This window comes from Stegostoma tigrinum, chromosome 24 (genome assembly GCF_030684315.1).
Source record: "Stegostoma tigrinum isolate sSteTig4 chromosome 24, sSteTig4.hap1, whole genome shotgun sequence".
Classification (NCBI taxonomy): Eukaryota; Metazoa; Chordata; class Chondrichthyes; order Orectolobiformes; family Stegostomatidae; genus Stegostoma; species Stegostoma tigrinum.
This window is the reverse complement of record NC_081377.1, coordinates 23,221,005-23,365,183: the sequence shown is the minus strand read 5'-3', so window position 1 is coordinate 23,365,183 and position 144,179 is coordinate 23,221,005. Positions and strand designations below refer to the sequence as shown.

General features: G+C 40.8%; 2 protein-coding genes across 7 annotated transcripts; one reads left to right on the top strand and one right to left on the bottom strand.

Moving 5' to 3' along the window:
* Positions 1–51,293: 51,293 nt before the first annotated feature.
* rrm2 (ribonucleotide reductase M2 polypeptide) lies at positions 51,294–66,956 on the bottom strand. Of its 5 annotated transcripts, none has more exons than XM_048558225.2 (9): positions 66,706–66,956; positions 60,864–61,013; positions 60,016–60,132; positions 59,510–59,643; positions 57,737–57,831; positions 56,250–56,383; positions 53,890–53,994; positions 53,350–53,463; positions 51,294–52,681 (listed from the first exon to the last, which is right to left on the bottom strand). In XM_048558225.2, the coding sequence occupies exons 1-9, from the start codon at positions 66,784–66,786 to the stop codon at positions 52,529–52,531; spliced, it is 1,083 nt and encodes a 360-aa protein (XP_048414182.1). In that variant the 5' UTR covers positions 66,787–66,956; the 3' UTR covers positions 51,294–52,528. The 5 variants fall into 5 exon arrangements, with proteins under 5 accessions (XP_048414182.1, XP_048414184.1, XP_048414181.1 ...); XM_048558227.1 differs by having other exon boundaries at positions 66,887–66,905; XM_048558224.1 differs by lacking the exon at positions 66,706–66,956 and adding an exon at positions 66,435–66,534.
* Positions 66,957–75,416: 8,460 nt separating this feature from the next.
* On the top strand, positions 75,417–136,546 carry stpg1 (sperm-tail PG-rich repeat containing 1). 2 transcript variants are annotated; one of them, XM_048558228.2, is made up of 10 exons: positions 75,421–75,462; positions 82,059–82,208; positions 87,420–87,561; positions 91,905–92,023; positions 108,196–108,297; positions 108,608–108,787; positions 114,206–114,317; positions 115,903–116,080; positions 121,414–121,604; positions 134,191–136,546. In XM_048558228.2, exons 3-10 carry the CDS (start codon positions 87,468–87,470, stop codon positions 134,262–134,264), a joined length of 1,050 nt encoding a protein of 349 aa, XP_048414185.1. In that variant the 5' UTR covers positions 75,421–75,462; positions 82,059–82,208; positions 87,420–87,467; the 3' UTR covers positions 134,265–136,546. The 2 variants fall into 2 exon arrangements, with proteins under 2 accessions (XP_048414186.1, XP_048414185.1); XM_048558229.2 differs by lacking the exon at positions 82,059–82,208 and having other exon boundaries at positions 75,417–75,462.
* Positions 136,547–144,179: the final 7,633 nt, after the last annotated feature.

Sequence of the window (144,179 nt, the reverse complement as noted above, 5' to 3'; positions counted from 1 at the left end):
TGGCCTGCTGTGTTCATCCAGCCTCACATTTTATTATCTTGGATTCTCCAGCATCTGCAGTTCCCATTATCTCATCAAGCTGATGCTGGCAGCTAGTATGCTACAGGCAGTTAAACAGGAGGCTGCAAGATCACAATAGGTGTGTTCAAAGTGACTATACTTCCTTTCTCCTGCACTGCTGGACATTGGAATGGACAGAAATTAGCACAAAAAGGCTACTTTGTCTATTAAGCCCACTCCATCCAGCCTCAATGCAGAGGCAGCCAGGGGAGTGTGTGTGTGTGTGTGTGTGTGTGTGTGTGTGTGTGTGTGTGTGTGTGTGTGTGTGTGTGGCAAATGGATTGAGACAATCAGAGGACTGTACATAAAATCTGTTCAAGCACCCAATAAATTCAGACTTCAGAAGGGTTCTGAGGAAGACTCATTCAATTTGAAATGTCAGCTCTGATTTTCCTCCACAGACGCTGCCAGACCAGCTGAGCTTTTCCAGCAATTCCTGTTTTCATTTCTGCATCTGCAATTCCTTTGGCTTTTAAATGCATACAAGTTGGTAAGAATCATGAACAAAGTTGTTGGAAAAGCTCAACAGGTCTGGCAGCATCTGTGGAGAGGAAAATACAGTTAACTTTTCAGGTCCGGATTCCCTTCCTCAGAACTGTTAAGTATAGTAAGAAAGGATCATAGTTTTTTACAGCACTCAAGGAAAACAGTTGATCTATTGTGGTGAATTTTATCATATCTCATAAATCAAGAAGCTGACAGGCTTGGGTACAATGTTTGTTTTAGCCCATCAAATCTTCTGTCTTGAAAACCAACAAATAATATTGTGCCCATGCCAAACCAGAATCACACCTTATTTTGTCGGTTCGCCATTCAGCAATTTTGATTAAAATTACCCCACTGTGCTAGAGATGGTTTTTTTACTGAAACAGGCCAAAACTAATCTCACAGTTCTGATCTCTTCTCAAAAATTTGTATCCTCCCCAATTCAAATCAAAAAACATACCTACATTTCCATTCAAATATTCAGTCTCATCTATTTCAACTCGCCCATTTGCAAAGCAATACAAGAGTTAACAACTGTTTGGCAGAGGTCATTTCTTCAGAGCTTTCTCCTTATTTGGATTGACAATTTTTATTTTTCCTTACTCACCCTATCAAAATCCTTTCTAATTTAGAAAAAAAATCTATTAAATCTCCCCAGTTTTCACTGCCCCTGTGGAAATATAAGGTGAAAAAAAAAGCAGTATCAAGTTCTTATCATCTCAGGTATAACTGGGTCGAAGGCAAGGACAATCTAATTTATTACTTTATACCATATTCTCAGCAGACTTAAAATTGGAAGGATTTTAATGTCCAGATGGAATAATGGCTTGCTTTTGTCGACAGCCATTTAAAATTGGGCTCTACCTCATTTAATATTTTACTGTATCCTTCAATTCAGACTTACCTGGAGTTGCATAAATGTTCGGTTAGGCATGCTGATATGAATGGGAAGAACTTAGTGACTAAAATGCCACAAGGTATAATTTGGATGTCTGCCCACTCCTAAGAAGGCAAATCTTTGTACTAAATCACATCCTGAACTGACAATATGTGGTAATTATAGGTTTGTTTACCACCCCCTCTCTATCAGCCTCTCAACTGTTTCTAAATTGTTAGCCTGGTTGTTTCACCTCCAGTATTGGCTGTGCAGAAATTTTCCCAAATATTGGGCAAACAAAAGCCATTGTGTGTAATCTCATAGGAGTCTGAGTGACAATGTACTATTACGAGATTGTGGCAGAGTCAGATGAGACATTTAACAAAGCTGGTCTCAACATCAGGAGCATGCTGCTCCATCTTTTTATGCTTTTGACAAACAGCACAGTGAGTTTCTCATTAAGCAGCAATGGTTGCTAATTAAAGGGGACACTATTGCCAGCTAAGCACCTTGTAAGTGGCCCAACTCCCCTCATTAATGTTCAGCTTTTAACCTTTCCAAACACACCAAATATCGAGAGAACTAGACATGAAATCAGAGCAAATACTCTGTGAATTCAGACTGCTGCTTCTATTGGACCAAAAAGGGTCACTGAGCACAATCCACAGGCACCAGCAGATACATCTGTTGTCCATGAACGTTGGAATCTGGCATTTGTTAACCCCTCATGAACATTGTGGCATCTCTCCGAGATACTGTCAGGTCACTTTGGAACCACAGACAGTGCACACCAGCAATTAGTATTGACACTGAAAGACTGCAGCAGGGACACATTGCACTCCTGAGTGGGCACTTAGCTCACAGACTGAATCAGACTGCATCTCAAGGCTGCTCATTTGCTCTGTTCTCACTCGCTAAGTTAGCACCTGCCTGCATGCTTGAAGCATCCATGTGTTGCATTGTCTTTTCTACTATGCAATGCCTCAAAGTGCTTTGGCGCTTCAGCTTTTGTCATTTTTGTCAGTTTTTATTTTATTGAAGTGATCTTTTGCACAGACACACAAACAGATCGCTTGTCAGCATAAATGTGTCCTGGGAAGGGGTAGGATATCCTGCTGTGAGACACATTGAAACAGCAATTTTAAACTTACAGCATGAACTGAGGAAGGGTCACCGGACCCAAAACGTTAACTCTATTTTCTCCTTCACTGATGCTGCGAGACCTGCTGAGCTTTTCCACCAACTTTGTTTTTGTTTTTAAAATGATGGGTCTCCAGATGAATATGGGGTGGGGCTTTGGGTGGAAATGGGCTAACTGGGTAATGGAAGTTCAAGTGGAGGGGTATCTGCAATGAGGCAGGGCCCTGCATAGGCAGTGCAACTGGAAAATGCCTGCGAAAATGCTCAGGGTGGGCAAAGTCAGTACCAGTTATTGGACAAAAGTGTAGGATCCATGTTTCCTGGATGACAGAGCATTGTAGCAATAAATACATGAATAGTTGTTTGCAAAGCCCAGCTACATTATACTAGCATTTATCTCATAGCCCATTTGCTATGTATGTAGAGTGGAGTTGCTTAGGGTTAGAGAGTGGTTAAAGACAATTTTCACCATGGCATTGATGTTTGCAAAACCTACCCATTATTCTTGCAACTCCCAAAAGTGCTATGAAGATGCAAAACATCACCTTATCACCAGTCATGTAAGCAGAGTGATGGTCTGTACCGAATGCAAGGAGAAATTGAATGAATGATGTGGGTCTGGGATGGGAAGTTTGTGCACACATGGAGGCAGAAGCTGAATGAATAACTGAGACACAGCCCTCATTATTGGGGCATGAAACTGTCTTGCTGTAAGAAGGAGCATGAGCAGCTCTCATCTGCACAGAATGCCAACGCCGACTCTTTGGAGACATCAGGTCATTTTCACCATGAGTCCTGAGCCTTACTGCTGGTGGGATGTTGCTTGCTGTGGCTGCCTTCCTTAGAAGGTGAAAGTGGATGCAGTTAGACCAGGGCCAGCACCTAGCCCAGGGGCAGCAGCAAGAGTACCCAACTCAGGGAGAGGTCATAGCCACAGGGGCCTTCAGGATGTGTGGTGTACACAGGAGGGCCAGAGTGTTCCAGCATTGGAAAGGTGGCATCAATATTTAAAGACCATGTTGAGGGCTTATAGTCAAGATCATCCAGAGGATTGGAATAAAGGAATTCAATTTGTGTGTGTGTTCATCTGTGTGTGTGCGTGTGTGTGTGTGTGTGTGTGTGTGTGTGTGTGTGTGTGTGTGTGTGTGTGTGTGTGTTTTTCTATGTGTGTGTGTGTGTGTGTGTGTGTTTTTCTCTGTGTGAGTGTGTGTTTTTCTGTGTGTGTGTGTGTGTGTGTGTGTTTTTCTATGTGTGTGTGTGTGTGTGTGTGTGTGTGTTTTTCTCTGTGTGAGTGTGTGTTTTTCTGTGTGTGTGTGTGTGTGTGTGTGTGTGTGTTTTTCTCTGTGTGTGTGTGTGTGTGTGTGTGTTTTTGTGTGTGTGTGTGTGTGTGTGTGTTTTTCTGTGTGTGTGTGTGTGTGTGTGTGTGTGTGTGTGTGTGTGTGTGTGTGTGTGTGTTTAGCTTTGGATTTGATTCACCCTGCAGCAGGTGTTTCCATTCAGACCCAAAGGGATGTTTGACAGATGCCATGAAAGGATATAAAGATGGATTGAGCTTTTTTCAGAAGTGAAGATAGTTCTAGTCTTTTTAGGAAGAATTATGGATCATTATTATGGTGCGACATTTTGTAAAGACTATCTGCAAACACTTTAAAACTTTGGTCTGGAAAAGGAATGGCATACTAATGTTACACATTATTATAAATGTGCAAGAAGACCACAAAATTCAAGGGATTGTTGTTATAAAATGAAATTTCACCACACACATCAGAGTGTAGGACCTATCTGCTTGATTTGATGGCATCGGATGCAATTAGGTGCAAATTACTTTACAATAGACATTGTCATGGACCCAATGGAGAGAGTCCAGTCTTCGTTTTGGGGATACTCGTCATTATCCCACTCGTTGTATGGGATAGGATAGATTTCTCAGAGAGTAGTAAGGGAATGGAATGCTTTGCCTGTAATGGTTGTAGATTCGCCAACTTTAGGTACATTTAAGTCGTCATTGGATGACCATATGGACGTACATGGAATAGTGTAGCTTCAGATAGGTATGACAGGTCAGCACAACATCAAGGGCCGAAGGGCCTGTACTGTGCTGTAATGTTCTATGTTCTATTTCAAACTGATTTAGTAACTCAAAACTGGGTATCCGTGAAGTACTGCAAGTTATCAGTAACACAGTATTATACTCAAATTGAATTTGCAAACTCATGGCCCAGCATATCTACTATCTTACCATTACAATCAAGCGAGTGCATCGACACTTGTCAATGAAGAGTATTCAATGGAAAGTATACTAGAAGCAGCACCTAAAAATGATATGCCAACCTGGTGATGTGATAAAATTAGATTACTTAAGTGCCAAACAGCATACGCAGCAAGTGATAGACAGAGCCAAACAATTTCACAGCCAATGGATCAGATTTAAGCTCTGTGATCCTGATGCATCCAATTTTGAATGACAGTGGGCAGTTAAAGATTTCACTACAAGAATCTCCACCAATATCCACGTCCTCAATGATGGGGGTGTGGGCAGCACATCAGTGCGAAACATAAACCTGAAGCATTTGGAGTAATCTTCAGACAGAAGTGCCGAGTGAATAATCTATTTCAGCCCCCTCTAGTAGTCCCCAGCATTACAGGCGCCAGTCTTTAGCTAACTCCAATTCACTACATGTGATATCAACAAATAGTTGGAGGCTTTGGATATTGCAAAGGCCATGGGCCTAACAACATTTTGGCAATAGGACTGAAGACTTCTGCTCTAGAATTTGTCAGACTATAGCCAAGCTGTTCCAGTGCCCTTACTACTTTGGCATCTACCAGCAATGTGGAAAATTGCCCCTCCAACCCAGCCAATTACCACCGCGTCAGTATACTTCAGGCTACTCTTGATCATCAGTAAAATGATGAAAGGGATCATCAACAATGCGACTGAATAGCGGCTGCTCGGCAATAATTTGCTTGAGAATACACTCTTTGGATTCTGTCAGGACCATTCAGTTTCTGAACCCATTCCAGCTTTGACTGTCTGACTGTAAGGACAAAAAAGCTGAGCTCCTCAGGTGAAATGACACATCAAGGCTGTACTTAGCCAAGTGACCACCAAGGAGCTCTAGTGCAACAGGAGTCAATGGGAATGGGGGGAAGGGAGATGACTCTTTGCTGGTTAGAGTTGCACCAGCAGAAGGAAAAATGGTTATGGTTATTGGAGGTAAAGTCATCTCACCTTATCACTGCAGGACTTCATCAGGGATGAATTTTAGGGCCATCCATTATCAGATACCTCATCAACAACCTTTCCTCTTTTATAAGGTCAGACGTGAGGACATTCGCTAATGATTGAACATATTCAGCACCATATGAAACTTCTCAAGTACTAGAGCAATCCATCCCTAAATGCACTCATATCTGGACAGTATTCAAGTTTGGGTTGACAAGTAACAAGAATATTTGTGCTACACAAATGCCAGGCATACTCATCGTTATCAGGAGAGACTAAACTATCATTCCTTGACAATTAATGGCATTTCATTGCTGAATCCTTAATTTGCAGCATTCTGGAATTTACCAGAAACGGAACTGAAATAAACATGTAAATACTGCAGCTACAAAAAGCCATCAGAGGCTGGGAATCCCATAATTCACCTCCTAACTCCCCAAATCTTGTCCATCATCAACAAAGCTCAAGTCAAGAGTGTGATGGAATGCTCCCCAGTTGCCTGGATGAAAGCAGCTCCACAGCACTCAAGAAACCTGACATTACCCAGGACAAAAGCAGTCCACTTTATTGGCACCACGCTCATGAGCATTCACTCGCCATAACTATTGCCGCTCAGCAGCAGCAATGTGCTATCTATAAAATGCACTGCAGAAATTCACCAATGTTCCTCAGACTACCACTATATAGAGGACAAGGGGAGGGAATACATGATTACACTGCCACCCACTGGTTACTCTACAAGGTACTCATTATTCTGACTTAGTATATCACAGTCCCCTCAATGTTGCTGGCTCCCTGCAACTCCCTCCTTATATGCATTGCGACGTGCCTACACCAAATGGACTGCGCAGGTTAAAGAAGGCAAATTACCATCAACTCCTGCCAGGCAATTACAGATGGACAGTAAATGCTGTCCCAACCGGTGAAGCCCAAATGCCATAAATGAATGAAAGGGACTGCTGCAGCCTTTGTAATACAGATGTTGATCTCCACATTAAGTGACAGATTGTTGTTGATGGTGGAGCTGAGAAGCCATGACCAACTTCCATTTCTTCTTGCCAATGCTAATGCATCATAACGTCCTCATCCATGACATTTTTCTTATTGATGCTGATGACCAATCAAACTTGTTTCCTGGCATGAGTGAGTCAGTTAATTGTTGTTTCTCAGTACAGAATATTAGTGCAGCACCATCAATGTACAGCAAATCTCTGGTGAAGGCTTGGTGCACCTTTGTAAAGATTTTAAACAAGCAAGGCCGAATAGCGTTCCATCAGTTCTGGCTGCAAATAGACACAGTCTGCAGATGAGCTGAAGACAAATGACAGTAAAAAAGAGAAGGATATGCCAAAGTGTCAGTGACAGAATATAGCCCTGTTTGACCTTACTACAGAATATAAAGGAGTCTGGTGTTGCCCCTTATTGTTAATCTTACCCATCATTTTGTCATGGAAAGAGGAAATCACATTGACAGCTTCAATACATGACAAATTTTCTCCAGCTGCTCACATACACTGCCTTTACTCACGTGGTCAAATATCTTGGTAAGATTGATGAAGACAATATATAATGGGATCCTTTGAGAAACACTTGCTATTGCAATTGTTTGACTGAACATCATGTCAGTTGTTGATTTTTCAGATTAGGTACCACACTGGGTTTCAGGAGAAGTAAGTTGAGACACAAGTTTCAGTCAGATAGGGCAACAGGGGAAAATCATTTCCCACAACGCTCAGTAGGAAGAAGCCTTGATAACAGTTTCACTGTCTGTATTGTACAGGTTCACTACCTTTGCACCTTGAGCATCCTGGATGCCTGCTCCTTTCCTCCAGCAGACAATAGGAAGATCATGTAGCTGCTGCAGAAATGCCAGTTTCTTGCGCTGAAGGTTAAAGCACCAGACCTGGCGCTTTCCCCATAAGGTTACGATTCCAGGTGATGGAGTAACAGGAGAAATTAGACTCCGAAGTGAAATCTAGCTTGATAGTCAACAAGTTTTATTTTTGGTATTTGTTTACCAAGGTAGTCAATCAACTAGCATATCACGAGAGTCTGCCAAAGTTTTGTTAATGAAAGAACACAAATATTTCTGACACAAAAGAGAAAACATTGTGTCATGCAACACAAGTACTATTATGAGAGATAATGGGAACTGCAGATGCTGGAGAATTCCAAGATAACAAAATGTGAGGCTGGATGAACACAGCAGGCCAAGCAGCATCTCAGGAGCACAAAAGCTGACGTTTCGGGCCTAGACCCTTCATCAGAGAGATGAAGGGTCTAGGCCCGAAACGTCAGCTTTTGTGCTCCTGAGATGCTGCTTGGCCTGCTGTGTTCATCCAGCCTCACAAGTACTATTATGTCAGGTATAAATATGCAAAACTTTTACCCTTAACAACAACTTTATACATGCTCAAACTTCAGTGAAAGATCATCCCACCTCCATTTTTAAGCTCTTTGTTCAGTTGCCATGGCTGTAATTGGTTTCTTTTGAACAAATGTCAGCATTCACCCAATTCCATTTACTTTCATAATGTCTCTTTCCAAGGCTCCAGAACAAATAGAGCTTGTTTAATATTGAACCTGGGTTCCTTAAACTCATGTCTTCCACAGATCTTTGCTTCTGATATTTTCTTCTGAAAAGCTCAGAATATTTCCTCCATCTCTGATGGTTTTGGATACAGTTATGAACAGTAGTGTGTCTGCTGCCACGGACCAGTTGTCCCTCCAACTGAACTAGCACTCTTTGTTGGTATGATAACAAAGTGTAGAGCTGGGTTTTCTGGATCCACTGATTTTCTGAAGAAGTGTCTAGGCCCGAAATGTCAACTTTCCTGCTCCTCTGATGCTGCTTGGCCTGCTGTGTTCATCCAGCTCTACACCTTGTTATCTCAGGTTCTCCAGCATCGGCAGTTCCTACTAACTCTTTGTTGGTTTATCTGTTCATAATAGTGCCTTCATACATCTCTTTGACATTCTCTATCTTGAAGGACATGGGGATATTCTGCTGGAGTTGCATCCAATTGTCTTTGTCACACCACCTAGCAATCTGTTGGATTTTGTACTGAACAGCTCATAGTACATTCAGGATATTTTTGCACAGATCTCTCTTGTAATTAATGAGAGTTGACTGCTTGCCATCAGCGACAAGTTCCAGCACAGTGGTGACAGCCCAAGACCAATCAGCTGTGCTTTGTTTTTTCCATTCTTACTTCTCTTGTGTTCAAATTCTGATATTTTGGACATTGTCACAAAGTATGTTTCATTTCGTTTCTTTGTTTCATGTGGAAATGTTCCTGTCCAACTGAGTTGTGAAACTGAGATAACACGGTGTCGACCCAAAACGTCAAGCTTTCCTGCTCCTCTGATGCTGCTTGGCCTGCTGTGTTCATCCAGCCTCACACCGTGTTATCTCAGATTCTCCAGCGTCAGCAGTTCTTACTATCTCTGAGTTGTGAAACTGTTGTTTTTTACCTGGATAGGCAGATAAACTGATATAGATAGTAAGGTAGCATTCCTGTTTTAAATAAAAACATGTCAAGTGTTGCATCCCAACCCTAGAGCAGACCGGAGAGTGATCTTTATCACAGTCAGTGCTCTGGTAGCTGTGTACATTGAGAATGCTGTTCAGAAATCTTGTAATGATCAGATCCAGCTGGGTCCAAATCCTGGATTGCCCAGACAGTATCATTTATTCTGAAGGACGATGTTAGTAATACAAAGCTCATGCAGGCAGCATATCTTAAGTCATGTATCTTTCTTATTTATCTAGACCATGAATTCAGAGGCAGGAGGGCCATATCTCATGCTCACCCCCATTTTACAATGAGATTTGCTGGTGGATAAATATGTTCTGACATAGGGACTTTGCTGATAGCAACGTTAATTTGCTCAGAGAGCTCATCGATTACCTCTATAATAAAGTAGAGCGCTGGAATATAGATATCATGAGATAGCAAGGGTGGCAGATGAACATAGAACATAGAACAGTACAGCACACAATGTTGTGCAGATCTATTATCGTATTAAGATCAAACTACCCTGCATACCCTACATTTTACTAACCTCCTTGTGCCTATCCAAGAGTCATTTAAGGATCTCTAAAGCATGTGGCTCCACTACCACCTCTGGCAGCACATTGCACATGCCCACCACTCTCTGTGTAAAGAATGCTGGAGTCAGAGTCAATACAGTGTGGAGCTGGAGGAACACAACAGGTCAGGCAACATCAGAGAAGCAGGCAGGTTGACGTTTCAGGTTTACACCTATTATTGATTATCATGAGGCTAACTGGCCTTGTCTGAGCTGAGAAGCAGATGGGCTGAACAAGTCCTGAATTATTTGTTGGGATTTCTGTCATCAAGAATAAAAAGTTCCTTAATGCAAAGCTCATAACCTGCACACTTAGTTTCTCTGAAGGCTTCCCTTGCCAGATGAATGTCTTTTATTTCAGTGATTGGCTTATGGTAAGTTTGGTTTCTGCAGGCAAGCCACATCAAAATGCAGTCCATCAAGAAATACGCCAATCATTGCTATTATGTAACATGTTATCCAGCAACTACAAGTCAGCTCCATGCAATTTCCTTGATGGTCCAGTTTATTAATTCAAGAACCAAAACCTTTTATCTCTTTCTTTGTATTGTTTGTCAGCATGGTAAAATGGATTCTATCAATCTGTTGATCAAAAACTTTGAGTTCCAAGTACCCACTGAGGCAGATGGAGTACTGTGGTTCAATACCTTAGTAGTCAGGGACTGCCCAAGAGGTGAATGGTGGCTGACAAGACAGATAGGATAATCCCTTCTATTGCTGGAGACAATCCTTTGCACCAACTATCTACCTCAATTGAATTGGGCTTATCACTTTTAACTGATTTCTCAAATGTCATTTAAGTACTTTGAAGGGAAAGTGAAGTGTCATTAAGCCTGATCAAATTTTGTGACCCACTTAGAAAAGGTCAACCCAATATCACTGGCCTAGAATCAGAATAATTTAAAGGTTTAAGTTGGGTTTCTTCTTTTCCAACTTTGATTTATTTTCCTATCTCCTAAACAATTATTATATCCCTACTTTCATTTTTCTTTCTGGGCCTGACTTGACTCTTACTCCTCTGTTTGTTTCTCAATATTAAATATCATTGATAATGCAGAAATAATCTTGCTCTTGCAATTCACTAAGATCTTAGCTGTCTCATTACCCTTGCCACATTGTCATCAGCTCGCACTTCCAGCAAGTTAAAGCGTAAAGTAAATTTGAGCAGAAGACTGGCTGCAAGAGAAAGGCTAAAATATCAGTGCACATCATAAGATGCCATCACCCAGTAATATCTGACTTATTGTTTGTGTGTTTCAGGGTGTGAGGGGAGCAATGCCTGGCTGAGATACTGTCTAATCTATACCGAGCTAACTCATCTGCAATGAGTTGCTCATCCCAACACAAGCCCTTCGCTATAACATTGCAAAGAGTTCACAATACTCCTGGGAACACGAAAAATGCTATTTTGCTGAATGCATTAGAAGTGACATTTTGATGCATAGAGAATGTGGTTTGTGACTGAACATCTCAATAGAACATGAAGGTCAAGATCCTTCCTGTCTGCTAATGTTGCTACTAAGTGTACGGAATGACTGTATCCCAGGCAACGTCAAACTTATCAGACAGTGTGACATACAGCTAATCAATCTGTAATAAATCCTGCTGGTCTATTGACTTTTCTAATTAAATGTTACTCAAAGAACATTATTTTTCTTTCAGTTTAATTACATGACTATGCTTCTGTTTGCATTAGGACTCACGCTATTTTTGCAAGTTTCCTCTACAATAAATCTGACTTTTAAGAAGTGTTTTAGCTCCATAAACTACCCTTCACATTAGTGCCTACATTAACAATTTAAAATCTAATCAGACTATCAAGCTCATCATACAAAAAAAATGAAAATGCTATGAATATGCAACAATTCAGTTAGGGAAAGTTTTTGCATCGGAACTGCTTTCTCTAGAAATTATGTTTCAACCATTTTCTGAGTCCCCTTCAGTTTTATTTAGTTTTTCATTTGTATTTGTTATGATTAGCTGTCTCTACCTCATCTTAATCTAGCTTGAATTGAATTAGCTTTATCGTCACACTTACTCAAATGAGTGCAGTGAAAAGTTTATAAGTCTCCACTTACGGTGCCATCTTATGTGCAAAGGTACCTGGGTACAAGCCTTAGTTACAGAATAGAAAAATGAAGAAAAAAAGTTACATTACAACTATCGACAGTATGACCATAGGCTTACTGTACAGTTTTCTGGTGGACCCAACTAAACTGTCATTATCTTCACAAACATTCTCATCTGCTCTTGTCAGTCAAGTCAAAGTTCAAAGCTGGATTGAGCGATGTATCTGAGGATAGTGGGAAATCGGAGATCTGGATTATCTCAAACAAATGGGGTTCAATGTCACGACTTTCACAGCTCTGTACAAATTACTTTCTGGACAGCTGGCTGAAGTGCAGGGTCATTGGTAGAGAGTTGTATCCCATGACCTGTTCTTTTGTGCCCAGTGATCAGCTAATGTTATCTCATGACATTAATGGCATGGAGTGAGGAATAAGGAATGCAGTATCATGATTTGCAGAAACCATCTAACAGTTAATGCTCGTGCTCAATCCAAATTGTGTGGGGTGTGACTGGGCAGCTAACAGGAAAAGTATAAGAAACAAATGGACCAGGAACGAGCAATATTCATTTTAATGTGGACACATGGATATGTGCAGTCCATCAAACAGATCATACAGAACAGACAGGGAGGAATATTAATTAATATAGTGAGGAAATCTGCAACAAGTACAGGAAAAGCAATTAATGTTTTGATAAATAGGCATGTAAATAGCAAATGAATGCAGGATGATGCACTTAAGAACGTGGATTAAGGATTCCATCAATTCTTTGGAAACTAAGAATCTGATTGGGGCAGAGAAGCAAAGGAATTTATTGCAACACCTTCACAAATCACTAAAAGTAACAAAACACAAAATACTATAGGTGCTGGAATTTTGAAATAAAAGCAAACAAAAATTCTTGAAATAAAATGCTTTGCAGGTCAAGCAGCAAATGTGGACGGAAGAGCAGCGTTCTAAAGTAACGTCACAGACCCGAACCATTAACTCTGTCTTTTACCTTGCAAATAATATCTATCTATGTATATACAATATCTTCCATTTTTGTTAAAAGTAGCAGTTCTGGTTACTGAAGCCATAAAAATTGCAAACAAAAGAATGGGATTAATTAATTTTTAATTAAAGAAATTTAATCCTGAAGGAATATGGCTATGTTAAGCTTAAACAGAACTTGGGTTTGTCTGCACTTAAAATATTCTAATTGGTCCTTTGGTCCATTGGACCAAAGTTGCCTCTCAAAAACAATACAAAGTACTCACACTTAAAGTTTGCAACTTTAAGAACTTCATGGGTTGAAAGAATCAGCAATAATTCATTTTTGAATAATTTTTTCTCGAGACGAAAGGGACAGAGAGAAGCTGTTATAAAGGAATTAAAAGAAAGTGCCCATTTCACATCCCTGGGAAGGAGTCAAAGGAATATAAACAAGTTGTTCAGAGATAGTAAGAACTGCAGATGCTGGAGTCAGAGATGACACAGTGTGGAGTCGGAGAAACACATCAGGCCAGGCAGCATAAGAGGAGCAGGAAAGTGAACATTTCAGGTCAGGAAGCTTCTTCGGAAATGGATTTATTTCTTCAGAAATAAACAATTTGTTTCCTGGGAGTAAGGAGCTAACACTGTTCGATAACCTGTTGCCTCATGAAAGTTAAGCAATTAAAACAGCCTGCAGAAGGTATGTCCTCAAGTAGAGAGGTTAATTGGAGGGAAAGCTGTGTTTTAAGCAGATAGCTAACCCTGAATGTAACAGGGAACAGGGGAGCTACTTCTGATAAGAAAGCAAGCTACAGACTGGAGGTCTCCAAAAGAGTAATCAGTGCTGGAGATGAAAGAATCTAAATGATATTAATAATGTCACACTCCAAATTTGAAATAGAGAAAATTGTAAAAGAATCCAACACCGGAGCAATTCAGTAGCAGAACATCAAAGGACAACACTGCATGAGGATAAAACGCTGGACAGTTGCAGATATAGTGGAATCATTGCTAAATTCCACCATTAATTGAGTGATAGCCAAGTTGAGTTGTGAGGCTTAACTTGGTTATTTGAGGCATCTTACTTTGGTTGCTTCATACAATAAAATTTAACTCATTGTTTCAGTACTTGATATAACAAGGTGTAAAGCTGGATAAACACAGCAGGCCAAGCAGCGTCAAAGGAGCAGGAAGGCTGATGCTTCAGGCCTAGACCTTTCTGAAGAAGGGTCTAGGCCCAAAACATCAGCCTTCCTTCTCCTCTGATGCTGTTTGGCCTGCTGTGTTTATCCAGCTTTACACCTTGTTATCTCAGATTCTCCAGCATCTTCAGTTCCTACTGTCGCTGTTTCAGTACCTGGTTATCTGAGAGATTTCTTGATAAGTAGCTGAAGTAAGGGAAATTTATGGTGATTTACCCACAACACTATACTGATTATTGTACGTTTGGCCAAATTGTAGATCTCTATGTTTTGCTTCTAAATCAGCTGTCAAAGGTAACTCAAAATTTGCTTAACTAGGCCATAGTGAAGTTCAGAGCAGTTAAAAAGTGTGAAACAATCCACAAGTATAACAAAATGATTAGGTTATTGCAGCAGAAACTGTAGCAGTGCTGTACTGCTGCAGTAAGTTGTCACAGATAATTCTCGACTTCTTTAATCTTTCTCCATGGCTGTCTGGAAGAAGACTTCAAGTATGCACCACTTTCTTCAAGCGTTGATTAAAAAGGGCCCTCAGTTGGAAGAAACTAATGATGCACTCCTTGTCTAGCTTTCTGCGATGCTGTAATTTCAAAATTGGTTGATCTTTGCTCCTCTGAACCATTCCTTTTCTAAGTGCAGTACAGAAATAGTGAAATGCAATGTTAAGAAATCGATAAAAAGAAAATTCTTTTTAATCAGAGGAATGTGGTAGTGAAATTTGCACTGGTCTCAATAATGTAGGAACTCGTGACGATCTGTGTTGTATCACACTCCCCTTGGATCACTCCAATAAAGCCTTGTACAGCTGGATCAAAAAAGGATTGCATTATCCTTTTATTCAGAGGAATGTAGTAGAGTGTTAATTATGCTAATCCCATCAGGATGTGGTGATGTTCCTTTTGGTGTGTCACACTCCACGTCAAAAAGCTCCAGTAGGGCTCCACACAAAAGACAACAGCAGAAACAGCCCTGTCAGTCTAGAAAGTCCTTCTCACTAATATCTGGGTGCTAGTGCAAAAATTGGGAGAGCTATCTCAAAGATGTGTCAAACAACAGCCTGACACAGGCATACTCACAGAATTGTAACTTACAGACAAGAATCAAACCCTAGACACTTCCAGATGTGGACACTGTTGGTGGAAGCATAGCTAGGTTCCACCATTAATCAGGTAATACCCAAGTTGAGATGTGAGGTTTAACTTGCTAACTCCCTTTATTCATTCATGGGATAAGGGCATCACTGACCTGGCAGCATTTATTGCCCATCCCTAATAACCCAGAGGGCAGTTAAGAGTCAACCACATTGCTATGGATCTGGAGTCACATGTAGGCCAGACCAGGTAAGGATGGCAGTTTCCTTCTCTAAATGGCATTAGTGAACCAGATTGGTTTTTCCAACAATTGACCATGGATTCGTTGTCATCATTAGACTCTTAATTTCAAATATTTATTGAATTCAAATTCCGCCATCTACCATGGCGGAATTCGAACCTGGGTCCCCAGAACCTTATCTGGATCTCTGGATTAACAGTCCTGTGATAATATCACTAGGCCATTGTCTCACCTGTTCCTTCACTGTTGCTGGATCAAAATCCTGGAATTCCCTCCCTAACACCACTGTGGGCCAAACTACAGAATGTGGACTGCAGCAGTTCAAGAAGATGGCTTACTATCATCTTCTCAAGGGCGACGAGGGATGGGCAATAAAAGCTGGCCAGTGAGGCCTGCAACCCATGAGTGAATAAAAAAGTAGATTGGTAGCTTTAGGTTTTCATTTGATTGAAAAGATATTAAGTCTCTTTGTTGCTGTACAAAAAAGTTTTACAAGAGTGATACCATAACTGAGACATGACAATGATTCTAAAAAAGAAAAGGCAGAGAGATATATTTAGAGTTATGAAGGGAATCAATAAGTTAGTCACAAGAAGCTAGCTCTACTTTGGGGAATCCAACATTAAGGGCTGTAAACAATAAAATGCCATGTTTGGCCACGCAAGTATCTGAAAGGAGGAAGACAAGGTGAAGTAGTTTCTCTATTCATAAACAGGACGTGGTTGTCCCTGGCAAGGTCAGCAATTGCTGCTCTTCCACAATTACTCTCAAACTGTGTGACTTGCAAAGGCATTTCATAAGCCATTGAAGTGAAGCCATATGTAGGCCAGCCTGGGTGAGGAGAGCAGATTTCCTTCCCTGAAGAATATTTGTGAACCAGATTTTTTTTTAAATTTATTGATCAGTGGTCAGCATTACTGAAACTAGCTTTTAATTCTAGATTTATTAACCACATGAAATTCCACCAGCTTCAGAAGCAGGGATGTAGAGTCAGTTGAAGCACCAGATTTTCACTGCACTATAGGCTGAGGAACTGAGATATAAAAGTTAAGGTTACAGAGACACCACTGGCACAATGATGGAAGTGCAGTTTACAGAGATAGTTTCCATTACAAATATACACAGGGATTTACAATGGGAAAAGGTAATGTAAACGTGTGGCAAAAATCTCAAACTAGAAAATAAAATATATTTTCAGGAAGAACATGGAATTGCAATATTCTAGATTACAATCACACAACACATTTGCCAAATAGAGTTTGGGTTACAAAAAATGTAGAATTATTTTTACTTTAGCAGAGTAGAACAGTCTTGTTCATCCATGACATTTCTTGCATGTTTACTCTGGGTGAGATATTATATCAGAATTACCTCATTCTGTTACATAGAGTCCATCTTCATGATATATCTTATTGATTTGATCATCATTAAATGTCCATCTCTAATTTTCCTTGAGAAGGGTCAATACAATGTGGAATTGGAGCAACACAGCATGTCAGTTCTTGCTATTTCCTTGAGATGGAATCGAATCCCTGCAGCCCTGGGATCAAAGTATTGCCAGTGCATTGTTAATGAGTTCCATGACCACAATGAACTAATGGCAATATATTTCCAAGTTCAAATGGTTTGTCCCATTATCACTTGTACCTTGATGGTGTTGATTTTCCCATCAATGTTCTGCCCTGGTTCTCTGCTTGGTAGAACCTGAGTGCTTAAGAGGTGCTCTAAAAGACTTGTAATTTATAGAATAGATATACACATACCTGTATAAGCTAATGATTATGAAAGGGTTAATGCTACAGAACACGTAGAGCCCACCCAATCAGAAGAAGTCAAACTGGCTTGACTTCACAACCGTGAGATTTCCAGTATACTGAACAATAGAGAATTCTGTAGACCAAGGAGCAGTATGAGACATTTACAGCTTTAACGACTTTACGACTTTAAAAGCTATTCGTACAGTCAATTGATATGTATAGCAGCTGAAAAGTGAAACAGCCTGTGCAGAAACTCAGGTGAAGATTAACAAGAATGAGACAGCACTTTATGTTACCTCAGACCTGGTTATAAGCACAGAAGCAAGTGTGAGCAGGAAGCTAGTCACACCCGACAGTTACAGATTCAGGAGGAAGTGAATAGCAGAAGGAGCAGTCCCAATATGAGGTTCAGCTTGAAAGTGATCATGCATTAGAGATCTGTAAGTAAAGTTAAAATCACCGTTGGGCAAGTAGAAAACTTCAAATTAACAATGTAGAATGCGCTGACACATCTGGAAGTCATAAAGGTATACTTACAGCTCATAATGAATATTGTCGCTGTATTGAGTGGTGACCATGAGACATAGTTACATTAGGGAAATCCCAGGCTATAAAGTAATCTAAACAATTTTGCAGCAGTAGTAACATTGTCATGCAAGCATTAAGGTGGAAAGTGGACAATTTAGAAGCCTAACATAGACTAACAGAAAAAGAAAATAAGAGGACTATTGAGGCTGTGATAAGAATGAGAAATCTATCGTTTAAAGTGCATTCAAGCGGGACGAATTTATTGAGCCCAGAGGCACAAGGTTTTATTTCGCAAAGCCATGGAGAAAACCAGCCATTACTTTATCAGTCATGAAAGATGAGAAATCATTTCTTTGGCCTGCAAGGAAACAGGCAACCTCCATTTTGACTGGGCAAACACAAGGAAAACCCAAGTAAGCAGAAGTGAAATATAACATCACTACCTTACAGAATTGAAAGTTTAAAATAAGGAATTTAAAACAGCATTGCAAAACAGCAGATTTAAACACCTTTAAGGCATAGAGAAAGAATCAGAATGGATATAATATAGGATTAAAAGCCTTTCAATCAAGGAGAATAGAGCAGCATTGAGATTTTGCAACGTTGAAGATAGAAAATAAATAATCATGTCTGGAAGGAATGGCATAAATAATATTATTGCCTGGCAGATTTAATTTCAACATGGGCTTGATAGAGCACAGGATTGGACATCTTGGAGAAAACAGTTATTAAGATCCAGATTTGCTTCCAAACTAGTCACTATATCACATAAAAAGTAAGTACACTATTTTGTTTAATAGGACCTACAGTTGATATTATGGTTTACAACACAGAAAAGAATAACTAGAAGAGCTAAGAGGTTCCAGAAATTCTAAGGGAATATTTCAATTCTTTGGGTTCGAAGGAAGAATTACTGGTATCGATGATGGAGCAGTCCTCCAATGTCAGCAGCAATCCTCAAGTAGCATGGCTGAGAATATGTACATGTTGAATTTGACAATGGGACAATAACAGAAGCTATATCTACAATTTGAATTAATGAAGTTACATGCTTCAACATAGAAAAATGAGCAGATTGCAAATGAAACGTTCCAATTACAGATTGAAGTTGGGAGTTGACACTAAGGTTGGGCAATTGCTTTCAAAGACTCAGGGCACAGTTCAAAAAAAAAGTTGCCTGGCACAGAGCTCCAAAATACTGTCTAGAAAAAATCTCTTTCAAATATTGAGTATTTTGGACACAAAGTAAATACTTGATTCAACAGAGTAACGATTTTTATGAAAGAAATTCATGCAAAGAAAGCTTCCCCCAGGTGACATTGTGGGGAAAACAGGTGATTCACCTGGGATGAGTTCCACTATGAAAGACATTCAGATGATGATGGGTCTTCCAGACAAATCAATGCACCAATTATCTGGTTTAGAAGGAATGGTGTCTCCAGTTAATAACATCCAAGAGATTAAAATTACCTCAGTGCACAAACTTTAGAGACCATGCAGAGTCAAGGACAAAATCAAAGTCAATATTTCTCATGCCAAAGTCCAATCAATCATTGAGATCTAATGTGGCAACATTCTTAAAGAATCATGAAACCTCCAGACAATCAGAAATTGAGAAGTCTGAAACCTGGGGGAGATAGGGTCTTTAGTAAGTGTAACTATATACATGAGTTTATCCATGTTAGCCATGGATAAAAAAGCGTGGGGGAGAGGACCTGTTGTATAAGTCAATAGTCTAGAAAGCTTTACATTTCCAAATGCTTAAATTCCATCAATCTGATGATGTCATACTGGCTTGGGTGGATAAAAGCAGAAGAGCTTTGGATCCCGCAGAGTGAAGAAGTATATCGTGCATAGTCTTAATAGCAGTGTTTATCTTACTAACATAATGTTTGTTGATATCCAAGAGCTACATTGTGTTTAAGAAACAATCATCTTCTTATTAGGGCTCACTTAGTAGCAACAAATTAGACCAGACTTATGCTGCCAGTAGTTGATATTACAAAACAGACGGTCAACCAGATTGGGTATGCCAATGCTATATCATTATCCAAAGCATGGATTGACACTGAGTTGGGTAACTGACATAATTTCACTTCAATGGGTTAACGTTTCTTTATTATTAAGTAAGACAAAAGCAAATCTTAAACATCTCACCAAGATTTACCATGCTATTCCAATTGTTTTGCAAACAAAACTAAAATATTTGGCTATGCCTAGTGTAAAGACTGTATGTTGCTACTTTTCTGCAGTTCTGATTATAGATTGAAATACTCAGTAGATATTCTTAGGGTAATGATTTACATAACCCTTTACTATGCAATCGGTTTCCCAAAAAATAACAATTCCAGTATTGATAGCATCCATCTGTGGTACTAACATGTTATTCCAAATTTGTTTAACTAACTGAATACAAATTCACAAATTGCAATAATTAGATTGAACTCTCCTCCCCTGATTATTAGTCTAGCAGGCCAGTAATATCACCATAATGCTACCATATGCTTGAATTGCCAGAGATAATTTGAAATAAACTCACTTTCAAACAGACATGACAAAATCATCTAACCTAAAATAAATAAAGCAAACAATTTTGTTTAAACGACATGATGACTAGACTTATCTCTAACAGTGGAGCTTCAGACTGATAGTGAGTTTTGAGAAGATTTGTAGCTCAGGTTGAGGTTCTGGATGTGAGTTTGCTCGCTGAGCTGGAAGGTTAGTTTTCAGACGTTTTGTCACCATTCTAGGTAACATCATCAGTGAGCCTCCGACGAGGTGCTGGTGTTATATCCCACTTTCTATTTATCTGGTTAGGTTTCCTTGGGTTGGTGATGTCATTTCCTGTTCTTTTTCTCAGGGAATGGTAGATTGGCTCCAAGTCAATGTGTTTGTTGATGGAGTTCCGGTTGGAATGCCATGCTTCTAGGAATTCTCGTGCATGTCTCTGCTTGGCTTGTCCTAGGGTGGATGTGTTGTCCCAATCAAAGTAGTGTCCTTCCTTATCTGTATGTAAGGATACGAGTGATAGTGGGTCATGATGACAGGTCAGACTGATGACAGGAGGATTGTATGCAATGTTGAAATTGATAAACTGTTGTGTCAATCATTCCCTGCAGCATTATTACTCTTTTGTTGTTTGCTCATATTGTTTAAAAAAAGGATGGCTTAGATCAGCTCCTACAACCTGGGAGCAATATATTATCAAGGGATTCCAAAACCAGGTTGCTCGATGCATCTGGGAAGCAGGAGACGATATTTTCGCAAGTGAACTTAATGGAGACAGGTGAACAAATACCCTGCGGCGTCCTTATCCTTGAATAATCACTTAGCAACTCAACACTGTAACTTAATTTAATGATTTTAGAATTACTACACAATGGTTGGCCTGTTAGTAAAAGTCACCTTGATGTTCTGGGGGATGTAATGTGGAAACAGAACCTATCATAATCTAATTTTGTCCCCTATTACTCTGCTCTTCCTTGAAAACAACCAGGGGGTTGCAGAGGTGGAGGTAAGTGTGAAGAAAATAGAGGATATCAAAGTCAAGTGATAAAACCATTTAGGTATGAATAAAATTGTGGCCTTGAATTTGAGTCTGTCACTTTATTTCAACTGTATTATTGAGCATTAGCCCGAAGGTAAGACATTTAAAAGTTAAAGAGTTTTCAAGTCTGCTGAGCAGGCTTATTTGTTGCAGATCACTGAAGACATTCTAGGTGGAATGTATTCACGACAGCAGATGAGTTGATACAGTGCCCTTAATGATGAAAAATGTGTCATAGCGTTCCACAGATATATTATCGAATAAAATTTGTAACTGTTGTTTGTTCATTGCTCAGAGCAAAGAGAAATGCCTTCTTAGCATTGCCAGTGCATTCACAATGATGTTCCAAAAAAATCAACTATCGAAATCCCACAAACGTAAGCTACTTAATCAAGAACAGTGAAGTAACTCAAATCTATAACTGAAACCATATGTTACACATGTAAGAACCAAAAGGGCACTGTAAATCAGAAACAGGAACACAAATTGCTGGAAGAGCTCAGCTGGCCTGGCAGCATCTGTGGAGAGAAATCAGAGTTAAGGCTTCGGGTCAAGTGACCCTTCCTCACTTCTGAAACCTCAGAATCAAAATGCTAACTCTGACTTCTTTCCAGGGATGCTGCCAGACCTGCTTAGCTTTCCCAGCAATTTCTGTTTTTGTTAAACTTGTAAATTTGGCTTTCAAAAATGAACAGTACCTCTTTCAGGAATATGGAACTACATTTGCAAAAATTAAATTAATTAACAATTTATGTCTGGAGCAGTGAATGAATTGGGCAATACATTGAGGTCGGACTGTTAGCACTTAAAGAAAAATAAATAAAACAAATTCAATGAATTGTGCTTTCTCAGGATCAGTCTGTTAAACTGTGTTCACGCTGTGGGCTTCTTGAGAGATATTCTTTGTAAAGGTGAGCTCATTTCTGCCTGGGATATGGAGTGGGACGGTTGGGGAAAGTACCAACCATGGCTAACTGGAACTGCTGTAAAGGAGCCTGTTTTCACAATATTTATTTAGTAGATGTTGGAGTACAATCAATTATCCCACAAAGTGTAATATTCTTTTAGTGGGACTGATTCCATCTTAATTATCCTCCCACCTGCTACAACATCACATGGAAGGAATATCTGTGGAATATAATCCTTTAAAGAGACTGATTCATTAACAATGACATTGTAATCCAGAGGCAAACACTAATGCTCTGGACTCAGGTGTTCACACTATACTAAGCAGCTGGTGAAATTTAAATGAATAGATCTATAATAAAAAGCTAATCTCAGTAATGTTGCCCATGTCAATAATTATCATTGTTGTAAAGACTGACCTAGTTCACCAGTTGAAGGAAGGAAATCTGCCATCTTTACATTTTTTTTTCTTTGACTTGACATTCTAATGCTTGGTGCCTGAAGAGATGTAATTCTGACATTTGTGAATCCAGCTGGTGATGGTGAGGCTTTTGTGGAGGAAACATCAATATTGATGGTGCCACCGGTGAGGTTGCCCAGCAGTGCGAGATGATGCCTGAAGATTGGTGACTCCAACATTGGTGGGTCCAGAAAAACATTTGGGCTGCAACGGTGTGAATCCTTGAACTGAAGCAAAGGATAAAAAGCAAAGCTGGACTCTCTTTCCATTTTGTCTTCTTTTTTATTTTTAAGTTATTTTAAGTTATTCAAAATGGCGCCAGAGCATGGTGACTATTGAAGCTTTTCACCGTATTTTCCCTTAAATACAAGTGATAATAAATAATTTGATTCAATTTAATGTTCTACTGTGAGAATTGTAGATCATGTGAAAATCTTTTGTCCATGTTACATATGCTCAGCATTGGCTGACCAATAATGGCTTCTATTTAAACAATCCCTCAATTTTAAAATTGTCAACCTTATTTTCAGATCTTTCTATGTTCTTACACTTCCCTATCTTTATATTGGCCTTCAGTCATACAACATGTGAGAGCTCAGTCCTGCTTAAATTTTGGCCTTTGGAACTTCCCTGATTTTACTTGCTATACACTTTCAAGAGGCCACTTTCAGTTGGCTAAATTCTAAGCAATTCTATTTAAGATGGCCTTTATATCCAACCTCTTAGACCAACCCTTTGGTTATCTGCCATAATATCCCATTAGTGACTTGCTGCCAAATTTTGATTAATGACACTCTTGTATATTGCCTCTGGTTGTTTTACTGCGTTAAAAGTGCTAGATAATTAAATGTTTTTGTTGCGGCATCTGCTCATGGATCAGTAAACACAAGTCACAATGCTACCTCTGCAATTCACAAATCAATTCACAATTAAATCTTCACAGAATTGTAATAGCTTTCTCAACTTCTACGACCAGACCTTAGCACTGATCACCATGGAAACTGTTATGCAGCAACATCCAGGAGTTCTCCAACAACAAGGATTTGTGTTGTAAACTGTTCATTTCTTTTTATTTATTACATTTATTTTGGGCTTGAAATTTTAAGTGACATTTGAGTTTTGGTCTGTGTGTATGCAGGAGTTTAATGATAAAATTATCAGTCACTTCTGTAACTATTTTCTATAAAAATGCAGTATGAGATTGGGCGTCCGTGGGGTGATAAAGGAAATTTGTTTGCATTGGGAGATTTTTTATCACCAGGGAAAGTAAATATTGAGGAGCATTAGGTGACTTTCAATTTAGAATGGTCAGAATGTTTTTCACTTAGAGAGTTGCACAGTGGCTCAGTGGTTAGCACTGCTGTCTCACAGAGCCAGGGACTGGGTTTGATCCCAGCCTCAGGTGACTGTCAGTGTGGAGTTTGCACATCATCTGTGTGGGTTTCCTCCAGGTCCTCTGGTTCCCTCCCACAGTCCAAAGATGTGCGGGTAGGTAGATTGACCATGCGAAATTGCCCATATTGTTCAGGGATGTGTGGGCTAGAGAGAGAAAATTCAGGGAATGGGTCTGGGTGGGATGCTTTTCAGAGAGGCAATGTGGACATGTTGGGCCAAATGGCCTGTTTCCACACCATCGGGATTCTATGAAAGAAAAAAACACCCATTGCTTGAAAAGCTTTTCGATTCAGGTCACAGAGGTTGTGAAGTAAATTGGTTGCATGAAAACAGTTTCTCTAAAGAAGGAGATAGTTTAGAACAGTTCAAAAACATATTATTTCAGTGTAAGGATTTTAGTTTGGAAATTCCAGTGTAGATGTGTTTGGTTAGAACATTTAATGGGGTCACTTGACGCTGAGAAAGTCAAAGATCCATTATGAATAATCAAAGACGAGGCTACTAAACTCTTTAGATTGGGAATTGAAATAAACATTTAAGTTAAGCCCTTAGGGTGTGACAGAAAGGGGAATTGATTCATTCTGCTCTTTGCATGCTGTATAATGATAGGGCCACTATTGATGGGCATATATTTTTATTGTGTATTTCAAAATCTTTTAAATTGTTTTATATACAAATAGCTCAATTTATTCTATTCATCATCTTTTCATTTGAATAAGAAGCTTCTACTATACTGTTAAAGGCAGACCTACGATATTGCATTCTGCTTTGTTAAAAGACCTCTGTTTAAAAATGAAAAAACATGATGGGATCCATCAAGCCAGATTTCAATCTACATTGTGACTTGTCGAGTAATAACATCAGCTGGGATAATAACCAATCACAGAGATAATTGTTATTTTCCCCAGAATTCTCTGTTAAATCAGGTTAGGGAGAACACTATATTCCAAGAAAGATTTTGAAAAAATAAATTTGTTCCCTTGATCTGCTAAAAATATTACAGCCTTTTGACACTGAATATTCAGAACATTGTTGCCATCAGTATACTGCTAAAGTTTGCTTTTAGTTCATGATTTCATATTTATTTAAGGTAGGGTTAGAGGTTAGATAGACCTTAGGCTTAGGGTAAAAGTTCAGCACAACATTGTGGGCTGAAGGGCCGTACTGCGCTGTACTGTTCAATATTCTTTGTTCTATTTGATTTATGGTGAATGTACATAGAGAAGAATTCCAGCTTATCAAGAGTTTTTAAACCTTTCAATCTGGCTGCAAATATATCCCATGATTTAGCCACTTTTCCCAAAACTTATTCAGTTTCTTCACCTTTTTCAGTGAGATGTTGGCTTATACCAGTGTGGACGTATGAAGATAGAATGCCAAGTGCAATATCAGGTTTAAATTGGGCAGACCTTAGAACTAAACGTGAGGATCAAGATGACCCTCTGTCCTTTGATTGCAACACAGGAAACATGACAGCTTAGTGCTGTCAGCTTACTTCAATGATTAGTGTACAGCCAGTGGCACCCACAGCGTTAATTGGCTGGCCTTGTCAGCAGAAGACAAATATTATGAGTGTATGGCATCGATTATATGTGGGTTGTGCCTCTGAAAGCCAGGGTGTCGAGAAGGATCAGGGTGTGGGATATGAAAATTTGATGGAGCAGAAGGGCATCATATTCCTCCCTGTTTCTATCCCTTATGATCAACCTTCAACACATCGCATGTTGATCCCTACTGTGGGGCTGGGTTTCACTGTCAGCGTAGAGATCTGCAGAATGGGGAACAGGTTCTCAGATTTACTTCAATTGAACTACAGATTGACAAACATTTGCATGGATTCAGCATGCCTTTGGTTTATTAGGGGTCAGGAGGTTTATATTATACGAAACAGACGATGAATCAGGCGCCTTATGTCAAATACAGAACTGTGATATAAAAGAATCTTTTGAAAGAAAGCAGTTTAAACTCAAGGCTCATTTACTTTAATTTCTGCCTTTATTTTCTAGGTTGACTACATTTAAGGTAACTCACAAGCTTGCAGTTATTTAATTTCTCAATATTACAAAGACCTAGATAAAATTCCCTCTTAATCTTTCTTTCTCCAAAGAAAATGAAACTGGAGAAGGTCCTTGAGTCTGTTCCACCATTAAATTAGATCGCGGCTTATCCATATTTCAACACCATTTACCCACCTTTGATTTATATTCCTTGATGGTCATGTCTAATAAAAATCTTTCAGCCTCGGTCTTCATATTTTCAATGATACCCAATATCCTCGGGCCTTTTGGGGGATATGATGCAGAAACTCTATTATTCTTTCTCTGAAAAATCTACTTTTTTGTTTCATTCCCGAAAGGCCTAACTTTAATTTGAAAACATACATCCCTATGCTCTGGATTTTCTCATCAGGGCAAATTGCTTACTCTGAATCTGACCCTACTGAGACCTTTCATGAATTAAAAAAAGCCTTGGTTTTATCATATTTTAACCTTCTAAACTCCAGGGGATGCGAACCAGCCTGTCTTTAAAATGTAACTCTTTAAACCCAGGCATACTTCACTTGAATCTATAATGCATCATGTCAGATGCCACCTGGCACCAGGTTATAGTGCAACAGCTTTACTTCAAATCATAAGATTTTGTAGCACTGCTCCTTCAACACTTGATAAAGGAACAGTGCTTTGAAACCTTGCGATTTCAAATAAACTTGTTGATGTCAGGTGACTTCTGACTTTGCCCACCCCGCATGTCTGCATTGTAGTGTATCATGTCCAAGATATCCACAGCTCAATTGACTGGGTAGCTGTTTTGCAGTGCAGAGTGGCAGAAATCATGTTAAATGCCTTAACTTCTGAACCTTGCCGCTTTCATGAGGTCTGATGGCCATCATATTAAACCACCACCACTTGTCTCTTAGTAGTGAGAGTATGGAACTATGGGGACTTGTCCCTTTTATATCCTTACTCTTGAGTGGCACTCATGGTAATTTCTTAGTGTGGCAGAAAATAGTTTAGAGTTACATGTAAAATACTAACCAACCATTTTCTTTTGAAGTTTAATATCTGCTGTTTGCTCCAAAATTACTTATTTTTTCTCTCAATAACTTGAAAAATATTTTTTTCCAATCTGGCAAGGTATATTTTCTCAAGCCGTGAAAAAGGTGCAATATAATAGATGTTAGTTTTATACATGTCATGCCAACATATCATAGTTTCAAAATACTTTCAGACACATTGAACTTTAAGCAGGGGAAGTTATTTTGTTTCTCTTCCTGTAAAATGAACATATATGCCATAGGAGGTTGAGAATACAATTCAGCGACTGTCTGGCAAATTTTTGTGTGGAATCCTGCATTACCCAGCTTTGAGAGAGACCCTAGAATATTGTACCTTGAAGAGTATCAAGATATTTCAGAATGACACTTCAAACAAAGAGAAAAAATGCAAAAATAAACTCCTGTGAGTTAAATCTTCTGACTGTGAACATAATGAAACAAAAATCAGTCTGCGTAAAAGACATGTCTGAGTCCCACTTTCCCCCAACTGCCACAAATACAAAAGAGAAGGGTTTAACAATTAGCTGCACCTGCAATCCCTGGGGCATATGTGCTCGACTGGTATTTAATGCTGCTGAGGTTAAGTGTGATGTGAGAATTACAGCTTAGAACATCTGCTAAACTCTCTTGTGCTTGCAAGTAAAAAGGAAAAGTATGAAACATCTCATTACTGGAAGGCTTCTGACAGCTCAAGATGTTTCATTGAAAACAGAAAAGCAAACAAAAAATGTGCATTTGCTCCTGGGAATAAACAGCAGCTATTGGCTTTTCAAGCAACGACAAAAGTACAGTCAATGAAGGATGACTTCACACAACCCACATCTATTGGAAACTTGTATCAAGTAGATGCCCACTGGCTTATAGTACTCAATGCTGCAGCATTCTATCACGTGTGGTGTCCCTCCTGTTCAACCTCCTCATCTTCCATCTCAGAAGACTGCTATTCTCCCATACCTTCTGAATTACCACATCCCCTCTTTGCCCACATTGTGCAGCGCATCATGTACACACTCTATCTGAAGTCTGCTCTAAGCACCGCTGACTGATCTAAGCATCACGTCCTTCTCATGAGGTCGCTCATCCGTGCTGCAACAGCTCTAACTGAAGATAGCTGGATTGTATCTATGCTTGGCCTCAGTCAAGGTGTCATCAGCCACGGTCAAACCTTTGTTTTCCATGAGCCATACTTGTAAGGTGTCCTGCTTTTTGTAATAAAGCAGGAATCAGACAGTTATCAAAGATATAAGTGTCTTGGAAATTTCCAGCGTAATTGACATTAACCCCTAAGCTGTGGTCCTGAACTTTGATGATGACTTTTACATTGACCAAATGCAAGTCTTTCCTATTGATGCAATCTGCTGCATTAAGGTATGTTGTGTATGATGAAAGTGCACCTCAGAGCACAATCCACAGTCTCTGACCATATGCTTTCCTCGTACATGGACATTGGCATCCAGCATTTGCCAAAACAGCACAACCATCATGGCGCCTCTAATCGAACAGCTACTGGCAAGTGCTCTGGAAGCACAGACTTGCTTTGTAGGACACACCAGCAATTAGCTTTGACATGCTGCAGTAGGGACGATTTGCAAGGATGGATGGGCATACAGCTCCCGGATTGGGCCAAGGTGTAGCTCAGGGCTGCTCACTTGCTCTGTTAGCACTCAGTGACTTAACGTTGACCTTAGCACCTTCACATTATCCATTGCTTGTCTTGCCCTGTTGAAAAATCGATGGTTCAGTCAGAGATAAAAGCTATCAGTTCTGCCATATGAAGTCACAGTTCAGTGCAGGGCCACAGACAGGCTGCTGGTCAATAGGGATCGGTCAGCGTGGGGTGCTGGAACATTTTGACACAAGGCACACCAAAACAGCAATTTAACACCTCCAGCATGTGCCAGCTTTTGAACGGCAACCATATTTATTTATCCAGATAGTCATGTTGGGAAGTGGTAATGGATAGTCCTCTAGGGTTCTGTCTCTAAAGAGGTCCTAGTATCATCAGACATAGGCACAGTCCACATGCTCATGGTCAAAGGGATTTGCCTGAGTACAGTCCGGGGATGGGTGTGCAGGGGTGAGAAGCGGGTGTGTGGTGTGGGGAGCCAGTACTGTAGAGCCAGATTAGCAATCAAGGAATTCGCTTACCATCAGTCAGGGAGCTACCAGCACAGAAGTCAGGGATCTGGAATACAGTCCTGGGATGTGTCTATAAATTGTTCAGCAAACAGTACTTGTGTGACAACGGAAGGTTTGTTGTGGGGGAGTCAAGACAGAGAAGTTGAATAAATGGCATGGATCTGGGATGGGAAGTGGCTGGAAGTGTAGCTCTTCTGTTTTAATGTAATATGCTGGTCACTCAACTGATGCAGTGCCTTCACCAAGTTTGTGCACACACTGAGGCAGAAGCTGAATGAATGCTGGAGGGATGACCCTCATTTTTGGAGCGCAGCACTGTCTCACTGTGAGGAGGAGTATGAGCAGCCCTCATCTGCACAGTGAGCCCATATTGATTCTTTAAAGAACTCACAACCACTTTCACTCCTTATGTTCCCAACATGGGTAATTTCCACCAAGTGTTCTGGACAATCCTGCTGGTGGGATGTTGCTCGCTGTGACTGCCTTCCTAAGACGGTGAAGGTGGAATCAGGTGGATCAACAGCCAACAGTAAGGCTGGGGCAGCAGCGGGAGACCCTGACACAGGGAGAGGTCACAGCCACAGGGGCCTTCAGGATGTGTGGTGTGCAGGGGAGGGCCAGAGTGTCCCAGCACCAACTTCATTCCATGCAGTGTCAATGCAGGCTCCATACGTCCCAAGACTCTGTAACAAAGCTGTACCCAATGTTGGAGTAGGACCTGAGGCTACGGAAATGGGAGACCATCCTTTACCAGTGCTGGTGAAAGTGACAGTTGGTTTCAACTTCTATGTAACTGGCTACTTCCAGGGAGTGATGGGTGACTTGCGTGGGATCTCTCAGTCATGCTCCCACAAATACATCGAGACAGTGACCATAATATTTGTGCAAGATCACACCATTTTGTTTTGCTCCCCCGTGACAGTAGCTCATGCAGCAGGATTCAAGAACATAGCTGGCTTTCCTGTGGAGCAGGGTGCCATCAACCACACACGTGGCACTGAGAGGGCTGTATCACAACACTGTGGACTTCACCAACAGAAAGGTTTCCACATCCTGGAGGTGTGTGTCCATTAGCCCAGGAGAAGCCATTATTCATAGATTTGGAAGCATAGTCATCTATCCAGTGCATTTGATGGTCCAGGTTCTTACAGGCTGGTTACTGGGGCACCAGGGTTACCTACTTCAACTATGGCTCATCACAGCCGCTGACTGATGTGGAGCATGGACATAATGCCACTTATACCTTGACCAGGGCCAGGGTGGAGCAGACAATGGAGTTGTGAAAAAGTAGTCCTTCTGCTTGGACTAATCTGGAGGTTGGTCTTCCAGCAGATTGCTAGTAATTGGTGAGTTGCTCTGGTAATGATGCATGGCAAGGAACGGTTGGACCTAGTTGTGAACGATGCCATAGAAGTGAGGTAAGTAGTTAATGAGGTGAGTTTGTTATGATATTGTGAGAAAACCTGCTACTCTTCATGACAAAGGTTCTTCTGCAAGTTTGACATAACTTTGACTTCGCCACAGAAAAACTATGGTACAGCCTCTCTGTTTACTTCTGGCACTTGGAATTCAAACCAGAAATCAGATGTACTCTGTAGGATAATGGGAATAGATATGATAATATATGTGTGTGGCTGTGCCATTGGCAATCAAATGTCAAAGACAGGACGAAATAACATGTACTGGAGAGATCTGTATTGTGTATAGTAGTGTAAATAAAAGAGATTGTGGAAATCTATCACAGTCACTCATAGGTAATGAAGAAAGCATTAATGTCACATACGACCAGAAGAGGTAGTAAACAAGCAATTTCTTCCAAGTGCAGGACAGAACTCAAATGTTCAAACCTCATAGCAGCTCAAACTACAGGGACTTACTGAGCCACACACTTCCTTTCCTTGAGGGGAAAGTGGACAATGCAAAGTGTTTCAACACAGCCTGTAGATGATACTTGCAATGCAGGATGAAATACACATTAGTATAATCAGAAGTGTAAAACACACAGAATGAAGTAAAAAAAAAGTTTCAAACAAATAAATGAAATACTGTTCACTTTTCCCTGAATAAATTTCTTGATATTTCTGGTACCAAAAGGAATAGTTTTAATGAATGGGAGTTCTTTTTTGATTAGATCAGTATTTATTTTCATTGCTAATCAACTAAATAAAAATGCAGCAGGACTTTCCTTGGTATTCTCCCTCTACTCTGGGGGTAAAGCCATCTGCCTGACTTGGGGAGGAAGAAGGGACCCAAGGGTTTGGATATTGCTCAGGTGGTCTCCAACGTCTGTGTATTCATTCACAAGCACAGTTGCAATGAATCAGGCTGTGAAATAAGGATCATGGCATGAAAAATGAGATGGATTAGTTGTCTACTCATGTGGGAACTTCCTCTGGCAGGCGGCACCTTCCACCCTGCAACCCTCCAAGAAACTATTTCTGTGAACATGTCCTTTCTTGAGAAGGTCATTCCAAGCTACTGGCACATTGGAACAGACGTGCAAAACCTGTGTTAACTTTCCTATAGTATAGCATGAAGCAGTAGTCTGAATCCTAGCAAACTCTGTACAAACTATTTGATACACAGCAGTTTCTAAAAGAAGATATTCAGTTGAGGAACTGGAAAAAGCACTCAGAGCCAGCAGAATAATGAAATAATAACAACAATGGTTTTTTTTTCTGACAACGAGGATTAAGGGGAAATTCTGCTCTTACCTTGATTTACTTTGGAACTCATCATGCTATCTTTGGAACAGTACAACCCAAGATTCCACACATACTTACAGGGCTAGCTGTATTTCTACAATCACCATTGAATAGTTTTACTAAATTAGCTAACACTAGCAAAGCACTTTGATTTCCCCATGATATTTGCACAGTTTACAGATCCAGCACATGATAAATGCTGTGAATAATGGGTGCTGACCTTTCAGCTGCCAAACAGTTAAAATCTGATTTTTGTTTTCAGTGCATTTATTGTCGTAGTCCCTGAGGAATGCACAAAAGACACCACAAATCTCCCTCTGAGGAAACTGGAATGAATGGCTTACTTATTTTTTAGATATGTCAGGAAGATGTTTTGTTCACATTTTATCACCCACTCTTATTAATGCTATCAAGGCCACAACACAGTATATCTAACAATTTATTCTATGCACCCGTATTGAAATAGATTGATTAAGGTCATTGAATAAACCGATTTTTTTTAAAAATCAGTTGTTTTGACGAAGATCAGAACTTTTTTTGAATTTGAGTTGAATTAAATTAATCGTTCAAACCATGCAGATTTGGAATTGTGAGAATAAAAAAGGAAAAAGCTGTTACAATGTGCATAGGAGAGAAAAATGAACACAAGGAAATGCAAGAGATATTGGGAACTGAAATCATAAATGGGGCTATTGAACATTTGGTTAAATATTGCCCCTTAACCAAGATATTTGGCACAGGCTATTCATCCATAGTCATGTCAAAAGGCAGAAAGCATCTAAACAGTTAATAAAGGCTAAAAGATGACATTTTTGAAGCAAGGTAGCTGTGAGATTAACAATACACCCTTAGCAAAGATTTGCGTCGCCTATTCAGAAAGACATTCACTAATGTTCTTCATATTAACCCTCACTGGTAGATAGAGACATTGCTCCTGTCAACGCACAAAAAGACATTAATTAATCTTTTTTGTCCACAATATTCACTAAGACATCAATCACAAATCTAGAATGAATGTGAGAATCCTTTTGAAACAAACATATCAGAAAAATCAATGGAACGCACTGCAAATTACTCATACATCAACAAAAAAGGATTAAGCTTGCATGTAGCTCCAGATTGCAATATATATGGAAATTGCAGTACATCTATATTAATGAATTATTATCAGCATTTTTAGTCTCGATCTCAATAGGAATTTAATTAGGTATTCTGCTTAAAGGATTCAGATTTATTGTTGAAGAAAAATTAACTCTGACATTAGAAGACTGGTTAAATCTATCATCCCAGTCAATTAAGCTGGTGACTGCAGTTGTGGACATGTTGCAACTTAATTACCTTTATATTTTGCTCAATTTCAGTTCCATTTTACTTTAAAAGACATCAATCAATTCAATGCAGAATTATACATTGGCAGTCATCCCAGAAACTGACACCAGGACATCAAGTCTTATTGCATTGGAACAAAAACAAAGTTGCTGGAAAAGCTCAGCAGGTCTGGCAGCATCTCTGAAGGAGAAAACAGAGTTAACATTTCTGGTCCAGTGACCCTTCCTCAGAACTGATGGTGGCTGGGAAAACGTCAGTGTATATGCAGAAAATAGGGAGGTGGGTGGGGTAGGGAGTAAACGATAGGATAGACCCCAAAGAGAGAGAAAGACAGTTGGACATGCAAAGCAGTTGCTAACGATCAGGCTGGGAGGGTGGATAGTTGTTAATGGGGACTGTTAGTGACTAACAACAGGGGGTGTGTAATGGCAGGCTATGTGGTAACAAGTCCTGGTGTGTGGGCTGGGGCACTGGGACATGGGAGAGTTTAGAACCTGAAATTATTGAACTCAATATTGATTCTGAAGGGCTGAGCAGGTCCCTAAGCGGAAAATGAGATGTTGTTCCACCAGCTTGCATTGGGCTTCACTGGAACACTGCAGCAAGCCAGAGACAGGGATGTTGGCCAGGGAGCAGGATGGTGCATTGAAGTGGCAGGCAACACGTCGTTCAGAGTCCTTATTGCGAGCAGAATGTAGATGTTCTGCAAAGCAGTGGCCAAGTCTTCATTTTGTTTCCCCAATGTAGAGGAAACCACATTGTGAGCAGTGAATGCAGTGGACTAGATTCTGGGAAGTGCAGGTGAAGTGTTGCTTCACCTGGAAGGTAAGTTTGGGCCAATGGACACTGGGGAGGCATGAGTTAAATATGCAGGTGTTGGACCTTCACCTGTTGCAGGGAAAGGTGCCATAGGGCTGTGGGGAGATGTTGGGGGTGAAGGAAGTATGGACCAGCGTGTCCTGGGGGAATGGTCCCTGCGGAAGGCGGACAAAGGAGGGGAGAGGAATATGTGTCTGGTGGTGGCATCCTGCTGGAGGTGGCGGAAATGGCGCCTGATGATCTTCTGGACGTGGATGCTGGTGGGATGGTAGGTGAGGATAAGGGGAACTCTATTGCTGTTGCGGGAGGGAAGAGAAGGGGTGAGAGCAGAAGTGCGGGAGATGGGTTGGACCTGACTGAGGGTCCTGTTGACAACAAAGCTGCAGAATCCTCGGTTGAGAAAGAAGGTGGACACTTTGGAGGTTCCCTTGTCGAAGTTGGCCTCATCTGAACATATGCGATGGAGACGGAGGAACTGAGAGAATGGGAAGTGGGGTGTGAGGATGTACAGCCCTGGTAGCTGTGGAAGTCAGTGGGTTTGTAATGGATATTAGTGGCCAGTCTTACCCTAGAAATGGAAACAGAAATGTCGAGGAAGGGAAGGGCGGAGTTAGAGATAGATGAGGGGAAAGTGAGGGAAGGGGTGGAAATTGGAGGCGAAATTGATGAAGTTTTCCAATTCCAGGCAAGAGAGGGAAGCAGCACCAATGATATTGTCGATGTATCGGAGAAAGAATTGTGGATGGGGGCCGGAATAGGACTGGAACAAGGAATGTCCCACGTACCCACAAAAAGATAGGCATAACTAGGGCCCACATAGGTACCCATTGCAAGCCTTCTTACCTGAATAAAATGAAAGGAGTTGAAAAAGAAGTTGTTGAGGGTGAGGACAAGCTCGGCCAAGCGGAGGAGGGTGGTGATGGGTGGAGGTGGTTCAGGTCTTTGCTCCAGGAAGAAGCAGAGAGCCCTAAGACCCTCCTGGTGGCGAATGGATGTGTTAAGGGATTGCACACCCTGGTAAAGAGGAGGTGGCTGGAGCTGGTAAACTGGAAGCTTTGAAACCGGCGTAAGGCGTCAGATGAATCATGGATGTATGTGGGTAGGGATTGGACTGGGGGAGGAGAAGACTGAGTCAAGGTAGGAAGAGATGAGTTCTGTGGGGCATGAGCAGACTGAAACAATGGGTCTGCCTGGGCAATCCTATTTGTGGATTTCTGGCAGGAGGTAGAAATGAGATGTGCAGGGTTGGGAGACTATTAGCTTGGAAGCGGATGGGAGGTGATTACCAGCTGAAATGAGATCCGTAACCCTAGTGGATACAATGGCCTGATGTGCCATAGTGGGATCATGGTCCAGGGGAAGGTAGGACGAGATATCCAAGAGCTCACATTCAGACTCTGCAAGGTAGAGGTTAGTAAGCTTGACTACAACAGAGCCATGCTTATTGGCAGGCTTGATGACAAAGTCAGGGTTAGATCTGAGTGCACGGAGTGCTGTCAATTCGGAGGGAGATAGGTTGGATTTGTTGAGAGGGGCAATGAAATTGAGGCGACTGATGTCACGGCGACAGTTCTCAATGATAATATAGAGTGCAGGTAAAAGGTCGGGAGGGGGGGTGCCCAGGTGGAGGGAGAGTGTTGGAGATGAGCAAAGGAGTTTGTGGGATGGGGAGGGGACTCTTGTCCAACAAAATGAGCATGGAGGCAAAGACGGCAGAAGAAGAGTTCGGCCTGAAATTCATAAAGATGGGGACGCAGAGGAATAAAACTAAAAGCTTTGCAGAGTACAAGGCATTCAACATCAGAGAGCGGAAGGTTAGGAGGAATGGTGAATACCCGACAGGACGTGGGCCGTTTGGGGGAGGGGATGGAATCAGAGGGAAGGGGAGGACAGGAAGCTTCCAGAGGTCCATGGGTATTTTTGGGTTGTTGCATCCTGTGGGCCTTGATGCCTGAAAGGAAAAGGAAAAGTTTCTCATTAGCACAGCAAATGAGCCGGAGGATGAAGTGGAACTGCGGAGTGGTGCAGCCCTGAGCCAGTGTGTTGCAATGCTGTTGGAGTGGAATGTTGGGAATACGCATGTGACGCTGCATGGCACTGAGTGTGGATCTCAGAATGCGGCATTGCATTGGAAAATAGTTTTGAAACTGCCTAACCACAGGAATTGCCTTGGACTCTACAGAATTTGGTTAAGTTCCATGATTCTCCCACCGGCGACTCCAATAAAAAATTATGGGACATTAAACAAATTTTGTTTTGCATTTTGTTTATGGACTTCCATTAATTAGTTTGAGAAAATTTTTGAAATTATTGAAGTTTGTTAGACTGCTTTGAAGAGTTGTTATCTAAAATACTAATCATAATGTCATGGCTGGAGATAACATTTTCAAAGCAAATGCTGTTGAAACAGCTAAAATGTGGCATGTGAAGGACAGAAGCTGTGTTTTTTTTGAGATATAGATTCCATGAAGGACTCAGGGAGAGATCACATGTCCTAGTGCTTAGTTAGAAAAGTTATGCTGGAATGGAACTAACAATTCAGGCAGACTGTCACAGTGGGGACGGGCAACATCATTACCTTGTCTCACTTTTGTTGAAACCTCTTGCCAAATCTGTGCCATTTATGGTTTGAAGGCACAATAGAAGACTTCATCATTGCAAACAAAGAGTTCTTGAGGGAGAATTCTGAATAAATGTCTCTGGTTCTAGGAGTGCAAGTGAGTTAGCCTGGCTGTAGCTGCAGAGTGACTGGTGAAGCGAGAAACCCCAGTCCCAGCTGTTACTGTAGGAGGTGTCCCTTCGGCTGTGGACAATCCATATATAATTTTATTCTCTTACTTTATTTTTTACTTGGACGGCTTTAAATTGGATACTCTGTTGAGTTCTATTTTCTTTCTTGCATTCTTAGGGAGATTGTGTAAATGTTTTTGCATTAGTGGGTAATTGAGCATATATGGACGTTTTTAAGTTTTTTGGTAATTGTTTCTTCATTTTGCATAAGTGAGTTTTACCAATAAAACTAACTCCTGACACTTTAATGGATGGACCCTGTCTGGGTTGTTGCTTACAACAAACTATTCAGTTAAGGTATATATTTATTAAATGGGCCATTGCCTCGCTTTTAAATTCAAATTGTATCGTAACTAACTCAGGAGTAGAACTTGGAGAATGATCAGTTGACCCCTAATAATTTGCCAATAAAATCATAATCAGTACAATTGGATAGCAAACAGTCTGTGCCATTTCTAATTGGCATTGAAGGACTTGCTAATTTTGAGCATGTGGTGCAGGTTGATTTGAAATCAGTAGACATGTGGTGAAACCTCAAGGAATGCACCCAACCAGGCTGGATACCCCTAGCTAATAAAATGTGAGGCTGGATGAACACAGCAGGCCAAGCAGCATCTCAGGAGCACAAAAGCTGACGTTTCGGGCCTAGACCCTTCATCAGAGAGGATGCTGCTTGGTCTGTTGTGTTCATCCAGCCTCACATTTTATTATCTTGGAATTCTCCAGCATCTGCAGTTCCCATTATCCCTGGATACCCCTAGCTATGGTATTACCTAATGTACAGACAGTGTGCAAGGACCTGAAGATGTTGAAAGCCACGACAGGCAATGTCATTTTACATAATACCCATCAACACTCTCCTCTCCACCTGTCTTCTTTTCTCTCCATCTTGTGTCCGCCTCCCCCCTCTCCCTATTTATTCCAGAACCCTCACCCCATCCCCCTCTCTGATGAAGGGTCTAGGCCCGAAACGTCAGCTTTTGTGCTCCTGAATTGCTGCTTGGCCTGCTGTGTTCATCCAGCTCCACACTTTGTTATCTTGGATTCTCCAGCATCTGCAGTTCCCTTTATCTCAGTCATAAAATTGTGCTGGAGTCAAGTGGTTGGTCAGCTGAAGTCCTGTTATAACACTTCATGGGTGAATTAAGGAAGATCTAGTTTTAACTTTTTCAAGGAACAATTCACGCAGTTGTTTTGGAGGATTATTCTCTTGAAAAAAAAATGAAATCCTTCTCATAAAAATTGTACATTGTCAGTATATCTGATAGTAATCTAATTATACTTAAGAAAGGCAATGCATGCCACAGAGGGGCATGCATCCCACGGGGCTGCCCTGTGAGGAGAAATTGTTTCAAGACAGAACCTGGTTGAAACATGTAATATTCTAACAGCATTGGGCAGACTGTCGGCAGGGAAGAGGTATTCCCTGGTTGGGAGTCTGGAATCAAGGAACACAACCTCCAAATTTGGAGTAAATTATCTAGCACTGAGATGAGGAAGATTTGCTTCACTCAAAAGTAGTGAATCTGTGGAATTCTCTAACATAGAAGGCTGAAGAGACCAAGATACTGAATATATTCAAGAAAGAGATTGATGAGCTTCCAGATTTTAAAGGCATCCTGGGTATAGGGAGAATGTGAGAGTATGATATTGAGATAGAGGATCAGTCATGAAATTTTTGAATGTGGAGCAGGCTCAAAGGGCCAAATGGCCTGCCGCTGCTCTTAATTTCTACATTTCTATCTACGATGATCAGATAGCTGTACACAGGCAGAATGGCATTGTGCCTTCCCGTTTTCTCCAGCTCACAAGTTCCACAAGGCATCAGTTGCTGTGACAAAGACTATTAAGATTGAAATTAAGGTATATGCTTCCGACTGTTCTACAGGATCCATTCGAGGTTCAAAAATGAAGCATTTAGTCTTGTTCAGATAGATGCTTTTAAAGGCAAAATAATGTGACTGAAGTGTTAGTCGGGTTTCTGACCAGAATCACTAAAGCTCTTTTTTCAAACCTTTTGAGCCTTTGCAGATCTTACTGTCTTTCACAATGCATTTCTATTTCACAAAGGGATCAATACTGCAATTCAGCATGCCTAAAGTGACATAGCCTTTCAGGCACTGGAATCGTAATAATAGACGTGGAGATCTAAAGATTAGTTTGTACCCAATAGGCATAACATGCCGCAGTGCACCAATTTCAGCCAGTGTCCAGTCTGTGTGCAATGTTCATTAGAGGCACAGCTCTTTAAAATGATGATTCCTTCCTGGAATAAATGTGAAGATTCAGAGTAATGCTTGATATACCTAGTACTTATATGAAACAGGCTTTAGTCGGAGGGTCTGTTCAATTTATTTGGGTCCTTGTTCTTGACAGCACATTGCTGTTTCCATCAGCAAGTGCCTGTCCAAAAATATCAAAACCTCGCAGAAAAATAGAATTCATTGAAATTGACTAGGGCCTTCCTCATAACTACTTAAGGCTGTATTATTGAATGTATATAGAACTGTAGCAGTTTAAGAGCTTGTGAGTGTTCACCTATAAGTATTTCCCTTTCTTGTCTAATTCTGAAAGAGAGGTAGAATCAGTAGCGTAGATCTTTGGCAAAAAGGTGATATTGCAATTTAAATGCGGCATTTAAGCATTTTCGGACTCTTGTATATAGTGGCAAGGTCTAACTACTGTCTGAGGAATCCAGCCAATGATAAGTTAAACTCATAAAGGGAGTCACCACTGAGCTCTGCATTTGTCACAAGCAGCTTTAGAGCACAAGGATGCTACTGTCAGTGCCTCTCAAGGCTACAGCTATTTTTATCCTGAAGGTTCCTTCTAGAAAAGTGTGGAGAATCCTTCGTCACAGTTTAGAATTGTATCAAGCAGGTACCTGCTGTATTTTTTGATAGTTCCCTGGTGAAGCAGTCGATAGAATGAAAAATAAATTCTCTGCATCTGCTCTGCAGCAAGAATTTACACAAGGGCTATGTAACATTGACTGCTCGTGTGGCCTTACTGTGAACACAAGAGCTAAATATAGGCTCGATAACTTTTGACATCTTTGTACACGTGGATACATCACAAGAAGAAAAATAAACACAATTACGTACGTTTTCTCAGTCATCCCATGTTTTATTCCAACAGGGGTTGTCAAAGGTCATAGAGTCATATAACTCGAAAACAGACATTTCAGTCCGAGTTGTCCACTCTGACCAAGCTTACCAAACTAAACTAGTCTCATTTGCCTGCATCTTAGGTGAAGATGAAGCAAAAACCTAGCAAACGTTTGACCATTATAATGGCATAGTAAGCGTGGCCAAGAACTCTTTGAACATACACATCCACTCGATTCAAAATGAAATAAACCTCTGGCATCCTGAAAGAACAATTGTATTATTTGGACTGACTAGTGTAGGGGTGGGCTTTGGTGACGGGGGCGGGGGGGCCTTCTACAGAGTAACCCAGACAAGGCTGCAGAGTTATTGGCCTTTATAACGTCACCAGACAAAGAGCTTTAATGCTAGGACAGGCAAAAGAAAGCTTTCAAAGCTGATGAAAAGGCTGATTGAGAGAAAATTGCCACTAGATTAACTTAGACTATTGCATTCATCATAAAGGATCTGACTGTCAAGCTTTTCATTGAGAATGCTTCACTGTCAAAGCATAAAAGGTGACGGCTCTGCATTTGAAATTTTTTTTCCCTTCATAAGGCCAACTGTATGTCATCATGTTTAACTACATCATCTTTTCCCGCGGACTACAACCCCCCAAAATCTGAACCAACTTGTAAAGATCTCAGCCTGTCACAACACATTGTTGAATCAATCAGTATGACTTTTATTAATCTGTTGCCATCAGTTATTTGCCCCAGTGCCTCTCCTTAGTCAATGTCTGTTGTATACTCTTCCACTTGCTAACCGCATGCTTCTTCTAAGTGTTTCACTAGTAGGAGAAGGGACCTAGTGCCCATTTCTCACATAGTATTCTACAATTTGTTTTTCTGCAAGAGATCTGAAGATGGCCCTACATTCTGGCTGGTAATGAAATGGGCAAGTGGGTAGGAGATGGTTTGAGGTCTGCCTTAACTCACGTTACTCTAACCTGCTTTCAGCTGAAGAAAATTTTCATTTCTAACAACATGTGATCATAACAGCACATCTCCACATGGCCCAACATGCAGCTCAATTTAACCCCTGTTGCTAACCACATGAAATTCTTCACAATTAAGGTACTGTATTGTTATTTCTTAAATGAGGTCACCCAGATGCCAATTGGAAGGTTCTGCTGATTGTACTCATTTACAGGCCGTAAGGCAATTCTTAAGCTTAGCTAGAAGTCACATAGGCATTGATACTACAAATAGTCTGAATGTTGTTTTAAAAATGAACGTAGAACATTGAACTGTACAGCATAGGATTGGGCCCTTCGGCCCAGAATGTTGTGCTGAACATGATGCTAAGTGAAACTACGCCTTTCTGCTTGTCATTGGTCTCTCCATTCCCTGCAGAATCATGTACTTGCCTAAATGCCTCTTAAATGCCTCAATTGTATCTGTTTCTGCCACCACCCCTGGCAGCATGTTCCACACTCCTACCACTCTCTATGTAAAAAACTTGCACTTCATGTCTCTTTTGAATCTTTCCCCTATAACTTTAAATGCATGCTCCCAACTATTAGACATTTCAACTCTGGGAAAATGATTCTGTCAAGGTTTCAATGCATATCATAATTTTATAGACTCCTATTAAGTCTCCACTCAGCTTGTGCCACGCAAGAGAAAACAACCCAAGTTTTTCCTAGCCTCTCCTTATAGCTCATACCCTCTAAACATCTTGGTAAACCTCTTGTGCACCCTCTCCAAAGCCTCCACATCCTTCCTTAAAGTGGCGACCAGAACTGAATACAATACTCTAAATGTGGCCCAACAAAGTGTTTTATACACATATATACTGCACACTATATGTATGTTGTTTGCAGCTTTGGGCCACATGTACTGGCCCTGGAGTGCACTCAGAGGAGATTCATGAGAATGGTCCCAGGAACGAGAAGCTTAACACGTGAGGAACGTTTGAGGACTCTGGAACTATACTCATTGGAGTTTAGAAGGATGAGCGAAGATCTAGCTGAAACTTACAGAATACTGAATGGCCTGGACAGTGGATGTTGGGAAGATGCTTCCTTTAGTTGGAGAGACTAGGACGCGAGAGCACAGCCTCAGAGTAAAGGGAAGACCTGTTAGAATGGAGATAAGGAGAAACTTCTTCAGCCAGAATGTATTGGATCTATGGAATTCACTGCCACAGAAGGCTGTGGAGGCCAGATCACTGAGTACATTTAAGACTGAGATAGATAGATTCTTGAATATCAAGGAGATCAAGGGTTACAGGGAGAAAGGGGGAGAATGCGTTTGAGGAACTTATCAGCCATGATTGAATGGTGGAGCAGACTCAATGGGCTAAATGGGCTAATTTCTGCTCCTATGTCTTATGGTGTTATGGTCTTATAAAGCTGCAACATGACATCCTGACTCTTGCACTCAATTCCCTGACCGATAATGGCAAGCATACCATGTGCCTTCTTTACCACCCCATCTACCTGCGTGAACTAAAAGGAAAAAGTAGCATCTGCCAAGCAATTTAGCATGGTTATTTAATTTTTTTATGCACATATGGCAACTTGTCCAATTTAAAGTGATTTTTTTGTTGTTGTGTTTAATCCATTTTCAGCTGTTATTATCTAGATTTACCAAGTTACAACTCTAATATATAACATGGAATACTGTTAAAGCATTTTCTACATTGCATTTTAAAAGTGTTGTCTAACTGAGGTGTTTCACAACACATTTTGCTTTCAGTTATTTACAAATAAAATTGCGTGAAGCTACGTTTGTGGTGATAGGGGAGGGAGGAAGAAATGAAGTGCTCAAAATAGATGCACTTGCTTTCAGAATGACTGATCACAGTAGAAATTGACCCTGTTATAATCACCTCTTTAGAGCAGATTATTTAGAGGCTCCCAAAACTGCAGTGATTAAAATGATGTCACAATTAAAAGTAGCTGTCAGGAGGTAAGACTTGACTAACTTCTCAATATCTAAGGTCAGGGATGTCAAATCAACGTGTATCGCTTCCACTGCTATCACAGTTGACCTTGATCAATCCCACTCAGAACATGGACTGGACCTGGGAAATTTCTGGGTTGTACGGTGCAAAATCATACTGCTGCATCCAGTGATCTACCAAAAGACCTACAACCTGTGCGAAATAACAAGGTGTAGAGCTGGACGAACACAGCGGGCCAAACAGCAGCTAAGGAACAGGAAAGCTGACATTTTAGGCCTAGACCATTCATCAGAAATGGGGAAGGGGAAGAGGGTTCTGAAATAAATAGGGAGAAAGGGGGAGGCAGATCGAAGATGGATAGAGGAGAAGATAGGTGGAGAGGAGACAGACACGTTAAAGAGGTGGGGATGGAGACAGTAAAGGTGAGTGTAGGTGGGAGGTAGGGAGGAGATAGGTCAGTCCAGGGAGAACAGACAGGTCAAGGGGGCGGGATGAGATTAGTAGATAGGAAATGGTGGTGCAGCTTGAGGTGGGAGGAGGGGATAGGTGAAAGGAAGAACAGGTTAGGGAGGCGGGGATGAGCTGGGCTGGTTTTGGGATGCAGTTGGGGGGAGGGGAGATTTTGAAGCTTGTGAAGCCCACATTGATACCATTGTGCTGCAGGGTTCCCAAGCGGAATATGAGTTGCTGTTCCTGCAACCTTTGGGTGGCATCATTGTGGCACTGCAGGAGGCCCATGATGGACATGTTGTCTAAGGAATGGGAGGAGGAGTTGAAATGGTTCGCGACTGGGATGTGCACTTGTTTATTGCAAACCCACCTACACTCACATCTACTGGCTCCATCCCCGCCTCTTTAACTTGTCTGTCTCCTCTCCACCTATATTCTCTTCTATCCATCTTCGATCTGCCTCCCCCTCTCTCCCTATTCATTTCAGAGCCCTCTCCCCCTCCCCCATTTCTGATGAAGGGACTAGGCCCAAAACATCAGCCTTCCTGCTCCTCTGATGCTGCTTAGCCTGCTGTGTTCATCCAGTTCTACACTTTGTTATCTCGGATTCTCCAGAATCTGCAGTTCCTTTTATCTCTAAGTAAGGAGATTGTTTTGTTTTAAGTAAAGGAGGCTTAACTACCATGTTTTGTTCTGACAATTTAGTTTAAGGTAATTTCCTAACTGTCTAAAAACTACTCAGCTTGATCACTTTGAAGTCTTTTGATTATGGAAGCCAATGTTCTGTAAAGACTAGAAACATGAGCAATTATGTTAACACTATATTACATTTTCCAATTGTACACTCTGAACTGTGATAAAGGAGTGTGTCTCAAGCAACTGAATGCCCTCAACATTTCCAGCAAATGAATTTTAAGCAAGAAAAATAAAAAAAACATAAACTGGCTGACAATGAGGAACCAATGTGGAAATACACATGGCGAGAGTAAAAGGGAGTATATGCAGGTCAGGGAAGGATGCTAATGAACAGCAAAGAATCGAGGTTGGAGCTAACTGCTACTAACCACTGAAGTTCAATAGTGGAAGTGCCAGACCCTGATCCTGTTTTCCAGAGTTACCAAAGCTAACAAAGCTAATTTATCTTACAATAGAATTTGGCACAGTATCCTTCGGGTTGAAAAATCTCCAGCTTCATATCAAAGACAAAAGGAGAGTTGATAGTATTGTGATCAATATGTTGAAACTATTATATAGGGTTACATTGTGTAGGACAGATCTTTTAGCCAACCAGTCTCCTCAAGCCCCCTCTCATTAATATTCATCTAGCTATTAACAAAACCCTCCATTCCCTTCTTCTTTGTTTGTCTAAATGTTTCTTAAATATTCAACACTTCGATGCCTCAGGGCATTTTGCATTATCGTTGAATATTTACATAAGGATTGCACGAATTCTGATGAAAGGTCATTGAGCTGCAGTATTAACTCTTTTTCCCCACAGATGCTGTCACCTGCTGAGTATATCCAACATTTTTCACTTTTATTGTGTACAATTCCATTCCTGTAGCAGTGAGTTCGACATTATTACCCACATACCTTAAGACATTTTTTCTAACTTCCCGACACAATTTCTTGGTTACTTTGTAACGTTGGCAACCTCTGGTTATGCTCTTCCTCGCAAGTGAAATCATTCTCTTTGACGCCACTTCATCAAAACAGTCAGGTAGACAAGGGCATGCAAATTTTGGAGAAGTATAAAAATGATAGGATAGTAATAATAAAGGATTTCAAATTCCCCAAAATTTGTGTGGATACACAAATTGTTAAGGACTTAGACAGGGTTAAAATCATTAAATTTATACAGGAGAGAATTTTAAGCCAGCATCTGGAAATTCCTACAAGAGAGTATGTGGTGCTAGACCTAAATATAGGAAATGAAGCTGGGCTTTTTGTACAAGTGTCAGTGGGAAAGTATTTTGGTGACAGTGACCGTAACTCAAGATTTATGTAGTCATGGAAAAGGATAAAGATATACCAATAACACAGGGTCTGGATTGCAGAAAGCTGATTTTAATATGTTAAGACAGGAGCTGGCCATGGTCCACGTCAGATCAGAGTGGGAGTCATTAAAAAAAATGAAAGTGCAGGCCCAATATGTGTCCTTTAAGGTGAAGGATGGGACTAAAAATCTAAAGAATGCTGGATGTTGAAGAATGTATAAGACTGGATAAAGAAATAAGGGGATGCTTATGGCATGCACAGAGGGCTCAAAACACCAGAAGCCTTGGACCAGAATAGAGAATACAGAGGGGTCACTCAAAAAAGAAAATGAACTGGGGACATGGAAAAACACTGGTGGGTGGTATAAAGAAAAATCCAAGTGCATTTTATAAAGTATATTAGGGGAAAAATAATAAACTAGGAAAAAGCAGGGCTCAACAGGGACCCAAAATGACAAACTGTATGGAGCTGGAAGATATAGGTGACATTTCCAATGAGTACTTTTCATCCGTATCCACTATAGAGAAGGATGATGAAGGAATAGAAATCAGGGAAAACTGTGATGTTCTTGAACAAATTACAACTGAGAATATAGAGATGTTTAGTGAGCTTTAAATTAGATGAATAACCAGGCCCAGATGAACTATATCACAGGTGGGATAAAAGGGAGGAGAGTGCTCGAGCCCTGATATTAGTTTTGAAATCTATTCCACATGGAGGGAAGGCATCAGAGGACTAGAGAACAGATGATGTGGTACTGTTATTCAAGAAGGCTGGTGGTGGTAAACTAGGGAACTAAAGGCCAGTGAGATAAACAACGATGACAGAGAAACCTTCGGGATAAAAATATCTACGGACAGAATTAATCTTCAGTTGGAGGGGCAAGAGTTAATAGGAGATAGTCAGCATGTCTTTGTCAAGGGTAAACTTAAAATTAAAAGGATTGATTGAGTTTGAGGATGTGACTAGGTACGAGGATCTAACCTACATGAATTTCAGTAAAGCTTTTGGCAAGGGGCCACACGACAGGCTGGTCAAGAAAGTGAGAGACCATGGAATCCAGGGCAATTTGGATGCAAATGCAGCAGGAGGCCAGAAGTGACAGTTGAAGGCTATTTTTGTGCTGAATGCTTGTGATCAATGGCATTCTGCAAAGTTTTGCCCTGGGTCCCGTGCTGTTTGCGCTATAGATTAATTATCTAGATTTCACTTTAGGAGTTTAGATCAGTAAGTTCACTGCTGATATGAACATTAGTCATGTGGTTAAAAGTAAGGAAGAAAACTTCATTAAAGGATGATGTGAAAGGTTGGTCAAAACAGTAGCAAATGGAATTTAATCCTGGAAAGTATGAGGTGATACATTTTGAGAGGATCAACAAAATAAGGGAGTACGCAATGACTGAGAAGACCCTAAAAAGTAGAGAATGAGAGAGACATTGGTGTGCATGTCCACTGATCGCCACAGATCCTTGAAGGTAACAAAAAGTTAAGTTGCATGTGGATTACTTGTTTTCAATGTCTTAACTAATAAAGGCATTGAATACAAGCGTAGGGAAGTAGCAATGAAACTGCATAATAAGTTAGTTAGGTCACAGCTGGAGCTCTGTGTGTTATTCTGGTCACTGCACTGTAGCAAGAATATTATTGCACGAGAGAGAATGCAGAGGAAAAACACCAAATGTTGCCCACAATGGAACATTTCAGCTGTGAGTAAAAATTAGACAGGCTGGGATTGTTTTCCTTAGACCTGAAAAGGCTGAAGAGGACATCCTGATTGAGGTCTACCAAAAATGAGGTAGGAGCTGTTATATTAGAAATATAAAGTTGAACACTTGAAACACCACTGCATGAAAATTTCACAAGAATAGATTGGCGTTTGATGGCTGGAGTAAACAGGATGAGCTGAACAGCCTCTATGCTGTACAATTCTGATTCAAAAACCTTTCTTCTATAACAGAGACATGATGGTATCGTGTACCACCTACGTGACATACTGCAGTAACTCAGCAAGGTTGCTTTGACAGCGCCTTCCAATCACTTAACATCTACCACATGGGGTGATCAAGAGCAACAGATGTGGGAGAACACCGCCACCTGCAAGTTTCCCTCTAAGCCACAAACCAAACCGGCTTGGAACTATATTACTGTTCTTTCACTGTACATACAACATATAGACTGCAGAGGTTCAAGGCAGCAGCTCGCCATCACCTTCAAGTGCAATTAAAGAGGCAACAAATATTGGCCTTGCCAATATAGCCCAAAAATTAAACAACAATGACAAAAACAAATTGCACAAAGCTCTATTGTACTTCTTTTGTGACCTATTCAGGATTTAATGCAAGTTTAACATAACATCTCTACTTTGCTATTCCATCCATGTGTTCTACTCTAAAATTGGCCTTTTTAACCTGTGCCATACTTTATAATTGTATAGTGTGCTCAACACAATGTGTCACATTAATTTCACATCAAAACCACCCCCATTCAACACTAGACTACTGCGTAATTCTTAAGCTTAGAGCCTATATATTCAATACCCTCTATAGCCTCACAACTGGCAATCTGTAACCTTCGGTTCTTTATGCCTGGAGCCTGTGTTCCTTCACATGTAGTCTCTTTGGCATTGGGCTGCTAATGCTTTGTCAACTTGTTTGTATTGGCTCTCAAAATTAATTCCATACAAAATTAGAGCTTGCCAATATGTGGAACACACATTATCCCTCTTTTACAAACAGGCTAAATGCCCAAAATCTGAAATTTGACACGGCAATGCAGAGAACATAGAACATTACAGCGCAGTATAGGCCCTTCGGCCCTTAATGTTGCGCCGACCTGTGAAACCAATCTGAAGCCCAACTAACCTACTCTATTCCATTATCATCTATATGTTTACCCAATGACCATTTAAATGCTCTTAAAGTTGGTGAGCCAACTACGGTTGCAGGCAGGGCATTCCATGCTCTTACTACTGTGAGTAAAGAACCTACGTCTGACATCCATCGTATATCTATCACCCCTCAATTTAAAGTTATGTCCCCTCATGCTAGCAATCACCATCCAAGGAAAAAGGCTCTCACTGTCCACCCTATCTAATCCTCTGATCGTCTTGTATGTCTCTATTAAGTCACCTCTTAACCTTCTTCTCTCTAAGAAAAGCAGCCTCAAGCCCCTCAGCCTTTTCTCACAAGACCTCTCCCCCATAGCAGGCAACATCCTGGTAAATCTCCTCTGAGCCCTTTCCAATGTTTCCACATCCGTCCTATAATGCGGCAACCAGAACTGTACGCAATACTCCAAGTGTGGCCACACCAAAGTTTTGTACAGCTGCAACATGACCTCATGGCTCCGAAACTCAATCCCTCTACCAATAAAACCTAACACACCATACGCCTTCCTAACAACCCTATCAAACTGGGTGGCAACTTTCTGGGGTCTATGCACATGGTCACCAACATCTCTCTGTTCATCTACACAACCAAGAATCTTACCATTAGCCCAGCACTCTGCATTCCTGTTACTCCTTCCAAAGTGAATCACTTCACACTTTTCCCCATTAAACTCCATTTGCTACCTCTCAGTCCAGCTCTGCAGCTTAATTATGCCCTTCTGTAACCTGCAACATTCTTCCGCACTTTCCACAACTCCACCGACTTTACTGTCATCTGCAAATTTTTTAACCCATCCTTCTACGCCCTCATCCAGATCATTTATAAAAATGACTAACAACAATGGCACCAAAACAGATCCTTGTGGTACACCACTAGTAACTGAGCTCCAGGATGAGCATTTCCTATCAACTACCACCCTCTGTCTTCTTACAGCTAGCCAATTTCTGATCCAAACTGTTAAATCACCCTCAATCCCGTGCCTCCATATTTTCTGCAATAGCCTACCATGGGGAACCTTGTCAAATGCTTTATTGAAATCCATATACACCACATCAACCATTTTACCCTCATCCACCTGTTTGTTCACCTTCTCAAAGATCTCAATAAAGTTGCCTCACCCTCCACAAAACCATGTTGACTATCCCTAATCAAATTATTCCTTTCTAGATGATTATAAATCCTGTGTCTTATAATCCTTTCCAACACTTTACCCACAACCAAAGTAAGGCTCACTGGTCTATAATTACCAGGGTTATCTCTACTCCCCTTCTTGAACAAGGGAACAACATTTGCTATCCTCCAGTCTTCTGGCACTATTCCTGTAGACAATGAAGACATAAAGATCAAAGCCAAAGGCTCTGCAATCTCATCCCTAGCATCCCAGAGAATCTGAGGATAAATCCCATCTGGCCCAGAGGACCTATCTATTTTCACACTTTCCAGAATTGCTAACACCTCCTCTTTATGAGCTTCAATCCTGTCCAGCCTAATAGCCTGAATCTCAGTATTCTCCTCGACCACATTGTCTTTTTCCTGTGTGAATACTGATGAAAAATATTCATTTAGTGCCTGTCCCATCTCTTCAGACTCCACGCACAACTTCCCACTACTGTCCTTGGCTAGCCCTGATCCTACTCTAGTCATTCTTTTATTCCTGGCATACCTATAGAAAGCTTTAGGGTTTTCCTTGATCCTACCTGCCAAAAACTTCTCATGTCCCCTCCTGGCTCTTCTTAGCTTTCTCTTTAGGTCCTCCCTGGCTAACGTGTAACTCTCAAGTGCCCTCATAACAGAGCCTTCACGCCTCATCTTTACATAAGCCTCCTTCTTCCTCTTGACAAGAGATTCAACTTCTTTAGTAAACCATGGTTCCCTTGCTCAACCTCTGCCTCCTTGCCTGACAGTTACATACTTACCAAGGACATACAGTAGCTGTTCCTTGAAATAGCTCCACATTTCAATTGTGCCCAGCCCTTGCAGTTTCCTTCCCCATCCTGTGCATCCTAAATCTTGCCTATTCACCTCATAATTGCCTTTCCCCCAGCTATAACTCTTGCCTTGCGGTATATACCTATCCCTTTCCTTTGCTAAAGTAAAAGTAACCGAATTGTGGTCACTATCACCGAAGTGCTCACCTACCTCAAAATCTAACACCTGACCTGGTTCATTACCCATTAGCAAATCCAATGTGGCCTTTCCTCTTGTTGACCTATCTACATTCTGTGTCAGGAAACCCTCCTGCACACATTGGATGAAAACTGACCCATATAATGTACTCGGCCTATAGCGTCTCCAGTCAATATTTGGAAAGTTAAAGTCCTCCACTAAAACTACCCTGTTACTTTTGCTCCTATCCAGAATCATCTTTGCAATCCTTTCCTCTACATTTCTGGGACTTTTTGGAGGCCTGTAGAAAACTCCCAACAGGGTGACCTCTCCTTTCCTGTTTCTAACCTCAGCCCCTACTACCTCAGTAGACAAGTCCTCATCAAATGTCCTTTCTGCCAACGTAACACTGTCCTTGCCTAACAGTGTCACACCTGCCCCTCTTTTACCACATTCCCTGATCTTACTGAAACATCTAAACCCCGGAACCTGCAACAACCATTCCTGTGCCTACTCTATCCGTGTCTCCGAAATGGTCACAACATCAAAGTCCCAGGTACCAACCCATGCTGCAAGTTCACCCACCTTATTCCGGATGCTCCTGGCGTTGAAATAGACACAGTGCAAACCACCTTCCTGCCTGCTGGCACACTCCTGCAACCTTGAAACCTTATTCATGACCTCACTACTCTCAACCTCCTGTTCACTGGAGCTACAAATCAGGTTCTCATCCCTCTGCTGAATTAGTTTAAACCCTCCTTAAGAGCATTAGTAAATTTCCCCCCTAGGATATTGGTACCCCTCTACACTAGAATATTGGTTAAAAAAGACAACTCAAATTACTATGAAGACTAATTTTATTTAATTATAATCAGATTTTATATGATCATCAATAAAAATCCATCTTGAATCTCAACTTAACAAATCAGGTGAAACAAATACAATTATGAATCTTCAGCATAATTCTCATTTCAAGTCCAAAATCTATTCACACCAGGTTGATCACTTATTTGCTACAAAAGGTTTGATAATCCTGGCAAAAAACCCAAGACCAGATCACTAGATGTGGTACTGGAACCAAAAACTGGAAAACACATTTTAAGACAATGTATGCTTCTTCCCCAATAAAAGTGCTTTGTTACTGATAGTTGTTTCACTAAACAAAAGTCATTCAAGTCTAATAATACCAAATGTCAATAATTTGTCTTAAAATTTGCACACAAGCCAACTATTACCAAGTGCAATTCAGATTGATAACTATAATATGAAAAGAAAACTTAGTCAAACACCAACGTGCTAAATTGTTCAAACCAAATTCTGCAGTTGTGGGTTTCACTTACAGATGTGATAGTACACAATTCTCAGACACGCACAGTCAAAACAGTGACTGAAATAAAACACTGCAACCTGAAGCTCATCTTGTAGGCTTGTGTTTACACCAGTTCAAGCAAAGGGAGCTCAATACTAAGTAGTTCAGACAAATAGTCTAAAGAAATTCATTAAGCATAATCATTTACACATCCACTACAATCTTAATGGAGTAAAATATTGGAACATTTGTTTTCAAGTTTTTTTTTAGAAAGAAAAAGTATTCTAGGGCCAAGTTGCAAGTACAATTTGACACTAATCAGAAAGCCCATCCTCATGAATTGACCCTGCCAATAAGGTTTCTGAAATTTGATCTTCTATCATGCGTGCACAAGCAGTTCAGAAATCATGATAAGTTTATGTGCACAAGGAGGAATTTTTAAAATTTAGTTGTGTGACACACGCAGAGTAGTTAACAGATACCTAAGATAAAGAGTCTAGGCAATCATTTGGCTATAAAAATTGTAAGTAATAAAACAGAAGCTGGTAAATCATTTTAAATGGTTTGTTTTCAGCAGACTATAGTCAGCTCTATTTTATTTCATAATCCACATTTAAAACCTAATTTATTTGTTGCCTAAACAAAATAAAGAAAGATTGATGTGCAAAATTACATGTGCTGCAGTACCTCTAGAAGTTCTTTCAATGTCAGTTAAAATATACCAGCTACAAAAGTAATAGTCAAATGCTGCAACATAAGAGCTAGTCCCTGGTGCCCAAGATTTTCACACTAATCGTGTTGTTGCTTCATTCCTGAAGCAACATTTTAGAAACTAGAAGTCAGCATCCAGTGTAAAGTTGTTATCCTCTGCTTTCGACATCACACCCATTCTCTGATACTCAGCAACTCTCTTTTCAAAGAAATTGGTTTTCCCTTCCAGAGAAATATTTTCCATGAAGTCAAAAGGGTTTTCAGTTTTAAAGATCTGAAGAAATAAAGAAAATAAGTTAAAGCAGGCTATGTAGTTAATTTCTCATACAGCAGAAAAGGAACAAAAACAAAACAGCTGCCAGATAGCACTCATCGCTCAAGCACAACTCCACCTTCCTAACATTTGCAATTATATCACCTATATCCTCTGGATGGTCACAGGGAGACAATGGCTTTCAATTACAACTTTTTTTAAACTAAAAAACAAATCCCAAGTCACACAAAAAAGGGATTTTTATTTACAAGCTTTTTCAATATATTATTACAAATTTTAAACTTATAAAAGGCGTACAAATCTTGGTTCTTTGAGTAATAGGTAAGATGAAAGAGCAAAACAGTTGGATTTTCTCAAACATCTACATTTTTCCTATCAGTCAAGTAATCACAATTGAGAGAATGGTAATGAAGGTGGTTTAATTGTTCTCATTATTTTTCATTAGTTACACGAGGTAGAATATAGACATTAAGATTTCATCACAAACCTCTTTAGGCTGTTGAAGTTTTTGTAAAGTGTTTTGTCAATAGTGGATTCGGGCCTGAAAATAGGCAAACTTCCTCAGCCATTAACTATACTGGAAGGCAGCGGTGATTTACAGTATTTCCATAGCACAGACCTACATTTATTAGTGTTCTGTAAAGCAAACAGCAGGCATGAATGCTAACCTTACTGAAACCCAACTCCAATAGCAAACGGTCAGCCACAAACTCAATGTAGCATTTCATCAGAGTGCAGTTCATTCCAATCAGGTCCACAGGGAGACACTCAGTCACAAACTCCTGTCAAAGAAATAATGGAGTTTATGACAGTTTGACAAGGATGAAAAGGCATACATTGGCAATGGAAACGCTATAAAATCCTCGTACTATTCAAAAACCTCTTTAGTGCCCTTTGTCCAATAGACACATCAAAAATTTTTGAACTTTCGGCTAATAAAATTAACGTTGAATCTGTTCAGACCTGTTTAACCACCTGAAATTGGGAGGCACCCAGCAATAAATGGGTGGGCCAAGGGAGAGAGAAAATAAAGAGAATAAAGGAAACATACTGCCAACAATAGACAATAGACAATAAGTGCGGGAGTAGGCCATTCGGCCCTTCGAGCCAGCATCACCATTCATTATGACCCAGAAGGAGTGTTTGTCTTTGTTATAAACATCCAGATAAAATGTTAAAAATAGCTTATTAAATCAATAGATGTTTACCTGCTCAATCCTCACTGCTTCAGTGATAATTTCTCTGACTCTAGTTTCAGAGGGTTTGTGAACCAAATGTTTGAAGATCAGACAGGCAAAGTCACAGTGTAGACCCTGAAGAGAAAGAATGGCAACACCAAAACAAAGTCCCAAAGGATTTCCGCAACATGTAAGAAAATGAGAGTTCCTACAAAATGAAAATCACGTTGCTATGAATGGATGCAAGGATTATCATAGATAACAAACCTGACAGACACAAAACAGGTCTGGCACTATAGGGATAGAGAGAGGCACAGAGTTAAGTTCTTCACAAACCTTAAATTAACTTGATTTTTCTCAATATGCTGGCAGACATCATTTGTGCAGCGAAAGTGGAAATTACAGATGCTGGAGAATCTGAGATAACAAGGTGTAGAGCTGGATGAACACAGCAGGCGAAGCAGCATCAGAGGAGCAGGAAAGCTGATGTTTTGGGCCTAGACCCTTCTTCAGAAATGGAGAAGGGGAAAGGGATTCCGAAATAAATAGAGAGAGAAGGAGAGGTGGATGGAAGATGGATAAAGGAGAAGATAGGTGGAGAGGAGGCAGACAGGTCAAAGAGGTGGGGATGGAGCCAGTGAAGGTGAATGTCGGTGGAGAGTTAGGGTGGAGATAGCTCGGCCCAGGCAGGACGGACAGGTCAAGGAGGTGGGATGAGGCTGGTAGGTGGGAGGTGGGGTGGGGTTTGAGGTGGGAAAAGTGGATAGGTGGGAGGAAGGACGGACATCATTTGTGCAGCAAAGTGTCTTTAAATTTCAGATTTTCCACATCCACAAATGAGAGAGAGAGACACACACACAATATACGCACTTGCTTCAGGATTTTTGTTACCCTTTACGAACAAATCAAACCATTCACCTGATTTATACAAGCCTACAGGAAATGCTGGATCTCTCAAACTGAAGCTAAGATAGACATTCAACTCAAGTACCTATTGATACCTGGTTGAAACAGCTGTTTGTATCGGGAGTTATTTTTGTTTAGTACCAAATTAACTGTATAATAATACTCTTGAAAGGTGAAAAACTCATCAAGATCAATTACCCAGTGTCTGCATATTCAGAAGGTCCAAGAGCATACAGCTAACAATGCACAATTTTAAAAATGTACTTATGCAATTGATCAGAAAAAAGTGTTACATCTTAGCTTTCATCAAAAAGGAAATTCTGTCCTCACTATACAAGCCAGAAGCTAATGTTTCTGAACACTCACATACCAGGCCTGGTCTGACTCATATAGTCAGATCCACAAGCTTTTCAGGCAAAACTGCATAAAATCAGCTCGAATGGACTGAACACCATGTTCACATGGTTGCAATTATAGACACCCCTGCCAGGGCCTGCTCTCTCAAACAGCTAAATATTTTCCATTGTTCCGGGGGAGGATTAAAAAAAATCTTCAAAAGATGTTGAAGCTCTCTTTGAACCTTGGCAACATTGGCATTTATCCAGGTAGGTGTTTTCCTCTGGTCATTCAGAAAGGCAACATAGTTCTCCATGTTACTCATCTAGATTTCCAACACTTTGAAATATAGAAGGAGAGCAGTGGCAGAGAAAGGAAACAATTCCTTCACTTCAGATCCCACTATCTTATTGGATGTCTTGCCCCATGTATGCAAAGATTCATGTCTTCAGTCACATGAAAACCTATGGCAGAATTATCCAGACTGAGTAGTCATTATCCTCCAATTGAGGGACTGCTGATAATTAGCAATAATGTACATGTTTACTAAGAATACGTGGGTCCAAAGTAGCTAAAGGGGAATGAAGGAATGGTCTTAAATAAATAACATTGGGAAATAAAGTACATTAATGCCCTCATTCGGTACATTAAACCATTTCATACCCTTTTCTGAGATTATATCGCATCTTTTTCCAGTTGTGTCTAAGCTAGGTATGACATGTTTAAATAAACAGGCTTATTTGTTAAAATTAGGGACATTACATCCTGGATATTTTACATAAGATCAAGCTTCACTTGGTAAAATCAATGGCCAATGGAAGCAGATTGTTCTGTGGTGCAAACAAGTTTAATATCAAGACAGAATTGTAACAGAATCACTGCCTCTCCTGCGAGGAATATACAATGCATTTAAAAGCCATTAAGAAAAAGTCACTCCTGCAAGCCACAGATAATTTAAAACTGATTACCTATTCAGCAAGCGGCAGCAGTAACCATAGCAATGTCATTGAAATAATCGGAGAGTGTCTGCACTGACCGATTCACGCCAAATGGCAGACAAACAACAAAAGGACTTTAACCAGTGTGGGTATCGGTGTAATCATTGCTTTTCTGTAATCAGCATTTGCCCATGCTACATCAATACTTACTTCATCCCTACTGATCAGTTCGTTGGAGAAAGTCAGACCTGGCATCAACCCTCGTTTCTTCAACCAGAAAATAGCAGCAAAGGACCCAGAGAAAAAGATTCCCTCAACAGCAGCAAAGCTAACCACTCGTTCCCCTAGGGTAGGATAACAAGTGAAGAAAATGCACTTGAGATGGGGTAAGCAAGTTAGGTTCAAGCAGTTTGTACTCACGTGGCAATTAGAAATCACCTGTTAGAACCCAGATTGCCCCTCAAAAGCTTCAGTCATCCCAAACATACAAAACTACAACACCACACTGTCAGGGAATGCATCACATAATGCAAAAAAAAGAAAAACAGAGTAAAGAAAACCTTTTGGTCAGATTCTAAACATAAAAGTCCAACATTAAAGAAAATTATAGATAGCATAATTTGTGGCAGCCTTCATATCTGAACAGCGAGTGATGCATTGACTACAAATTTTCACTCTAAATCCTTTAGTAGGCAAAGGCAAAACTCACGCTGGATTTTGAAAGATACATCTTGGACTGCTGGTTGTTCTATCAGCCAGTTCTAGAAAGTGACTAAAGATTGAGCCCATAAACTAATGGTGAAGAAATCAAAGATATTGTTGTCAAGGTCTATCACTATTTCCATTTCCTGGCCACCAACTATCACTCCCTTCAACAACCAAAAAAGGCGAATCACAGATTGCACCTTGGCATTCAACTGAATGTGGTGTTGAGTTGTCAATCCTATGTCTGCTGCATCAAGGCCAGCTGATAACATTGCCAGTCTCAGCCCATTTTCTGTCAAGACTCTCGTCTGTGTTCTCATTACATCTAGACGGGACTATTCTAGTCTTTTCCTGGTTGACTGCTCGTCATCTACATAAACTTAAACTCATCCAAAAACTCAGCCGTCAGTTTCCCAGTTCACTATTCAGTCAATGCTCTTGTGGTAATGTTTTCTATGCATCAACTCCAGTTCATTAATACATTTGATTCCCATGTTAGTTTAGAAAAACTTCCTTGATTTTACCTTTCTATAGTTACTAACTTCAAGCCTTACAACTAAGACTGTGGTACTCAAATTTTGCTATTGACCAGAAGAAGATACAGTACCAATAAACCCAGCTTAATTTGTTTCATGGAAACAAAGAAACTAAACAGATGAATAGGGATTGTAGGAACAGCTGATGCTGGAGAATCTGAGATAACATGGTATAGAGTTGGATGAACACAGCAGGCCAAGCAGCATCAGAGGAGCAGGAAAGCTGACGATTCGGGTCTGGGCCCTTCAGAAGGGTCCACACCCAAAACAATTGCTTTCCTCCTTCTCTGATGCTGATTGGCCTGCTGTGCTCATCCAGGCTCTACACCTTGTTATTTTAAACAGACGAATATCCTTGCAGTTTCATTACGTCAAGGCATAAAAATCTTGATTATTTTATAATTAGCATTTTGTTAAAACTATACAAGCTTTTCTTGAATTTGTTAGAACACATACCAAATGTAGATTCATTATCAGCGATCCATCGCAAGGCCCAGTCAGCTTTCTTTTTGATACATGGCATTGTTTCAATTGCATTAAACAAGAATTCCCTGAAAAGCAACATGAAGCCCACATTTAGATTAAGTTTACAATAGCTCATTGGTCTCCAATACATGTGGACTTGACTTTAAGACATGACCATTTAGTTGCTTTGGGTTTGTTGTGCAAGCTGATGTCACAGGCAGTTGGCAAGATATTGGCACATCAGCACCATACAGCAACAGGTCCATCCCCTTGACTAATCACTGCTGACAAACATAAGCCGCCTGGCGTCATGTCTGTGCTAAAACGCAAAGCAAGAGGTATAGTGAGCCTGTAAATACTGAATGAAGTAGCAATGTGCAAAATATCAAGGCAAGGCAGAGATGTAGAAAGTATCAAAGCAAGCACAACATGAGTGAGTGCTAAGCGATTGAGTAGATGCCCCAAGACCACCCTGTTCTGATGCATGAGATAGGTACCTGTCCTCGCACACCCAGTGGCCTGTCAGCAGCATTACATGTCATGAATCAGTGAGCAAAAAAGTGCAGCATTGAAGTAACAAAGCATGGAGCAGTTTTGCTCCTAAGATACTACTTGGCCTGCTGTGTTCATCCAGCTCCACACTTTGTTATCACGGGTTCTCCAGCATCTGCAGTTCCCATTATCTCTGCAGTATTGAAGTGGTGGTTTGGGGGAACTGCCATGGCGTGGTGAGGCTGGACCATTTCCAATGCCAGTGAAAGGGAGACAATGTACAACAGCATAACTAATAAGTGTGTAGACAATTATCCTAACTTGAAAGAGTTTGAGATCTTCATGGGAATATATGGGTTCATTGAAATATAATGTTGAATCCACCCCAGCGCATGTAACATTGTCTCAAGCCAATGTTCAAATTAGTTGTACATAATCAGCCATCTGTCAAAAAAGATAATGTCTCTGCTATTTAAAATTACATATTTAGTCAATAACTAGAGATATACAATACATGATACATATCAAAAATAGCACAAAAGCGAAGCTATGCAGTATAGTTATGCTACTTATATTGGGGCTAGGTCTGGTCACATCATAAGTCCAGAGTTGTCTTAAAGTTCAAAAATAAAATGTTTTTGATGAGCACCCTTTCATGTACTTAAAAAAATCAGGTTTATTATTCCTCGAAAGAAAGAACAATTCTTGAATTATTACACTGATCTTAAAGCCTATTATTTCTTGAAGACAGTAGGATGACATTGACATGTGATGCTGTAATACAAAAGGTCTCCAATTTATTCAGCGCATTGTTGGCAGTTAACCAATTATATACATCATATAATGGCAATCTCAGTGAGAATATAAACCAGACCGTATATGCAAGTCTGAGATGTCATTAATGTACATGGTTATCAACAAAGTTCCACATATCTGACTCAATATGAGCCTGACACTGGTATATGTTCAGTGGGCTAACAGAAAACCAAAGCACACCAAGAAAGGCTTTTGATATGAGGAATCCTATTAATCAATCCCCAAGTGATTAGTGGCAGAGAATAATTGTACATTGTGGGAAGGAAGAAGATGAACCATTTAGTTAAGCTGTATGACAGCTATTTCAAACAAGTATTTACTACACATGCATTGAAATCAGGGATGAATCTACTTCCATTTGAAAGGAGAACAAAATTGGATATTTTACCCTGAAAAATTGCAAGAACCATAATGAAGATGGCAACAACAAGGTCCACATAACCCTTTACTTCCTACCTCTCACTAGGATCCTTGATATAGGCATCAATAAGAAGACTGTACATTTCAGAATGAACATTCTCCATGGCAATTTGGAAACCATAGAAACAACGAGCTTCAGTGACTTGGACCTCCTGACTGAATCGTTCCACCTGTAAAATGGCATAAAAGCTAGCTCCAATATTCTCTCAACAAGATATAGCAGGTCATCATTTTATAATAGACAAAACAATTTGAATAAAATTTGGAAAGGGAGTCAGTACATTAAAATGCAAGCTCACATCTGGTCAAATTCCTTCAGAATTGGAATCTTGTTTATAAGTAGGTAGAGAAAAACTGAAGTGTTTCTCAAAAAAACACAAATTACCTGCCCAAATACAGTGAAAGTACGTATCAAGTACTGCAAGAGCAGTACTGGACTTTGAACATGTAAATTGGTTCAAAACATGTGCTCACTGCATAGATAATCATTATACTGTTTTAAATTCTATTGAAACAATTTTCATGTGCAAATACAGACTTACCAGATTCTCATTTACAATTCCATCACTCGCAGCGAAGAAAGCCAGAACATGTGAGATAAAGCGTTTTTCATTTATTTTGAGAGAACCCCAGTGTGCCAAGTCCTTTGACAAGTCAACCTACAGAAACATAGTAGACATAAAATTATCAAGTGAATCTGCAATTGTAATCATCTCACACACACAATACACACAAGCTGCTCATAGAACTTGAGCACACCTACTAGTTGATGCAAAAATTATACACAGAGGTTTGTTCTTAAACGTAAATACAAGTGCTCTTAAAAATTAAAAGAGATAGCATGGTACCGGATGTTAAATATACAATCAATCCCCATAGACTAGGCATACAATAATAGCATGTTGCACTCAGTACCTTTTAGCCACTTTCCTTCTGCTAGTAGCTAAAAAGAAAAGCAGATTTGATAAAGTCTGGGAGCAGTCTCCATCTAACTTTTTGTCCAAACGGATGATACAAGCTCAACTAAATACTAGCCAGTCAGATTTAAAAGCAGAGTACTTGGGAGATTATCACCATTAAATACAGTAGCTGAAGAAAATCTACTATTTATTCTCCAAAAATAGTCTTCACTCATTAAATTTGTGAGCAGTACATCACAAAATCTCAACTGAATATAACAGGAAGTGCAATAAAACTTTAGCTCTTCTCTATGTAGCATGCGCCTTCTGATGCCTCAATGCAATTTTGATACTCTTTTTGATACACAATATATAGACATACAGGCCAAAGCACTCACAGTTTCCAACCCTTCAATGTACAATGGTAGATCAACTATTATTGCAGAATAATTGTAGATCTTCATTCTCAAAATAGTGTTAAATATATTTACCTCTTCTGCAGTCCAGAATGATGCTTCTGCCTTTTTGTACATCTGCCACATGTCATGGTATTGGATTGGAAAGATAACAAACCGATGGGGATTATACCGAAGTAAAGGCTCATCCTGAAGTTTTGCAGCTTCTGGATTTTTCAAATCAATCTACAAATTCAAAATGCAATTACGCAAATTGCTTATAGGAAATACACTTAAAGAGATTAGAGCTCACTTTAACCAAAATAATCTATTGTAAATCACAGCTAAGAACATGAAGGAAGTTTGTTGTTCAAGTACTCAGTACTAGATTTAAAGCATAATGAGACTCCGTCAGTTACATGGGGCGATACATTCTAGGCTGGGAATTGAGCAGTTTGGCAGTGATTTACCATTAACACTTGCAGTAAGGACACAAAACTTCATTTTTATCTTCAAAGGAACTGGAGATTTCCTTATGACCACAAAGCTCCACGGAATGATCTAGTGATTTCATTGGTCACGTCAAAATTGGAATTCCAAGTTTCCAAATTTCAGATTTGGAACTTGGACACCAGTTTGTCTGGCACCAAGCCAGGAGATTCTCCAAGTATCTTGCAACAGTGATGTTATCTAGGAGGCAAGTAGCTGATCACATTTAGGTAGTTTCACATACAGCAAACTAGATCCCCTCACTTTTCAGTTTTGAATTGGAGAGTTAACAAGATACGTTATGGAGACTAACATTTGCTTCTATTTTAATCCAAAATGTCAAATTAACTTCATTCTTATTTCAAAAGTGGAGAACTTATTTTAAAAAATTATTTGTGGACATGGGCTTTGCTGGCATTTATTGTCCATCCCTAGTTGCCTTTGAGCAGGTAGTGGTGAGCTGCCTTCTTGAACCCCCTGCAGTCCATATGCTGCAGGTAGATTCCAGGGTTATGACCTTATTTGGAATTTAAGAAGAAACTTGGCATTCCGTAAATATACAAATGATGGTATTATCAGTTATCAAGTTATTACAATATTGAACACAGCTACACCATTCAAGAGTACAGGGGTTAAAAGGATTTTGCAGTGAGACTAAAACCATAATATTGGAAATAGCTTTTAAAATTAAGAGACTAAGATGTGCAGTTGGGGGCGGAACAGCTAGATAATTTCAGAAACAAGTCTGGTGCTAACAATTGGAGATTATTTAAAACGTAACTCTGCACATATGCAATTGACCTTTGCTCAGACTGGCTGTGTAAACACCCTTCCAGTCATCCATATAACTAAATGCTTAACTTGGCTCTCAGTTATGGTAGAAATTTGAATTTACAAAATTCACAAATGTATCATGTCATAAGTTTTTTTTTAATGACAATACATTTAAGAGATCACGTTCTGAATGGATTTAAGCAGCAAGTCAGGTTCATGTGCTTGGCAAACTATAAAGTAAAATAAAAGCAATGCCAGTGAGTTTCTGGCATTGTTCCTGCAAAAGTGACAAGTGAAAACTTTGTATAAAAGCAAAATATTGAAGAAGCTGGAAATCTGAAGTAAAATCAAAACATTGGAAAACTCAGTAGGTGTGAAAGCATCTCTGGATAAATAGATTAACATTGCATCTGATGACTGTCATTCTGAAAATGAGTCATAATTGGCCTCAATTAATTATTTCTCTCCACAGATGCTGACAGATCTGCTGACTTTTTCCACCAATTTGGTAAATAAAAATGCTTTATTGCTGATCTCTCACTGTTATATTATTCTTTCTCACAACACAGTCATGTTATTCAGTAGGTCTTGCATTTTACAAACAGCTACTCACAGTACTTACGATTATTAAAAATAATGGATTGTGTTTTAAAACCCATCAAGTTCACTGATGTTTGAGGAAGGTAATCTGCCCTGGTTAATCTATTTGGCCTATGCATAGCTCCAAATGTACAGCAATGTAGTGTACTCTCAACAGCCCTCTGGAATGATCATGCAAACCACTCAATAGTTAAGATTAGGGACGAGCAATCATTGCCGACCTTGCCAGCAATACACACATCCTTTGATACATAAAAGGAAAAAAAAACAATTTCCTTCTCACACAGGCATCACTGTGAAAAAAAATACTACAGAGGTGAAAGATATGAAATGATATTTTGAAGCACTAATAATATTCAGCATGTTTGGCAATATCTGAGGGGAAAGAGGGAAGTTAAAATACTAAGAGAACAGAATTGGAGAAGTACAGGGGTTGACAGCAGGAAGAGGTTAGAATGTTAAGGAGCCATGAAACTATGGAGGGATTGGAAGAGGGTGAGAATTTTCCAATTGAGCCACCGTAAGTTTGGGCATCAGTGTTGGTCATACCTCTCATTACAGTCACCTATCTGTCTGACTGAACTTGTAGTATGACTAGCTCTCTAAAGTTACTAATCATCACATAGTCTGTGCCTCCTGTATGATCCTCAGTAACTCCAACTGCCTCTCCAGCCAATCCAAATGCCTTACTTCCACTATCATAACCTCCCTAGTTTCAGGGTCAAGGACATCTCAGTGCAGTTGCATCGTATTGTCAAAGGGGAGAGAGAGAGAAGCCAGATGATGCTGTACACATTGGTAAGAATGACATTGTTAGGGAAAAGGTTGAGGCTTTGCAGAGTGAATATAGAAAGTTAAGTAGGACGTTAAAGAGCAGAACCTCAAAAGGTGGCAATCCCTGAATTACTTTGGATGCCACATGCTAGTGAGAATAGGAAGAAGATCAAAGGGCAGTTATATCAATGGCTGAAGAGATGGTGCAATGAGCAAGGTTTCAGATTTTTAGATCATTGAGATCTCCTCTGGGACACAAGAGACCTGCTCAAAGGGATGGTTTTCACCTGAACTGGAAGGGGGCCAATATCCTGACAGGGAGATTTGCTCGATCTATTCAGAGGCTGAGGTAACTCTGAAGAACTAAACTGTATTTATTTCAATGCAAGAGATCCTACAAGTGAGGTGGATTAACTCAAGGCACATATGGGAATATGGGACTAGGGCATCATAGCTATTCCAGAAACATAGCTGAAGGGCAACAGGACTGGCAGCTCAATGTTCTGGGGTTTAGAGACTATTGGAGGATTGAAGGGGAGGCAAAAGAGGAGGAGGCATTTGATTAAGGAAAACTTTGCTGCTGTACTTAGAGAAGACATTCCGAGGAGATCGTCCAGTGAAACTATGTGTATGGACCTCAGAAATAAGAAGGGGATGATCACCTTGATGGGATTGTACTTTAGGGCCCCCAATAGTCAGTGGAGAACTGAGGAGGAAGCATGTAGAGTGAACTCATATATATGTAACGGTAGTTAGATTATAATAGTAGGGGATTTTAGTTTTGCAAACAAAGACTGGGGCTGCAATAGTGCGAATGGCTTGGATGGTGAGGAATTTTTAAAATGTGTTTAAAAAAGATTTTTCTTTATCAAAATGTAGATTTAGCTATTAGAGAAGGAGCAAAGCTTGACTTTGACCTGGAAATAAGGCAGGACAATTGACTGAACTGTTATTGGGGGAAGTACTGTGGGAGCAGTAATCATAATTCAATTAGCTTTGAAATAGTTATGGAAAAAGAAATACCCTGTACAAAAGTTAAAGTTCAAAACTGGGTTAAAGCAGATTTTGATAGTATGAGACAGTAACTCTTAAAAGTTAATTGGAGTAGGCTGTTTGCAGACAAAGGGACAACTAGGAAGTGGGAAGCTTTCAAAATTGTGACAACAAGAGTTCAGAGGTAATATGTTTCTGTTAGAGTGAAGGGTGAGGCTAGGAGGATAGGGAACAATGGATGAATAAAGATATCGAGGCTCTGATCAAGAACAAGAAAAAAGCGTATGTTAGTATAGAGAACTGGGGTCAAGTGAATCTCTTGAAGAGTGTAAAGGGTGTGACGGCATTCTTAAGAGGGAAATCAGGACGGCAAAAAGGGGACATGAGCTAGCCTTGGCAGATGGGGATAAGGATAATCCAAAGGGATTCTACAAGTACATTAAGCACAAAGACCAACAAGAGAGAGAAAGGGCACCTTAAAGATCAATGAGGCCATCTATGTGTGGATCCACGAAAGACAAGAGTGATACTACATGAATACTTTGCAAGAGTTTTTACTGTAGAGAAGGACATGGAGGCCAGGGGGCTCAGGAAATAAACATCAGTGTTTGGAAAAGAGTCTCCAATACAGAAAAGGAGATTCTGGAGTTCTGAAGAATAAACATAAAGATGGATAAATTTCCATGACCTGATCATTAGTAAGCCAGGATGTTGTAGAAAGCTTGGAAAGAAATTGTTGGGCTCTTAGCAGAGTTACTTGTGATATTTACGGTTAGGGGTGAGGTGCTGGAGGACTGGAAGTTGGCTAATGTTGTGTCTTTATTTTAAAAATGCCTGTCAGAAGAAGCCTGGGAATGTTAGACCGTTGACCCTGACATTAGAGGCAGGTAAGTTGTCAGAGGGGATTCTGAGAGGCAGGATTGACAAGCATTTGGAAAAGCAAGGACTGATTAGGGATAATTAGCATGGTTTTGTGCGTGGGAAATCGTGTCTCACAACCTAATTGATTTTTTTTTGAGGGCATGACCAAAAAGACAGATGAGGGCAAAGCGGTAAATATTGTCTAAATGGGCTTTAGTAAGGTCTTTGACAGGATTCCGCATAGTAGACTGGTTAGTAAAGTTAAATCACATGGGGTTCAGGGAGAGCTTTCCAATTGTATGCAAAATTGGCATGATAGTAGGAGACATAGGGTGGTGTCGGAGAGTTGATTTTTGGATTGGAGGCATGTAACCAATGATGTTCTACAGGGATCAGTGCTGGGTCCACTGTTGCTTGTCATTTATATTACCTATTTGGATGAGAATTTAGGAGGCACGGTTATTAAGTGTGTGGAAGCTAGGAGGTTGAGGGGCGACCTTACGGAGGCTTTTAAATCATGAAGGGTAGAGATAAGGTGAATAACAAAGGTCTTTCTTTAGGGTGAGGGAATTCAAAACTAGGAGGCTTATTTTTCAGACTAGAGGAGCAAGGGTTTAAAAGAAACCCGAGGGGCAACTTTTTCACACAGAAGGTCGTTGGTGTGTGGAACGAATTGCCAGAGGGAGTAGTAGATGCAGGCACAGTCACAGTATTTAAAATATATTTGGACAGGTACGTGAAGCGGAAAAGTTTAGAGGGGCATAGGCCAAATACAGGCAAAGTGGGAGTAGTTTAGTTTGGGAAACTTGGTCGGCATGGAAGAGTTGGGCCGAAAGGTCTGTTTCCGCGCTGTGATTCTTTGACCAGTAGACAATCTTGACGTAGAGCACTGGAGCCGCTCGATTCCCGATGTCACATAGTTATTGCAGACTAATGAGCCAAAATTAAAAATTCATCCCACTACAACTTTCTATACTCAACAGCCAAGATTTAAATTGAAATACGGCCACACGTTTTAAAGGTACGCTGAGAGCAAACATCTCAGGAGGACTGCTGCAAGCAAACCGAGTTCGTCTCCCACTTCTTGCACCCCCTTTATATATAAAAGAATTGGATATAAAAGAAACGATTGCACGAAAGAAACCTCACGGGACGCTTCTTTCCCAAGTTACATACCAGAAAAGTACAGCAACATGATCCAAAATGAAGAGATAATGGGACCCAAAATGAGCTCACTTTCACCCAGAACAAAATCACATACCGCATCTTAAAACATGTTAAATATGTTCATGCTGATTTTGTCTGGAGAAGCAAAGTTCCGATCTTCGCCCGCGGTGTAGAGAGTCCACTGCTCTCAGTTACAAAGTATTTATAAACGTATCAGATCTGGTCACATTCACCAACACAGCATCATATCTGGTGGGTTTTTGATTTGATTCAATCTTACCCTGTGTTTTTCTTCAGCAAGAGATTTGGAAGGACAAACGGAGATTTCACTTTGGGGGCTCAGGGGAACTGGAGTAGACATTACAGGGGTCTATAACCACAGCTCTCTACAAAGTAAACGTTAAGATAGTTTGATAATTTCTCTCTCACATACAAAAAAAACGCTGAACAACAATGCTTACGAATCAATTAACTCCTCTCCACCGTTATTTAAAAGTGCCCGATGCTTTCTGCTAATCTCTTTAACACTTTCAAATGTTCCCGCGCAGAGTCTGTCCAACATCTAACCCTGCCCCCAAGCAGCACCACAACCAATAGGACGCACTCTCCACTCTACAATGACAGAGCGCTGGTCTTTCTTCCTCAATGATTGTGAAGCGGAGAATTGTTAATACTGAACTCTGCTGCTGCCGTAGTGTCAGTGCTGTTCGTAATCAGCTTGATCCCTAAATGGGGGAGCATTTTATTCAGCAAAACAAAAGGGCAGGGGCGAACAAATTAGAGAAAAAAATACTAAAAGAACTGCGGATGATTGAAATCAGAAACAAAAACAGAAATTGCTGGAAAAGCTCAGCAGGTCCGGCGGAATCTGTGGAGGAAAATCGGAGTTAACGTTCCTCAGAACTGACGGTAGCTGGGAAAATGTCTGTTTATATGCAGAAGATAGAGTAGGGAGGGTGTAAGGACTAAAGTGGGGATAGAGCCCAGAGATAGAGACAACAGTAGGACAAATCTTGTTAGGAGGTTGAAGAGTTATTAATGCCGACTGTTAGTGGCTACCAATGGATTGTGTGTAGTAGCAGCCTACGTGATAACAAGGGGATGTGGGTAAGGACATGGGAGAGCTCAAACCCTAAAGTTATTGAACTCAATATTGAGTCCAGAAGGTTGCAGGGTCCCCCAGGCAGAAACTGAGGTGCTGTTCTCGCAGCTTGCAGTGAGCTTCGCTAGGGCGAACAAATTAGATTTGGTAAGGGCAACACTTGTATTTAACTATAAAAGTCCGGACAGGATGGCAAATTGCTCTTTACATACAGTCTGCAGCGTACAAACAGCTCATTGGGGTCCCTCGATGTGCAATGATGTTGGATGGCACTTGTAGTGCAGTGGTTGTGAGCCCACCACCCTGCCTTCAGAGTGCCTTTGTGGTTTTTTTTGCCCTTCCGGGCTACTGGCCGTTTGAGAGTTGACAAAACAGAACCGATTGGGAAAGACACTTTTCAGCCATCTGGACTAATTGACCAGCCTATTGATGTTGCGAGAGGTTTGGCTGGATGCTTGTAGATTTGGCTTCAAGAACAAGTTAACCCAGTCCTTCCACTAAATCCAAAAAATGCATTAAAGACATTGCTGATGAAATTTCTCTAGTACTTTGTGCGTGGCTAATGCACAATCCAGCTCTTATTGCAGTGCAGGAGTGCAGCGATCACAACTGCTCCTAACAGGAGCACTCTTGTTGACTACTTTAGTGTGTAGATGATTGAACAGGCATAGCTGATCTAATGTTGTATATCCTGATCAATGGCAGCCTTTTGAGAAAGGTGGCTATCAAGTTATGAGAAATCCATAAGAGCGTAAGAAATAGAAGCAGGAGTAAGCAATCTGGCCATTGAGCCTGCACCACCATTGAATAACATCTGGCTGATCTTTTTATTAATTAAGCTTCGTTTACTAACCCACTCACCTTACCTAATTCCTTTACTTTTCAAAACATCTATCTTTGCCTTAAAAACATTCACTGAGGTAACATCAACTATTTCACTTAGCAGAGAATTCTACAGATTCATAACCCTTTGGATGAAGAAGTTCCTCCTCAACTCAGTCCTAAATCTGGTCCCCCTTATTTTGAGACTATGCCCCTAATTCTAGTTTTGCCCTCCAGTGGAAACAACCTCCTTGCTTCTATCCTATCTAGTCCCTTCATAATTCTATATGTTTCTATGAGATCCCCCCTCATTCTTCTTACTTATAATGAGTACAGTCCTAGCCTTCTCAATCTCTCCTCATAAGGCAACCTTCTGAACCTAGTGAGCCTCCTCTGCACCTCCTCCAGTGCCAGTACACCTTTTCTCAAGTAAGGAGATGAAAACTGTAGTTAAAATGTTCCATATAGTGTGCTTCAAAATAGTTATGAGGGGGGATATTTGACTGAGCAGGTCAGGATTGATCCTCTTTTAGTAGTCAATTTAAACTTAAGTATTGCTAGTAGCAAAATAAACATTCTCTTAAAACTAAACAAATTTACTATTTTTATTTCAGAAAAATAAAGAAAACAGTTGTGTGACAATATGTTTTATGATAATGTTGTGTAGGATCAGAATTACATACATTTAAGAATAGTCAAACTGTTCATGGAAATTAATCTCTTAGGATATTTGCTCCCTTATACGCTGTTTATTTCCCCTAAAAAATATTTTGTTTTTCAAAACAGTTCATTCATTGAACATAGTTATCACTGAAAAGGCCAAGAGTTATTGCCCATCTTTAATTGCCCTTGAGAAGATAGAAATGATCTGGTTTGCACTGCTGACGTCATGTTGTGAGAGTATTCTCACAAGGCTGTTTGGGAGATCCAGGATTTTGACTCAACAATGATGAAAGAATAGCAATTTAGCTCCAAGCGTGGATAATGTGTGCATTGGAGGGAAAATTGCAGTTGGTGGTCTTCACATACACCTGCTTTCTTTGCCCTTCTAGGTTGATACGTTGTGGGTTTGAGAATTGCTGGTGAAGTAGTTTTCAGTGCACCTAGTGCATGGTACATACTACAGGAATAATACATCAGTGTTTGCGGTGGAGGTAAATAGATAAGGTAGTGGATGGCATGCTACTCAAGTAGGCGGCTCTATCCTGGATGGTGTTGACAGATTTAATGCTGTTGGAGCCATACACATCCAGACTAGTGGAGAGGATTCATGAAACTCATTATTTCTGCTTGTGAATATTGCAAAGGTTGTGGGAAATCATGATGGGAGTCACATGCTGCAGAATTACCCACCTGGTTTCATTCCCATAGATTTATATAGCTTCTCCAGTTAAGATTTTGGTCAATGGTCTCTCTGCAGCTTAAGACACATCAGAACAGCAGGAGGCAAAGTGGCCCATTGAGTCTGCTCTGCCATTCAGTGAGATCATGGCTGATCTGTTAATCCTCAATCCTTTACCTGTCTTATTCCCCTTATCCTTGTTTGTATGGCACATGTAGTGAAAATTTTACTCACCACTTGACAGGCTACACCTGGATGTTTTCCAGTTCTTGCTGATGTGGTCACAGACTGTTTCAATATCCGAGGACCTGTGAATGAAACTGAACGCTGTGTAAACATCAGTGAACATGCAATTTATCTAATTGTGGCATTTCTTGGGGGATTGATAAAATGGAGTGGCTTGGTGGTCAATCATATTACTGTGGGTCTTTTACAACGGTCTCTCACAAGTCTTTTTACTCCATAGGACAGAGATAGATTTAATTGTTGAACCTAATTCCTGTTATAAACAATCAAATGCTTCAATATTGTTAGACTTAGATTTAAAAAGATTGATCAATTAGGTTTCTTTATTAAACATTATTGTTTAACAAAGCCATTCACTGAAGATGCAGAAGTGGTTAGCACACTATTCATAATATGAAAATATAAATGTTTATCCCTATAAATAATCCAAACATACACAAATCAACTAGATAAAGACAAAAAAAAAGACATTTTTCTCTGTGGAGAATCACTTTGGGGAGATTTGCTATAGTCAATGATTTTTAATTTTTGATGGTAGAAGAAAGAGAAAATGTAGAATTTTCAGTTGTTGTCAATCTCACATTCTGGCATGTCTAGATTGCTCATGTGCAGCTGTTTCTGAGATCTTGCTAGGTACAACTTATTCAGGAAATACAATATCAATAAGTCTTCCAGACGCTGTTCTTGAGGCAAAGTGTGGAGCTGGATAAACACAGCAGGCCAAGCAGCATCTCAGGAGCACTAAAGCTGACGTTTCCGGCCTAGAACCTTCAAAGGGTCTAGGCCCTATAAGTCAGCTTTTGTGCTCCTGAGACGCTGCTTGGCCTGCTGTGTTCACACTTTGTTGTCTTGGATTCTCCAGCATCTGCAGTTCCCATTATCACTGTTCTTGAGGCAGTCAGGTTTCACACTGGACTCACAACAAGGAGTTTCAGAAGCAGGACAGCCATGAGCAGCCAACCATTTTATAACGGGCCAACTGAAAACGGAACAAGTTCCAAGCAAAACACCACTCAAACAAGGCAGACATAATAGTCCAGACAGCCAGTTTCTAAGAAGTGAGTGCAAGTAAGTAATGAAAGTCTCAGATATACCTTTTAATAAAAAGTTTCAACATGGCTAAGAGGGGATTTAATAGAGACATAGAAGATGATCAGAGGATTAGACAGGGTGGCCAGTGAGAGTCTCTTTCCTAGGATGATGACGTCAGCTTGAACGAGGGGGGCATAGCTGCAATTTGAGGGGTGATAGATTGAAGACAGATGTCAGAGACAGGTTCTTTACTCAGAGAGTGGTAAGGGCGTGGAACGCCCTGCATGCCAATGTAGTTATCTCAACCACATTAGGGGCATTTAAACAGTCCTTGGATAAGCATATGGATGATGATGGGATAGTGTAGGGGGAGGGGCTTAGATTAGTTCACAGGTCGGCGCAACATCGAGGGCCGAATGGGCCTGTTCTGCGCTGTATTGTTCTATGTTCTATGTTCTATGTTCTATGTTCTATGATCTTTCAGTACACCCTTTAAAGAAAATATTCAGATATCCTCACATAACTTAAAATAAATTAACTTCTTCACAATCCTTCAAAGTTACATCTCCTCAAAAATATTAAAATTGAAGCTTTCATAACAAATTATATTTAGGGTAGACCAGAAAAGGATGGTAGACTTTCTTCCCTAAAGGGCATTAATAGCCAAATGGGTCTACAACAAACCATAACTAATCTTTTTGTTTCCAGATCTAATTTATTAATGGAATTTAAATTCTCTAGCTGTTGCTATAGGGTTAAAACTCAAGTCTCTATATCATTGGTCTAGGCCTCTGGATTAGTTGCACCGTAAATATTATCATGGTCATCATGGATAAAGTGCCACTGATTGCACCAATGCTATGTTTACGCTACAAATGCAGCGTTAATAATTGTGCAAAGTAAACACGCCAGCATTGATTGAACATTCCTAAACTGGCACAGAGAAGTCAATCTGGGCATGCAGTTTGGGAATGATCTCAATGCTTTGAGAGGCTGCAATGGAGATTTATTAGAATGATGTCAAGAATGAGTGACCCTAGTTATTTGCAGAGACTAGAGGAGCTCATTGGAGCAGCAGGGACAATTGAGCTTTGAGAGCGAGTAAGGAGAAACTGTTTCCAGCAGCAGAGGAGTCAGTAACTAAAAACACAGGATAATGGTGATTTTTCTTTGTTTTTATTTGTTCTTGGGAAATGGGCATCACTGGCTAAGCCAGCATTTATTGCTCATCCCTAAATTCCCTGGAGATGGCAATGGAAAGCTGGTGATTGCTAGCAAAAAAAAAGGGGTGATTTGAGGAACTGTTTCTCTTCTGTAGGGTACTGTGATCTGGAAGTCAGATGGGGACAGCATATTCAGTAAAATGGGACTTGGATATCTGTTTTAAAGGAGGAAAAAGGAGATAGCATGTGAATAACTGGGTCATTCTGCCAATACAGATACCTTGAGCTGATTGGCCATCTATGTTGTAGCATTCTATGTCAGCAAAGTAAATAGATGTATATTTCGTTGAATTATCATAGAGTTATAGTTATAAGTTGAGCCTATTCAGTCTCTCCCTTTAACTCAAATCCTCCAACCTTCAAACATCCTTGTAAATCATTTGAGCACCCTCTCAGGTTTAACAACATCCAATAGTAGGGAGAACAGAATTGTCACAGTATTCTAAAAGTGGCCTCACCAATGTCCTGTACAGCCATAGCACGAAGTCCCAACTCCTATACTCAATGTTCCGACCAATGAAGGCAAGTGTGCTAAACAGCTTACTCACCACTCTGTAAACCTATAATTCCACTTTCAAGGAACTATGTGCCTACACCCCTAGATCTCTTTGTTTGGCAACACTCCCCAAGGCCCTAGCATTTACTGTGTAAGTCCTGCCCTCGTCGATCTTACAAAAATGAAAAACCTCACATTTATCTAAATTAAAGTCCATCTGCCACTCCTTGGCCCATGGGCCCATCTGATCAAGATCCTATTGTATTCTAAGGTAACCTTCTTCACTGTCCACTACACCTCCTATTTTGGTGTCATATGCAAACTTACTAACCATGCCTCCTGTATTTATATCGAAATCATTTATTTGAACAATGAAAAGCAATGGGCCCATCAGCGATCCTTGCAGAACACCGCTGGTCACAGGCCTCCAGTCTGAAAAGCAACTCTCTGCCACAACCTCTGCTTCCTACCTTCAAGCCAATTTTGTATGTAATTGGCTAGTTGCCCCTGTATCTATTATGTGGAACCTTGTTGAACGCTTTGCTGAAGGCCATATTACGGACAACATCTGCCAACCTGCTTTCATCCGTCTTCTTTGTCACCTCTTCAAAACACTCAGTCAAGTTTGTCAGACACGATTTCACATGGACAAAGCCAACTTGACTATCCATAATCAGTCCTTGCCTTTCCAAATGCATGTATATCCTATCCCTCAGTTTCCCCTCTCACCACTTACACCCCTCCACCCCAGTGACAAAGGCTCACTGGTCTATGGTTCCCTAACTTTTCCTTACAGCCTTTCTCAAATAATGGCTTCACATTAGCCAATCTCTGGTCTTCCGACACCTCACCTGTGATTATCGACGATACAAATATTTCAGCAAGGAGCCCAGCAATCTCTTGCCTACCTCCTGACAAAATCCTGAGAAACACCTGATCAGGTCCTGCGGATTTATCTACCTTTATGCATTTTAACACCCGCAGCACCTCCTCTTCTGTTATATGAACTTTTTACAAAACATCACTCTTCATTTCCCCATGTTCCCTAGTTCCCATGCCCTTTTCCACAATAAATGCTCACACAACATACTTGTTTAGTATCTCACCATTCTCCTGTGGTTCCACACATGGACGGCTGCTTTTGAGCTTTAAGGGGCCCTAATCTCTCCCTCATTCCTCTTTTGCCCTTGATGTACTTACAGAATCTATTTGGATTTTCCTTAACTCTAATGCCAAAACTATCTCATATCCCCTTTTTTGCTTTCCTGATTTCCCTCTTAAGTATATCCTACTGCCTTAGGGTGGCATGGTGGCTCAATGGTCAGCATGGCTGCCTCACAGCAGAAGGGACCTGAGTTCAATTCCACCGTTGAGTGAGTGTATGGAACTAAGACAATGGCCCTGTGTCTGCATGGGTTTCATCTGGGTGCTCAGTTTTCTTCCCACAGTCCAAAGATGTATGGGTTAGGTGGATTGGCCATTGAGTTCAGGAATGAATAGGTTAGATGGAGAAGCCATGGGAGGTACAAGGTGACGGTATGGGCTGGGTGGGATACTCTTTGGAGGGTTGGTGTAGGCTGGATGGGCCAGGTGGCTTTCTTCTGTACTGTAGAGATTGTGTGACACTTCCCTTATATTCATCAAGGGATTCACTCCACCTTTGCTGTGTATACCTGATATATGCCTCCTTCTTTTTCTCGACCACAGCCTCAATTTCTCTACACATCCCCAAAATTCTCACACTTAGCAGCCTTGTCCTTCATACTAACAGGAATATACTGTCTCTGAAATCTCACTGTCTCATTTTTTAAAGCCTCCCACTTCCCAACCATCTCTTTACTTGCGAATAGCCTCCCCCAATCAACTTTTGAAGAAATTCCTTTTTAATATTGCCAAAATTGGTCTTATTCGAATTTAGAACTTTAACTTTTTGATCAGTTCTATCCTTTCCCATAACTATTTTAAAACTAATACAATTATGATCATTTGTCCCAAAGTGCTTCCCCTGACACCTCAGCCACTTGGTCTGCCTTGTTGCCCAACAAGGTCACTGTTTGCTCCTTCTCTAACTGGTACATCCTCATACTGAATGAGTAATGCAGCATGGAAGTAGACCCTTCAACCCAACCATTCCATGTCAACCATAGTCCCAAACTAAACTAGTCTCACCTGGCTGTGCTTGGCCCATATCCCTCCAAACAGTTCTTAATTGTGTACTTATCCAAATGTCTTTTAAATGTTGTAATGTACCTGCATCTTAACAATTTCCTCCCCATCCAAGCCCTTAACTCTATGACAGTCCCAATTTATGTTTGGAAAGTTAAAATCTGCTGTATCTGAGATTTCCTTAAAAATTTGCTCCTCAACTTTTCACTGACTGGGATGGGGGTGGGGGTGGGGGCATTTGAGGGGCTAAATACAGCCCCAACAAGCTCACATCCCTTTCTTATTTCTCAGTTCAATCCATATAACTCCACTGGACAATGTCATTTCAGTCTGAACTGAAAATGAAAAGGATTCACATTCCTTTTACACTGCTCAACATATTAGTCAGCTTCAATCCCAGTAATGCTGATTTGTTGGAGACGTGGCGCTATTTCACGTACTCCAACAGGAAAGCAACGCACTATTGTCTTAATAACAATAAATGTTGGTGGGGCGGTGGGGGGAGGGTTGGAATGACTGGCAACATAGTTGCCTTGGAGACCAACATAAACATTCAGTTGCTGTCGCGATATGAAGCGGAGTCCAAGCACGGGAGCAAAAGGTTCCAGGTAAGAGAGCTTCCACCGTTAGAGCGATGGGGCTGGTGTTGGGAGGAAAAATGTAACTCGTTTATTCTGTGAATTTCCGACGGCTCAGTCTCTGGCGAGGTTTTAATTTTAGGAGGCGCAGGTGCTCAAGTGAACAGCCTGTTATCGATTTTTTTTACAAAACTAACACTTTTAGAAATACATAAATAATTCAGTGGAGATAATTCAATGGTTTTGTGTATCAAAATAACAGCATATCTAGAAAGTGGAACAGATTTTTAAAAAAGCTTTTTTTTCCTTTTCCTTGTTACCAACATTTTTTTCTCCCCCTTTCCGTAGGATTTGACTCCTAACGATCCTGAAATATTTATCAACTAAATAAGAACCAAAAGAACTGCTGCGGATGCTGTAAATCCGGAACCGAAACAAAGTTGCTGGAAAAGCTCAGCAGATCTGGCAGAACTGAGGAAGGGTCACCGGACCCGAAACGTCAACTCTGTTTTCTCCTCCACAGATGCTGCCAGGCCTGCTGAGCTTTTCCAGCAACTTTGTTTTGGTTCCTAAAACATTTATCAACGTGAAGGTCATTTAGCCCATCATAATGGTTCTATCCCGTGCACACCTATATCTCTACCTTTGCTGCAGTGTACATTCCTAAATAATTACATTGCTTTTGCCTCTCACCCAATCTGTGACACATATTGATCACTCTGAATAGAAAAGAGCCTCCCTAACATCAATCTTCATGTTACTTTTTATTATTTTGAACCATAACTCCTGTCCTACTTCCTGTTGTGCTATTTTCCAAGATATTCTCCAGTCTCCTGTTCTGTCATTTCTAACCCAAACGGCAGCCAGAAGGCGCACCACTATTCAGAGATGCAGTCTGTTTTAAATGGTCGAGGCTAGCCTTAAGTGGTGCCATCTACACGAAAGTCTGAGACCTGTGCTGCAGTATGCACTCACTCCGTAGTTCACTGAGCATTAGGTTGTGTGCACAATAAGTATAATTAGCAAGCAGCATGAAATTTGCATTCTGTCTGCATTATTTTAAGTCATGCATGCTGACAAATATTGTGATTTTTGCAAGCTAACCAATTCTGCCCTCCAAAACCGTGGAAATGGCGAAAGAAAAATTGAAATCACTCTAAGCCACATTGCCTGAAAGTCTAATGGTGCATTTCACCTACTTACTGTTCAGGCCCGTTATCATCATTATTCCTCATTCTGTCTGCAATCCAACAATCTACAGTCTGCATTATTGACCCTCGTTCAAGGACTGCTCAATGACACAATGCTTTATTCCTAATCTCTGGAGGTTGCAGTAGCCAAAGTGACATCCTTCATTGATCTAAGCATTATGAAACACTTAGAAAAAAAATTCTAATTCTGCCCTTTGTACTGCTGCAAGCTTGAAACCACATGTAACATCACGCCATTCATGCTGACCTCTTTTGTGCTTTTAGCATTGCCAAAATCAAGCTGTTATACTGCAGTCTGAATCATGCTTTCTTTTTATCAAAACCAACTATAAATTTTCTTCATTCTAAAAGAGACAGTTAGAAATGTAAAAGTTCAAACATCTGTCTGAGGGGCGAAAAAATACTTTTTGTAAACAATTTTACAGCACTGACTTCTGCAAAAGCGACATCGCGGCTGTTAGGAACTCTGCTGCTGAATCATAGGGAAAGTCCCATTGAGCGGTTCATGCAGCTGCAAGCAGCCAGTTTTAGAGCGGTTCTTCTATTGTTGTGTAGTCAAAGGAGACCAAAATAATTCAAAAAAGCAATCTATTTTCTGACATTTAAAGAACAATGAAGCTGCACTTAATTTTTTAAAAATGATTTCAGAAATTATTTCAGGTGGTGATGTTGTTTTCCTAGGTTTGAGACACAATTGTAATGATTTTACATGAAGGTGCAAACAATATGGGTCTAGACGTTGCTGCATCTGGTTTTATGTCATTTCGAAAGAAGCAACAGGTAGCTTTCTTATCAGAGATAATGGGAACTGCAGATGCTGGAGATTCCAAGATAATAAAATGTGAGGCTGGATGAACACAGCAGGCCAAGCAGCATCTCAGGAGCACAAAAGCTGACGTTTCGGGCCTAGACCCTTCATCAGAGACTCTGATGAAGGGTCTAGGCCCGAAACGTCAGCTTTTGTGCTCCTGAGATGCTGCTTGGCCTGCTGTGTTCATCCAGCCTCACATTTTATTATCTAGGTAGCTTTCTTATGGCAGCTTTCATGATCTCAGTAGATCTTAAGGTGTGTCATAGCCTCGGATCTGCTGCTGAAGTGTCATCACTGTTTATATGTAAAGAAATGCAGCAGCTAATTTTGTGGGCAGCAATGACCAGCAATCTGATACTGACCAGATAATCTAATTGTCCAATAAGTTGGGGCATGTGGGCGAGTACATTCCATACCAACAATGAGAACCTCACTATTGAAGGCAAAAGCAAACGCAAGTAGATTTTAAACTTTTTATTATTTTATATTAATCTTAAGGACTGAAGTCTACTTTTAAGATTCCTGTGCTAAATGTGGCTGGTCTGAGTAAAGTCAGCATTTCTGGGTGCTGCCCCAGCAAAAGGTGAATTTTGTTAAGAACAGAACCTATGCCAATGCAGATGAATCCAATTTCCAGCTCTGCAGGAGTCTCAAGGTCCAGTAGATGGTGTTCCTAATCCCTTCCTCATACCTTCTACCACCTGCACCATCTGCCCCTGAGGCTGCCTGATGCCCACTGCTAAATTTGATGTGTTTTCCCAGTAAGCCATCAATGGCATTGCAGCAGGCAGCTTGGTCTAAATGAGTAATACAATTTTGATTGAGCATCAGGCTTTGTACCTGTAGGCCCAGTTAAAGTCTGGAATTGCCTAAGACATTCTATGTTACTGACCTGAAATGTACACCTCTTGTTAAAATCAGTGTTATCCTAAAAATAGTCACTAAAAATAAGGTTGGTGTCATGGCATAGATCAGGTGCATGATCGTCCCCTCCTACATCTGTGAGGATTGAATTGGGAATTGATAAAATGTGATCCATGGGGCGGGAGTTTCAAACATACCCCCCCATCACTGACTCATGCCATCTCCCTCGATCAGGATTGATGGTGACTGTTATAAAAGCTGAGGGGTAGTTTGAATTTCAAGTCTACTGCTATTTGTTGTCACAAACGGAAGGATTTGGAAACCCGTAGAAATCCCGCCAGGTTAATCATCTTGTGAACAACAGGGAACCTTGCTGAGAAGTCAGGAAAGTATTGGCAGGTTTATTTATAAGATTTTGCCAATATTTCCTTCTTTTCCTTCCATGCACCCTCAGATCCATTACACTCCATCCATGCTCCCACACGTCCCTATGACCCTTTCATGTCCTCTTATTTCACCTGATTTATGCCCCCTCATATAGCCATTCCAATCCATTATTCCATGCCTTTCCCTAATGAGGCTTTAAAAATTTCCTTTGAAAAAAAGGCTTACCTCATAAAAGTATCAACCACAACCATTCATAGTGTCGATGAATACAGCCTGGAATCTCTTAAATCCCTTAATCGTGTCAAAAAGACAGGCAATGAGAACCACAGCAAAGAGTCTGCTTCTGTGCTATATGAATCTAAAGTTGATTACAGCCTCACAAAAGTATCAATAAAAAAAAAGGCAGTTCTCAACTACAAACTTGCAAATGCAACCCTGCTGAGTTAAGTTCATTACTCATTCTTAGAGCCTGGCCTAGTGTTTATAATGAGGTCATCTGGAAAAACAGTCATCTGGTTATCTGTTCAAAATGGTTCTGACTAATGGAGTCAACTCTGTGATTATATCAAAGTAACATGAAGGAGAGAGTCAGTTTTGTTTAATGCTGCCTGAGGTTGTAACAAGTTTTACTTTCAATGACTGTTTTATTTATTTGCAAGGACCAGAGGATATGAGGAGCATGGGGACATGAAGGGGCATGGAGAATATAGGGCATGGGTGCATAGATGGGTGCATGGGTGTACCCATGCCCTATATTCTCCATGCCCCTTCATGTCCCCATGCTCCTCATATCCTCTGGTCCTTGCAAATAAATAAAACAGTCATTGAAAGTAAAACTTGTTACAACCTCAGGCAGCATTAAACAAAACTGACTCTCTCCTTCATGTTACTTTGATATATGAAGGGGCGTGGGGATGGATGAGGTGGTGTTGATAGGTTAGAGCTAAGGGACTTAACAATGGCCTAATTCTACATCAATGTCTCAAAGAACAGAAATGGGCTAACTAAGCAGCCAGCCTCATCATCCTGTTACATCCAACATTGCTTCAGGTGTAACGGCATCAGAGGAGCAGGAAAGCTTGACATTTTGGGTTGGGACCCTTCATTTTCTGAAGAAGGGTCCTGACCAAAAACGTCAAGCTTTCCTGCTCCTCTGATGCTGCTTGGCCTGCTGTGTTCATCCAGCTTCACACCGTGTTCTCTCAGATTCTCCAGCATCGGCAGTTCCTACTGTCTCTGCTTCAGGTGTGTTTGAGAAGGGAGCAGACTCTAATTTGCCTGCTCCAAACCTCTCGTGGAATGTTGCATTGGCCCTGACTACATATACCACACATGCGTGGACATTGGCATTCGACATGAGGCAGTCACCAAGACCTGATAAGGCACATCTTTGAGCCACTTGCAGGATGCTTCTGCCTTTCAATGTGGCATCTACAGCAATTCTCATTGTAAAGAGGCAGCAAGGACACTGCTCAAGGGCATTCAGCCAGTTCACGAACTGAACCAGGCTGCATCACTGTTGTTTAGTTGCTCTCTTTGTGCTAACCCTCTCTGAACCCCCTTGGATGCCCACAGAATTTGCACCTTGCATGGCATTGCCTTTTTGTGCTTTGTTTCTCCCCCCCCGCCCCTCACCAAGCCAGCCTCACAGTGGTATTGCTGTGCTGTTTTAGTGCAAGCACAAAGCTTGTGAAGGTTGTCAGCAGCCCTCAGGCCACCTCCTTTGACTATGTTCAGGGGGTCACTACACAGTCAGTCAAAGGCAGCATTTGATTCCAGTCCTGTGGTTGGACACGATCATCCAGACACTAAGGGAGCTCAGAGTCAGGACCTGCTCCTCATAACGGGTGAGGAGTTTATTGTTAGGTAGCCCACCACACATCATGACTCTTTCCGTCCCATAGTGGACTGTTTTCCTCCTGAAATAAGAGGACGCAGGTGAAAGTGGATGACACAGTGATCACTTGCTGTGTGGAGGGTCCACAGGATTAGTGGGGAGAAGGGATTGGATTTGGTGATAGAGCGTGGCAGCAGATTTTTCAGGCAATCCTGAGAGTTGTAGAAACAGAAATAGCTGGAAAAACTCAGCAAGTCTGGAAGCATATGTGGAGAGAAAGCAGAGTTAGTTCCAGCGAATGTGAAGAGTTATAGAGCACGCCCCTTGGTGGGAGGTGGGGACAGTAGCAGAGAAAGGACGAATGAATGTGAGATATCAGAGAGAAGGTGGTGGCACTAACACTGATGGAATAGTGATGAACTTTCTTTCTACATTGCTGTGCATTCCTCCAGATAGATGAGACTGTGCTGACCTGTAAAGTAACCTTGGAGCAGGCTGGCATTGTGGCCTCCTCTGTTGGATCTGGGCAACCAGGATGCCCCTTCTCTACACCACCCTATCCACCAGGGTCTCTAGGTCCCTGCCCACAAAGCAGGCTGATACCCTTCCCTTGTCTGCCACGTCTGGGGCATATATAAAGTAACCATGCAGCGTAGTTCCAGACTGACAACGCGTGTCAGGGTGCACAGCTGCCAGTTTAAAGATGGTGTCTATGCCAAGGTTGCCAGTCCATTTCAAGATATGCCAGCAGTGGTGAGTTGTTACTGGTGCAGTGAGTGGTAGAATGTGGCTTGAATCAAATGATCAGGGCGCAGGAGGGGGTGGGGAAGTAGCAAATGAGGTAATTTTATTAAGACAGTGAGAAATCTCACTAGGCCTCACAGAGAGAAACTGTCCATGTAACCTGATGAAATTAACATTTAGCCATAAAAGTAAAATTCAGCCCGTTGTTCCCTATTAATTCACTCTGTCAAGAAAATTTAATTTCCATGGTGTTGTTCACAATTTCATTGTATTTCTTATGGGTTTTTTCTTGTTTAGGTTTAAACAATCTTTTTCTCATATTTGTCTTTTCACAATGACAGCTATTATTATTTACCAAGTTGCAGAAAATAATTATTTGAACATTTTCATTGGAGATGTTTAGACACTGAGGTATATTTATTCTAGTCATTATTTTTTTCTACAAACACAATTTAAAAGGACACATCCAAACCTCCTCTATTTCATGATAATAAAATGTGAGGCTGGATGAACACAGCAGGCCCAGCAGCATCTCAGGAGCACAAAAGCTGACGTTTCGGGCCTAGACCCTTCATCTGATGAAGGGTCTAGGCCCGAAACGTCAGCTTTTGTGCTCCTGAGATGCTGCTTGGCCTGCTGTGTTCATCCAGCCTCACATTTTATTATCTTGGATTCTCCAGCATCTGCAGTTCCCATTATCACCTCTATTTCATTCCTGGATTTAATGATTATGTTAACAGTTGACTAACCAATTCCCCTTTCAACTTTCCAGTCCAGTTATTTTTATGTTCTGACTTATGGACCACCTCCAGTACATATGGATCTGATCAAAGTCCTAATCCTTTACTGGTTCAATCCTATTCATGAGTAAGTCATCAAACTCGCACCTTATCAAAACAGAAGGCAATTGTCCCTGTCACAGGTACTGTCTGTTTTTATTCGCTAATAAAGCTAATTCAGTTCAATTGATAAATTAATCAGAGACCAGAAAGTCACTATTAAAGGCCTCTGCAGCATTGTGGTTTAATGGCTGGAAAGGACACTGACTGTGCGCAGCAGCTCCTTATTATGTTATCAGCCTGCTGTTGGAAAACCTTAGCAGGTCTTCCATTTGCAATCAATGAATCTGACATTGCTGTGCAGTTCAGATTTGGGTATCTGCCGCCCTCTTGTGTTGGATCAAATACCAATAGCTACGGACAAGAAGTAATCAAATTAAATGCACACATAGTGTGGCAAGATTTTTACTACGCAAGATATAACAATTTGGAATTTCATACATTAGCAGTTTGTTTTAATGCCAGTTGTTGGAAAAACAGATTTATTCATATGTAAGTTATGACATTCCAGGCGTCTGAAGAAATTGTCAATTGCTTGACAACGTAATTCCAATTATTTCAAAATGTTCTAATTGTAGGAGTATGGTTGTAGCTTAAGAAGTTTGTACCTAAATATAAAACCAATCTGTTCAATCGTGATAGAGCCATAGAGCCGTACAGCAGGGAAACAGACCCTTAAATCCAACCGAACGTAATCCCGCATTAAACGAGTTCCACCTGTCTGCCCCACCCCATATCCCTCCAAACCTTTCCTCTGCATATACTTACCTAGGTGTCTTTTAAATTTGTAACTGTACCTGCATCCAACATTTCCTTAGGAACCTCATTCCATTTGCGAACTACCCTCAGTGTAAAAGATTTACTGCTCTTTTTAGACTTCTAGTATAAAAATGTTCCAAACGATTTTCATTTATGGTTTACAATGTGTAAAGTTGCATGGCCCATATGCAGTTTGTGCATTCTGCATCTTTATTCTGTTGCAGTTAGCGCACTATCTTAAGTGTTTTTGTAATGGGTATTTTAAAATTGAGCTAATGACAATTATGTGTCTGATTAAGAAATTTACACAATTATTCCTTACCAACAATTTTTTAAAAATCTGTGATGTACCACTTATCTTCAATATGACTTATCAGCTTATGCAAGAAATGATTGAGCTATATTCCTGATTTGTCACTTTAACTATTGGATGCGACCTGGTTAGAAAGTGACATGAAGAAGTTACGAAGAGGATCAATGAGGGCAGAGCAGTGGACGTGATCTGTATGGACTTCAGAAACGCATTTGACAAGGTTCCGCATGGTAGATTGTTTAGCAATGTTAGATTACACAGAATGGAGGCAGAACTAGCTATTTGGATACAGAAGTGTCTCAAAGGTCGAAGACAGAAGATGGTGGTGGGGATTTGCTTTTCAGACTGGAGGCCTGTCACCAGTGGTGTTCCACAGGATTTGTGCTGGGTTCTCTGCTTTTCTTCATTTAATATAAATGATTTGGATGTAAATATAGGAGGTATACTTAGGAAGTTTGCAGATGACGAGAAAACCAGAGGTGTAGTTGGCAGTGAAGAAAGTTGCGTCAGAGTACAACAGGAGACTGATCTGATGGGCCAATGAACCGAGGAGTGGCAGAAGAAGTATAATTTAGATAAATGTGAGGTGCTTTGTTTTGGAAAGGCAAATCAGGGCATGATTTATACGCGTCAATGGTAAGGTCCTGGGGAGGGTTGTTGAACAATGAGACCTTGGAGTGCAGGTTCATAGTGCCTTGAAAGTGGAGTCACAGGTTGAGTGGACGGTGAGGAAGGCATTTGGTATGCTTGCCTTCATTGATCAGTGCGTTGTGTAATAGAGTTTGAAGGTCAAGTTATGGCTGTACAGCACATTGGCTAGGCCGCCACTGGAGTACTGCATGCAGTTCTGGTATCCCTGCTGTAGAAAGGATGTTGTGAAACTTGAAAGGGTTCAGAAGAGATTTACAGGGATGTTGCCAGGATTGGAGAATTTGAGCAACAGGCTGAATAGCGTATATTCCCTGAAGCATCAGAAGCTGAGGGGTGATCTTATAGAGGTTTACAAAATCATGAGAGGAATGGATCAAGTAAATAGACAAAGTCTTTGTCCCAGGGTGATGTTGTCCAAAACTTGAGGGCTTAGGTTTAAGGTGAGGGGGAAAGATTTAAAAGGAACCTAAAAGTCAATTTTTTCATGCAGAGGGCGGTGTGTGCAAGGAATGAGCTGCCAGAGGAAGTGGTACAGCCTGGTACAGTTACAATATTTAAAAGGCATCTGGATAGGTACATGAATAGGAAGGGTTTAGAGGGGTATGGGACAAATGGTGGCAAGTGGGACTAGATTTATATGTGATACCTGGTCAGCATAGACAAGTTGGACCAAAGGGTCTGTTTCCATGCTGTACAGTTCTGTGATTTTATGACCCTATAACTTTAAGTACTTATTTTTAAAAATCTTGCAGATATCAGAAATGAAACAGTCTGAAGCCCAGAATATTCAATTGTGCTATTTTGTTCTATTCATTCATGAGTGTGGGTGACATTGGCAAGGCCAGCATTTATTACACTTCCCTAACTGTTCTTGAGAAGATGTTAGTGAGCTGCCTCCTTGAGCTACTGCAACCTATATGGGATTGGTGCTTCCAATAGTGCTGTTAAGAAAGGAGTTGCAAGCTTTTGACACAACACCAGTAAGGAAATGGTGATAATGCCCTGTCAGGATGATGAATGGCTTGAAGGAGATCCTGTGGGTGGTGATGTTTTCATGCGTCTGCTGCCCTAGTCTTTCTAAGTGGTACAGTTTTCAGCTTTGGATGGTGCTGTCAAATGAACCATGGTGAGTGCATTCTGCAGGTGGTACACACTGCTGCTGCTACTGTGAATGTGATGGGAGTGAATGTTTGTGGATGTGGTACTAGTCAGGTAAGCTGCTTTGTCCTAGATGGTGTCAAACTGAGTGTTTTTGGAATTGCACTCATCCAAACAAGTAGAAAGGACATCTTTCTGACACGCTGCTGACTTGTGCTATGTAGATGGTGGACAGGCTCTGGGAGTCACGATGAATTAGTTGAAGTATTCCCCATCCCTGACCTGCTGCTTTAGCCGCAGTATTTATATGCTGATCCAATCGGTTTCTGGTCCACAGAAGATGCTACAGCACTGATATTGGGGGATTTGGTGATAGCAATGCCAATCACTGTCAAAGGTTATGGTTAGGTTCTGTCTTGCTGGAGTAGCCATTGCCTGGCACTTGTGTGCCTGTTACTTGCCATTAATTAGTCGAAGCCTGGAAGCTGCCCAGGTCTTGCTGCATATAGACACAGATGGCTTCACAATCTAAAGAGTCATGAATGGTTCTGAACATTGAGGAATCATCAATGGAATTCCGCACTTCTGTCTTTACAATGGAGGGAAACTCATTGAAGTTGTGTAAAACAACTTCTCCACTCTCTGGGTGTGTTGGCTGCAATCGCAGACATTCAATCTGTGCCTAAATAAAGTAACAGAGACTGGAATCAGTGTTCTACCACTTCAATCACGTCTACATCACAGCAAGTAAATTGTGAATGTGCAGAATTAATTAAGGATGAGCACTGGTTAATAAATTAAAAATGTGTGTTAGCTTTTGAGTTTTCCTTGTGCGCTCCATACGTGGGTGATGTCTTTATTCAGTATCTATCTTGGCTTTGAAATTGAAAATGATTTGGAAAGTATTTACAATAATAAATGTAATAGTCAATATACATCGGCATGCTTCATACTAATCCCAGAACTACCTTGAATTTGTCTGGATGATTTACTTCAGCCTAACAGAAGTTTGTGAGGTGTTAGGATGTATTAAATGAGTGCTGTACATCAAGCAAGATCTATGATACATCTCCATTTGATGCACAATTTTTGCATATATCCAGAGTGTTTCAGGTCTCTCATTTACTTGCTGAATGATTTAAATGTTCCTTTTTGAAATGAGTAAAACATCCAAAACCAAGTAAGGCTTCTGTCTTGAAAATGTTCAAAGAAACTGGAAAAAGTCATTTTTTTTTTCTCTCACTGCCCCATTAATGTTTCTCCTGGGTTCCTCATAGCAGTTTCCAGGAGATTAAACTTTCCAGCTGCGATAGTTACATGTCCAGATTGATGGTTTAGAATTCCATATCAATTCCATGATATTCTCCTTGGCATATGTTTCCCTAAAGCCCACCCACTTAAACAGGGTTACAGAGATTAAGAGGTCCCCCAGCATTGAATTGGAGGGACTGCAAACATGACCAACATATCCCTCACAAACCCGCTAAATGAAGGTAGGATCCATCAGGACTCCATTTGTATGCTTGGATGTCCATTGGCTTCTGTTGTCAGGGACCTACAGGCCTCAATTTCACCCAATGTAAGCAGTGACTTGCAACATTGGCAAATTTCCAACCTGCGCACCCTTGATAGAAGGAAGGAATTATTCCCAGATGATAAACAGAGCGTTCATGAAAAAACTGAGCTTGGAGACATAGCTAGACTCGCCTGCTTTCAGGCCAGACACTTGAAAGGAGCACATCATGTAAATTGAGCTGACGTGTGATGTGGAAAATCAGATAGGTACTTGTAATTTTCCCATTTTGAATGTAGGATTCCTAGAACTGTGGCATTGCTGGTAATTAATATTTTAAGCTGTTTTAGCTTACTCGCTAACTTCCTGTCACAATTCTGTAACTGTTCAACAGAGAATGCCCATGAATTGCTGAAGAAAATTGCCTTCAAGTTTTCATTTTCCCTAGTGCCCAAGTCTATTGGACCAAGGTGATTGGAAGTAAATCCACGTCCTCTATACCCTGGACCTGAAATGGCCACTTGTGCGCGTTGGAGAGCCGTCTTCTCCTCTGGACAGGCAATTTTTGAGGAAAAGGTCTACAAATTTATTTTCTTTTTCCCCCTTCTTGTACCAGTGACACTTCACAGCTCAGAAAATGCTGAAGAAACTAAGCAGATCTGTGGAGAGAGAAACAGAATTAATGTTTTGAGTCCAGTTTGACTCAACTTCAAATGATCCTGACTCCTAAGCCTATGCTAATGCTGTTCTACCGGAACTTGTCTGAACACAAGGAATCTGTTAGGTCACTTTCCTTCAGTTTCACACTCTGCTTTTAGGCAGGCATATCTGCCCTACTGTTGAGCTAAAATTGGGAAGGCATTAGAAGAATATTTGTGCTGAGAAATAATAATACACCATTATTTTTAACTGATGTGGATAGATTAATTAATTTCTCTGTTATTACTTATGTCTCATTAGATTAGCACAATTTGAGATTGGAGAACTGTCACTAGCCTCAGTTGCAATATGGTAGATTTTATTCAAACTACGAAACCTACAAACAAGCGGCTTCAGAAGTCTAGGTATAAATGTATTCATCACATAGCAACAGAAAATTCTGGTATGTAGTATTCATCATTTTAGTTATAAGTTTATTTTCTGTTCATAAGCCTTGCATACACTCAATGCGTCATGGTTCCATTAACCCATTGAATGAAACACATGCTGAAAATTCTCAGGACAAAACTCAATTTGGCATAAGCTGTTTCCTGTCATAAATGTATTTACTTTTCTTTCCAAATTTAAGTGGTTTTTTTTAGGGTAAGCTAATTCAAATAAAATGTTCCTCATGTTACTAACTCTTTAATACTCTGACTTCCAAAGAGCATAACATTGCTTATTTAGTATTTTTAAGAAAAGTAAAAATATCTAATTGTGTTTTTAAAAAAGTCAATAAATCAAAAAATTGAACTCCCAAATTACCTTACAATAAGCTTCTTTCTACTGTAAAATTTTAAATCTCTGACTAGGCAATATCTTTTGATTATGTTTATCTTTTCTTATAATCATTGGTAGTGTCTTGGATGAGGGTTCTTAGTCATTCTCCTGATTTCTCAATTACCTCAAAATAATATGTATCTTCCTCCCTGAGTTTATAGAGTCATAGAGCTGAACAGCGCAGAAACAGAACCTTTGGCCCAACTCATCCATGTTGACTAGATATCCTAAATTAATCTAATCCTGTTTGCTAGCATTTGGCCCATACACCTGTAAACCTTTCCTATTCTAAACATTGTAGTTTATTCCAAATGTGTTATTTTTAATATCCACATGGGAAGTCTGGTAGCACATTGGAAGTTATTCCTGTATCTCGGCCAGAAGCTGTGTTTGAATCCCACTTCAGAGTTTAGTGGCGAAGGAAGGTAGTTGTTAACACAGCCTAACAGGTTGAGTATCAATCTGCAAATTGTTCCAACATGTGCTAAAGGCAGGTGATAAGAGTATGGGGAGATTCTGGTCAACCATATAGCAGAAAGAACATTGGACCCGCTGGCATAATTATCCATAGCTCCAGACAATAACATATACGTAAAAGTGTGTTGTGCTGCATCAGCTTAGCTTCCTTCAGTGAACTGCCATCACCACCATGATTCCATATATGATATTATTGGTTAGCTTGTTTGGTTGGATGGAAGGCTGATTTGTGATGCCAACAATGTGAGTTGAATTCTTGTACACCATACAGGTCCTGCTTTCTCAATGTCACCTCTCCCTGGAGGTGTAGTGATCCTCAAATTTAAACTTACTACCCTTCATCTCTTTCTCGCGAGAGAACAGCCCTGTGATTTTTCTGAAACTATTGATTTCACATCACTGGATGTGATAATACCTTAACATTACTGACAGTACTAGGTCACAAATAGATTTCCATTCATGTTTCCATTTCTCATCTACTTCATCCATTCTTTTTCTAAAACTTTATGTACAAATGTTAATAACAAAACAAATTCCACAAAAAATATAAAGCAATGATCATGACAGAATCAAACAGAAATAGATGGATTGTGTCAGTCGGGTGATAAAATAGTGTTCTACTCCATTTATTTGGTTGTTGTAAAACTAAGTCTCACTCCTCAAGGGGATTCAAGTCAGCACCAAATAAAATGTAAAGGAAGCTAGGACCAAAGAGGTAGACATTTAAAACAAGAAAATAAGTCCTGGAAAAATGTTCTAGAGCACAAGTTTTCAGTGCTGTTTGATTACTTTATATTGGTGTGCCAGGAAGAGTAGGCAGTGAGCTGTAGTCAGATCTGACAAAAAGAGGGTTAAGTATTCATTCTCTAAACATTTCTCACTGGACTTCCCATCTCCACCCCTCACAATTGTCCAATGGAGAAGGTTGTGCAGATTGGTTGAAGTGAGAACAATCAACAATTGGAATATGAAGATAAGGATCTTGAAATTATCTAAGACACAGAAACACACAGGAATTTGATGTTGATAAAATGAGGGGTGTGCAAGCCTTTGTATGGAAGATTTAAAATGCAGTGTTGCAAATTGGCCGGAGTTTGTAGGTGGAGATGCCGAGGGCAGAGCACCTGATAATCAATCCTCAAGATAATGAAATCATTTCCCAAGAACTGTGGGGCTGGTGCCAGCACTTCACCATGAATATTACCTCAAAGGATTGCTGACAAATGAACCTTCTCTACCTAGCAATCAAATTTAATGTTGTACAATGGGTGGAGGTATTCTGGTTCTTATGAATGTAATTAAAGGGCCAATTTGATTGGTGGAGCTGCACATAACCATAAGGTAGAATTCAGAAACAAAGATCCACCAAAACAATCTCTTCAAACTTGTCACATGATTTGTCAAGCTTCATCACACACAAAAAATGCACATCCTAAGTGATTGCTCAATCAACAGACAGCCTTAAAATATTCTTGGTACTGTGGTCTGTGCCAAAGACTGAAGGAGAATTTCCTTTAGAAGACATGATATTCCACTTGCTTCATAAAAAGTCAATGTGAATATATAAAAGGGAATCCCATTTGTATGCACTTCTTCATTTTATTGGGAATCGAGATTGTGTTATACATTCAGAGTTGAATACTTTTGCCTAACATTAGTATCCAAGCTAAAACCTGTTGCAATATAGGCGTACACCTTTGCACAGTGCATTGCAGCAGGTCAATTAATTAACCAGCTCAGAACTTTGACACATCCTCCAAGATAGTGATAATGAAAACTTTCTGTCAAGATAAGAATTACTGCAGATTTGATAAAACAACTAGATTGGATTATGTCTGTAGCATTGTTTTACCTTCTCTCACTCTTCGCAAGGAGATAGGTGCATGGATTTAATAAATCAAAGAGCTGTGGACGTTGGAGATCTGGAACAAAAACAGAAATTATTGGCTAAACTCAGCAGATCTAGCAGCATCTGTGGCGAGAAAGCATTAATGTTTCAAGTCTGGTGATGCTTCCAGACCCAAAACATTAACTTTACTTTCTCCCCACAGATGTTGTCAGACCTGCTGAGTTTAGCCAATAATTTCTGTTTTTGTACCAAATGTATGGATTTATCTAGTAATAAAAACAGGCAAGAAGCACAATATTGAGATAGCCTCCTGAGTGCTGCCTGGCTCCTTGGCAACTAGATCATGGAGTAACCTAACTATTTTCAGATCAAGAAATAACAAGGTGTGGAGCTGGATGAACACAGCAGGCCAAGCAGCAGCAGAGGAGCAGAAAGGCTGATGTTTTGGGCCTAGACCCCCTAGGCCAGAAACATTAGCTTCCCTGCTCCATTGATGCTGCTTGGCCTGCTGTGTTCATCCAGATCCACACCTTGTTATCTCAGATTCTCCAGCATCTGCAGTTCCTACAATCTCTCCTTTCAGATCAAAAGTAGATTTCCCTTTCCACGTTCTGGTGGGACAGGGGTTTTGCCCACCTCAGATTTCTGGGATGGAGATTATTTCACTTGGAAAGCTGTCACTGAGAGAAAGCCAGTGAATGCAACAAGGAAAATCTGAGAGGAAATGCAGCAAGGATGCCACTGCTGTTGTTTCCACAGACAGGGCGTAAGGCTTTAATGGGGAACAGGTCCAACTTTAAACAAGTGAGGCTTTTGGAGCAGAAATTGAGTGAGAGGATGTCTCTATAAACTTTCTCCATCCATTTAAATAACTTGAGGTTCCCCGGGCCCACTAGGGAGTACAGACAAGCAGCAATAACTGGTGCATTAGAATGGCCATTGAGTGGGTGGAACCTGTGCTCTCACCATTACATCCCACAGACAGAACAGGTAACAAAGCAGCCCAAGGGCACAAAGAAGGAGACAAATCAATATTGGGATGATTATTGAGTAACACTGTTCCATTCTCTTACAGTTTTTACAGAAACCATATGGGATTAGGCAGGAAGATATAACCCCTAATTACATAATGTTTTTGAATGATCAGACAGTAACAAAATAAAATTGTAAATCACTCGTTTAGACACATCTGTTGTTCAACCAGTCTGAGGAAACCAATCACCCCAGATTTAAATTAAGACTTGTTTTTACATTTCAAGATCAATTTGATGACATGAAAACTTGAATAAATCTGATAGCACTGGATTCAAATTGTTTAAATTGTTTTGATGAAGATTGCATTAGTGTTTCAAAAGTGGCAGCAGATACTTCTGCTATAGGCATAATTCGGCTTGCAATTTATAGTTGATGATATGTCATTAGACCAGGATAATAGTGAAAGTAGCATAGAGCTCTTGCTAGAATCATTCTGCATCTCCATCAATCAACAAGTAACGTGGAAGTGAGGTGCTAGTCCCAGGAACACCCCTGGTGGTGATAGGAAATCTTTATTTCTTATTTTATTGTACAAGCTGGTGAATGGGATAGCTTTTCTAATCTCTGTCTAATTCTATTGCTGTTCTGTTGCTGTTGGACTGTAGGATGGAGGACATCAATTACCCCTGCCACAATACCAAGCAAGTATCAAACTGTGAGATATGAAATTCCTGAGAGGAAGGGGTTTGGTTCTCAAGCAAGAAGATTTGATGATGATCTCCAGGTAATAATTCTTCTTTGTCCACCTGAAGGTGTCAACTACAAACACTTCTTTTTCAGTTATTTATTCGCAAATCTAACCTGTACATGCAAACACCCCAAGAATGGTAAATTTCCTTTCAAGATGAAAGACATCAACCTTCGAAATGGAACATTGCTTCACGTAGCTTAAATATTAGGCACTTCTAGTTCAGATTTAGCGTAGATCTAATGCAGAGTAATGGGCCGCAGATTTCCTTAGCTGCTCTACCACGCCCCCTATGTGAGAGACAGGCAGAGGCCATCATACTGAAGATGTGGATCAAGATGCAAGTTCATCTTGCATGCAGGAAACCAAAATTCTATCTTCACCTTACAAGCCAACTCCGGATAGGTAGGAGGAAAAAGCTAACTGGGGTACACTGTCCAATGCCCCCTCATTCAGATTCCAGCATTGCGCTGGATACCTGTATGCCAGGTGAGATGAGAAGAATGGCTTTCAGCTAGAAATACGGGTTCCAATGGAGGGTGAGGGTCAATCCAGGCATGGGAAGCAGTCTGGACTTCAAAGTCTTTTGTTATCACACTCCTGCGAAGGAGCCAAAAGGCCTTTTGGTTGAAGGGGACATAAGATCCAAGCAATCTTCCAATCATGGTACTGGATTTCCTTCAGTTTAATTGGGAACGTAGGTGCAGAAAATGTATCTGCATCAACAAAGATGGCACAGTGCCTATTGTAAATTGAATACACTCCAACTCACTCCAATAGCATCAGCACTGATGGACGTGGGTAGGTAGAGTGACCAGCAAGCTTATGGAAACTAGTTCTTGGTGCAAACCCTGTGACTTAACATTTACTGTGGTTTAAAGTCATCAATTGCTTTTTAAAAGAGAAAAAGGGAGTTATTCTGGGTGCCCTGGAGAATATTTATCCCCCCCCAGTCAACATCACAAAAACAGATCATCTTTAATTCATCTTAAGTCATTTTTAATATAACAAGGAACTGCAGATGCTGTAAATCTGAGGCTCACACAGAAATTCTTTCATTATTCTTCATCATCCAATCTAAATAAAATCATCTGCAGCCGCTGTAAATTCAGAATCAGAATCAACCGCAGAATTGAACACAATTCAATATCTCATTGGGACTGTGAGGAACATTTTACATGGAACACCACCACCTCCAAGTTCCCCTTCAAGTCACACATCCTCCTGATATGGGTGTACCTTTACCACACGAATCAGGAATGGAATAAATCAGGAGGGCAACTCACCATCGCCACCTCAAGGCAATTGGCAATGAGCGGTGGACTCTAGTCTTCCCAATGGCAGTCTTTTGTTTTTATTTTATTTGTTTGATGTGCAGAGGTCTAGCAGACAGAGTAGTATGAACAATCTTCATTCCACACCTTTGTATTGTATGAAGCTGTCACACTGTTAATCGCCATGGGATTGTTTCACGGCCACCATCCTCTTTTAGAGCGAGGATCTACAGCACCTGCTTGATGTGATCTGGTAGAGGAAAACCACTTGCTAATCTAAAGGGGAGAGTTTCTTTTCTTATAAACAATGCAGTTTACCGCACGTCAGTAACTATATAAAAGTTACACTGATATGATAGACATTGTTACAATGACTGTGGGAAAGACCTGAATGGCATGTTGTCCTCATTTGAATTCCTAAGCTGTTCTCTGATAAGCCTTTATGACCTTGTCATAGTGGGTAGTGCTTAAGGCACTCTTCAGTATTAACCCCTCCAGACTCTTACACGCTTACACAAAAGAGAAGACTTTCACTTCTCAGCTTTCCCATTATTATGACAATGCCTTTACTTGTCATTGGCTGTCAAGCACTTTGGCACCTCCTAACATCAAGAAAGATGCTATAGAAATATATGTTCTTCCTTTTGCTTCCAGAGAAGAAAGGACAATGGCCAGAATCATAACATCATAATGCCAATTGGGCCATTTGGGCCATTGAGTCTGCTCCACCATTCATGGCTAATATATTTCTAAAACCAATTCTTCTGCCTTGCCCCCATGGCCCTTGATCCCCTTATCAGTCAAGAACCTATCTATCTCTGTCCTCCATGACACGGCCTCCACAGCCTTCTACAGATTCACCAGTTTCTAGCCGCAGAAATTCCTTCCCATCTCAACTCTAAAGAGTCACCCCTTCATTCTGAGTTTGTGCCCTCGATCCTAGTCTCTTCTATTAGTGGAAACATTTTCTTCACATCCACTCTACCCATGCGTCTCAGTATTCTGGACATTTCAATTAGATTCTGCATTATCCTTCTAAACTCTGTCACATTTAGACTCTGAGCCCTCAACCGTTCCTCATGATAATCAGTTCATTCTCCGGATCATTTTGGTGAACCTCCTCTGGACCCCTCCAATGCCAGCATAGATGCGAGGCCCAAAACTGCTTGCAATACTGCTTGCAATATTCCAAATGCAGTCTGACTAGATCAGAACCTTTGGCACATAAAACATTTTCAGGCAAAAGGCAAAAAAGGGTTCCTGCTCTACTTGGGTCAGGGAGACTTTGTAGGAGGTGGTCAGTTAACAGGTGCCTCTATGGTCGCCATCTATTTGTGGGCCTCAGGCATAACAGGGACATGGGAAGACTAATGGGAGATCCCACAGGAAAGTCCAGCCAGCAGATCCACTGGGAGAGTTGAGCACTGCTGAATGGGAGAGGCCATTTCAAAACAGAGACACACAAGAAGTACCAAAGACAGTTCCATAAATAACAGGGGCCAGAACTGTGAGCCCCCTCAGCATGGATGGGATGCACCTGCCCAAGAATTCCTTTGACTATTCTTTAGATATTACAGTTTGCTGCCATCAAAAATCCTCGGAGGCCATCTGACTTCCCATCGAGAAGCTGATGCAGAAATTCTACTTTTAGGCGCCTGACACAATAGGGAAGCTCATCTGGTGCCAAGAAATTCCTAATAATGTTGGAAAAGCTTTGATGGAGATCTTAATTACATAAGTTCCCTGCTCCTCTCAGTCAGTTCCTTATTTTCGAGGCATCCCTCACTAGGAATCATGTTGAGAGGCGGGACCATGATCAGTGTCACTCCTGATGAAGTTTTCCACTACTATACTAGCCTCAACAACCTTCAAAATTGCCTTAATTGAGCCAGTAAGATGCTTTGGAAACCTTCTGACTGCCACCCAATCCCTACAGAACTTTCAAAACAATACAACTGCGATGCATGTATGCTGTCACATGAAAGCAGTGGAATATCAATGCCATGTCAAGCAGTTTTGCCTGGGAAGCCACCTAGAAGGTAAAAGAAAACATTTTAAACACTAGACTAAGCTCACACTTTTGCATGTGGCAGTGGATCATTATGGCTGAGCTCAGAGACAGGGTTAGCTTTGGTTAAAAAAGGGACTTGAGCACCGATCTAACCCATGACACCTAAAAATGCGTTGCATTGTGCCACAGTCACACAAATAAAAGTGAAGTGGTTTTCATTTACTCTGGTAGATTGATGAATTTTTTTGTTCTTTGAGGTAAAAGCTTAAGAGTGTAGATGATACACATTTTGGGACTGGTGAGTGAACATAACTGAGTTAGGAGATAGTCTGTGATATAGTAGAATCGCAGTGAGAGGCTGAATGGCCTTTTCTTACTCCCATTTCCAATGTTCTATGTTCTCATTTTTCAACCATTTGTTAAAATCTCAGTTTTTACTAAAATGGTGTTAAAAATTTTGGTAAATGTGTATCTTTTTTTCCAAATCAGCTAGTTAAACCAAAGGCAGCATCGTTTTCTGGACGTGGTTCCAAGATTTTCTCAAAATTGCAAAAATTTTTAATAGGAGTGAACAGCTATTTAAGCGGGCCTACAGTAACTTGACTAGAGCTTTCCTCTTCTGACCAAAATGTCTTCACAATCATCGAAATTGAACTTGTTGCTTCTTGCCCCTTGTTTGTGGTGCCTGGCAATGGAGTGGTTCTGGATTCGAGTTCTGACCAGCATGGGTGGAATAGCTAAAAGATTGGCTAGAACAGATTACTCATTGAGGCTGGGGAAATACTTCAAAATTAAGATGCAGGGTAGGAAAGTTAATCTGGTGACACTGTGCATTTTGGATTGAAAAGAAAACAGCTTCATGTAGAATGGGACTTGACTGCAAAATTTTGGATTAGTTGAAGTTTGTAAAGGCTAAAAGTTGGCAAAGAGAACATTTCAGAAGCTGCATTTTGAGGTGTTAAGGTATGAATGTAGGTTTTATCACTGGTGGCAAAGAGCTAAACAGGGGATGGAAGACTCCGGCCAAGGTGAAATGAACATCCACTGTAAGAACCATTGAAATAAACCTATCTAAGCATTAGAATTATTGATGAAGGCCTACAAATACAGCCATCATTGAGCTTTATAAATTTATAACTCATCCATAACTTAATATCACACATACAGGCAGTCCCTCGGTTGTAAATGAGTTCCGTTTTGGAGTACAATCACAAGTCAGAACACAATGCAGGACAATATAAAAGAGCCATTTATGAATACACAAAATGTTTGTATGTCAAGTTTTTAAAATTACACCCCTGTTTGAGATGACATTCATTCGCCTGATATTAGTAATTTGAGTCCCGCCGTGGATAGTATGTTTCTGTTTAATTTATTGCTACTGGAGTTAATAAGCTGACAGAGAGGTAGGATTGAATGTGAGAAGTCTACCTGTATAAGCCAACCACATGTAAATGGTGTTACTGCGGTGGCAGTGTGTGGGCAACAAGAAGCAGGGGGCCGAGAATGGAATCCAGGACACACCAAAGATGACCATGAGACCATGAGAAGAGGAAGAATTTGAAAATGTCCAAACAAAGTGCTAACAGCAGATGAATATTAGTCACAATGTGCAAATAGTTTAGACACTTACAAAATGTGTATTTTTACTTACTGCTGAGTTAGTTGCCTTTGTTCAAACTTTTCGAATTTAATGAGTCCTATGATAAACCACCAGATGACAAAACCAACCACAGCTGGAAGGAGGAGAACAGTTTTCTTTTGCCTTTTGTCCTGTGAGCAGTCCAGATTAGGAGCAAGCAGTGTTTGCAAGTGAATGAGAATACATTACTTCTAAATATCCTAAGATGTTGCTGAAAATGTAAGGTATTCAGATTGCCAGTTTTCCTTTTTTATGTGGCAAAATCTCCCATTCAGGTAACAGTCTCTTCCCCTTGTCATACTCTAACACTCTTGCCTTCCTTTCAGATCACATGTCCTGTCTGCTATCTTCCTCTCTTTCCCCCACTAGGAGTTCCTACTAGCCCCACTCTACCCTCCTCCGTTTGGTCCTACCAGTTTCCACTGCTGCTCTGACACCTGGAACTCTGTTAGGTGCTCTGTGTGTGATGTCTTTGGAAAGAGAATTGTTGCCAACAATATACAGCAGAGTTCTACCATTAGAGCAGCAGATGGCAGCCAGAAACAACAACAAAGGCAGAGTCAGGAATGTTGTTAATATTCATCTGTGAAGGTATTGACTGCAAAATACTGGACACATTAATGGTTAATATCCATGGCAGGAGGCCAATTTTAACATTTTTAGAAGAGTAACAAAAAATACACATTTTGAGCTGGCATAGCATTATATTTGCAAGTGCAATAAAACCTGCAAATTTGATGCTAATATGGCAGAATTGAATGTGAGTAATGTCCATATATGAGCCGCCCACATTTAAATGGTGTAACGGAGGGTGGCAGTATGTGGATAACATAAAGTAGGTTGCCAAAGTTGGAATCCAGGGCACACTAAAAGTGACCTTGTGACCTCAAGAAGATTTGAAAATGGTGTTACTGATGTTACATGGACTGTGAAAGTTGCTGGCAGTATTTGTTAAATAAGCCATTTGAGAGGTCACTAAAGATTGCTGAGAGTCTAGAGTCCCATGTAGGCCAGGCAAGATGATGATGGCAGATTTCCTTCCTAAAGTAGGGTAGCGAAGGAGATTGTCATATCGGGGTGGGATTTGAATCCCAACTTCCTCAAATTACTAATTCCACCCTCACTCCTGAAATGTTGCTATGGTGTCTTTCTTAAATTTACTTGAATAGGCAGGTAGAAGATGGTAACTCCAACATTGCAGTGCTCCCCCGTTTTGCACTGTTACTGTGGCCTAGATTTTTGCACTCATGTTTTGCAGTGGGACTTGAACCCAGAACCTTGTGATACGGAAGTGAATGTGTTACGGACTGACGTACATTATTCCATATAGTTGTGCCAACCCTGGCCTGGTTCCACAGTATCCAATTGTTCAGTTTGCCTAATGCTTCAAATAATGTTCCCATAGCGTATTGATTCAAAATGGTTATTTTCAGGGGAACACACATTGGCTTGTATAATTTGGTTCTAATCGCCCAAGATTAGACTTAGAGGCTTCCCACATATAATGAAACATTTGACAGACAATGAACATCTTATTATCTGTTTGTGTAACTAGTTTTTTCGCTGGAACAGACTAATAGCTTGTCACCTGAGGCATTAGCTTGAGCAGTGCCAACCTGTATTAAACAGTTTTGACCAGAAGCCTCTCACATTCATATCGTTTAACCCAAGCACATGTAGATTGACAACCCATTTGGCCACATTATTAAGACAACTTCTGTGACTCTTAGGTCCTGAAGTAGGCCTTAAATTGAAACTGTGGGGTCAGAGGCCAAAGCGCTACCAGCTGCGCCACAAGGCCACTCTCTCCCACAATTACCTGAAGATTAATCTGTAATGCTTTTCTATTGATTGAAGCCATGACACTATGATCAAGGGCAAAGTTGACCAGATCAATCCACTTTAAAATTGCCGTTGGTAAAAGTTCTGAGTTTTTGTGTTGCTTTCAGGGACCATTATGTTCTCTGCCAAACAATGCTGCTGTCATATGTTGAATATACTGATACACAGAACTGGCTCATTTAGCAAATGTCTTCATAGTGACTTAAAGGGATTAGTGGCATGAACACGCAATATGGTGGTGAGGTTTACAAATATGGGCAAAGCTATTCTGTTCTGTATTTTGTCTAGAAGTTGTGTTCAAGGAGCAGTACCTCAATGACAGCCTCCCTGATGAAACATAAATGACTAAGACAGGTTTCTTCAGATATACCCAAGTAGGTGTGCCCAGGCATTACAGCAACCCTAAGATCACGAATGGGTGGATACCGCATGCCTGAGGTTGTAATTGTACATGTCTTTGTTCCATGCACATGAATTCCCAATCCTCCTCCAAATCCACGATAGCCATACGAGTGTTCAAAGAAATTTTCAGGCTGGGCAGTTTGGTTACTGCTGATTAAATAAGCCAACTCATCATCTGACTTTCTAAAGCCCTTCAGCCATCCTAAGGCACAAATCCGTATTGTAATAAAATATTTGCCACTTGCCTGGTGTGCTTCTCGCAACAACATGCTCAACATGAGGCAGGAAATAGAATAAGTCTGGGAGGCTATGGACTAATTAACTTGTGATATCAGCTGCACAAAGTTAACATAATTGTTACTCAAAGTGTAATAGAAAAACATTCAGAAACCGAAAATAAAGCAAATACCAAAAGGGAAGATCATGCATAGTCAACATTATTGAATTATTGGAATAACTAACCAAAAGGATAGGTTAAGGTAGTGTAGTTGATAATATATATTTGGATTTTCAAAAGGCCTTTGATAAGTTGCCACATTATTGAACTCATGACTAAGGTGTGAGTATAAGGAGTCGGGGACAGCTAATAGAATGGTTAGCAAGTTCACTGCAAAAGTGAAAACAGAGAATAAGATAGTTCCTCTGACAGAGAAAATGTTAGAGGGTGGAGATTTGCAATATTGATGCTGGGGCCATGCTTGTACAATATTAATTAAAATGTTTTGGACTTGAGATTTAAAATTCCAAAATTTGCAAATCACTCTGCACTTAATCTGGAGGGGGATTTCAATAAATTCCAGGAAGAGATTAAGGAACTCGAAGAATGGATGTGTAATTGATAAGTTAACTTCAATATAGGCAGGTATGTAGTAAGAACAGTAAGGTGACCATCTACTCCCTTGTAACTAAGTGCCTAACTATGGTAGTGGAGCTGAGGGATCTGACAGCATTGATATAACAATCACTGAGAGTAATGGCAGAGGATACAACAATAAGTATACCGTTTTGGATACTGTTGGCGGGGGGGACTTACCAGGGGAAAGCAGTGGGGCACAGGTCTCTGGCACAGAGTCTGTCCCTGCTGCTCAGAAGGGAAGGGGGAAGAGGAGCAGAGCATTAGTCATTGGGGACTCCATAGTTAGGGGGACAGATAGGAGATTCTGAGGGGATGAGAGAGACTCACGGTTGGTGTGTTGCCTCCCAGGTGCCAGGGTGCGTGATGTCTCTGACCGTGTTTTTGGGATCCTTAAGGGGGAGGGGGAGCAGCCCCAAGTCGTGGTCCACATTGGCACCAATGACATAGGTAGGAAGAGAGATGGAGATTTAAGGCAGAAATTCAGGGAGCTAGGATGGAAGCTGAGAGCTAGGGTGAACAGAGTTGTTGTCTCTGGTTTGTTGCCCGTGCCACGTGCTAGTGAGGTGAGGAATAAGGGAGAGAGAGGAGTTGAACACGAGGCTACAGGGATGGTGCAGGAGGGAGGGTTTTGGATTCTTGCATAATTGGGGCTCTTTCTGGGTAGGTGGGACCTCTACAAGCAAGATGGTCTTCACCTGAGCCAGAGGGGTACCGATATCCTGGGGGGGATATTTGCTAAGGCTATTCGGGTGGGTTTAAGCTAATTCAGCAGGGGGATGGGAACCAAAATTGTAGTTTGAGTATAGAAAAGGTTGAGAGTAGGGAGGTCTGAAATAAAGTTTCAGGGGCGCAAGATGGCACCGGCAAGCAAGAAGTTGGATTGAAGTGTGTCTACTTCAATGCCAGGAGCGTCCGGAATAAGGTGGGTGATCTTGCAACATGGGTTGGTACCTGGGACTTCGATGTTGTGGCCATTTCGGAGACATGGATAGAGAGGGACAGGAATGGTTGTTGCAGGTTCCGGGATTTAGATGTTTCAGTAAGAACAGAGAAGATGGTAAAAGGGGCGGAGGTGTGGCACTGTTGGTCAAGGACAGTATTACAGTTGCAGAAAGGATGTTTGGGGACTCGTCAACTGAGGTAGTATGGGCTGAGATTAGAAACTGGAAAGGAGAGGTCACCCTGTTGGGAGTTTTCTATAGGCCTCTGAATAGTTCCAGAGATGTAGAGGAAAGGATAGCAAAGATGATTCTCGATAGGAGTGAGAGAGACAGGGTAGTTGTCATGGGGGACTTCAACTTTCCAAATATTGACTGGGAACACTATAGTTCAAGTACTATAGATGGGTCAGTTTTTGTCCAGTGTGTGCAGGAGGGCTTCCTGGCACAGTACGTAGACAGGTCAACAAGGGGCAAAGCCACATTAGATTTGGTACTGGGTAATGAGCCTGGCCAGGTGTTAGATTTAGAAGTAGGTGACCACTTTGGTTGTAGCGATCACAATTCTGTTATGTTTACTTTAGTGATGGAAAGGGATAGGTGTATACCACTGGGCAAGAGCTATAGCTGGGGGAAAGGCAATTGTGATGAGATTAGGCAAGATTCAGGGAGCATAGGATAGGGAAGGAAACTGCAGGGGATGGGCACATTAGAAATGTGGAGCTTATTCAAGGAAAAGCTCCTGTGTGTCCTAGATAAGTATGTACCTGTCAGGCAGGGAGGAAGCTGTAGAGCGTGGGAGCTGTGGTTTACGAAGGAGGTGGAATCTCTGGTCAAGACGAAGAAGAAGGCTTATGTTAGGATGAGATGTGAAGGCTCAGTTAGGGCACTTGAGGGCTACGAGGTAGCCAGGAAAGACCTAAAGAGAGAGCTCAGAAGAGCCAGGAAGAGACATGAGAAGTTGTTGACGGATAGGATCAGGGTAAACCCTAAGGCTTTCTATAGGTATTTAAGGAATAAAAGAATGATGAAAGTAAGATTAGGCCTAATCAAGGATAGTAGTGGGAAGTTGTGTGTGGAGTCAGATGAGATAGGGGAAGCACTAAATGAATATTTTTCAACAGTATTCACTCTAGAAAATGACAATGTTGTCGAGGAGAATACTGAGATACAGGCTACTAGACTAGGTGGGATTGAGGTTCACAAGGAAGAGGTATTAGAAATCCTACAGAGGGTGAAGATAGATAAGTCCCCTGGGCCGGATGGGATTTATCCTACGATCCTCTGGGAAGCCAGGGAGGAGATTGCCGAGCCTTTAGCATTGATCTTTAACTCGTCATTGTCTACAGGAATAGTGCCAGATGACTGGAGGATAGCAAATGTGGTTCCCCTGTTCAAGAAGGAGAGTAGAGACAACCCTGGTAATTATAGACCAGTGAGCCTTACCTCAGTTGTTGGTAAAGTGTTGGAAAAGGTTATAAGGGATAGGATTTATAATCATCTAGAAAAGAATAAATTGATTAGGGATAGTCAGCACGGTTTTGTGAAGGGAAGGTCGTGCCTCATGAACCTTATTGAGTTCTTTGAGAAGGTGACCAAACAGGTAGATGAGAGTCGGTTGATGTGGTGTATATGGATTTCAGCAAGGCGTTCGATAAGTTTCCCCACAATAGGCTATTGTACAAAATGCGGAGGAATGGAATTGTGGGAGATATACCAGTTTGGATCGGAAATTGGCTTTCTGAAAGAAGACAGAGGGTGGTAGTTGATGGGAAATGTTCATCCTGGAGACCAGTTACTAGTGGTGTACCGCAAGGGTTGGTGTTGGGTCCACTGCTGTTTGTCATTTTTATAAATGACCTGGATGAGGGCGTAGAAGGATGGGTTAGTAAATTTGCAGACGACACTAAGGTCAGTGGAGTTGTGGATAGTGATGAAGGATGCTGTAGGTTGCAGAGAGACATAGATAAGCTGCAGAGCTGGCCTGAGAGGTGGCAAATGGAGTTTAATGCAGACAGTGTGAAGTGATGCATTTTGGTAGGAGTAACCGGAAGGCAAAGTACAGGGCTAATGGTAAGATTCTTATCAGTGTAGATGAGCAGAGAGATCTTGGTGTCCATGTACACAGATCCGTGAAAGTTGCCACCCAGGTTGTTAGGGCTGTTAAGAAGGCATACAGTGTTTTAGCTTTTATTAATAGAGGGATCGAGTTCCAGAACCAAGAGGTTATGCTGAAGCTGTACAAAACTCTGGTGCGGCCACACTTGTGTACACACTTGTGTACAGTTCTGGTCACCGCATTATAAGAAGGATGTGGAAGCTTTGCAATGGGTGCAGAGGAGATTTACTAGGATGTTGCCTGGTATAGATGGAAGGTCTTACGAGGAAAGGCTGAGGGACTTGAGGCTGTTTTCATTAGAGAGAAGAAGGTTGAGAGGTGACTTAATTGAAACATACAAAATAATCAGAGGGTTAGATAGGGTGGATAGGGAGAGCCTTTTTCCAAGGATGGTGACGGCCAGCACGAGGGGACATAGCTTTAAATTGAGGGGTGAAAGATATAGGACAGATGTCAGAGGTAGTTTCTTTACTCAGAGAGTAGTAAGAGAATGGAATGCTTTGCCTGCAACGGTAGTAGATTCGCCAACTTTAGGTACATTAAAGTCGTCATTGGACAAGCATATGGATGTACATGGAATAGTGTAGGTTAGATGGGCTTGAGATCGGTATGACAGGTTGGCAGAACATCAAGGGCCGAAGGGCCTGTACTGTGCTGTAATGTTCTATGTTCTATGTTCTGTGATACATAAAAAGGGCAGAGTTAGAGAACTAGAGGATATTAGGAGAAATATAAGATCATGGGAGGTTAGATACTTAGGGTGGAATGTATTAAAAATACTTGAGGGTCGCTATCATTTACAGATTCTATCCCCACACTTGTGTCATTATGCCAGCCTGGGACACCTTTCTAGAAGTGGCCAATTAGAGGCCAGCACTCCACCATTCAACTGAGAGCAGTAAGTCTGTTCCAACCAAAAGGTCTGCAGCTTCAGAAGGACTCAAGCCACTGCTGGAAGTGGGCATTGCTGCAGAAGGGAGCAGGAACCTATGGTACAACACATCTAGGCATCTGCGACATGGGGTGAGATGCTGTAAAATCCTGATAGCATTTCCAATCAGCACATAAACAGGCAGATAAATTTGAAACAGAGATTGTAGGAACTGTCAATGCTGGAGAATCTGAGATAACATGGTGTGAAGTTGGATGAACAGAGCAGGGCCAAGCAGCATCAGAAGAAGGGTCTCGACCAGAAACGTCTAACTTTCCTGCTCCTCTGATGCTGCTTGGCCTGCTGTGTTCATCCAGCTTCTCACCGTGATAACTTAGCTAAATTTGTTAATTGGCTACCTGCTTTTGTTAGATAGTTAGCCTCTGCCGGTGATGATCCACCTCTGGAGAAAATCACTGAGAATCAGGAATACAAGGGCGTACTGTCCTAGTGCTATTATTTCCTACCTTCCACTTCTTCCTGCCTTCATATCCGCCCTCTCAGGCCTGGGAAGTTTCTGCTAACAGAGATGGAAAGCCTATGAAGAAATTTGAACAAAAAGATAAAAACATTGTGATAGGAAACATAGATTCTTGAAAATGATAATGCTAACCAGCACAATGCACTGTGGGCCAGGATTCTGGTCGATTCCTTTTGAAATAATTTGAATTTGTAGAGGCTCAGAGCCAATAAGGGGAACATTCAAAGAATGGAGACTGGACAGACCTGGGTAATTTTTCACATTGTTGGATATGTGCCAATATTATAATTACACTGGATTAGCTTTGCGAATGGAATAATTATACAGTAGCGATCCTCAGCACCACAACACAGTCCTTAACCATTGCTGTATCAAATGCACTCAACTATTTCTTGATACCACACATATGAATTAAAATAAATCAGTTAGTGTAAAATACTTTTAATCAGTTCTCTATTCTTTACTTTTCATTCCATTTCAATCACTGCATAGTCTTATTGTTTAATCACCCTGTCTGGACATGGTACAAGAGACATCTGGGGCAGCTAGGACTTAAACACAAATTTTCTAGCCCAGAGATACGTACAATACACTGTACCACAAAGCCCCTTGTGTCATCTTAAGTACGCTATCCAAGAAATTATCATACCTTTTTGACAAAGCCCTGTCAGACGTTAATGAACCATGTGAGGGCATATTTCATTTGGCATGATTGTTCATCAGCTATAAATATCAACATTTATGGTAAAGAACAACTCTGTTTATTCATAACTATGTTTGAGGGCATTGTGCAGCTCTTTATATTCTGTCATGAGAAGGCTAAGATTTGTTTCTGATCTCTGATTGCTCTTGAACTGGGTGGTTGTCTCGGCTTTTTCAGAGGGCAGTTAAAAATCAACCATATTGCCATAGGTCTGTAATCATATGTAGGCCAGACTGGGTAAGGACAGCAGATTTTCCTCCTTGAAATGAACAAACAATCGATGATCATTTCATGGCACCAGTGCCGAGACTAGCTTTACATTCCAGAATTACTGACTGAATATAAATGTCACCAATGACCATGGTGGGATTGAACTTGTGTCTTGTCAAGACTTTGAAATATAAACTGAGAAAAATGGAAGTTTCTGATATCTTGCGGAGAGTGAGCTATTTGTTTTTATTTAACAACTCCAACGTTAAAGGTGGCACTGTATGGTGTTCACTTATTGGTTATGCAATAAAATGTAACTTGTGGAGAACCTGGATTTTGATGCTTTTGTCACAAAAGCTGGCACCAGGTACCTTTCATTTAAAAAGGAAACAGGCTTTTTAAAGTTACTTTTTATCACAGAATGTGAGAGAGCAGTTGCACTCAGACTATCAGAAAACCTGCAAGCAAATACAGGTCTCTCTCTCTCTCTCACTGTCTCCTTCCACAAGTAGAAGAAAACCCACACCTGGTTGTAATCTCTTCCAAACTCTTCCATCAGACAGAAGACACAAAAGCTTAAACATACATACCAACAAGCTCAAGAACAGCTTCTTCCCTACTATTATCAGACTTTCAAATGGACCTCTCAAATTATCAAATCTAATGTTGATCTTACTTTTGTGAACGTTTCTCACAGCCATATCTTTGTGTTTCCCACTCTGTTCAATCATACTGTGCATGCAAAACAAAACTTTTCACTGTACTTGGTTATATGTGGCAATAATAATAAATCAAATCAGTAAAATCAAATTGAAAAGAAAAGCTTCTCTATCAAATAAAGACCTGTGCCCAGCTAACCAACCATGAAATTGAGACTCTTCTACAGTTGACAACAACATGATATCATCACCTACAAAACATAAGAGCTGTGAGAAAGCCACATCATTTCACCATTGTGATTTAGACTCTTAATTTACAGAATATCATGGTGGAAAATACAGGCAAAAAGTAGCAAATTCTGTCCCGAGTCCAAATGACAAGGGTGAAATTATGTGATTTTTTTCTGACCTTGTCTGCCCTAGTGAAATAATGTGTGTGTTTAGCTGCAGTGGGTACAGTCTCAGTTTGTAAAGGAGCAATTAGTAATCCATTTGCCACATGTTAAAGAATGTGTTTGTTTACAATAAATAACTGTGTTTTCTTGTTTATTGATGGAAGCTGATGTGAGTTCCAGGAATAGTGAGACTTGCTTGCCAGTGTATTCTTTCCATTAGGTTCATGAGCTCTGGGTTATGAATCCACTGACATGACCACCACACCACCGCCTCTGACAACACTTTTCCAATTGATTCCACTTCATCTGAAATCACCAACTTGATGAGCTATTCATGGATACTCAGTTTCAGTCCAGCCAGGACCAAGCTGTGCCAAGCCCTGTTATACCTTCTGTCCAAATTTGGACAAGTACGATGAATTTCAGAGAAGTGAGAATGACTATTCTTGACATTGAGGCAGAATTTCATTCAGTGTGGTATGAAGGATTAACAAAACTAAGCACTATGGATGCTGGAAATCTGAAACATGAACAGAAATTGATGGATGAACTAACCACATCAGGCAGCATTCATGGAGAGAAAGCAGAGTTATTATTTCAGGTCTAATGACCCTTCTTCATGACCGGTATTTAAGTACAAAGGAGCTGTAGCAAAATCTATATCAACACGACTCAAGAGGAAAACTCTCCACTGGTTGAAGTCATACCGAGCACAAAGAAAGATGGTTGTGCTTGCTGGAGGCCAATCATCTCATCCTCAAGATAGCACTGCAGGAGTTTCTTTAGGGTGATGTCCTAGGCCCAACATGCTTCAGTTGCTTTATCAACATCATCTCTTCCAACATAAACACAAAAATAGGGATGTTTGCTGATTTTTGCACAGCTTTTAGTGCTAGTCACAAAACTTTAGTCCACACCTGCATACAACAAGACTTGGATACTATTTCGGTCTGGGTTAATAAGTGGCAGGTAGCCTTCATGTCAGATAAGTTCCAGGCATTGACAATCTCTGAAAAAAGAGAGCCTTTGACATTCAGTGATGTTAACATTGGTGAAACTCCAGTAGCAGTATCCTACAAGGTGGCAATGGCCATGATCTAATTGGGCCAGCCCACATAAATATTGTGGTTACAGGATCATGCCTGAAACTGATAATTCAGTGATGAGCAACCCACCTGTTGACTCCTTGAAGTCCGTCCACCATCTAAAGGCATACCGCAGAAGTGTGAAAGAGTACTTTTGATTGGCCCGGACAAGCACTGATGCAAGAAGCTCAATACCATCCTGAATAAACTAGTCCTTGATCTGCAGACCAACAACAACCTTAAACATTCATCTGCCCCACCACCAGCACACCATGACTGAATTGTGTGTCATTTATAAAGTTCAGTGCAACATCTCACCAAGGTTCCATCAACAACAGCTTTCAAAACCGTGGAATCCATCAAGTAATAAGACTAGGGCAGCAAATAATTTTAAGCACAGTCCCATCTCCAAGTTCTATCCATGTCACTGGTCTACCTGGCATGAAAACATTATCACTGAGACAAATTTCTAGAATTCCCTACGTCAAAGACTGCAGCAGTTCAAGAAGCCAGCTCACCAGCTAGGAATGGGCAATAAATGCCCATAACTCATGAGTGAACTAAAGAAATTCCTGTTTTGGTGATGATTATCAATGGAAACAATAAAAACATTTCCTTCTGTTTTGATTCGTAAATGTTTACACAGGCTTTCTTTTACAGAATGAAAATCCAGGACCAGGTTCCTATGATTATGTTCACAAATCAGTCGAAACTTTCAGCACCTCTGTCTCCAAAAGAGGAATGGGTGGACTTGCATCCAAAGTGAGTTATTGCATTTTCTCCTCATAACGTAGTTGCATGTCAAGGAAAATATTCAGTCCTTGTTTGGTAATTGCTACTTGTTCCACGAAGAACTGAATCTTTATACATACAGCCTCAGTAAACAGAAAAACGACAGAAACTGCCTTAACATACGATCCAAGATTTGTGTGTTGGAAATGATAAGTAACTGCAAATTAATCTAAATGTACATTGATTAAAGCCTGAAATGAGCTGACTCATTTGACACTGTTCTCTTTTTTTCCATGATTGCTCCAATAATAAGACCTCTTTATCTTTTCCCATCATTTAGGCATCCCGTCAAGGGCGGAGAAGCACTTCTCACACGCCTGGAGCAAATGCATATAATATTCCATCTCCAATTCTATCGAAGGTTGATTATCACCTGGGGAACAGCAGTATGTTCCAGCGTCCCATTGCCATGAAAATGGATGATCTCAAAAACGTAACACCAGGCCCCAATGAGTATAATGTGAGTAAGGCAACTCAAAATCTTTGAAAGGCTATTGCAATTGGAGAAATTATCAGCAAGCTACCACTTGAGTGAAGCTTCTCTGCTTTGTTACAATGCACTGCAGATGGAGGTGTCAAATAATTCAGTTTTCATTACAGTGATTTTCTTGAAGTTTGCTTTGCTATTCCTTTTGGATATTTATCACATGAATATGTAAAATGTTGCATTTGCAAAAATGGGAAGTGACATTGTTGTTCAAGTAAGGGTTTGTTCAGCTTTACAGCTATACAGGTAGGAGTGCTGATGGAGGTAGAAGTGTGATTACAATATCTAGCTTGAGAGTTTCACTTCTACAATTCCTGAGTCACTATTAACATATGTTGGAACAAAGATACTATTGTGGTCACAAGTAACATGACTAATAATTCAACGTAGTGCTATAGATGTGCCACATTACTGGAGATACCAACCTTCAGAATGGTCTAAATTGTTATGTCAAAAGATTCCAACGCCTCCTGCTAACTGGACTCATGTGTCTTTACTCTGTGGGACCTGTTTTGCTCAAATTGGGTATGCATTTCTGAAAGTTAAAATAGGGATCGAATTTGCGTAGTGTTACAATATTAACGTCAAAAGCATACACAATAATGATATAGCATTGATGGCAGACATGTTTAAATAGTGAAAGCTGAAAAGAGCAGAGGCCGTAATTCAGTGTAAAGATAATGTGCTTATAGGCTAAGCTGCAAGTGAAGTTTTTTTTGCAGAAAGTTCCTTGGATTCAAGCTGTATCATTTTGGGAGATTGGACACAGTTAGGCAGTAACGCACAAAAGAATGGTGGCAGCTGCAAAACGTGAAAAGAAGCATCAAAGTCAGCAAATGAAGTCAATCTCCTGGTCAAGAAGGAGACACCCGAGGACATTGGGCCTCTTGGAGTAGTATAACACTGGAAAACAGACTCAGAGACTGGATAACCATGACAATAGCCTGTTGCTGCAAGCAGTGTGACAGACACAGAATCAAGGGAACAGCTCAAGAGCTCAGGAAAACACAGAAGCTAACTTTGCCATGCTTCTGAAAACATTCCATTGCCATTGAAGAGTCAAATCAGAATAAGGAGTGGGAAGTTGTAAGCGACAGGTTCATGAGGTGCAAAACTGCTTCAGGATTAGACAAGAAAGGCCAGAGGACCTGGTCAGAACATTACAATGCTGGAATGATCATGAATGAGATATTAACAAGACACAGGTATTGATGAGAACATAGCATCACATGAAGAGGTATATTGGTCTTCAACACTTATTTCAATGTTTGTTAAAACTTAATTATTGAACAGGCAAAGTTTAATAGAAGGGAACAGAGACCAGATAAGAAGCAGAGATTTCTTCTACTGGAGGAGCATTGCTGTTATGAAGAGTGGAAAATGGAATTGATTCATGAACAGATTATATTCAAGATGGCAATAAAGACTTCAAAAACAGAACCGGGAGATCTTTCAAGAAAGACAGCTGTGCTGTGGTAAAAGTTCAGTGAGACACCTCAGTTCATTGGCTGCAAAGAAGAAAACCACATCATGCCAAAAAGGAAAGGAAGCATGCCAACTATGACTTTGTAGTGCCTTCAGTATAAAGGTCACAAAAGATAGAAATGGAAAGAATATTCACATTGCCAAATTGTGAAAAATATTTAAATTTCCCTGTCATTTTAAACTGCAGACACCTGGAAAACAATAGGACTTTGGAAACAAACAAGGTCAGAAAGAAAAGGTGAAAGAAATCATTGATTCTGAAAACAAACATTGGAATGTCAAATTGAAAGTAAATGGTTATCTCACTAGATGCAGAAGTTGGCATTTTGGTATTATTAGATAAACTTAAACAGCTTAAACAAATTAAATAACAGCCATCACCAATAGATTACAACATCCTGGATGAACATCATTGAATTTTGAAGGCCAGCCAACAATGAGAGTCATGTACATAAAAAGAGAAATCATGGAATTTCTCTATTTTATCTGGAGCCCAGAATGCGCTCTGTGAAATAGAAAGAAATGCTTAAAGCTGACATTCATTTTTAAAGTCAATGAGATTGGTGATAAAATGTAAACAAATTAAGTTCACAATGACCTCCCAACTTTTCCACCAATTCGGGCAGTTAAGAATAGAATACTGCATCACCCGATGAGATCATACTCAATCAACTTGCTACAAGCCAAGGAGAGCCCCCCCACATCCACTCTTGGAAAAAGTTAAGGAAGAAACAAAAATATATGCTAGAACAAAAAGTGGTTTCACTCATTCACCAAGATGATATTCAGTTTAGGTTATGATTCCAAAACCAAGTGGTTTGATAAGAATCAATCTGGATTTAACTCAGTTCAACAAAGCACCAAAATTGAGAATTGCCCAATGGCTGTACTGGAATGAAGTCCAGCAAAACTAACCGAGAGCACTTTATTCACCAATCTGGCTATAAACAGTGGATTTTGTTATTTCTTCTGGATGAAGATTCTAGCATGTAACCCCATTTTGAGTGTTATTGTTTTAATTGTTACATTTGGAATCATGTCTGTGGCAGCAATGCTACAGGGAACTATGTCTAACACATCACAGTCACAAACCCTTCCACACCTCCGCCCCCTCCTCCAACAGCAGTGTGTCCAATCCACAAGATGCAGAAATTCACTAAGCCTCCTTAGCCAGCACTTTCCAAAATCATGATCACTACCTCTAGAAGGATAAAGTGTACTGATGCATGGGAGCACCACCACCTGTAAGTTTCACTGCACTTGTCATCTTCAATTTGAAATACATCACTGTTCCTTCACTGCCATTGCGTCAAAATCCTAGAATTCCCTCCTTCATGGCATTATGGCTCTACCTGCAGCAAATGGTCTGCAATGGTTCAAAGATGGCAGCTCACCACCACCTTCTGAAAGGCAACTAGAGCTTGACAATGAATGTTGGCTGAGCCAGGAATACCTACATCCTGTGGATGAATTTTTAAAAATTGGAAGGCAAAAATTATTGTGTAATAATCCACATGAATTAGATACTAATACCTGAATCCACAGAAGAAAAACATGATTGAAACATTAGAACATAAAGCCCTATGAATGCAGAAATGCAAGTCGGCAAGACTTGAGAGAAAGTTTCTTCGGCATATCATTCAAGCTAATGGATTCACAGTTGATCCACATGAAAAAATGTTGATAAGAGAATTCCTCTCTATGGGAACATCACAGAACTTCAAAGTTTTTTCAAAATGGCCAATTTTCAAACTAATTTGGTGAAGGTTAGCAGCAGCTCAGAGAGAGAAAGTATGGCATAAGAATAACAGATGAATAAAGATGAGAGCAAAGACACCACAATTGAGATCATATATGATTGGAAAAGATCATGGTATCATAAGGAGAAATCGCAATGTATTGAAATCATCGAACAAAGGAATATAGAATTAAAGCCAAAAGAATTGCAGATGCTGTAAATCAGGAACAGAAACTGAAGTTTCTGGAAAAGCTCAGCAGGTCTGGCAGAATCTGTGAAAAAAAAATCAGTTAACATTTCGGATCCAGTAACCCTTCCTCAGAACTGATAAGAATCTGTCTGGATTTAACTCAATTAAATCAAGTGCCAAAATTGAGATTTACCCAAAGGCTGCACTGGAATGAAGTCTAGCAAAACTAGCTGAGAGCAGCTTATTCACCAGATTAGATTTTGCTGTTTCTTCTGGATGAAGATGCTACAAAGTATACACTTTCATCAAAGCTTTTGAGTGTTATTGTTTTTCTTTATAGAATCCCTACAGTGTGGAAACAGGCCCTTTGACCCAACAAGTCCACATCGAACATCAGAGCATCCCACCCAGACCTGTCCCCCTATAAACCCACACGGCCTGTCCATCCCAGAACACTATGTGCTTTTAGCATGACCAATTCACCTAGCCTGCATAACAAAGTGTGAAGCTGGATGAACACAGCAGGCCAAGCAGCATCTCAGAAGCACGAAAGTTGATGTTTTGAGCCTAGACCCTTCATCGGAGAGGGTCTCTCCGTTGAAGCGGCTAGGCCTGAAACATCAGCTTTTGTGGTCCTGAGATGCTGCTTGGCCTGCTGTGTTCATCCAGCTTCACGCTTTGTTATCTTGGATTCTCCAGCATCTGCAGTTCCCATTATCTCTGATCACCTAGCCTGCACGTCGTTAGACTGTGGGAGGAAACTGGAGCACCCAGAGGAAACCCACACAGTCACGGGGAGAATGTGCAAACTCCACACAGACAGTGGCCCGAGGGTGGATCGAACCCAGGTCCGTGGCGCTGTGAGGCAGCAGTGCTAATCACTGAGCCACAATGCTGCCCCTTCAAAGAAAATATTTGAATTGTTTTAAAAATTATTTTAATTGTTAACATTTGAACTGAGGAAGGGTCACTGAATCCGAAATGCTAACTGTCAATTTTTTCTTCAAAGTTGCTGCCAGACCTGCTGAGCTTTTCCAGCAACTTCTGTTCTCGAAAGGAATATCACCCCCACCCCCTCATCGCCCTGGGATTCTGACCCAACAGCTCTCCATAAACCTAGGAATCTCCCGACTGCTAGATCTCACCTCCTCCTGCAACCCGACCCCCATCATCTTTCCTTGCCCCCAGACCTGAGATGCCCTTTCCACTGCCACTGTACCTGACCACCTACCCCCACTGCTCCTCAACACTCTCCCATCTCACCCCTGGTGACACCTCCTCCACCACTGAACCTGATGACCCTCCCACACCTGGTTCAGTTTCCTGTTTGTGATTGTCATCCTCAGAAATCTGGCCCATCGTGTGTATATTAAGTAAGACGTTCTTAGAGAACGTTTTACAGATTCAACCAGCATTATTTTGAGAAATTAAACATAGTCAGGCCCTGCACAGAAGGAAAAAAAAAGAGATTGCAAAGTCAATCGGAATGTTCTGAGAATGTGACAAGTGCTGGATTAAAATAAAGGGTGGGGATTAGTCACGAGGCTGGGGCTGTAGCTCTAACCCTGACGAGGTATCTAAAGCAGGTCTAAAGTCTGTAAGCGATACACACAATTTTGTTACATGGAACAGTTACATACAACAGCTCTAGGTTGTCATGTTTATTTAAAAAGAACTTGACTGAACTACAGTCCCAGAGAAGGTGCGAATTTTACAGAGCAAAGTAGCGCAGTGCCATATTTTCTAACCTGAAATTGAGGAAGCAGGATTCACCACATTATTTTGCCATAATACATAAATGTAAAGAGTGTGTCGATATTGTTTCCAATAGTGCCTTTAACATTTTTTGACATGTTAATTGTTGAAAATTCCTTTCGGCCCTACCTATACCTCATAATAACAGATGGAGGAGTTGAAAGGTGAGTCATATGATACGTGCAGAAGAATTTCAATCTACTATTTACAAATCTTTGCACAGATTTCTAATGTTTATCTTGGGAAAACTAACAATGTCTCTGCTGAGTCGGCATTTTTATCAAGAACCAGACGAGACCTGATTCCACCAGGCAAATTGAAGGGACCATCCCCATGTAAGTACATACATTTTATGAATACAAGGAAACTGGAGCACCCAGAGGAAACCCACAAGGAAATAGTCTGTGTTTTGTTGCTCCACAAGACATGACAAGACTGCATTGTTCCTGAAAACAAGTGAGCCTTTGACAAATTATACTGAATGTTTGATCACAGATTCCTATGCTGCAAGTGTTTGGTCATAGAATCCCTACAGTATGGAAGCCAGGTCATTCAGCCCATACCGACCCTCCGAACAGCATCCCACCCAGAACCACACCCACACCCTGCATTTCTCATGAACAGTCCACCTCGCCTGCACATCCCTGGACACAATGAACAATTGAGAATGGCTAACCCACCGAACTGGCACATCTTTGGATTGTGGGAGGAAGTGCCTGCAGATACAGGGAGAATAATCAAACTCCACACAGTCACCCGAGGCTAAGAATCAAACCGGGGTCCTTGATGCTGTGAGTCAGCAGTGCTAACCACTGAGACACCATATTGGCCCAGTCACTCATCCGAGTCATTGATCACTTGTAAACTTTTTTTTATTATTTTGGCCTCTTTCCACTGAGGAAATAAAACTCACTGTGAATTTCCAAGTAAAACACTTATAATAAAAATTTATTTTGAAGATGACTACACAAAACAGCAATAATGAAGTGAGCTATACAACTTTGTTTTCACCTCAAGGCCCTCAGTAAAAATCTAAACCCCATTTATGAGACACCTAATGTTGCTTTGTTCAGTTTCAAACCAGTTTGTTTTTCTGGATAGAAGCCAATGTTGCCTGTAACTTTGATACAAAGTTATCTGGCTTCTCATCTATTTAAAAAAATGAGGGGATCTCCTAGAAACCTGTAAAATTATAACAGGACTGGATAGGGTAAACTCAGGAAGGAGGTTCCTTATTTCTGGGGAATCCGGAACCAGGGATCATTGTCTAAGGATATAGAGTAAGCCATTTATGACTGAGATGAGGAGAAATGTCCTCACAGAGTGGTGAACCTGTGAAATTCTCTATTGCAGAAAGCATTTGAAGCATTGAATATTTCCAAGAAGGAGTTATACATAGTTCTTAGGGCTGAAGTGATCAAAGGATATGGGGAGACAGCAACAATGGGATACTAAGTTGGATAATCATATTGAATGGCACAGCAGGCTCAAAAGGCAGAGCAGAATACTTGTGCTCCTGGCTTTTATGGTTCTATGTATGCTGCTGAACTGTTTACATAGTGCTTATAAGTGCATCATCTCTCTTATTAGAAGGTGAATAAAATATCTAAGCAAAGCAGTGCAAAATTGATGGTTTTCATTTTGTTTCTTTTGAAGGGGGAGTGCTAAGTCTGTATTTAGTACTTTTGTGTTAATGATGCAATGTACTTGTTGAGCAGAGACATGTACTTCTGGCCTCTTACAATAATGAAGCATTATAATAGGCAAGAGCTTTCCTGGTTTCAGAATACATCTCTGTGCATACAACAGGGCTGTTTTGCTGCAGGTGTCTACGGTTAATAAGTGGTAAAGAATATCTGTTTTGTATACCTGTGAACTGTATCATTACTGCTAAAGTTTCAGCTTGAAATTCTTTTCCAGGTCAATACAAAGTCAACCATTCCCTGACAAAGGAGTCACCAAAATCCATAGTCTCTTCATTTAGATCCAAAACAATCCGCCTGAAATATCCAAAAGACTCAAACCCAGGACCAGCAACCTATCAACCCTATAAATCAATGGGACAGGAGCAAACGCAATATGCACACTTGCACCCGTGGTATGTGTAGCAGTGTCCATTCGAATTGTAGCTGTGATGCCAAATCCAGCAAAATGTATTTGCTCAAAGGCCTCATTATGGACAAAAATTATCACCTGCAAGTTCCTAGCTTTCAGAAAGTGCAAAGTTTGCATCCTCTGAGTATTACATGAGGACATTAGGGTGGGTTGGGGGTGATATAGCAATTTCCTTGTGTCGAGCAATTTTGGTTCATAGTACTGTCACAAACATGTAACTCTTAACATTTTGCAAAGAATGCTAATCTATCTTTAAAATGGACATGGATGGAACCTTGCAGCACCTGTAGAGAAAAATCAACGTTAACATTTTGGATTCAGTGACCGTATGTCAGTATGTTCTGAGATGCTGCCAGACCTACTGAGATTTTCCAGCAAATCCTATTTTTGTTTCTGATTTCCAGCATCTGCAGTTCTTTTATTTGTTATTGGTGAAATCTTATAGGAGTCTAAGTAACGTGGTTAATGGAGATAAAAACAGAAATTGCTGGACAAACTCAGCAGTTCTGGCAGCATCTTTTCCGAAGAACATTCTGAAGAAGGGTCACTGGACCCAAAACATTAACTCAGCTCCATCTCCACAGATGCTGCCACCTCACTTGAGTATCTGTAGCCAATTCTGTTTTTGTTTCTGATTTCCAGCATCTGCAGTTCTTCAGTTTTGTTATTGTTTAGAAGTTTATGGGGAGCTTTGTGCAGAATCTGACCAGACGTTTGGCAAGCCCCATTTCAATATCAGGAACATTTCACTTCTATCTTTTCATGCTTTTGTTGAGGGCATGGTGAGTTTCTTGTTCGGCAGTAGCAAGTTGCCAATTATGGGGCATTATTGCTCAATAGCTTGTTGACAACCCAACTCACCTCATCAATACTCAGCTCTGTAACTCACCAACGTAATAAGATGTTGAGAAAACTTGACATGGAAGTCAGAGCATGTACATATGATTTCAGCTCATTGCCTGCGTCAAAGCAGCTCCATGTTGGACACAGGGCACCAACATGGTAGGGTGATGCTCTAAGGGCACCAACCACATGCACCACCATATCTACAGACATTGCCATTCCAATTATACCCTCCGGGACATGTGCCCAGCTCATGGTCTTGACCAGGCTGCATCTCTGGAGTGATAATGGGAACTGCAGATGCTGGAGAATCCAAGATAATGAAATGTGAGGCTGGATGAACACAGCAGACCCAGCAGCATCTCAGGAGCACAAAAACTGACGTTTCAGGCCTAGACCCTTCATCAGAGAGGGGGATGGGGTGAGGGTTCTGGAATAAATAGGGAGAGAGGGGGAGGCGGACCGAAGATGGAGAGAAAAGAAGATAGGTGGAGAGGAGAGTATAGGTGGGGAGGTAGGGTAGGGATAGGTCAGTCCAGGGAAGACGGACAGGTCAAGGAGGTGGGATGAGGTTAGTAGGTAGGAGATGGAGGTGCGGCTTGGGGTGGGAGGAAGGGATGGGTGAGAGGAAGAACAGGTTAGGGAGGCAGAGACAGGTTGGACTGGTTTTGGGATGCGGTGAGTGGAGGGGAAGAGCTGGGCTGGTCGTGTGGTGCAGTGGGGGGAGGGGACGAACTGGGCTGGTTTAGGGATGCGATGGGGGAAGGGGAGATTTTGAAGCTGGAGAAGTCCACATTGATACCATTAGGCTGCAGGGTTCCCAAGCGGAATATGAGTTGCTGTTCCTGCAACCTTCAGGTGGCATCATTGTGGCACTGCAGGAGGCCCATGATGGACATGTCATCTAAAGAATGGGAGGGGGAGTAGAAATGGTTTGCGACTGGGAGGTGCAGTTGTTTATTGCAAACTGAGCGGAGGTGTTCTGCAAAGCAGTCCCCAAGCCTCCGCTTGGTTTCCCCAATGTAGAGGAAGCCACACCGGGTACAGTGGATGCAGTATACCACATTGGCAGATGTGCAGGTGAACCTCTGCTTAATGTGGAAAGTCATCTTGGGGCCTGGGATAGGGGTGAGGGAGGAGGTGTGGGGGCAAGTGTAGCATTTCCTGCGGTTGCAGGGGAAGGTACCGGGTGTGGTGGGGTTGGAGGGCAGTGTGAAGCGAACAAGGGAGTCACGGAGAGAGTGGTCTCTCCGGAAAGCAGACAGGGATGGGGATGGAAAAATGTCTTGGGTGGTGGGGTCGGATTGTAGATGGCGGAAGTGTCGGAGGATGATGCATTGTATCCGGAGGTTGGTGGGGTGGTGTGTGAGAACGAGGGGGATCCTCTTTGGGCGGTTGTGGCGGGGATGGGGTGTGAGGGACGTATTGCGGGAAATGCGGGAGACACGGTCAAGGGCGTTCTCGACCACTGTGGGGGCAAAGTTGCAGTTCTTGAAGAACTTGGACATCTGGGATGTGCGGGAGTGGAATGCCTCATCATGGGAGGCGGAGGCGGAGGAATTGGGAATAGGGAATGGAATTTTTGCAGGAGGGTGGGTGGGAGGAGTCTCTGGATTCTTCTTTCACTGTCATTGCCCTCACTGACTTTGTGCCTACCTGGATGCTCATGGCACCCCTGCCTTACATCGCCATGCAATGCCTCTTTGCACTTGACCCCTCAGCCAGAGTTACTTGGCTCATGTTACTTCTGTCTTGCCTTGTGGTTTAACATAGACACAAAAGTAGGAAGCTTTACAAGATTGCCACTGAGGTTGGCAGAGCATGATCCTTGGTGGACAGTGGGTGTAGTAGCAGAGATCAAGTGAGTATGAGGTATCAGAGCAAGAAGTGGACATCTATGCTTGCAGAGCGGAGATGTACATTGACCCAATGCCTACAGTGCTGGGCATATGACCAGGTGGCTGAAACTTCTTTAGCCTGGTGGCAACTTCACACTAGGATGGCTTTGCCTTGAGTCTGGCCTCCATTATTGATCCTGGTTGAGGAGAAAAGCCTGCATCTGCATCACTCCAGTCACCAGGGACTCCATGCTCATCTCCAGAAAAGCCATGATTAAGTAGTTTTCGTTTATCATTGGAAATATTAATTGAATTTCAAAGGTCTTTAATGATTCTTCTTGGGTTATGTATAGCCTGTTTCTAATCCCAGTTGAACTCCAGATCCCCACTCACAAGAAGGGGTGCCAAATATCCCTCATCTGCCATATCTGGGGTAAAACTCACAAACCGTGCAGTGTAGCACTAGACAGACAGTGCTTGTCCAGGTTTTAAAAAAGGTGCAAGTCCATGGGATGGCAGTGAATTCTGGAACATCCACCAAGTGGCAAATTTTCCAAGGAATGCCTTGGTATAAGATGGATTGGAGTCGAACATGACAGAGCCACAGGGATAGTGTAGGTAGCTAATGAGTTGGGTTTAGTAATTTAGGACAAGAGCATTTGCTCTGTCATGTGGCAAAAATCCTTTCAAGAAACTCACACAACACAAACTTAGTCAAAAAGAAATAAGCTTGTAGCCCAAGGAGTCCTCTAGAATGGTTTTCAGATGCCGCATGACCTTCTTTCTAGATTCAACTGGGATTAGAAACAGGCTGTATATAACTCAAGAAAAATCAATGGAGACCTTTGAAATTCAGCGAACATTTCCAATGGTAAACAGAAACTAGCTAATGAGAGATAATGGGAACTGCAGATGCTGGAGATTCCAAGATAATAAAATGTGAGGCTGGATGAACACAGCAGGCCAAGCAGCATCTCAGGAGCACAAAAGCTGACGTTTCGGGCCTAGACCCTTCGTCAGAGAGTTCTGATGAAGGGTCTAGGCCCGAAACATCAGCTTTTGTGCTCCTGAGATGCTGCTTGGCCTGCTGTGTTCATCCAGCCTCACATTAGAAACTAACTAATCCTGGCTTTCCTGGAGATGTGCACACCACTTCCTATCTTACCAAAAATCTGAAAGCATAAGAGGCAATCAAACTAATAGCTGTGACAGCTAAAAACAAATGATCTTGTCTAGAAGACAGTGGATGAGTTTATGCTGCAAACTTGAGGTAACCCAAAATGTAATATGATAGCATGATTCTTCAGTTTGGAATGGCAAGTGTTAAAAGTACAAACATCTGGCTTTGAACAACAACTTTATGCAGAGTTTTCAGTTAAGCCTGTGATGATTCTCATCTGAGCAATCTGTGAACAGCTTTTGAGAATTGAGTTTCTGTCTGACACAGGCAGTTACAGAAGAGATGCCGAGAACTCCCTATATTCCCAGCACTACAAACTCCACCACAGCTAAGGCAAGGAGCTAAACGCTGAATCCACTCCAGCCAGAATGAGATCTAGGCCACACCAACTGACCCAACCAACCCTTTGAGAATTGCTGTGGCCATATGTATTTTTACTCCCATATCATACTTTGGAGCTATGGAAATTGACACTAGAGGCTCCAATTTTCTTTCCATCAGGATAACAAGGAATCTCTCCTGCTCTTTTTGACTGCTATTTTGTGTGCTCTGAGGATTTAAAGTTTGTCAAGCAACCTGTTTGGCTTCATTGAAGAGATAGCTTCCTTACTAGTCACATCCTAGAGTGTGACCTAGACTCAGTTTCTGATTCAAGGCAAGGATGCTGCTCACTATGTCACAGGGCCTTCTACTTTTCAATATGCCCCATCATTTTTGGGAAATGCATTTAGTGGTTTGTTATTATTTCAAATAAAAGTAAAAAAGATGCACAGATTGACAATTTGGCATCCAGCCATACGCCAAGTCTAGACTGGTCTAGCTAAAATGGTCTTTGTGTGACAATGCAAGGTGAAAGGAAAGGCTTGGCACTTAATAAAACATGTTTGAAACATCGTGAAATGGTGGGTATACAGCTTAAGCATCATGCTACCAGCAAAACAAATCACGGCACAAGTGGATTTTCAAGTTTTGGGGCTCCGGTTGACAATTTCGTAAAACACGTTGGTTCAGAACGGGAGCTCAGTGGAGTGGAGGATCAAAGTAGTTTGATGACCAACTAACAACTAACAATATGAGTAACATGTGACATTATGTTGTGCTTTTGCAAATTATGATTTATTGTCTGGAGAACATTTCAAGGTTTGGCTGTATATGATCCGAAAAAGAGAGGCATGTTGCCAGCGTTTTTCATTTTGCACTATCAGGACAAATACAAGAATGCAAAATTCAAGTGATCACAATTTATACTACAGCAGATTGATTGGCAAATCTGATTGACTGAGCAGAAGGTGTTCCAATATTTTCACAACTGAGGCTGAATGGATAGCTTAGACATAAAATGACTTGTGTTCAGTACATTAGGCCTGATTTGCTGATATTGTGACATAGATTTATTGTATTTTAACAAAATGTTCATTACATCTCATTTGTTCTGTTGTAATTCATCTTTTCTAGGAAGAAACATTATTTGTGTATTTCCGCTCCTCCCTTCCCAGTACGCAAAAACCCGACTCCTCCTGGTCCAGGTTATTATGACATTGTTGACTTTCACGATCCACCGAAGCACTATATGTCCAATGCTGTGTTTGTATCTAACACGAGCCGATGGACTGGGAATGTTCGAAACAAAGATGCTCCAGGGCCAGGTAGGACATTCAGATGGTTAGACATTGGGAATGGAAGCAGCATAATATTATAATAGTAAAAATAGATGATTGCCTTTGGTTTTGAAGGCTTGCAATGCACACAAGAATATACAAATGATGTCAGAAACTGCTACCCAGTTGCAATTAGATAAGAGAGGAGAATCATCCTCTCCCTGTTTTGCCATCTCACAATCGGTCATAGCAAATATTTTTACTTTCTTTTTGGCACACTGCTACCACACTTCAATTCAAACATAGTTTGCCAGAAAATGACAGAGCCAAGTACAGAGGTTTTCTTGAGAAAAAGAAGAGGAATTTAATTGCGTACTAACTTTGAGAGAAATAATGTAAATGTGACCTCAAATATGCACATACAAACACAGGTAATAAGTTTAAAACAAGAAATAACTGGTGCAGAATGGAAGCTAAAAGCTGAAACTACTTTAAGTTCTTAGAGCCTTTGAGAAGAGAGAGTGAAAACTGAGTCCACAACTGTTTAGCTGTTCCCTTGCTTCTTCATCAGTACTGAAATTTATAGAATTCTGAAGTTCTCAGTGAAAGGTTGTTTTCCCACATTGCCTGGACACACATTTCATACATTGAGACAGAGATCCATCTCTAAGTTTTGATTTTATGATTCCACATTCTTCTTCCCTCTCTGCTCGGTCAAGCAAACTACCAAAATATTGTTCATTTGTTAATTCCCAAAATCTAACTCCATTGTCTTTTGAATCCAAAACTGTTTTGGCAATCCTCATCTCCCAGTAAGTGAACTCATTGTGGAAGTGTGAATTAACCAGGAGATGTGAATTTCTTGATATGGCCTAAGCTGCCTTGTTTCACTGTCCTTGGATGAAATGTTAATTACATTGCAGCCAATTTATTGTATTCTGTACTGGTCGTCTCAACATGCCTCAATCTGTGGTCACAACAACCAATTAAGATCAATATTTGTCCACTTTAAAACTCTCTTTTTTTCCATGAAGGCCTCAGATATTAAAATCAGGTGACATAAGTTAAATATATCAGCCCATTGTCATAACACTCTGGGCATCTGTTTACACCGTGTCTTGCTGATTCTAGGAATTTGGCCAGTTCAATAAAAGACTGACCCAAGCCTACCCTAAAGGGGCAGTGGTAAAAAGGGCAGCCTGACTATAAATATTTCATACGTCTGAATCAAGCAGAACTCAGTAATGACTAATGGCCAGTACACTGAGTCAGGTGATGCATACCAGCTTCCATATGGGAGCAAAGAAGTTTGAGAGGAGATTTTGTAGAGATAATCAGCAGTGCAGTGAGTGAGAAACTGCCCCGTTTGGTGGAGCTGTTGAGACCCAGACTGTATGGATTGGAGGTGTTTTGCATAAGAATCAAAGTTGACATGAGAAATGCACTGGGAGTAGGGCAGGGTTGGGGTGGATGGGTGGGTGGTGGTGTTGTTGGTGACATGTTCGGCTGTCACTTTAAAAAGGGAGCTGAATAAATTCCTAAAGATTAAAATGTAATGACAGGATCTTGGGAAAAATGGAGGGCGACTGGGACAGGTTGAACTAATCTAATGAATGGCTGGCATGGATGTGGTGGGCTGAATGGTCTCCTTTGTGTTTTTACCATTCTGTAATATTATAATTGGATACCACAGGGGGTGCAGGGATGGAGACAGGTGAGTGGAGCTGCCTGACCTCTAAAAGAAAGATTGTATTATAATTCAGAGGGGATTGCACAGACAGTTTTGTCTTGGATGGGCAGAGAAACACTGCAGTCCTCACCGCTGTCTGGTGTAAGGTGTCTCATTTGAGCTATGTAATGGTATACCTACTCTACACAGTCCCAAGCAAATTATGGTTCTCTCCAGTTGCCTCTGAAAACCTGCTGCTGACTCACCAGAAATTATTGTCAATGTATATTTTAAATGCCAGTAAGACAAATGACAAATCACGATGACTGTGCTGCCTGAGGTTTTGACAGTTGTTGTTTATTGATCCCCAGGAAGTGCAGTACAAATGCAGCAATGATTATGAAGCAGTTTTGTGTCTTTGCAAAACCACAGACGAACCATTGTCATAATCTGTTCGTGAGATGTGGGTATCGCTAAGGCCAGTGTTTATTGCTCACCCCTAATTGCCCAGGGGAAGGTGATAGTGAGCTTCAACAAATGCATCCTTGGGGTGTATGGTCATGCACAGTGATGTTATGTAGGGAGTTCCAGGATTTTAACTCAGTAGCAGTGGTGTTATAGTTCCAGGACAGGATTGTTTGAGACTTGGAGTGAACTTGCAGATGATGGTGATTCAATGCATTTGCTGTCCATGCTCTCCAAGATGATAAAGGTCATATGTTTAGAAAGGATGGTCGAAGCAGCCTTTTGCTGAGTAAGTTTTGAAACCTGTGAAACTCAAGTAAACGCCAAGAGGAGGAAAGTGTTAGTGACCACATGGGAATGGATTCAGAGAAACAAACCTACAGTGCTGTGTGGTCCAGCACTGAATCTGCACAGCCTCTGCCTCTGCTGTTTGATTTCAATTATCTCTGGACGTCAGAATTTATCCAAGAAAAATGAACAAACAGCAAAATTCACAGCTGACCTTAGAGAAACCTATGTGGCTTTTTAAGGTGTAACCTTACTGATTATTTTATAAAGCTATAACAGTGGGGTAGAGTGTGAGATGACACAGTGTGGAGCTGGAGGAACACAGCAGGCCAGGCAGCATCAGAGGAGCAGGAAAGTAGAGTGGGTTCTTTTTTAATTATATGTTTCATGGAGTTCTGTCTCTTGACTAAACTTCAACAAATGAAATATAGATAGGAAGTCAACCTGAATCAATGTTTTCTAGAGTAGGAAGACTGTGCTATTTTCTGGGTCTGTCGATAATTAAGATGCAAAAATGACCTTTACTAGAGTAATGTATTCTTCCTGTCAGATGTGGAAGATTAGGGAGAGTTTCCATGCCACTCATGATTATGTCTGCGGGAAGTGTGTTTGTATGTGAATCCTACCAGATCACGTGGATCAGTTGGAGCAGCAGTTAGAGGCAATGAGGAATTTATGGGAGCTAGACAGAGTGATGGATGGCACTTGTAGTAAGGGAGATAAACCAAAGATACAGTCAGGTAGATGGGTTACCACCAGGAAAAGGAGAGGTTGGCAGGTCATGCAGGAGTCTCCTGTGACTATCCCTGTCTCAAGCGAGTATGATATTTTGGAAAATGTAGGGAGTGATGGACTCTCAGCAGAATATAGCACATACAGCCTGGTTTCTGGTACCAAGACTGGCTCTAATGTGACGAGGTATACGTCAGGTTCTAAGCGATCAGTTGCAATAGTCAGAGGCACAGATAGATGATTCTGCAGCCGACAGCAAAAAATCAGAATGGTGTGTTGTCTTGCAGGTACTAGGATCAAGGATATCTCCGCAAAGGTGCAGAATGTTCTCAAAGAGGAGAGGGGCCAGCAGGAGGCTGTTGTACACAGTGGAACTAATGACATAGGAAGAGGTCAAAAACCAAACAACACTAGGTTATAGTCCAGTAACTTGATTTGAAGACCTAGGCTTGCGGACTCTCTCTCCTTCAGCTGTCAGTGTCTTCAGATAAACCTGTTGGACTATAACCTGGTCTCATGTGAATTTTGACCTTGACCACCCCAGTCCAACACTGGCATCTCCACATCCTTACATAGGAAGAGAAAAGGATGAGATTCTGAGGAAAGAATATAGGAAGTTAGGCAGGAATTTAAAAAGTAGGTCCTCAAGAGTGATAATATCTGGATTACTCCTAGTGCCACAAGCTGGCGTGGGTAGGAATAGGACGATAGAGCATTTGAATGCATGGCTGAGGAGCTGGTGCAGGGGGGAAGGATTCACACTTTAGATCATTGAAATCTCTTCTGGCGTAGAAATGACCTGTATAAGGAGGGCAGATTGCAACTGAATTGGAAGGGAAGTAATATACTGGTGGGGAGATTTGTGAGAACTACTCGGGAGGATTTAAACTAGTAATGGAGGGTGTGGGAACCTGGCAGGAAAGAGATCTGTCTGAGACTGGTACAGTAGGGGAAAGGAGCAAATCAAACAGTCAGGGCAGACAGGAGCAAAGTAGAGAATGAGGTAGGACTGATAAATTAAACAGCATTTATTTCAATGCAAGAGGCCTGACAGCTAAGGCAGATGATCTCAGGGCATGGTTGGGAATATGGGACTGGGCTATCCTTGTAATTACAGATATATGGCTCATGGATGCACAGGACCGGCGGCATAATGTTCTAGGGTGCTAACAGAAGGATGGAAAGCGGGTTAGGAAAGGAGAGGGAGTATTTGATTAAGAATAACATTACGGCTGTATGCCCAGGGAAGTTATTTGCATAGAACTGAGAAATAAGAAAGGCATGACCGCCTTATTTGGATTGTTCTATAGACGCCCCTCAATAATCAATGGAAAATTGAGAAGCAGATTTTTTTTAAGGAGATCGCAGTTATCTATGAAAATGATAGAGCGGTAATGGTAGGGGATTTTAACTTTCCACATATAGTCTGAGACTGCCATAATGTTAAAGGTTTGGATGGAGAGGAATTTAGGTGAGTACAAGAAGATTTTCTGATTCAGTATGTAGATGTACCACCTTGATAAGGAACAAATCTTGACCTACTGTTGGGAAATAAGATATTAGGCAAGAACTTTCAAAAATTGACTGGGGGTGGATGTTTAGAGGTAAATGGACAGCTGGAAAATGGGAAGCCTTCAAAAATGAAATAACGAGAATCCAGAGACAGTGTGTTCCTGTTAGGGTGAAGGGCTAGGCTGCTAGGTGTAGGGAATGCTGGATGACTAGAGAAATTGAGGTATTGGTCAAGAAAAAGAAGGAAGCTTATTTTAAGTGTAGGCAGCAGAGACCGAGTGAATCCTTGCACTATAAAGGCAGTGGGAGTATACTTAAGTGGGAAATTAGGAGGGCGAAAAGGGAACATGAGATAGCCTTGGCTAAAAGGATTACAGAGAATCCAACGGAAATTTACAAATACATTAAGAACAAAAAAGTAACTAGGGAGAGAATAGGGCTCCCTAGATATCAGCAGGGCCGCCTGTATGTGGAATCGCAGGAGATAGGGAAGATACTAAGCGAGCATTTTGCATCAGTCTGTACTATGGAGAAGGATATGGAAGATGTAGAATCTTGGGAAACAGGTAATGCTTGGAAAACACGCATCTTACAGAGAAGGAGGTGCTGGACATCTTAAAATGCATAAAAGTGGACAAATCCCCAGGATCTTATCAGATGTACCCTAGAACTCTGTGGGACGCTAAAGAAGTGATTGCTGGGCCACATGCTGAGGTGTTGGAAGACTGGAGGTTGGTTAACATGATGCCATTGCTTAAGAAAGGTGATAAGCAAAAGCCAGGGAACTATAGACCGGTGAACCCAACATCGGTGGTGGTCAAGTTGTTGGAGGGAACCCTGTTGGTAAGTCAAGGACTGATTAGGGATAGTCAGCATGGTTTTGTGCATAGGAAGTCATGTTTCACTAACATGATTGAATTTTTTGAAGAAGTAGCAAAGAGGATTGATGAAGGCAAAGCGGTAGATGTGATCTAGTTGGACTTCTGTAAGGCATTCGACAAGGTTCCTCATGGTAGACTGGTTAGCAGGGTTAGATCACATGGAATACAGGGAGAACCAGCTATTTGGATACAGAACTGGCTCAAAGACAGAGGGTGGTGGAGCTTTGCAGAAGGTTTCTTTTCAGACTGGGGGCTGTGACCAACAGTGTGCCACAAGGGTCAGTGCTGGGATCACTGCTTTTCATCATTTATATGAATGATTTGGATGTGAACAAAGGAGGTATGGACAGTAAGTTTGCAGATGATACCAAATTTGAAGGTGTAACGTGCAGCGAAGAAGAATACCACAGTGTATAATGGGACAAATGATTTGGATATGATGATGCGGAGGTGCCAGTTTTGGACTGAGGTGGACATTGTTAAAAATCACACGACACCAGATTATATTCTGACAGTTTTATTTGAAGATACGCTTTCAGAGTCTTGCTCCTTCTTCTGGTGCTGCACTTCTCTAGCTTTCACCCTAAACATATTTTAAAAACTACCCCTATGTACAAGCCCTACACATACACCGGATCTGTTCAGCTGAGGAGGAACACAACAGACAGCTGAAAGTGCTGAAGGATGCCTTCATAAGAACGGGATACAATGCTCAACTCATCGATCGCCAGTCCTGATGTGCCGCAGTGAAAACTGTAATGACCTCCTCAGATGACAGACAAGGGACATGACCAATAGGACAACCTTCATTGACCAGTATTTCCCAGGATTGGAGAAACTACGCCCTCTTTATCACAGCCTTCAACACATGATCGGTGACAATGAGCACCTCGCCAAGGCCCTCCCCACGCCTCCATTTCTCACCTTCAAACAACTGCCAAACCTTAAACAGGCTGTTGTTTGCAGCAAACTACCCAGCCTTCTGGACAATATTGACCACAACATCATATAACCCTGTCATGGCAACCTCTGCATGATATGTTAGGTCCTCAACATGGACAATACCACCACATGTGCGAACACCACCCACCATGTATGCAGCAGATACTCATGTGAGTCAGCCAATGTTGTCTGTCTCAAATGCTGCAGGCAAAGATGCCCCGAGGCATGGTATCTTGGCTGAACCATACAGACACTATAACAATGGATGAATGGACACCGCGCAACAGTTGCCAGACAGGGATGTTCCCTCCCAGTGGGGGAACACTTCAACGGTCAAGGACAGTTAGCCTTGGATCTTCAGGTAAACGTCCTCCAAGGCTGTCTTTGGGACACACAACAATGCAAAATCGCCATGTAGAGGCTGATGGCCAGGATCGGTAGCCATGAGGGCAGCCTCAACCGGGATCTTGGGTTCATGCCACACTACAGGTGACCCCACCACATTGTACACCCTCACACACACATACACACACTCACACACACACTTACATACACTCTCTCACACACACACATACATACACTCTCTCACACAAACACACACACACACACACAATGGGGTGAATTTGCATATGCAGATTTGCAATTGCAGATACATTTTATTTTATTCAAAAGCACAGAACTTGTAGACAGTCAATGTGGCATTTTGTAAATTCCTACTTTGGAAATAAAACCAGTCTGACTCCACATCAATATACAGCCAGATGCATTGTCTGACCTGAGATGTCACTGCTGGTATATTGATAAAACCTTTAGGTATCTTGGGACAGTGACTTGGAAGAAATTCATTGATATGCATACTAATCCTTTCGAACTGATTAAAGGTTTAACAGCCATCTTAGATTTGTTCAATACATTGGTGTTAGTTGTATGGCCCTTCTATCGTTTGCTTGTAAATTCTGTGTCTGATGCCACCTCTCTCACTGACATTGAAGAAGAGCGAGACTCCAAAAGCTTGCGTCTTCAAATAAGCCTATTGGACTATAACCTGGTGTCATGTGATTTTTAATTAGGACGTGACCGTAGGAGGTATTGTTAGTAAGTTTGCAGATGGCACCAAAAATGAAGATGTAGTGAATGACGAAGAAGGTGATAAGTGAGGACAGGGGTGGCGATGGTGTAGTGGTATTATCGCTTGACTGTTAATCCAGAGACCCAGCTAATGTTCAAATTCCCGCCATGGCAGATGATGAAATTTGAATTCAATAAATATCTGGAATTAAGAGTCTAATGATGACCATGTAGCCATTGCTGATTGTTGGAAAAACCCAGCTGGTTCACTAATGTCATTTAGGGAAGGAAACTGCCATCTTTACCTGGGCTGGTCTACATGTGACTCCAGACCCACAGCAATGTGGTTGACTCTTGACTGCCCTCTGGGAAATTAGGAATGGGCAATATATACTGCCTAGTCAATGACACCCTCATCCCATGAAGGAATTTAAAAAGAAGCTACCTCAGAAAACAATGGGATCTTAATCAGCTGAGCGAATGGGCCAAGGAGTGGCAGATGGATAAAGTTAGATAAATGTGAGTTGTTGCATTTTAGAAATGCAAATCAGGGAAGGACTTATAGACCAAATGGTAAGGTCCTGGGGAGTGTTACGAAACAAAGGGACCTTGCGTTGCAAGTTCATGCTTCCTTGAAAATGGAGGTGCAAATCAATAAGATAGTGAAGAAAACATTTGGTATGCTTGCCTTTATTGGACAGTGATTTGAGTATTGGAGTGGGGAGGTCATGTTGCAGCTTTACAGGAACATTGGTTAGGCCACTATTAGATACTGTGTGCAATTCTAGTCTCCCTGCTATAGGAAGGATGTTGTGAACCTTGAAAGGATTGAGAAAAGATGTACAAAGATATTGCAAGGGTTGGAGGATTTGAGCTAAAGGAATAGGTTGAATAGACTAGGGCTATTTTCTCTGAATGTCGAAGGCTGAGGGGTGAACTTATAAAGATTTATAAAATCATGAGGGCATGGATAGGGTAAACAGACAAGGTCTTTTTCCGCCGGGATGGGGACGTCCAAAACAAGAGGGCATAGGTTTAAGGTGAGAGGGGAAAGATTTAAAAGGAACCTATGGGGAAACGTTTTCATGCAGAAGGTGGTGCATGTGTGGAATGAGCTGCCAGGGGAAGTGGTGGAGACTGGTTGTGATTACAACATTTAAAAGGCATCTGGATGGGTATATGAATAGAAAGTGTTTAGAGGGATATGCGCCAAATTCTGGCAAATGGCACTAGATTTATCTAGGACCTCTGGTCAACATGGATGAGTTGGACACAGGGTCTGTTTCTGTGATGTATATTTCTATGACTGTATGAACATTGGCATGAACATTTGTAATGCTTTGAAGTCTGCATGAAGGACTAAGGAAGGGAAAAGTCAAGATACTTTACTAGTGTTTGGAACTGTTGTTCAACACAACAGCTGCAGAGATTTTTGGAACACGAACATATTGTTCCACTTTAACTGCAAAATATCCAAAATCTGCTTGATATTTCAATTCAGCTGTTTCACAATATGTTGCAACTGTTCACAAATCAATTTACAAACACCAGACAATATGCAAATAATAACATTCCCTTTAAGGTTAAGATAGACATACCCTGACATTTCCCTGATATGTTGCCAGGTTTTAGCAAATGCAAGCCAGCTATTTAGAGACAAGTATGTGGTTCTAGTTTAAAACTTCCTGTACTGTATTTTGAATTTGGGTGAACATTTAAGTTTGCTACCTTTTATAGGTAAATTTGGCGAGTGGAGGTCGGAGAGGTGGTTGAAGGTGGGGCATAGTTGTATGGAATGAGTGGTATGGATTAGCAGCTTGTTCCCAGTTCAGTATTCCTTTCTATTGTCTGCAGTGGTAATATAAATGAGGCAAGGCTTACAATCAGCTGAAAGTGGTATTGCAGCTATTTCGGGGGTGAATTTGGGTTCTATTAACATGCAGGATATTGGCAATAGAAAGAGAACCACTTTTATTTCCTCAAGCTTGTGGCTCATCCTGTCCTTAAGTAACCTTGCAGCTGAGTTATGATGCAATGATTTGCTGAGTAAAGCCCTTAGAATATGCCACTGTTTCAAGCTTTTCCATCACAAGTTGCAGGTTATGTATGCACTGTGCTGTAGTAGAGGCAGCAGAATGTTCATATGAGAGACGGAGACGGATAAGTCGGATTTATGGGTCAAATTGATAGACAGTATTTTGGGACATGCGTTCTTGGTCCATGACACTGATTGGCAATCATTTTGTATTCATTTGTGCTTTTTTCTCATGTGTTACATTATATCCAGCTCACCAACCAACAAAAATAGATGGGGAATGGTTCCACTTTACCACTTACATAACAGCTGCTTTTCAATGTGTAAAGGCTTTAGGACCCTGGAGAAAACCTGTAATGATATCTTGGAGATGCTCCCTACTAGGTAGAAATGGCACCACATGGGCAGAGTTTGTTGGATATATAAGAGATCAATAGATAGGCAAGAGGCGATTGGGTTAGTTTGACAGAGAGCATCATATGTAGATAAAAGTCTGTTAATAGTGTATCAGTAAGATTAGAGCCTGATACATCTCCAATTACTATGAGTGGTAGTAGTTAGTGTGAAAATATATTAAACAAAGTTCCGATGAGGCCTGGACTTAATGACAACAGTTGACCTTGCCTTCTCTTTGACCAGCCTGCTTTGAACCCAAGCCCTTAAGTGTGGGGATAAAACCACATGACAAAAGTATTCTCATTTCTCCAAGTTTGATTTTCCTTCAATTGACTTTTATCCAGCAGTTCTTTTCCACCATTCAGTGTTTGGAATGACTGCCAAATATACAGAAACTACTTCCAGCAAAAGGCTGAAAGAGTTTAGCCTCAATACTTAGTGACTTCCCTCATCAGGTCACTCAGTTATAGGAGGGATATTGTTGAGCTGGAGAGGGCTCAAAAGAGATTTACCAGCATGTTGCTGGGTATGGATGGTTTAAGTTATAAAGATAGGCTGGGATTTTTTTCGCTGCAGCGATAGGAGATTGAAAGGTAACCTTATAGAAGTTTATAAAATCATGAAGGGTATAGACAGGGTTAATGATAGGTGTCTTTTCCCTAGAATGTGGATTTCAAGCCTAGGAAGCACATTTTAAGTGTGGCAGGTGAAAGATTTAAAAAACAGGTGAGGGGCAATTTTTTTACACAGAGGGTGGTTCGTGTGCGGAATGAGCTTCCTAAGGAAGTGGTGAAGATGGGTACAATTACAATGTTTAAAAGACACCTTGGAATGTACATAAATAAGTAAGATTGAGGGATATGGGCCAGGAGCAGGTAGGTGGGACTAGTTTAGTTTGGGATGATGTTCAGCATGGACTGGTTGGACCGAAGGGTCTATTTCTCTACTGTATAACTATAATTCTACAATGCTGTGTGGCCAATTTCTTTACTTTTATTTTCACTTACAACTCTTAAAGCATATTGGATGTTGAGTTGATGCTTTCACATTAAATCTGCAGTCTTCCAGTGTGCACGGAGAAAACCTTCCAAATACAAAAATAAGCTGACCTTACAGATTCATACTGGGTCAACTCTCATTAAATACGCAATGCTGGGTAATTCAGCCAGGATTAAATCAGTGACTCTAAAATGGCAAAGAGCAAAAGAGGACAGCAAAAAGGGAAAATACTGGATAGACAGAGAGAAAAATCAGACCCAGAGAGCGAGAGGAATTTAATCTGTGCAGATGGAGCAAGTTAACAGCAATAACAGAAACAATGGAGTGTTCACGATTTTTACCCCCAGTTTGCGAATACGTTGAGGAAGGGAATGAGCCGGAACAGTCATGAGCCGGCCATACGTCAAGGAATGGTCAAGGAATTCAGAAATGAGCTGACCCAGCTTGTCACTTGGATTCCACTCTCACTTTTAACTTCAGCCATTATCTAATCACAACACTTCCTCATCCACATGGACAACAGCGTGCCCCAGTTCTTGGTCATTGTATTAGTAAGTTGTCTTATTGCAAGGCATTATTAAAGTACAAAGTACACATCATTGTGCTATACCATGCTAAACTAGACAGCTATTTAATCCAAATCTCCCAGAGAGTTTGTCAATGTTGTGATCAGTATCCAGATACAGAAGCTATCCTGAGACTAATCCTCAGATTTCATTGTAGGAACTTGTTGAGACCTTGCCATTCATCTTGACAGAGGTTTTTTCATATCTAGTGATGCAAGACAGAGCACATGCCTTTTACAATTGCCATTTTTACCTGGAAATGGTTGCCAGCCTGTCACTATAGCTTCAAACATGGCCAGGAAATTCTCACACTCTTACTGCCGACTATAAGCTTATTGTAAGGATTTAATATCCTTATAATAATGATATTAATAGTTAATAACATACACTTTTGATGGCCATTGACTTGTAAAGTGAGACTCAAACGCAAGATTATTGGCTCAGAGGCAGGGACACTACCTATACGTGCCACAAGACCTCCTTGTGTTGAGATAAGATGTAAAAGGTATAGACTAAAACTGTAAATTGTGCTCATTATCAGTAAAACTAACTCAATGGGGTTGAAGAATCAGGTCATCACAGCTCCATTGGATCAAAATGCTCGCTAAACCCATAATAGCTTGTACCATATAATTAGCTAACTCTAAGCAGAAAGCAAATGGGAATTTTGCATAATTTAATTTGTAAACAAAATTTTCCAATTTATGCAAATTAATTACTAACACATTCTGCTAAAGGAATAGTATAACACAAAGAGCCAAGGATTGTTATTACTTTTAAGAAGGAGAGGAGATTAAAAAGTGGAGAAGCAGGTCCTCCTAGTTTCTCCCTCCTTTTCCCTGAAATCCAGAATGAGCAACCCATGAAAAATGTAAATACAGAAGTCAGTCTGGGCCCAGTTCCCTTCAATGGAACTTCAGTACCTCAATTATAATATTTGCAGCAACTTTATTTTCTAATTCATTCTGTCTGGTATCTGCTGAGCTAGAATGATTATCAACAACTCTTAATTTAAATACTGGTTAAAACATCTCCCAAAATGCTGTGAGGTAGTGATGTTTATCTGTTCTGCTTTCCACAGCCTCCTATGCACCGAAGAAAAGTGGAAAACAATCTTTCCTATACAATACTGATAAAAAATGGGTGCCATCATAGATATTGAAGGAGAAACAAGGAAAGACAGATGGGCTTTTCAATGATTTCATTTCACATCACCTTCTCAGACATAAACTTTGTTTTGGTGGCATTGGACATACAGCATGGATTCATCATGGATTTAAATCATAATTCTATTGTTAAAAAATATGATCAAGTATTTGAATTTATCGTTAAACTTTGGGTAGAGACAGTTTCACTTGCATATATTTTCTATCATTGTGACGGATCTCGTTCCTAATGAAGTGTAAACATTTATCCGAAAGAAGAACAACGTTATTGCTTTCTATAGAAACGAGTTTTTCTGACAAACCTATTAATGAGTCAGTTTTCATTTATGTATTTCTGACATAATCCATACAAGCATTGAAAGCATAAGGTTGTGATCTAGTTTTATATTTATTTATTTATGCACTTCAAGCAAACATTTTTAGTAATGCCTATTTCCCAAGGTAAAATTCCATTATTATGGCAGGAAGAATTTGGAGAGATTGTGGTGATTCAATACTGCACAAAGTAATATATTATGTCAAAGTCATTAGTTGAGAGTCAATTGACTTTTTCATTAATAGTTTTTCTGAATAAAAAGCAGAACCATTATGGTAATAATGAGTCATTTTGCCGATCCTTCTTTAAACTGATCTCTTCCATCAAGAATTAGATCATCTGACCTACTATCATGTAGGCGATATACTGCAGATCATGAAATCTGAAATAAATTCAAAAAGTGCTGGAAATACTCAGTGGGTCTTGTGGCATCAGTGTTAAGACAAACAGTTCAGATTTCAGGTCAGCGATATTGGGAACTGCAGATGCTGAAGAATCCAAGGTAACAAAGTGTGGGGCTGGATGAACACAGCAGGCCAAGCAACATCTTAGGAGCACAAAAGCTGACGTTTGGGCCCAGACACTGCATCAGAAAAAGATTTCAGGTCTGTTACTTTATATCAGAGCTCATCTTGTTGGTTGACTTAACAGCCTTGATGAAAGGTTATCAAAGATCATAAAACGGTTTGGTGCCCCCACTGGTTAACTGGCTCCAGCCACCGCACTATATTGAAAAACATTTGTAAGATTCAGTTTTTGTTTACAAAGTGCCTTCCAGTCATTTACATGGCTGTCTTGGCTGTTTTCAGGTTGTGAAATGTTTGAGCTGTTGGGTTTATGTTTTGTATCATGTCAGCTTTTTATTTGCAATAATGAGAGATATCACCTCAGTTGATATTGCTCAAACCGTATATATGTTCCACTTTTAACGAATGATATTTTGGTGTTTCTTATGTATTTGATCTTAACAAATGCCAAACTTCATCAATATGGCGTTAGTATAACCCAATAAATTGTTAGTAAGTAGCAATCATTTAGTGCCAGTGTAAAGTACAGGTCTTTGCCATCATTATTTATGTGAGGGATTTTGATATGTGCCATCCATCATGTTTAGAACTTCAGGGATGAATCTTAGTAGTTGCTGTCACAAACTGAATGTTGGGTTGAATCATCTATTTCTTTCAATTCCCAGTTTTGAGAGTTTGATGCCTTTTTCCTGATTATCTGTACAACTGAGCTTAGACTTTCTCAGCTTTAAATATGGTTCTAACCAAATCCTCTTACTGAGACCCTTAGAATGAGGTAACATATTTTATAACTGTTCTGAGCTATTTTCTTTCTTCAGGAGAAAATTTCTTGTTCCTATGTAAGAAACACCAAAGTATCATTCACACTGACAAGATTTTCAGCTACCCTAGAGCCAAGCACATAGTTGTTGGCAAGTAACATTTGTCATCCACAGCTGGTCACAATTCCACAAACCAATCAGCTACCCTTTGCTGGCTGAATTTCACTTTGTACACACTGCCTGATGCCTGTAACTAGCCCCTCTCATTATTTTAACAAAGAATCAGTGTAAACATCACTACAAAGAGTTTCAGTAACCTATTTCCGAAAAGTGCAGCAAATCCTTCCACAACATTTGTTTTTTTTTTAAAAAACGGAAGGATGGCACGGTGGCTCAGTGGTTAGCACTGCAGCCTCACTGTGCCAGGGATCCATGTTCAATTCTAGCCTCGGGTGTCTGTCTGTCTGGAGTTTGTACATTCTCCCCATGTCTGCGTAACTTTCCTCTAGGAGCTGTGGTCTCCAGTCCAGAGATGTGCAGGCTAGGTGGATTGACCATGCTAAACTGCCCATAGTGTCCAGGGATGTGTAGGTTAGGTGGATAAGCCATGGGACATGCAGGGTTACGGGGATTAGGTAGGAGGGTGGGTGTGGGTGTGATGCTTTTGTTGAAGGGATTTTGCTTTTGCTGGAGGGATTCTATGATAGTCATTTTCCCATTTCAGTCCATAATAAGAAGTACAGAACAATAAAAAGATATACTCTCAATATGAAATAGACATTAAGTGTTTTTATTACTTTCCCATACATAGGTTTTTTTAAATTGATCCTTTGCCTGACTACGATACTATCTGCTCAGCCATGAATTATACACAGCAGAGGTTAACTCCTCAGCTTTACAGCCAGGCCAAATGCAGTGTGATATCTCACAAAACATCAGCAACAATTCTGGCACATTTCTGTCTGGCTAGGACCTGCAGGTCATTTCAAGTTTTCAGTCATGGAAGAAATTTTTCCAAATAGCTCTTTCACTTACTGTCATCACATAATCTTGATCTTGTGCTGCTAAAGAATACTTAAAGTCTCCTGACATGAGGAAAACATTAACTTTGTTTCGGAAGCATTCTACAATGGTTTCTTCTTTTCACAAGGCTGCAAGAGGGAGTTAGAACATGTGACATTGCATTTTTTTCTGAGATGATATATACTGGTCTCATTAGCATGTCACAGTCAGATTTATCCCCATGCCATAATTCAAAGCTAAAAAAAAGCACTGTATCTTCGAACAACAGTTCTGAATGAAGTAATCCTCCAGGAGTATGCAGGAGAGACAGTTTATGCAACACTAGAACGGTAATGAAAACAATTATATTCACAATTGCAGAAATTATTTTAACTCATCTACAAATTTGAAAAATTTTAGGATTTCTCGAACTTGGCTGGATCCTTCTGCACAAGATTGACAATCGGTGAAATGGAATTCATAGTAAATGTTAACTTTTAGAGACAAAAAAACCTGCAGATGCTGGAATCCAAGGTAGACAAACGGGAGGCTGGAAGAACACTGCAAGCCAGGCAGCATCTGGATGAAAGGAGCAGTCAACGTTATTACCTTTATTACCCTTCTTCAGGACTGTTTGTGGGGGTAGAGGGAGCTGCAGATAAAGTGGAGGAAGGGGTGTAGCGGAATGGTGGTGATAGGTGGACACCAGTTGACTTCTCTTTCCCTCCATTTGTTAAGCCTCTGACTCCAGCATCAGCAGTTCTTACCATCTCTGAGTGAGTTATTACCCCACTGCAAAGCTTCCTCTGATGCTGACTGGCCTGCTGTGCTCCTTCAGCTCACACTGTGTTATCTCTGGCTCCAGCATCCGCAGTTCTCACTATCTCTTAACTTTTCTCTGGTTCAGTTTCAAAAGTTCGAATTAGCATTAGGTTAATTTTCACTGTACTCAAGTACAGGAGTACAGTGAAAAGTGTACAAAATCACGACTCACCAGCGCTATCTCATGTACAAACACCTGAATTTTAAAAAAAGCAACCATCTAGATACAAAAACCAAACCAACCATCTAAGGTACAAAAACCAGAATTTTTTTTAAAAAAACATGCAGAAATACAAGAGAAAGTAATGTCAGGCTTCAAAGCCTTCTTTGACAACTAATGTCAAGAAATCACATCACAATCAGAAGCACAAACAATGTCTTGGCCCAAGGTTAAAATTGGCAATTGGCAAATCATCTGAAGTTTCCTGATGAGTTGTAATAATTGTCAGCTCTTGATACTGCTTCACGAACGATTGAACGATTAAAATAGCAATGTGTCTCTTGTATTTTATGATCATATAGGGCTTTTTGTTCACTTTTACACTGTCTTCCAAAATCCACAAAGAACTATAAAGAATGTGAGCCCTTGGACAATATTTGTAAAAGATCAAAAAGTCATTTCAGCAACAAAAACAGAAGTTGCTGGAAAAGCTCAGCAGGCCTGGCAGCATTTGTGAAGAAAAATCAGAGTTAACGTTTTGGGTCCAGTGATCCTTTCTCAGAGCTGATGGAAACGTTAATGGATCCCCTACTGAGCTTTTCCAACAACATCTGTTTTTATTTCATTAGTTTAGTTGAGTTAATCTAATTAACAGCAAAATTATTGACTATGCACAAACAATCTATTTTCTGACTACTGGCTAGCCTGAAGGGGAATCCCAGGAAACATTCCTTGCCATTACCAATTTATGGCGCCTGCTTTAGCCAATTTCTGTTGATTGTATTTGAAGCCACACACAGGAGTATTACCAAAACATTATTTGATTATGGTCTCAGTATTTTTGCTATGTGCAATTTTAACTCATGTAAATTCCATTCACTTGTACAGAGTTAAATCAGGCCCATTCTCTACAGCTTCTAATGTAGGTATGAGAACTTGCCCAGTCGTTGAGCACTAATACACTGTTACACCATTAATTCTAATTTCACTAATACCCATTTTGTAAAGTCATTGATTATCACTGTGAGGTTAGTGTTTTTGGCTTTGTCACCCACCTTATGTTAAGTTGGACTTGATACCCTTCACAACGTGTATTGTTTCTTCCATGAGTGTGGCTTCAAATATATGGGTGCTTATCTTAATCTTGGCCTACTTTATCTTCAGGCTACAAAGCAACCTTGGCCCATGAGTCCCCTAACTACTCCGTCTCTATTTCACTTGGTAATTTGTTTCCCCAAGGACAGCAATGAAGTTCAGAATAAATATTGAGAAAAATGTCTCTTTTGATAGGATAATTTCCTTAAACATTTCCTCATGTACCTTTAGTAACAAAAGAGTACATCACCGGTGAATTCAAAGTCACATTTATTTATTTCTATGTTGTTGAGAATATCACATTAAGGAATATACATAAAGCCATATCTTCTTCATCCATTTCAACTTTCCCCTCGGTTTCTCATCTGATTTAGTATAACGGATACCATTTTATGTTTTTTTTATTGCTCCACACAACATTATAATCTACCTCAGAACCTATGTTCCTCTGCTTACCATTAATCAAATAAATACAAACTAGCTTGCAGCAAGACTTTGCTACTTTTTGTGCAGTGATGACATTTATGCTTTGTACAAAATCCCTTTTGTAGGAATTGCTTTTACCTGACTACCAATATGGTTAGTGATCTTTATTCACTCTGGATCTGTTCAATTTTTTTTCTGTATTCATTCATGGGATGAAGGCGTTGCTGGCTCGGCAGCATTTATTACCCATCCCTAATTGCCCAGAGGGCAGTTAAGAGTCAACCACATTGCTGTGGGTCTGGAGTCACATGTAGGCCAGACCAGGGAAGGATGGTTTCCTTCCCTAAAAGACGTTAGTGAACCAGATTGGTTTTTCCAACAATCACTATCCTCATTAGATTCTTAATTTTTAATTCCAGATTTTAACAAATTCAAATTCCACATCTGCCACAGCAGGATTCCAATCCGGGTCACCAGAATGTTATCCGGGTCTCTGGATTAACAGCCCAGCTATAATAACAATAGGCCATTGCCTCCCTGCAATTCACTGGTATTTAACCTACTGGCAAATCTGTTGACACCCAAAATGTTAATTTGAGAGTTTTAGCTGATGGAAGTCCATCTTCTAACTATCTTCACTGGTGTCAATGGGCAGCAACTCCAAGCCCCTGATTGACATGGACCGTGGAGGGAAATTTGGGAATATTGGATGAGATGGCCAGGGAAGGCCTTTTCAGCATCAAGAGCAAATGTGTGATTTTCCATTCAAACTTTGAATGGTGAAGAAGAGTCTTACTATTGTGTACTTTGAAGCTTATTTGCATTTTTATCACTCATTATCATCCTCATTACTACCAAATTGTATCTAATTAATATGCAATTTCCTGTTCTCCCATCTACCACAAAGAAACTACTGGCAAAGAATTTTCAACATGAAGAGTGCTTCTTATTCCTCCAGATCTCTACTTCAGACACCCAGCACCAACATCTCAGGATAAATTCCAAGGGCAAAATTTTTCAGGGCAAAGTGCGCTACATAGTCCTAGCATGCTGTGTTTCACACAACTGGATCAGTCAAAAGCATAATGTGATGGAGGATGATGAGCTGCCAGAACTGGATCAATCCTCCTCCAAGGAGGATGAAGGCTGTGATCAGGAGGAGCATCACCTTATGTAAGAATGATAGAATGCTGCAGCATCAGATGCTACAAGACAGACAGGACTTCATTGGCACCTGGTTCCAGTAACAGAGAGGTGGGTGCAGTGATCACTCATTAACTGTAAAATTATTGGTGCTGAAAAGGTAAGCAGTGCCAAGTCGTAAATACAGCATCAGGTACTTTTTGGTTTTGAGTTAGCTTTTAGTGTTGGGGGATAAAAATGATTTGTTTCAAGTGTTAGAAGGCTCTGCTGTATGTGATAATTCCACAGTGAGCAATGATATAATGTTGGCCATGTCAATATTGGGTGAAAGAGTAGCAGTGACTTTGAGAGGGATGTCAAATGGGATTTGGATGTGGACAGTTACATTGTGTGGCATGGTGCTTAAGTAGTAATAGATACAGGAATGTGCAGTTGTTTGTGCAAGAAAGTGTTAGATGTGCCGCCTGTGTACCCTGAGAATTATTGTCTGTAGTTGCTGTCCCACCATGTTCACCGTGAAGGACAGCTCCACATTGCGAATGCTTGACTAGATGCCCAGCTGGAATTCAAGGATGTATCTGGAAAAAGGGATTCTGAGATATCTTGCAGTGGTGAGGATTTCTGCCAGTGGGAAGTGGCAGAATTGGGATAGCATCAGACAAGCTGATTTTCATAGTGGCATGGCACATGGTTAATGAGGCACATTTGGGACAGTGGTGCAAAGACTCTTGTGGAGAGATAACTCCATGAAACTCAACAAAATAACACTGATTATTTATGGTAAGATTCAGCCCAACATTTCTGTCAAAACAAGATATAATGACCATTTACGGCATCATCCAGGAACACACCAAAGACAAAGTACTTTTGACAGTTTCCTCAGTTCCACCATAATCTGAAAAGTATTGTCATTATTTTGATAAGTTAAATTTGAATTGTTCAGTAATTGAAGTGTGTCAGTTCATTTGTTCTTTAAATATTTATAGGGACATGAGATTTAAGAGAAGCTCATTTGTTTTTTAAATATTTATAGGAACATGGGATTTAAGAGCTGGAGAAGACAATTTGGCCCTTCAGCCTTCTCCGCAATTCGATAAAATTATCTCAGCTCCATCTTCTTGTCTGCCTGCCATCACCCTTGACTTCCTTAGCTCTTAAATATCTATCCAACTCAACCTTAAATAATTATAAAGACACATTCTCCACTTTCAGGAATAGGATTCCACACTCTAATGCATTCAGAGAAAAAAAATCGCCTCATCTCTATCCTAAATTGAAGATCTTTTTATTCATAAATGATGTCTTCTAGTTTTAATCTCTGCCACAAGAGGAAGCGTACTTTAGGTATCTACCTCACCACATCTTACATTTCAGTAAGACCATCTCCCATTCTTTGAAACTCCAATTGATATGGGGCTAAATTGTTTGACCTTTTATCGTACCTTAGAAATGAGCTGAGTGAACCATCTCTGAACTGTTTTAAAACAATCGTATCTTTATTTCAAATAAGCAGAACCAAATTTGTACCCTTGATATACAACATCTCTACTTTTTTATAGTTCATTCCCGTTGCAATAAATGACATAATTGCTCCTGCTCTCCTAATCACTTGCTGTACCAACATACTAACTTTCACTGATTCGTGTGCCAGGATACCCATATCCCTTTGTATCACTAGCCCTGCAATCTTTCTCCATTTGAATAGTATGAGGCTTTTCTATGCACATTGCTAAAATAGAAAGTTCATACTTGCCAACATTATCCACCATCCAAGGATGTTTTGCCTACTTATTTATGGAGTCTTGAAGACATACAGCATGGAAACAGAGGCACATCTGCCCCATACATCTAGTCTTGTTTGTCAGGACACATTGAACTACCCTTTTATACTTGCTAATGTGTTCTCTTGCCTCTGTGGTTTTCAGTTATCTGTGCTTGAATCTTGCAAGGTCATGTCTCCAGGTAGAATTGACTCTCTGCGTCTGTATATCTTGGCTGAGGTATTCCGAGCATGTCATGTTTTTTGGCCAATTTCTGAACCATGATTGCATTCTTCAGAGATCATTGCATATTCCTGTATGAGCAAAATGCCAAATCTTGTGGGCAGGCAGAAAGTACTGAAGCCCACTGGAACCTCCTGGGCTCCAAAAAGCCTGGAGCCATATTTAAACAAAACACAGGTAGCACTTCACTCTCTGCAACTCAGGAGCACCACTTAACCTCTGTTCATCATCCCCTCCCACCCCTTCATACATCAGAGGTCAGGCAACAAGTGGCACCACACTTTAGCAGAGCCTCCTACTGCAGGACTATCACGCAGGAGGTTGGGTGCTAGGCAGTTCCATCAGATGTCTTGCGTACAATCAATGTCTGTTATTTAATTGCTGTTGCTGTAATTGAGCACTAATAGTACCACAGATGTACTGCCTCTTGCACATCATCCAGAATTCACACTGGGAACATAGATAGAGCCGCAACATTCAGCAGTTCATACATCATCAGCCAATCAACCGTTCAACACAACAAGGTGAAGACACACATCTATTTTGACCAAAGGCTTGGGTGGAAGAAGGACGCAACCGCAAAAGATGGCCCTTCAAGTTGCACCCCATTTTGAGTCCAGGCCTGTTTATCAGTCCTGGTCAGCTGACAATATCAGACATTGGACACAGAAAGATCCAATCCTGTCAAAACTGGTGGTGATAGAGGAAATTAAAGGGCTATCACAACTACAATTGAAACCTTTTTGGACCCAGAGAGACCAGCTCACAGTACAGATGACATTTTTATGGAGAGCACAAGTGATTGTCCCGAATAAAGGTTGCCCCTAAATACTGGCTGAACTCCACCAAGGTCATCCAGGGGTCTCCAAAATGAAGATATTGGTGAGAGGTTATATTTGGTGGCCAGCATTGGATGTAGACATAGCCACATTGGTGACACGGTGCCCAGAGTGCCAACAAGGACAAAAATTCCCAGCAGCCGCTGCCCAACATCCATGGGAATGGCCGGGTAAACCTTGGACTCAGAAACACATTACCTATGCATGTATTTTCATGGGCTCAATGTTCTTGGTCATTGTGGACGCCCACTCAAAGTGGTTGTACATGCCTAGAGGCCATTCATCAAACACAGCGATGATGAAAGAAAAGCCATGCGCATCCTTTTCAATACACAGAGTCCCAGAAGTGTTGATCACAGATTACGGGCTATCATTTACCACCAGGAAATTTGGATATTTCCTAAAGTCAAATAAGGTTTGACATACAAGAACATACTATCCATCATCCAATGGCACAGCAGAAACAGCAGTCCAAACTTTGAAGATAGGCTTGAAGAAACATCCTGTAGCCTCATAAGTTACCAAATTGTCCTGGTTCCTATTTCATTATAGGGCCACCCCACATGCAACTTCAGTGATAGCTCCCGTAAAGTTGCTAATGGGGAGAAGGCTCTGCTGCAGGTTAAGCCCAATCTTCCCAGACCTGAGGGTAAGGGTGAAATAGCATCAGGAGCGCCAATGCCAGACACAAGATTCAGCCAAGCAAGAGGGACCGTTTGATACAAGAGATGAAGTTTGGTGTAAGAACCACGGAAATGGCCCTTCATGCGTAAGAGCAAGATTGACATGAGGTCAGTATAAAGTTCAGGT

What these genes read in the sequence shown, in the direction of transcription:
- rrm2 (XM_048558224.1), bottom strand. Translation starts at nt 66,524, where the DNA reads ATGCGGTATGTGATTTTGTTCTGGGTGAAAGTGAGCTCATTTTGGGTC. An exon ending in CATTCTGGACTGCAGAAGAG is followed by an intron (nt 60,133 to 60,863) that starts GTAAATATATTT and finishes ATGTTTCTGTAG; the next exon opens with GTTGACTTGTCAAAGGACTT. An exon ending in AAGCAGTGAGGATTGAGCAG is followed by an intron (nt 53,464 to 53,889) that starts GTAAACATCTAT and finishes TTTCTTTGACAG; the next exon opens with GAGTTTGTGACTGAGTGTCT.
- stpg1 (XM_048558229.2), top strand. Translation starts at nt 87,468, where the DNA reads ATGGTAGATTTTATTCAAACTACGAAACCTACAAACAAGCGGCTTCAG. An exon ending in CAGGCCCCAATGAGTATAAT is followed by an intron (nt 108,788 to 114,205) that starts GTGAGTAAGGCA and finishes ATCTTTGCACAG; the next exon opens with ATTTCTAATGTTTATCTTGG. An exon ending in CAAAGATGCTCCAGGGCCAG is followed by an intron (nt 121,605 to 134,190) that starts GTAGGACATTCA and finishes TGCTTTCCACAG; the next exon opens with CCTCCTATGCACCGAAGAAA.